This window comes from Oryctolagus cuniculus, chromosome 1, assembly GCF_051225735.1.
Source record: "Oryctolagus cuniculus isolate XC-2025 breed Fujian yellow rabbit chromosome 1, ASM5122573v1, whole genome shotgun sequence".
NCBI classification, from domain to species: Eukaryota; Metazoa; Chordata; class Mammalia; order Lagomorpha; family Leporidae; genus Oryctolagus; species Oryctolagus cuniculus.
Window position 1 is genome coordinate 44,000,682 of NC_142867.1, and position 144,179 is coordinate 44,144,860.

At 38.5% G+C, this 144,179-nt stretch overlaps 1 protein-coding gene across 23 annotated transcripts; it reads right to left on the minus strand.

Annotated features, from left to right (window-relative positions):
* Window positions 1-457: 457 nt before the first annotated feature.
* On the minus strand, window positions 458-116,638 carry ANO5 (anoctamin 5). Of its 23 annotated transcripts, none has more exons than XM_051824965.3 (22): window positions 115,727-116,638; window positions 96,077-96,123; window positions 84,050-84,097; window positions 79,940-79,981; window positions 76,932-77,045; window positions 72,527-72,595; window positions 61,861-62,145; window positions 49,688-49,801; window positions 47,052-47,167; window positions 38,520-38,654; window positions 38,038-38,143; window positions 37,875-37,935; window positions 32,661-32,812; window positions 31,367-31,441; window positions 29,440-29,662; window positions 27,224-27,285; window positions 26,464-26,561; window positions 10,180-10,310; window positions 8,386-8,591; window positions 6,172-6,350; window positions 5,543-5,648; window positions 458-1,731 (listed from the first exon to the last, which is right to left on the minus strand). In XM_051824965.3, exons 1-22 carry the CDS (start codon window positions 116,583-116,585, stop codon window positions 1,510-1,512), a joined length of 3,450 nt encoding a protein of 1,149 aa, XP_051680925.2. In that variant the 5' UTR covers window positions 116,586-116,638; the 3' UTR covers window positions 458-1,509. The 23 variants fall into 23 exon arrangements, with proteins under 23 accessions (XP_051680925.2, XP_051680921.2, XP_089166649.1 ...); XM_051824961.3 differs by having other exon boundaries at window positions 27,224-27,393; window positions 115,727-116,634; XM_089310523.1 differs by having other exon boundaries at window positions 27,224-27,393; window positions 116,181-116,346.
* Between the last annotated feature and the right edge of the window lie 27,541 nt (window positions 116,639-144,179).

Below are 144,179 nucleotides of genomic sequence, written 5' to 3' on the forward strand. Positions count from 1 at the left end.
CCACCTGCCATATATTTAATACTGTAAGGGCCATAAAATTTTATTAGTATTAGATAAATATCACTTTTAAAATAACTAAGCTTTCTATTCTGTGTGTGATTAAAAAACACTATTGTTTTAGAAATGAAGTGTAATTTGAAACCAGATTCAGCCACTATAATGCACATACACACACACACATACATACATACATAGAATTTTTATGTAAAATCATAAGAACTAATATACCAGCACACAGGCTGAAATTTGAGTGTAATTATTAAATAAACACATTTTTTTTCACTTAGCTGTACGTCCTTCACCTAATTCTTACTAATTCATTCTAAACTCTGCAGTTTTTGTTATCAACAAATGCTCTAAAGAAGCTTTCATTTGAGATGTTACATAACATCAAATCAACAGCCAATAATATGACTTCAAGTAAGTTTGGCATAAAAAGAAGGCACTAAGAAACAAATAAGGTGACACATCAGTAGAAAATATATTGTAAATTCATTAAAAGATCTGGGATTGCTTTAAAGCAAAGTGATCACATTTCATAAATTACTTAAACCTAAGGTATACAAATATGTATTGCTCAGAGAGACTTCATGATGCAAAACAGGCATTCCAGAAGAAAAATGATTTTAAAAAATAATTCAATTTTCTAAATTAAGGTCAACAAATTAATTCCTATACATTGCATTGCATTCTTTAACTACTAAGAAAACATATTTACTTCTCTAGACTATCTTTCATTTACCTGAAGATTTGAAGCAATTTAACACCTCACTAATGTGTTTTCCAGATTAACACAATAAACAGTTTTGAAAATACTGTTACTGAAATACCATCTTTAAGAACTGAGCATTTAGTCTTTTCCTGAAACTCACAAATTTAGTCTCCTGAAAAAATGAATTCTGTATTTACCTGGAAGGACTATCTGGAATTCGGATGGAATTTTAACTCAGGACAATTTCAGGAACAATTTCCCTGCTATTTATCCCATATTTTTTAAGAGATGAGTTCTCTTAAGTCATCTGATTTTGGTTTTCCATTTGCATATTTTTAAAATGGCAGGATATGAATGGCTCAGAAGGTCTCTTTGCTCCTTTTCTTTTTGTCCCAACATTTTTCTTGATGGGAAATAGATATAAAGCTACCCAATAGAAGACCACAAAAATGTGCAGAGGACTGGAAAGTTGATGGAACAGCCCATGTCCAGTGCTTCATTCTAATCTGCAACACTCCATGATTTTCCAATATTGTGATTCTACATGCACTTTCAGCAATCATTTATAAGACCTCAGACAGCAATACCCAGGGAGGGCCCAGTCAAGATGCAGAGAGTGATACTCTTCAGACATCACCAACTTGGCCTCTAAAAGTATATATATATATATATATATATATATATATATATATATATAAACCTTGAGTGAAAAAAGAGGGGCTTCTGGTCTCTAGCACTAATCCTAGGGAAAAAGAGTGAAGTGAGACAGCCACTCAGTTGCTTGCTCATTAGGTTGATTAGATTGTTCTTTTAGCCTGTTTTGCTTTGTTTGCCTCAATCATCACATGCTTCTGAAGTTCACTGGGCTGGACTCCCAAGTCCTCTCTTAATTTGTTGAGCTCAAATTCATGGAGAATCTTGACAGTCATTAATTTTTCTCGCTTGATTCTATCCACAACGTCTTTTGGAACATCAGGTATCATCCAGGCCAATAAAAATTTAAACAAAAATACAATGTGCTAGAGAGAATGTAAAGGAAAATTAGAGACACAATTAGAATGATCAGTAGAACATCCCTCCTAATCACTTCACTTATTCAATAAACTGTGTTGTGACACAGAAGTTACAAGGGCAAGGAAGAGATTCAGTGGGGGTCCAAAACAGTCAATAACTTGTTGACTAGCAAGGAACTATCCTATGAAGTTTCATAAAAGCAAGAAAGGTGAGAGAATCCTCAAAGTTTAATGATTTTTTAAAGATTTATTCATTAATTTGAAAGTCAGAGTTGAGCGAGAGAGAGAGAGATATCTTCCATTCACTGGTTCACTCCCCAGATGGTCACAACAGCCAGCACTGGGCTTGGCCAAATCCAGGAGACAGGAGCTTCTTCCTGTTCTCTCCTGAGGGTAGCAGGGGCCCAAACACCTGAACCATCTTTTGCTGCTTTCCCCAGGCCAACACCAGGGAGCTGGATCAGAGGTGGAGCAGCTGGGTCTTGAACCAGTGCCCATATGGAATGCCAACACTGTAGGCAGTAGCTTTACCTGCTTGGCCACAGTGTCGGCCCCAACTTACTGATTTTTTAAAAAAATATAATAAACAAAGACTGGAGAATCAGAATAGTGTAGCATTTTTACAGCAATGCTAAAACATAAAGAAAAGGAAAAATGCCTTCAAAAATTTCAGAAATACCTAAAGAAAGTTGACAGAAACATTTCCAAGAGAAATAAATTTGTCTTGAATTCTATACCAAATAATTAAAAATAAGCAAAAGAAGAAATTTTCAACATTTAAGATCTCAATATTTGATCATAATTTTTTTCTCAGAAAATTATTAAAAGATGTGCTTCATTAAAATAAGCTAGTTAAAAAAACCACACAAATACCAGGAATTACAGAATTCAACAGAAGGCAAGATTAAGAAGAGTCCCAGGACAATTGTAGGATGGAGCTTGGTCTAATTTCAAAAATTGGTATGAATAGTAAGTAAAGAAAAATGAAAAGAAATCCTAATACAATTTACTGGAGTGAAAGAAGGATGGAAAATGTGAGGATGCAAGAAAGATAAATTCATAAATAGCTAAAATAAAGACAAAGAGAGAGAGGGAAAAGTTATAATAAGGGAAATGTATTCAAAGTATAAAACATGAAAGAGATATAACTAATACTCAGGGTTAATTTATAAACTCTGAAAATTGCTGCTTACCTAAAATCTCTTATTCAAAACTCTGATGGGCAAAAATATTTCAGAATCGAGAGTGAGTAAATATTGAAATACATAGTTTAGGACATAAATGATATATAAAAATGTCTTTGGTGGCACTATTTGTCAAACAAATACTTAATAATGTCATTCTAAAGAGAATAAAGGCTAAAAATTGCTTTAAATAATCATTCAGATATTATTGCTAAATTAGTTACCAAAGTACTTTGTTTTTTGCGGTTTTGGTTTTCAGAATAAGAAATTACAGACCTATCTAGACAAAAAAAAAATATATAATTAAATTGAGAAGAAGGAGAAGGCTAAAATTTCTGTGTGTATTTGTGTGCCCGTAGGGTATAGGAGATCTGTCATAGTAGGAGGTCAATAATTAATGTCTAAAAGTAAAAAAGAAATAGCCACATGAGGATTTTTTTTTGCCCCAAAGATTACCCACAGAAGAATGAGTTGAAATTTTTGCCTTTGCAGATTAGCATTTGAGGGGAGAAGAATTATGCTCTCATTTGCAGCCATGTAGAATTATGGTTTTCAAGGTAACATGTATAATCCAGATAAAAACAAAAACATTAAAGAGAAATCAACTGGAACTGTATGTGCTTGGGTTAGAATTGTCAGATATTGGGTTTTCTGGAGGGATGAACAGGTACCATCTTATTTTATCTCCCTTATTGGTATTCCTGTCATGATTTGTGGCTATCCATTTGAAACTTAGTCAAATACCTCTCCATATTGGTTACTTTTTCAGGCATACCTTTTGTCCATATTTATACCAGATATTATACAAGAGAGGTACCAAAACACAGCTGATAAAAGCCTAACCTTGGTAGTGAGCCACATCTGGATTACAACCCAGCTTTAATATTGGCTGATGAACCTTAATTCAACTCCTGTTTTCACCTGGTCTCAAATTCATTTGTTGGGTCTGGTGCTGTGGCATAGTGGGTTAAGCTGCTGCCTGCAGTGCCAGTATCATATATGCATGCCGGTTTGAGTCATGGCTGTTCTACTTCCACTATAGCTCCCTTGCTAATGTGTCTGGGAAAGCATTAGAATATGGCTCAGGTTCTTGGGCCCCTGCACCCACTCTCATCCACATGGGAAACCCAGATGAAGTTCCTGGCTCCTTGCTTCAGTCTGGCCCAGCCTTGACCATGCAGCCATTTGAGGAGTGAACCAGCAGATGGAAGACCTCTCTTTGTCTCTCGCCCTCTCCCTCTGTAACTCTGCATTTCAAATAAATAATTAAATCTTTTAAAAAATGATTTATCAATGGTGAGTACCAAATTCTAATTTACAAAGTTGTTGTGACTTAAAACAGCCTCTAGAACTAGTACATAGTAAGTACTCTGAAAAATCAGTGGATTATCTTCCCTTTTCATGCCATTAAGGGAAGAGGCTGTGGTTTTCACTTCCTTTTCTGACCTGATAGTATATTTAGCAATAGAAGTGATTCATTCTATAAAGAGCTCAAGAAAATCAACAACAACAAAATGAATAATTCAGTCAAGAATTGGGCAAATGACTTGAACAGAACAGGTATTTTTCTTTTTTTGTGTGTATTAATTTAATCATACAAATATTCATTTATACAGTAAGGAAAAACCTCCTCATCTTCATCTCATCCAAACAGGTATTTTTCAAAAGAGGAAATTTAAATAGCAAACAGACACATGAAAAAATGCTCAGAATCACTAGACATCAGGGGAATGTAAATAAAAACCACAATGAGGTTTCACCTCACCCCAGTTACAATGGCTTTCATACAGAAATCAACAAACAACAAATGCTTATGAGGATGTGGGAAAAAGATACCCTAATCCACTGTTGGTGAGAAAGTAAACTGGCATAACCACTGTAGAAAACAGTATGGAAATATTCAGAAATCTACCTATACACTTATATGATCCAGTTATCTCACTTCTGGGAATTTATCCAGTGGAAATGAAATCAGCATATGAAAGAGTGATCTGTACCCCCATTTTTATTGCAGCTCAATTCACAATAGCTAAGATATGAAATCAATACAAATGTCTCTCAACTGAAAAATGGATAAATAAATAATGGTATATGCACACCAGGGACCACTACACTGTTGTGAAAAAAAATTGAAATCCTGTCAGTTGCAACAAAATGGATGGAACTGGAAGACATTACATTTAGTTAAATAAGCCAGTCCCAAAAAGACAAATACTATACGTTCTCCCTGATCTGTGGTAACTAATAGAGCACCTAAAAAATAATATATAGAAGTAAGATTGACACTTTGAGATATGATGATTTTGAAGAGTCTTTGTCTCGACTGTCGAGGAATAATTTTTTTTCTTCATACTATTTGTTGAACTCTTTACTCTCTTTTCTCATGCATATATGATATGCATGAAGTTTGTGTGCCTTAAATAAAAGGTTTCTAGGTTAAAAAAAATAGAAGTGATTCATTGGCAACCCAGTGTACTCAAAACATTTATAACTTGCCTTTTATGACAAGAAATATTTCCTACAAAACAACTTGTTGAGATAATGCTAACTTTCTAATGAGCAGATACCTTCAGAAATCACTGCCCAATGGAAGAAGAGAGAGTAGCCAAAAAAAAATATTAAGAACACCTTACTTCCATAAGTATGATGAAGGTCATCTTGGCAGCAAGGACATGCCAGAATTGCTTATTATGAAGATATTTATCTGTGTGATCAGGGGGATGTCTGTAATCTCTATACCTGAAAAAAAATGGAGGTAAAGGCAAAAATTAGCTATAGTATCAACTAGACAGACCTAGCTATATTGAATGTGGGAGTGGGAACAGACTGATATTTTAAATTTCATTCTCTACACAGAAAAAAACCTTTAAATGGGGTGGCCAGTATTTGATCATACCATTGCATTTTTTCTCTTTGTTACTTTCTTTACTGATGATATAAAGCAAAATTCAAGTAAGTTAAATGTACATTTATTATTATGATTTTCTTTGACCTACAGATCTCAGAACTTTAGAACAAGGGACATTTGTCAGTAAGAAATCTTCAAATGTAGAAACAGATACAATTCAAAATTAATATGATTTTTAATAACATCTTTTAATTTTGGATTGTTTTATCTTTCCCATTATGACATTCGTCCTTTCCCTTTCCAAATTAGAATCATGCACTGCACAAACTCATGAACTCATGTATTTTATTTACCCAGAATTTTTGTAATCTCAAGTAAATCCTGGATGTAAAATCTAGACAAAGAAAATTAAACCTGCAAGTGGTGAAGTCTCGTTTATCCACAGGTAAAGTGTGATTTGGGAAATCAGCTGTCAGGAATATGGACAAACTGTTATTGACATATCCTTGTAAAGGATGAGTGATATTTATTGAATAAGCATAGTGGTAGACAACACGGGGAATGATGTCCGACGTAAATGCAACAATGAAAGCCTGAAAAATAAAGCAAGAGGAAACCATGAGCTGCCAATCTAGTTAATGTCTTTTTTGTATCATTCAGTCCCATGAGCCACATGTGTGCAGAATTATTATATACTCATAAATTTGTCATACTGATATGAGTCTTCAGCCTAAAACATGATATAATTCGTTTATATTGTGTAACTAGTATATTCAAATTTCATATTTGCAAAGTGACTGAGAATGGACCCTAAATCTATCTGTCTCCAACAATCATGCTTTTTCCACAATGCCTTCTTATTTCTTATGGTTTCATTGCATAGTTTCACTGTTCTTAGCCAAATTCATTTATGTGTACCAAATCAATAACCCAGGAGTCTGTGTGCATGTGTGTGTAAGGTAGACAGGAAAAAAAAATGGAGATAGAAGACCATGAGCTGGTAAACTAATCACAGTTCGGTACAGTTAATTTCAATATTTGATTCCACAGAAACAGTATTTCCTAAGCTCTGGAATAGTATGAACAGCATGTTTCTTTTAGGTTACATAAGTTCATTTAAAATCATCTGACTATGACATCTACATCTTAGTAGTAGATTTTTTTAAAAAAATATTTAGTTTCTTCTATGGCTTCACATTTATTAATGTTTTCTGTCGCTAATTGAATAAATTTATATTTGTTTCCAAAAAAGTGACTTTAAATAAATTTTAAAATTTATTGCAACAAAGAGGCACACAGTAGTCTCTTAATTTTCTCCAAAGTCCTGCTTATTTTGCTTTCTAACTAACTTTTGACTTACTAATTATATGACTTTTTGTTGGTTTCTAATGATTATTTATATCTTTATTCTTTTTTATTCTTTTCTATTTTTTTACATTGTTTTCTTTAGTGTCAGATGTCTGGCCTGTATTTTCAAGTTTTATTTTTTTGTTTTAGTAAACTCATTGTATGGATTTTTCTATAATTGTAATTTTAGTTAATTTATATAGTCATTTTAATTAAACTGCTTAATTTTAATTCTGCTTCCTCTTTTCTATACGAATTTTACTGAGAAGTTTTAATGCTATATAGTTACATTTTTTGATTATTTTATTGTCAGCTTTAATATTTAAAGCAAGTTTATAGGAGAATATGCACTTTAAAGTTTCTACTTTGGGGAATTTGGCCTTATAATTTATCTTCATAAAGTTTAAGAAAAAAATAGATTGAGGCCAGTGCTGTGGTGCAGTGGGTTAAAGCCCTGGCCTGAAGCACTGGCATCCCATATGGGTGCCAGTTCTAGTCCTGGCTGCTTCTCTTCCAGTTCAGCCTCTGCTATGGCCTGGGAATGCAGCAGAAGATGGTCCAAGTGCTTGGGCCCCTGCACCCACGTGGGAGACCTGGAAGAAGCTTCTAGCTCCTGGCTTCGGATTGGCTCAGCTCCGGCCTTTGCGGCCATCTGGGGAGTAAAACAGCGGGTGGAAGACCTCTCTCTCTGTCTCTACCTCTCTCTTTAACTGTGTCTTTCAAATGAATAAAATAAACCTTTAAAAAAAATAAAAGAAAAAATAGAATTAAAAGATAAGTTTATTTTAGTGCAAAAAGAATTGAAATCCATGAGCATGTGGGATCTTCAAAAAGTTCACAGATAATATATATTATCAAAAAACTATGCATACATTGCAAACCCTTTTGGCGTCAAGATAAACTTACTTTTAAATTGTATTTCAACAAAGATTTTGAAATATCTTCATATGTTTTTTATTTGTTATATATAAATTCATGCATAATCAATCAGGCTATATTATTCAAATATTCAAACAGTTACTTCCTGTTTAGCTTGTCACATACTATGAAACTGTTATGAAATTTTAATAAGTGATTTTTTTGTTTCTCAGTTTTCACATGTAGTAATTTTTTCTTTATTACTTAGTGCATAAAAAATTTAGGACTGTTTTATCTTCAAGTACTAACACCATGATGAAATCATCATAAATAAAGACTGAGTTAAGTATAATTCACATCTCCCAATTCCAAAGGAAACAAAATAAAATAAAATAGTCACTCAACTGAAATAGGTTCACTTACATTAGTTGCAACAGAAAGAACAGCCATTCCAAATAGAATATCTTGCCAAACACCTATGCTATGAGCTTTAGCAGCTACAGGTCTCCTGTACTGAGTAGTAAGCTTCCAGGCATCTACTCGGATTGCTATAATATTATTCATAAGAGCAAGAAGAGGAGCCAAAGTAAAAGAAGCCACAAATAGTGTGACAAATCCAAACTGGATAACTGGAGAGAGAGAGAGAGAGAGAGAGAAAAGCATGAAAAACTCATTATAGTAGAAGGGAAAGAAGGGTACACTCATCACAATTTTATGGGCCTTAAGAGACCAAGTTAAGAAAACTGTCTTCCATAATTTCACCAGAAAAGTAGAGAGAGTTGCTTAAGAGGAAACACTCTGAGCAAAAGCATGGTCAGCTCCCAGCATCATCAGTCCTCAAATTTTACCTCAAGGTGTCTTCGCTGTTAAATCCTTAGACTCTTTTATGCATTTCTTGTGTTCAGTTTGGGTCTCCTTCAAGAAGTTCATTGGAACTAATATTTAATCTAATTTTCTTAAAAAATATTGAAATCCATGCATACAGTGGGTGTTAAAAAGTACATGGGAAATGTGTATCATAAAAAAAATCCTGCATGGATTTTAATTTTTGTACCAATATGTTATTTTTCAACGCCATTTTCCATTAACTTTTTAAAATTGGAGAGGTAGATGGGTGGTAGGAGAGAAAAGAGAAAGAGAGTAAGAAAGAGAGAGAGAAACTCTCCTATCTACTGGTTCACTGCCTAAATTACCAGTGGTGGGAGGAGAGAAGGCAGGAGCCAGGAACTCAGTCTAGATCACTAATGTGAATGGCAAGAACCTAACTATTTTAGCCATCACTGCTGCCCTCCCAAGTCTGTGTTATCAAGGAGCTGAAATCAGGAGCTTGAGCAAAGACTTGAACCAGGGCACTCCAATGTTGGATTTGGGTGTCTTAACCAGTTCTGAACTGTTAGGCCAAACATCTGCTACTTTGTCAACTTTTAAAAGTACCATTGTATTACCACTTTTAGCCTTCTTTTTGGTTGGAAATAAAGGATATACATTTCATGCATGACAGACCCTGAAAATGGTTTTCAGTTTATCCTTTTAGCTGTTACTAAGGCAAGTAAAAAGAAAAATTACCACTCATGTTGATTAGAGGAAGATGTTAAAAAGAGATTTGTATTTGATTTGGTTCAACAACATACAAGTTATAGGAAAAAACCTCTATTACTGGTACTTTGGGATAAATTTTGTTCTGTATTCCAATTTGTAGAACAGGGAAACTGTGAGCCAATCTCCATATCAACCCATCCATTTTCTAACCTATCATCTAAAGTTATTGTTGACCTGTTACATACAAGGCAGAAAGAAATATTAAAAGCTAAAAAAATACTTGTTTTATTCAGGCTCACCCAACATTTCAGAACAGTGATTAAAAGTTATTTGTTTTTGGGGATGGCGCTGTGGCATAGTGGATAAAGCCACTGCCTGCAGTACTGGCATTCCATATGGGCACCAGTTCAAGTTCTGGCTGCTCTACTTCTGATCCAGCTCTCTTCTATGGCCTGGGAAAGCAGAATAAGATGGCTCAAATTCTTGGGCCCCTGCACTCTCGTAGGAGACCTGGAGGAGGCTCCTTGGCTCCTGGCTTTGGATTGAATCAGCTCCAGCTGTTGCGGCCAATTGGGGAATGAACTAGTGGATGGGAAGACCTCTCTCTCTCCACCTCTCCTTCTCTTCCTGTGTAACTCTTGACTTTCAAATAAATAAATAAATCTTTAAAAAAATTACCTGTTTCTAAGTATTCATAGAATAACCCAAGGTGCCCAAAACTTTCAAGGTCATGATCTTGCTCCCATCGGCTGTATAGTTTTTCTGAGTTGGTGCGAGATTTTCGGCGTCTCCACCAATTCAAAATCAAGCTGTTGGAAGTGACAAAGTAAATATATGAAATAGAGCAAAAAAGAAAGAGGTCAGTAAATCAGTGTGTTAAATTTGGAAACTGGCAGAAATAGATGGTAGATAATTTAAGATCACATAGTGTAAGGAGAAAACATGACTCCAGCTAAAATACAAATCCAAATTTAGTACTTTTTCACACCTGTGGAGGCCAAGAATTCTTCATTAGGGTGATTAAGAAGATGGCCCTGACTTTGTTTATGGGAATATATTTACTCAGAGACAAGAATGGTTCAAGTGCATCAGAAGGAATGGTTAGGACAATTAACTAATCTTCATATGTGGAAGGAAACTCAAGGAAATGAGACAATGATTATAGTAGAAAATATACAGAGAGAGATACATAGATACTTATCTAACAATGTGAAAATAACTGTAATAAACCCATACAAAATATTTACCAATTAAATCCCACACTATCCAAAATAATACATCATAATGTTGGATTACTTTAAGAATTAAAAAACTTTAGTTGCCAAATCAATCACTATAAGAGATCATACTGACAGATTTACAGAGAAAAAAAATAAAATTATTTCAATTGATGCAAAAGAAATACATAAAATATATTTCAGGCACTTGTTAAAATCTAACCTGTGACAGAAATCAGGTATAGAATGAAATTACCTCAGTCTGATAAAAAATATCTATGCCAAATTCTGGGGAAAATAACATCCCTAATAGTGGCAAATGAAGAGTTTTTCCTTTAGAATCAAGAACAAAGTAAGAATATGTATGCTCACATTCAAGAATCTACTGAAGAGCTTAGCCTGTAAATGAATGCTTTAAAAAATTCATGGAAAATAGAATTAAAAGGTTAAGTTTGGTTTGTTGCAAAAAATGAAATATATACATAATTTTTCATAATTTGTATGCTCCATGAACTTCCTATATACCCATTAACACACAATGAGAAAACCTAAGTTATTATTTATGGTAACAGCTAAAATTAAAGTAGGTAGAAATGAACTTGACAGGAGGAGCTCCAAGATGGCAGAATAGGGAGGGAGTGATAGTCTGGGAAAAGATATTTTAATAAAATTGGAGATACTGTAGTCTCAGGAAAGAGTTAGCGAAAAAAAATGCAGAGGAAACTCTTCCAGAACTAGTGGGAGACGGTGGACCTACGTGGAGGGCACAGGCACCCACTACTCGTTACCCCAGCTGCTGAGTCTACGCACCAGCGCTGGAAAGGGAGGTGAGGCGAAACCGCAGTAGCCCAAGGCACTGGCAGAAAAGTGACAGTAAGAGCCTAGAGGGAATGAGGCTTGAAGCCCGGTGGGAGAAAGTTCACCAACCTAACTAGAGAGAAAAAAAAAATAAAAAGGACTGCTATGGACACGATTCTCTCTCTCCACTCACCTCAAAGGCGGGGGAAAAAATGCAGCATGCACCATTTTGGACATACATAGTAGCTGCGCCAGCTCAGGGCTGTGCCTGCCCTCAGCCAAAAAGAAAAACCTGACTCTGGTGGAGAGAAATAACAGGAGGTTAAGGCCTAGTGAATGTGTGGAGCTTATGAACTGGGACTGTAAAAAAAAAATAATAATAACAACTGAGGGTGTGTGGGAGAACTCACAGTGTGCCTGAGACATGAGTACTCTCAGTAGGAGATGCCACAAACTCGGTAACCTTGGCAATCCAGTTGGAGATATTGCAGGGGAATCTGAGCTTACACGGAGGACTGCACAGATCCTTTGTGTGATCCTTGGGACAAAGCAGATGAATATTATACCCACTGGGACTAGCATTCAGGCACTGACTGCCATCAAGGAGAAGAGCTCAGCTGAGCAGAATTACTTCCCTTTGGAATAAAGAGAGAGAGAGAGAGAGAGAGAGAGAGAGAGAGAGAGATTTACCACACCAAACCTGGGTGTGTCACCTTTGGCACACCCTTCACCTTGAAGAACTGAACAGAGCTCTCTGGCCACATCCACCATAAGCCTCTAGAGATTCACCAAAAGCAGACAGTCCACTTAATCTAGAGTCATAGTATAATGAGAAAAGCCACCACAGTGAGGAAAAAAAAAAGAAGAAACCAAAGAATATCTCCAGAATACCAAACAACAAACGCAGAAACTGAGGAAACAAGAACAAGGAAGACATTATGATGCCTCTAATGAATATCACACTCCAATACAAGATTATGAATATGATGAGATAGAAGAAATGCAAAATATGGATTTCAAAAAATTTATGATAAGAACATTTAGAAGCTCTCAAAAACAAACTCATGAACTACAGAAATCCATACTGGACAGGACAGAAAATCTCTCTCATGAAAATGAAATCCTAAGGAGGAATCAAAATGAAATGAGGAATTTATAAAAAACATGAAATTGTGATTTGAAGAGAAATCAAAATGAATTCAATAGAACAAATGACAAATGCATTTGAGAGCCTTAAAAACAGAATCAGTGAAGCAGAAGAGAGAACATAGGACTTATAAGACAGAGCACTGGAAAGTATAGAGTCAAACCAAAGAAGAGAAGAGGAAATTGGAAATCTAAAAAATATTGTTGGGAATCTATAGGATATTATAAAAAAAAAAAACACACACACACAACATTCTGGTTCTAGGAGTTCCTGAAGGCATGGAGAGAGAAAAAGGATTAGAAGGCCTTTTTGGTGAGATACTAGCAGAAAACTTCCTGGGTTTGGAGGAGAGAGACATCCAAGTATAGGAAGCACATAGAGCCCTAGTAAACATGACCAAAGGAGATCCTCACTATGACACATTGTAATTAAACTCACCACAGTAAAACATAAAGAAAAGATTCTAAAATGTACAAGAGAGAAATGTAAGATCACTCTCAGAGAATCTCCAATTAGGATTCATAGCTGACTTCTTAGCAGAAACACTACAGGCTAGGAAAGAATGGCGAGATAAGCCCAAGTACTAAGAGAAAAAAACTGCCAGCCTAGAATATTATATCCTGCAAAGCTATCATTTGTGAATGAAGGTGAGATAAAGACCTTTCATAGCAAACAGAAATTGAAAGAATTTGTCACCACTCATCCAGCCATGCAAAAGATGTTTAAAGATGTGTTACACACAGAAACACGGCCATCAATATGAAAGAAGGTAAAGGAAGAATACCTCCCCATAAAAGATCACAGTAAGTTCAAAGCATATATTAGAAAGATACTTATCAATAGTCACATTGAATATTAATGGTCTCAAATCTCCAGTTAAAAGGCACAGACTGACTGAATGGATTAAAAACCAAAACCCATCTATTTGCTGCTTATAAGAAACACATCTTTCCAACAAAGATGCATGCAGACTGAAAGTGAAAGGTTGGAAAAAGATATTGCATGCCAACAGAAACCAAAAAAAAAGCTGGCACAGCCATCTTAATATCAGACAAAGTAAACTTTAACACAAAAACTGTTAAAAGAGACAATAGGGGCACTATATAATGATTAAGGGATCAATTCAACAGGAGGATATAACTATTATAAATGTACATGCATCTAGGGCATATATATGCATATTAGGCCATATGCCCTAATTACAGGGCACCAGTTTATTTAAAAGATATGTTAAGGGACTTAAAGGGAGACTCAAGACTCCAATACAATAGTATTGAGGGAATTCAATACTCCACTTTTAGCAATACAGACATAAACCAGACAGAAGAGCAACAAGGAAACAGCAGTTTTAATCGACACTATAGACCAAATGCATCTAACAGATATCTACAAAACTTTATATACTACACTTAAAGAATACACATTCTTCTCAGCAGTGCATGGATCCTACTCTAGGATTGACCACATACTAGGCCATAAAGCAACTCTCAGCAAATTCAAAAGAATTAGAATCTACGATGCAGCTTCTCAGACCACAATGGAATGAAGTTGGAAATTAGCAACCCAGGAATCCCTAGAGCATATGCAAACACATGGAGATTGAACAACATGCTCCTGAATGAACACTGGGTCATAGAAAAATCAAAAAGGAAATAAAAAACTTTCCGGAAGTAAATAAGGATAACAACACAACATACCAAAACATATGGGATGCAGCAAAAGCATTGTTAGGAGGAAAGTTTATAGCAATAGGTATCTACATCAAGAAATTGGAAAGGCACCAAATAAATGAGCTTTTAATGCATCTCAAGGATCCAGAAAAACTGCAGCAAACCAGACCCAAATATAGTAGCAGAAGAGAAATAATTAAAATCAGAGAAGAAATCAACAAGATTGAATCCAAAAAACATTACAAAAGATCAAATGAAGAGCTGTTTTTTTGAAAAATTAAACAAAATTGACACCCCATTGGCCCAACTAACTAAAAAAAGGAGAGAGAAGACACAAATTAAGAGATGAAAAAGGGAATGCAACAACAGACACCACAGGAAAAATAAAAAGAATCATCAGAAATTACTACAAGGACTTGTATGCCAGCAAACAGGGAAATCTATCAGAAATGGATAGATTCCTGGAGACATGCAACCTACCTAAATTAAACCAAGAAACACAGAAAACCTAAACAGACCCATAACTGAGATAGAAATTGAATCAGTAATAAGTCCCTCACAATAAAGAAAAGCCCAGGAACAGATGAATTCACTGCTGAATTCTAGCAGATATTTAAGGAAGAACTAACTATGATTCTTCTTAAACTATTCAGAACAACTGAAAAAGAGAATCCTCCCAAATTCTTTTTATGAATCCAGCTTCACCTTAATCCCTAAGCCTGAAAAAGATGCAGCATTGAAAGAGAATTACAGACCAATATCCTTCATGAACACAGATGCAAAAAACCTCAACAAAATTCTGGCCAATACAATGCAACAACACATCAGAAAGATCATCCACCCAGACCAAGTGGGATTTATCCCTGGTATGCACGGATGGTTCAATGTTTGAAAATCAATCAATGTGATACATCACCTTAACAAACTACAGAAGAAAAACCATATGATTATCTCAATAGATGCAGAGAAAGCGTTTGATAAAATACAACACCTGGAATCAACCTAAATGCCCATCAACAGTAGATTGGATAAAGAAATTCTGGGATATGTACTCTTTTTTTTTTAAACTTTTATTTAGTAATATAAATTTCCAAAGTATAGTTTATGGATTACAATGGCTCCCCCCTATAACTTCCCTCCCACCCACACCCCTCCCATCTCCTGCTCCCTCTCCCATTCCATTCACATCAAATTCATTTTCATTATCTTTATATACAGAAGATGGATTCAGTATATATTAAGTAAAGATTTCATCAGTTTGCACCCACACAGAACATAAAGTGTAAAATACTGTTTCAGTAGTAAGGAGTAAGTACACAGTGACTCCTGTTGTTAACAATTTAACACTCTTGTTTATGGCGTCAGTAATCTACCTAGGCTCTAGTCATGAGTTGGCAAGGCTATGGAAGCCTTTTGAGTTTGCCAACTCCGATCTTATTTAGATAAGGTCATAGTCAAAGTGGAAGTTCTCTCCTCCCTTCAGAGAATGGTACCTCCTTCTTTGATGGCCCGTTCTTTCTACTGGGATCTCACTCGCGGAGATCTTTCTTTCTTTCTTTCTTTCTTTCTTTTTTTTTTTTTTTTTTTTGCCAGAGTGTCTTGGCTTTCCATGCCTAAAATACTCTCAGGGGCTCTTCAGCCAGATCCAGATGCCTTAATGGCTGATTCTGAGGCCACAGTGCTGTTTAGGACATCTGCCATTCTAGGAGTCTGCTGTGTAACCTGCTTCCCATGTTGGATCATTCTCTCCTTTTTTTATTCTATCAGTTAGTATTAGCAGACACTAGTCTTGTTTGTGTGATCCCTTTGACTCTTAGTCCTATCAGTATGATCAATTGTGAACTGACACTGATCACTTTGACTAGTAAGATGGCATTGGTACATGCCACCTTGATGGGATTGTATTGGAATCCCCTGGCACATTTCTAACTCTACCATTTGGGGCAAGTCCAATTGAGCATGTCCCAAATTGTACATCTCTTCCCTCTCTTATTCCCAAACTTATATTTACCAGGGATCACTTTTCAGTTAAATTTAAACTCCTAAGAATAATTGTGTGTTAATTACAGAGTTCAACCAATAGTTTTAACTAGAACAAAAAAAAATACTAAAAGAGATATAGTATTAAATTGTTTTGTACTCTATAGAATACTACACAGCAGTAAAAAAAAAATGAAATCTGGTCATTTGCAACAAAATGGAGGAATCTGGAAAACATCATGCTGAGTGAATTAAGCCAATCTGAAAGGGACAAATATCATTATGTTCTCTCTGATCAGTGAAAATTAACTGAGCACCAAAAAGGAAACCTGTTGAAGTTAAATGGACACTATGAGAAACAATGACTTGATCAGCCCTTGTCCTGACTGTTGTGGAACAACTGTTGCAAACTGTTGAAATCTTTACTTAGTATATACTAAGTTGATCTTTTGTATATAAAGATAATTGAAAATGAATCTTGATGTGAATGGGATGGGAGAGGGTGCGCTAGATGGGACGGTTGCAGATGGGAGGGAGGTTATGGAGGGGAAAAGCCACTGTAATCCAAAAGCTGTACTTTGGAAATTATATTTATTAAATAAAAGTGAAAAAATATTAAAAAAAATAGCATATGATCCACTTTCAAATTGCATAATGTATTTGATAAAGTTAAAAAAAAAAGAAATGAACTTGACAAAGATCCACTGATTTGTCTGAGTTACTTATGTTTTTGGATATTAACCCCTTTTTGCAGATACACAGCTTGAAAATATTTTCTCCCATTCCCAGGATAGGGAGGAAAAGAGGGCAGGGAGGTTGAGGAAAAGCTGATTAGTGAGTACTAGGCTATGTATCTTGAGAGGGGTAAGAAGCTCTCTCTCTTAGGTTCCATTTCACAATAGGTTAACTATAGATAATACACTGTATAGCTCTCTAGAAAAAGTAAAAAATATATATGATTTCGGATTTTTTCACCTAAAATGTGAAATGTTTGAAGAGTTAGACTAATTACTTTTATTGGACACTGCATAATGTACATATGTATCAAACCATCACATGGTTCCTGATAAATGTCTATTTAATACATATACATTAAACATGAATAAAATTTTTGTCTATTAAAAATTCAAAAATTTCTCCCAGTAAAAGAAAAATTTAAAAGAACTATATGCAGCTCTTTAAAATCGATAAGTCAATAAAATGAAAAATAAATGTTCATGGATAGTAATGGAATTTCTCAATAGATATGATAATTTATGTATGTGTATGCATAACAACATATACATCATTTACATTTATGCACCTGCACACATATACAAAATTGGATTTGTACTTCACATAAAAAACTGAATCTGAAAATGGAAAACAATGATGTTAAAGGTATTAAAAATTTTAGAAGTATGTGAGAGTATCATTTTAACTGTGGTTTAGGGAAGAATTTTTCAGATAAGACTTTAAAGATACTATCCTATAAAAAAAGGATCGATAAATTCTACTACTGAGTGTCCCTTCTGCAAAATGTTCAGGCCCAGACATGTTTGGGTTTCAGATTGTTTCAGATTTGGGAAGATCTGCATATATACATGAGGTATCTTGGGAAAGTGATCCAAGTTTACTAAATTTTATTTAATGTACATCTTATACATAAAGTCTGAAGGTAATTTCTATATAATTTTTAATAATTTTCATCATAAAAGAGACTGTACATTTGATCATCAGAAAGCCAAAGTGTCATGTCCCAGTCACCCACAATCTGTGGTTGTCTGGCATCACCATCATTCCTGATTATGAATATTTAGACAAATAGGAAAACATTTTCTTACATTTATTCACGCATAAGCCTTAACAGGAAAAATATGACACATCATGAATGCAGTGAAAAAATGTTGTGTTCAGGGTCACTAGGCAGCAGAGCAGCAGTATCAGAAGAGCTGTCAAGGACAGCAACGACAAGGGCAGGCTCACCATCTCCACCTCTGCTACTTTGTCATGATTAAAATGTTACCATTCACAACATTTCTTTTTTTTTTAGATGAGAAGAAACATCAGAAGCAGTTGCGGGATTAGAAAGTGGGGGCTCTACACAAGAGAAAGCTGTTCTGCTGGACAGCTTTGTAAAACATTTCCTCCAGAGTCATCTGCCTCATTGTTAACGTTTTGTGTTATCAAAGTCTCTTTGGTTCGATGAACTTGACATGATTTCTTGTTTTGAATTGAATGTACACTGCTATAGTCCCATAAAAAGCCCATCACACATTATATAGGCACTGCGTCTACAGTGTCAACATCATCTTCATCATCACCATTGTCAAGATCACGTTGATTCAGAAAGATTTGGCTATTTTACCACCTGTCAATGAATGAACAACTGTAGCCACATTATCTATATTAAAAATTTCCTTGATGTCCGCTTCTTCCTATTTACTGATGATTCTTAAGTTATATTTTTGCATTACGTAAGGAGGTCGCTATCATTTTTTGTTCCTCACTTGATATGTGTATTGATTCAGAATCATCACCTTGCTAATCATTATCACTGAGCACAGCCTTGGGCCAGAGGTTGTGCCAGGCACACAAAACTATGTCTTCAGTCACTGTGTCAACAGAATTTATGGCATCCTTCATGCTAAACTTCTTTAAAAAATCTTCCATACCCACATATGTCTCAGTTCACTGTCGCTAGTATGCTGTTCAAGTGTTTTTAAACTCATACTTCATTTATCCAGGAGTACTCTGGTCACAAGGGTAAATTAATGCAGTCACATTTTTGGGGAAACACATGGCATAAGCATTGCCCTGATGATGATTTCAACTAGAGGAAGAACAGAACAGTTATCAAGAAATAACAAATTAACAAAATGTAGTCCCCATCCAGTCTAGCTTCCCTACAGTGTGAGCATGAGCTACTGGTACAAAATGTTTTTGGAAACTATCAGGAAAGATTTCTGGTGATTCATGCCTTTCTGTTAGTGTAATAATGAACTGGGAAGAAATTCACTCCTTTAAAATAGAAAGCATTCATACTTTCATGTACCACAACAAATTTCCTCCTCTGCATTTCTGCTTCATTGGCACATTCCCCACAGTTATTCTGTACTTGGCTTCCTTAAGTCTTGGAGGGGCTGTCTCATCAGCTGTAGTCAGTATCTTCGTGCAATAATGCCAAGTGAGGTTTCCTCAACATAACAGATTTCTTCTGGTATCAGATTTCATCAACAATGACCTTTGCAAACTTGCCAATAAATTTGTTTGTTCACTATCAGCAGATGCTTTATCATGACAAAATGTGAAAATTTAAATGCTATGTTTTTCTTAAATTTCTGCAACTAAACTGATGAATGTTCACAGTTTGCTTCAATTTTCAAGTCACTGCGATAGACTTTTCTTGTGTCATCATCAGAATACCATTAAGTGGTGAGTGTTCAACTACGATGTTGAAAGATCCAAAGTACACAGTCAAGGTTTTCATTTTTAGCTTTATGAAGTGCTTTTCTATTTTTTGTTAACTTCTATTCCTCATATTCAGTGCAAAACCTCATCAGTTTATTCTTCTGTTTCTTTGGGTCACATATAGTTGTCATTTCAACATTATACTCTTATATGATATTCCACATTTACATAGCTGTCCAGTTTCTCCAATAGTTTGACTTATTGTGCTACGGACAAATATGAATAGTTCCTTTTTCTCTAATTGCTATTACCCATAGTGGTATCTGCAGGCTATTTGGATATCTTCAACAATATTTTTACACCACTGAACAAAGAATAAGGAAAAAAATACCAGCGAGATATACACCTAAATTTTCGCCTCATGTGGACCATTGTGGGAAGTCTGCTATTGGTGCATCTGGCCTGCACATATGTTTTTTTATCACCCTTCTGCATGGGCTTGTGTGGGCAAATCAGTGTGTGGAGGCAAAAGGGGGATGAGGGATCTTTCCTTGTAGATACTAAATAAACTGTACATTGTGCACTTGCATTTTGATTTTGACCTATCACATCAGGTCAGATGTGCAATTTCCCATTTGTGGCATCATATCAGCTTTCAAAAGTTCATTTTGGCTTATTTCAGATTTGGGAGTTTTGGATTAGGGATGCTCAACCTGTGTTAAAATGAAATACTTTTGTCCATGTAAAGCAGAGTTCTTGCTGGGAGTGATTTTGCCCATAAGTGTACACGTACAATGTCTGGGGCCATTTTTGGTTGTCACATCTTGGAAGAGGGTGAGTGTCGCTCCCCGTCTTCGTGGAGGAATGACACAGGACCCTGCGCTGTTCTTTTCATCTGCTCAGCCCTCCCCGGGTTTGCTGCTGGTTCTTCCCGGGTTGGCTGCCGTCCCTTCCACCTCCGTGGAAGGGCGGTTCCCCCTGCCACATTCCCCACTTCTGCGGGGGAGCGGCACACCTCCGGCCGGCTCTCTCGGGGGCTGCACAGGTGTTCCTTCAGATAGATGTTCCCCTTAGATGTTCCTCGTGCATGCCGTCTCTCTCCTCCTTTATAGTCCTCTTCCACCAATCCCAACTCTGCTACCCACACGCCGAGTACGCTGCTCTCCTCCAATCAGGAGCAGGTCCTACAGTTTATTGGTTGAACTGGAGGCAGCTGTGTAGAAGCTGTTTCTCCCTTCTCAGCGCCATATTGTGGGAGAGCAGATGCATAGAATAAGTCTTAATTCCAGTAACTTAGTCTAGTCCGAGTTGCTCCCAGTTGCTCCCCACAGGTGAGTTAATGCCATCTAGTGGATATTGTCAGAGAATATTCCTAACATCCTACAGTGCAAATGTCCCAAAATAACAATAATGCTAAGCTTGAGAAGCCATGACATAAAGACACTATTTAACAATAAAAAGATAAAATTTTTGCTGGTATAAAACATTTTTAACATGTATAGTCCAAAAGGGAGCACACACAAATGAAAATTCATTAACCAGAAGTTTTTAATGTATTGCAACTAGATAAACAACCAAGTGGGAAAATATTTAAGCAACATGAATGAGCATTTCATTGAAAAGGGAACACACAGAATCAAAAAATGTTCATTTACACCTTTAGTCAGAGAAATGCAAAACAAGACCAAACTGGGATATGATCAATATCCTACAAATCAGAAGACATTGATAAATAAAATAATATGAACAGGAACAACTATGGAATGATAGAAACATTTATATACTGCTTATCTCTAAAGTGAAACAGACAAAAATATCAATGAAAAGGGATTGCAGAATGTTAGATTTTAGAAACAACAGCATATGGAATGTAACTGGGATCATAATGGAAAGGAGACTACCAACTCAAGAAAGAGATTTTGCTAGAAATCCCAAAAACCCTTCCGTGTGCTCTGTTCCAGCTATAAATTCCTCAATCTCCACAAAAGTAATAATATTGTAAATTTTAATGATTACTTCTCTTGCTTTCTTAAAAAATAGTTTCATCATCTATCAGCTATTTTTTTTTTTTATTTTTGACAGGCAGAGTGGACAGTGAGAGAGAGAGACAGAGAGAAAGGTCTTCCTTTGCCGTTGGTTCAACATCCAATGGCCGCCGCGGCCGGAGCGCTGCGGCCGGCGCACCGCGCTGATCCGATGGCAGGAGCCAGGAGCCAGGTACTTTTCCTGGTCTCCCATGGGGTGCAGGGCCCAAGCACCTGGGCCATCCTCCACTGCACTCCCTGGCCACAGCAGAGGGCTGGCCTGGAAGAGGGGCAACCGGGACAGAATCTGGCGCCCCGACCGGGACTAGAACCCGGTGTTCCGGCGCCGCTAGGCGGAGGATTAGCCTAGTGAGCTGCGGCACTGGCCAGCTATTTTAATTTTAATGAGGTATAAAGTTTACACAGTTTCATTATTTTGCATATGGATGTTCAATGGTTTCAACACCATTTAGATTCTTCAATGAATCAATTTTTTCACCTCAGTAAAAATAGAATAGCTGCATTTGTGTATATCACAGATTTTGGTAGTCTTTAACTTCTGTTTCTGCAATCCATTTCATGATATCTACTCTGCTCTGCTAATCTACATAATTATCTCTTTACCAATTCCATACTATCTTGATTACTGAAGTTTTATAGTAAGTCTTAAAATTGAGGGAAGTAATTTCCCCAATTTTATTTGTCTCTACCACACTCATTTTGGTTATTTTACCACTTTGGGCCTCCAAATAAATTTTGGAATCCACTTGTTTATACTTGTAAAATTCTCCTTATACTTTGGTTGGAGTAGCAATAAACCTGTAAATCAAACTGGAGACAACTGACATTTTACTATGCTGTGTTCTGATCCATGAACACAATCTCTAAAAATATTTATACAGTTTTTTCCTTTCTTTTTTTTAATCAGGATTTCATAATTTTAAGCAAACAAATTCTGTATAATTTTCAGATTCATTCTAAAGTATTTCAATTTTGGGAGAGCTATTAGATTCTGCCTTCCATACTTCTACTGTGTTTAATTTGTTCTCTTCTTGTTCCTGTGCCTTTTTAATTCAAATATCTATTCACTGGAAAGAGTTACAAATAGGGAAGGAGAGACAGACACAGAGAAGCAGAGATCTTCCATCTACTGGTTTACTCCTCAAATGGCTGCAACAATCAGGGTTGGGCCAAGCTGAAGCTAGGAACAAGGAACTCCATCCTGCTCTCCCACATGAGTGGCAGGGGCCCAAGTACTTGGGCAATACTCTGTTGCTTTCCTAGGCACATTAGCAGGGAGCTGAATAGGAAGTAGAGCATCCTGAATGGGAAACAGTGTCTCAGGCAGATCTTAACTGACCGTGGGACAATGCCTTTTCCACTCAAATGCATTCTTCAGTTGTTCTTCCTATAAAGGTCTATGAATGTAAACTACGTTATGTCTGAATGTCTTTATTCTACCTACACATTAAAATACAATTAACCCAGTTCTATAAATCTAAAATGAATACTATTTTCACTCAAAATCTTGAAAATACTGTCTTCATGCATCTAATGCTGTTGAGAAGTTTGATACCAGTGTGATGGCATTCCTTTGAAAGTAGTTAATTTTTTTCTTCTGGTCTGTGTTAAGATTGTTCATTTTTAATGTTCTCTAGTTCCACCATAATGAATATGGCTGTAAATTTAATTTCTTTTATCTTCCTTCATATTAAGAATTCATTTTCATTTCAGAAGCTCATATTTTTCTTCATTTTTGGAATATTTTCACAATGCAAAGATACTCCACCATTTATTTTCTCCATCTTTTACTCAGTTTTCATTTCCTACAACTATAAGTAGATTAACATGGAAGTCTCTTAATCTATCCTACTTTTAATTTAATTTGTTTAAATCTCATCTTGCACTGTACAGTGTACTTTAGATTTGTCACCTATTATACTTTTAAAGCACCATTTTCATTTTTGTATAACTGATTTACTTTCATATTCAGTCTTTCTTGCTTCCTATATTTCCATTTTATTTAATTATTTCCTGATCCTTTTTAATGACAGCATAACTTCCTCTTACTAGTATTTAGTATTATCAATATAATTTTATTGGCTTTAGTAAGATCTTCTAGTTAAATCATCACCTAGATCAAACTCCTTTTTTATAAGTGATTTTGTTAACATCCTTCTTAGCATAAAATCTCTTCATACATTTTGGGTTCTGGTTTATAGGAATGCTTTAGTTCTTATCACCCCCTCCCCTTTAACTTTGCTTAAATGATTTTAACCTCTCCCATCTCTCTCCCTTTCAATGCAAATTTATCTCCCATCTTGTGTTTGGTGTAGGGGCTGGCTTCATTCCATTCTCTGGGTTCTCAATCTGGAGGAACAAGAGTACTTCAAGAAGTTCACAGAAAATGCATATTATGGAAATACTATGGATGGATTTCAAAAAATTTTGTACCAAAATGAAAGCATCTTTTAACTCTATAATCCATGAAAATTTTGAAATATCTAATATGACTTAAAATAACAGTCTAGAATTATTTCCTTCAGAGATATGATATCTTCAACTATGAAACTAGAAAAAGGCTTGGCTCAAGCCTATTACTATTTTTAAGAATAAGTCCACCAGTTTCCATTGTCAACTCTCAAAACAGAATCCTATGCAGAACTATGAAACTGGGTACCACTCCTGGGAATACCTCCAAAGGAAATGAAAGCAGCATATCAAAGAGTTACCTAACTCCCATGTTTATAGCAGCTCAATTCAGAGCAGCTAAGACAGGCAACCAACCTAGATGTCTACCAACTGATGACTGGATAAAGAAAACATGGTATATATACACAGTGAAACATTACTCAGCCATAAAAATGAATGAAATCCTGACATTTGCAACAAAACAGATGCAACTGGAGATCATTATACTAAATGAAATAAGTCAGACCCAAAAAGAAAAATGTCAAGTTTTCTCTTATTTGTGGTACTTAAATATGTAGATACTGCAGTTTTAAAAATCTGTGATTATTTTAAAAGTTATTGTACTTCAGGTCCGGTGCTGTGGTGTAGCAGGTAAAGCTGCCACCTGCAGTCCTGGCATCCCCTACGGGCGCTGGTTCGAGACCTGGCTGCTCCACTTCTGATCCAGCTCTCTGCTATGGCCTGGGAAAGCAGTAGACGATAGCCCAAGTCCTTGGGCCCCTGCACCCATGTGGGAGACCCAGCAGAAGCTCCTGGCTCCAGGTTTCAGATCAGCGCAGTTCCGGCCGTTGCAGCCAAATGGGGCGTGAACTAGCAGATGGAAGACTTCTCTCTCTCCCTCCCTCCCTCTCTCTCTCTCTCTCTCTCTCTCTGCCTCTCTTTTTCTCTCTGTGTAACTCTTTTTTTGTAAAAAATAAATAAATCTTTAAAAAAATTTATTGTACTTAAGTGAACAGACATCTTTCCATTTATAACCCTTGTCTGTGTTCCTACTGAACTATTGTTTTTTTTAGTTGTTGAACACAAATGTCTTAGTGTAGCAATAAGCCTTTGACTATAATGTAAATTATAGGGGGAGAGAGAGGGAGAGAGAGAGAAAGAGAGAGAGGAAAGAGGAAGAGGAGAGAGGAAGGGAAATATTTATGATTGTATTCATGAGCCATACTGAATCTGTTCTCTTTGTATTAATATCACATTAACATGAGAGTTGATTTTAAGAAGAACAGCTTTGAGAATTTCATCTAAAATAAACTGGTATCTTAGGGAAATGGTGAGAAAAGGGAGGGTTTCAATTTTTGTTTCACAAATAAGACCAGGTGGAAGCACCTGGCTCCTGGCTTCAGATTAGCGCAGCCCCAGCCATTTTGGCCATTTGGAGAGTGAACCAACGGAAGGAAGACCTTTCTCTCTTTCTCTCTCTCTCACTGTCTGTAACGCTACCTGTCAAATAAATAAAGTAAAAAAAAAAAAAAACGAGAGAATATACACAATCATTGGTTTCAAGTACAGTTAAACTGACCAGGCCTCTGTTTCAAGTGGCACAACTGTAATCGATTTTGTACTGAAGAAGCTAAATTCTGGCACTGTCCTTCACTAACCTGTAAGATCACAGGCTTAGGATTTCACAATTCTTTTTCTTTTTATTCAGAAAAGAATGTCTAATACTGGAGATCAAGTCTCATTTTAGTTTTCCCCTTTGACAATGGATTGATTTTTGCTGCTTTTGGATCAGAGAACAATCCTTTCATGTACTGACCTGAAGGCTCTTCAGTATTTCATTCACAACCAATTTTTATGCCTAGATGACTTGGCAAAATAGTTTTTAAAAATTTAACTTTTAGTAATTTTGAGAAATCACATCCAACATGTATTATCACCTATAGAAGATATAACATTTGGATTTCCCTGTGGAATAATCATAGGAGGCGGGAATAATTACTTGTCCCTAAATTTGACTCACTCAATAGAGATGCGTATTTTAAAACTTGTATTAAAATATAAAATTGCACTATATAAATATATATAATTATATGTCAATTAAAATATTTTTAAATTTCTTTAGTTATGGAAGTTAATTAATTAAATAAATCAAAGACAGTATTACCTCAATGCCTCCTTCACTGTGGATTAAAAGTCAAGATTTTTTTTATTGGCTTAACTGTTTTCCAACAAAGGCACTATGATAATCAAAAAAATTCTATCTTCTTAGAGAAAATTCCCTCATTGTTACTTTAATCAATCCAAAGCTTGCAAGTTATACATACGGGAAAATTGCTTCTTTAATGTTTCCACAAATCTGTTTCCCAGTCATTATGATGGTCAACTGAGTCGTCAGTTCGATTAGACAGCCTCCAGGATCACACTATTAGAAAGGGAAAGGGAAAAGGTGAGAAAAAAAGAAGATAAAGAAGAAAAAAATGCAATTTTACAACAACCAAAAGAAATTCTAATCCAAATGATTAGAATCTGAAGATTTTGGTTAGAAGGGACGTTAAGGGGATTACAGAGATATTTACTCCAGAAGTTCTAAGAATGATCATAAACTGGTGCCAGAATAGCTACATTAGATTCATTTATGGACTGTGGGACAAACACATATTTCTAGCTTTCTTATAAGACTCTTAGTCTTTACATCTGTGTTAGGATTAGGAGTTGGCATGTTCTCCATTTGATTTGTATGTACAACCACATTTGGAAACCACTGATCCAGTCTAACTCCTTAGCTCACAGTGGAGCCTATTTTCCATAGAGTAATTGTTCATTCTCTACAGGAGTTCCTTTCAGAAATAAGGAAATTACTTATTTCACAATTCATAGCTTACCACCAAATCATAGGTACAACTTAACTTCTTTACCAAAAGGAACTGGAAACTTTATCAGATGGCAGCCTTTGTCTGTGGACAGTGTCTAGACTTTTCTTGCAACTGGGTAACACATCTGAGTTTAGCGCTAACCACCCAGAAAATATTCAGTTAATACTGAGTTATTACTATCACATATCTCACCTCTTAACAGAATTCTTACCTCTTCACTTCTCCAAGTTTTAAACAAATATGTGTATTGTCCAGGATAACCCACAAACTTCCCTTTAAAGAAAGCCACGTAGAAGCAGGATGAGTAATAATTTACAAACTGAAACAGGAACATTTTCAAGGTCAGACTGCTCTCGTACTCCTGGTAAGTTCGAGGAATCTCTGTTAAATCAAAAACACCAAGGTGTAATGCAATATCCTGTTTTTCTTAAACTCGAAAAAGATATCATTTTACTTATTTTTAAAATTTTATTTGTGAGTCAGAGAGACAGAGAAGGCTCTCATCCGCTGGTTCACTCTGCAAATGCCTGCAAATGCAGTGGCTATACTAGGCTGAACCCAGGAGTTGGGAACTCAATCCAGGACTCCCACATGGGTGGCAGGAACCCAACTATGTGAACCATCACATGTTGCCTTCTGGGGTATGTATTAACAGGAAGCTGGAATCAGGAGCAGAACCAGGACTTAATCCAAGGCACTCTAATATGAGATGTGGGCATCTCAACTAGTGTCTTAACCACTAGGCCAAACACCCATCCCTTGTGTGTTTTGTTAATTTATGCTTTTTTTTTTTTTTTTTTTGAATTTCTACTTCATAGGACAAAGAAAACACCTAGCCATATTATTCTGAAAATCTGCAGAAATCCTCATCACTCTGGTCTTGGCAGATCACTATTAAGTTTCTAAGGATTTGTGCTTTTTATTATGACAACTGTATTAATCTAACCACTGGAAGGACCTAGAAAACAGTCAATATCACATTGAGAGTGGGTAGTATACTTGTCAGAGAGTCACACAGTCAGATGTAGAATTCAAATCTATTTAAGACAGAATCTATTTAAGACATACAAAACATTGCATGTCAGTGCTCTCTTAATTGTTCTCAATCGGGCTTAAAAAATTAAGTTCATATCAAGGGCAGCAATGATTTCTGAGTTGTGTTTTCCTCTCATGAATTAAATGGCCATTTCAATTTTCAAAGCAGTGTGATGCTAAATGGTGGCAGAATTATGTCACATTTTCCCTCTCCTCTATTTAAAATGCATGGTCATTATTCATTATTTGATGAATTCTAAAGGTAAGAAAATATTGAATTCTCTTCACACCGCACTGGATTATCATAAAGCCCAAAAGAGTAAGGGAATGTGTTTTTCCGAGCTTACTATCTCCCAGCAGTATGAGCTGTGCAGCCAAATCATGGCATTTTCAGAAATACCAAACTAGTGACACACATTATTCCAGAGCCACAGAGAATTACTTCATTTCAGGGAAGTTCAGAAGCAAGCCTTCAGTCTCTAATGTGAACTTAAGTGATTTTCCTCATTGAATAAAGCTCTGACTTAGCACTCTGAGGTGCTTTCAAAAGCAGTTTATCTGCTATGACTTTCTTGCTGCTGTCAGCAGAGAAAAGACGTAAAACTAACAGAGAAGGGCTCCACATTTGAAAAATAGTATAGAACGGAGAGTTGAGTAAGGAACATGCCCTTTTTGCTTACTGTTGGCCATCATGTCAGTGCAGTGTTACAGGAGGAACATGGGCTCCTAGACAGGGCACTTAGAGAAGAGACTGTACCTTAAGCTAAAATTTCCCATCCTTTGTCTAACTTGTCTGTGGCGAGACCAGAAGCACTTATGCTCTGTGCTGTTCTCCCTGGTTGAACCTTTCAATTCATCTATGACCCCCTTCACCTTCCCTCATGACTTTAACAGAAATTTTAATACTATCATGAGAAAATCGCCCAGGTGCTAAGAAACAGCAACTTAAAAAATGAAATCACTATATTTTCAGTTTAGTTAGGAAGACTTCATTGTTCTATTTTCCTCATAATCAAGTCTGAAATCAATTACCTTTCAAGAACTATAAACATGAAGTAAAAATTACCTGCATCTTGAGAAAACTGAAGGTTATATTCAGGATTCATACCAATCCATCAGTGGAAGATAAGACAAGAATACTCAAAAAGGTCTACAGAGTCATAATTATTTTTTTTTTCTTTTTTGGTTTTCCTTCCTGCTTCCATTATAAGGGGCCCTTGTGTGACTGTTAGAAGACTCTGAAGTACCAGTCTGTAGGTCTACCCATAGAGGAAAAACTGCCTTAAAATTTGCCTACAGAAAATTAACTCCCTGGGAGATGATCCAAAATGACAATATAGCATGATTAGGAACCCTTTTTTCAGGGTCACATTAATGATTTGGCTAGCTTACCCATTTTTGTAATCCAGGCAGATATCTTTTCATAAAAGAAATTCAAGATCAAGATGACAATAAAGTTCAAGCATGATCCTGTGAGTGCTGTGGTTAACTGGGGAGTAAGAAAACTTCTGACAGGCTGTAAGGATGCTTCACTTTGAATAAAACTAGCAAATGTAGCAAAGACTGACAGGCGGTACACAATTACAGCTACCATACAGGCGACGACAAGAGTCATCTGGGGAAGGGAAACAAAGAATTGGTCACCATGGTCTCTGCATCTGTGTGATGTGTGTAATGAAATATATATGAAACACCTATTATTTTCTTCATCTCATTGTATTAAGTTTATCAGCCTTCATAGGCAAAGCAAATCAAGTCATTCTCTCTTACCATAGATGACACAAAATGAACACTAGCAAGATAAAAGGGTTAATAGAACAAGGCATATGGGGGCAGCTATTTAAGTTTAAAACAGTAAAGTCCTCTAGGCCCAGCCTCTACAAGAGATGGGCAAAACATTGGGCATCCCTGTCCTTATATGGATGGCTCTTAAGTTAAAAACTGTTTTTTTATTTTTAAAAGTTATAAAGAAAAATTTGACAACTATGTGCCAGAAAATATTTATGGTACAAAGACTAAAATATGCCTCACCCCCTTACAGAAAAGTTTACTAGTCCATGCTCTAGGTTATAATTAAACAGCTAGAATGAATATTACTTACTTTTCAAAGAAAAATATATTTAAAGATTGTATTTCATTTCTCCTCAGATTGTTCCTGTTAGTCCTTTGATATGCATGGTAGCTTAAATATTTATATAGATTCTATATTAATTTTGCATACTTCCCATATGACAAAAGCACAAAATGGCTTTATATCAATTATTGGAAGCTTTTATTCTAAAAGTTGAGGAATTGAGATGAACTGATTAAGAACTAGAAATGAAAAAGCAGAATATTCTTCCTGGTACCATATTTCAGAATGTCTTTCAAAAAGTATTCCAAACTGATTACTACTTCTCTTTTTATTCTATCACATCTGTTCAACAGTTGCTAAGTAATCTAAGAAAATACATTTCTACTACGTCTACTAAGATTAAAAATTAATAGTTTTAATAAGAATTGTTAAAGATAAAAATATGGATAAAACTGTATTGGTGAGGACAAACTACAGTCCACATAATTAATTATTTATACTTCTCTGTGCTAATACCTCAGAGAATAACAACACCCCTCTTTTCCTAAAGTTAAAAGCCAAGTGTTAGGAGTGCACAAAGTTGGAAAAGGTATGTGTGTGAGGGGCAGGTTATAGACTACAGTGAAGGAGAAATCTAATAGCTAAATGACTCACTCTCTCAAAAAAGCATATACTAATTAAATTATTCAAGTAGCAAAACAAACACTTTTTGCATAGTTAATTGAGAATGAAATTCAATTTTATGAATTGATTATTCATTTTGGGCAGACTTTTTAAGTGGAGATAAAAATAAATTAATGATTTTTCTAAGACTAACCAGAGACTGCAATCAAAGTTAGTTTGTTGTTCTGTTTTAATCATGTTATCAATTAATGAAATGTTGGGAGCAATTCTCTTCCTCCAGGTCTGTCCTCAAAGTTCAATTATAGAAAGTCTATGTAAATTACAGTTTATTTTATATAAGAAATTTAATCAAGATGAAAAACCAGGAAGGGGCAGGAGAGGAAATAACTTAAGAGTTATTGTATGTATCTTTATGCTATTGCAAAAATTAAAAGAAAAGAACGAGGAAGGAAGGAGGGAAGAATCATTTTATTCTTAGAATTGTACCTATGAACTATATGAAATTTGTTCTTTTTATAGTAATAAAAAATAAAAAATGAGTGCTTGCAGGCCAAACTGTTGAGATACTTCTATAGAATAGCTTGTTAAGGAGATTATAACAGTGTTCAAAGAAATGCTCACCCATAACGTCACTGTGGCTCCCGATAAAACATACCATGGTATACGATTCCATAGAGGCATATGAGGTTCCATCTCCTGTAAAAGTGAAAAAAATCAGAAAAAACTTCAACACCTGCCATCAAAGTTGGGGCTCCAGGTAGCAGTCGAAATCATACAGCTCAGCAAAGTAGAGCCTACAGTCATGCAATGGTTGCTACAAGTAGGAACCTTCAGGTCTCCCAGATGAGATGTCTTACACATGACAAGAGACATAATGGACAGGCTATTTCTTGAGTGTTGAATTAGAGTGATTTTCTGGGCTACAAAGATAAGAAACAAAGTCGAAACCTGAGGTTTGCTGCTTAAATGGGAATTATCTGATCATGTTACAATATTATTCTAATTGAATTCAAATGAATAGCATTGCTCTGGAATTGTTTCTCTGTCTTTCTGCCTTTCAAATAAAATGAAGATAATAAAGAAATAAATTTACAGTGAATGACTAAGTTGTGGAAAGAATTTTGAGTGTTATACCAAGATTAGTGTCCTTAACAGAGTAGGGAATTCTACTAAATGGACAGTGTTCGAGACATACTGTATTCTTTCAATAACAGCAGGTAACACAATGATGATAGAATATGGAAAACTTGGAACCCCAAGATTGTATACTCAAGATGCTAGTCTTTAAAGACAAAGTACTTTCCATTTGCATGTGGTAAATTGCCGTGCCAAGAAGTCAAATAACTCAGGCAAAAACATATGGGCAGTTTGTCAGATAAGGATTCTGAAATCCAGACTTTACCTGCCACCCCCAGATGCTAATGAAATGACTTACCAGCCATAATAAGTTGTAAAAGACTACATGAAGAAAATTTGATGTAATAAAACAATCACTTATATACTACCTCAATACAACTATTTTTATTTTTGTATATTAACTCGATATCATTTCCATGTCTATGTATTTACATACAAAGCCCACTGCATACACACCAGTTTCCATTTTCCTTTTTTCTCCTTAGAATTAAAACTGCATATGCTAGAATACCTTGGCTTTGTTTCAAAATAGTGTAGTACCCAAAAGAAGTGGGGGGTTATAAAAGAAACAAGATTCCCCATGAACTACAAATGACTGAAGCTGGATGACACGTCCATTCATGGAGTTCATTATACTCTTCTATCTATTTATCTATTTATATGGTTTGTATGTTGGGAAATATTTTACAGGAAATTAAAGTATACTTTGTTATTTGAGAGGCAACCTGCAGTAGTGTCCACTGAAATAAAATGTTCCTTTCCCTGCTTCCAAATGTACCTTGGTCACTGTATTCATTTTTCTGTGTTTACACATAGCTTCAAATTCAGGTCTCAGTTGAAGCTGTTGCTGTTCCTCCTCAAAGTCCACCAAGTCCCACTGGTATTCCAATGTGGCTTGTCGCTGTTTCCAAAACTCCAAAAATAGTGTGACTATAGCAAAGAAATGTATAAAGACAAGCATAATCAAAAGATGCAGAAAAGAAGTTAATAAGAACTTTTTCCACTTCTTTCTTTAACTACTTTGGCTTCGTGAGAGTTCACGTTTTTCAGGTGGCTGTTTGTCACCGTTATATTTGATAATAAAGTGATCAACTATGAATATTGGCATGATACTGCACAATGAAACTGAAATTCATATAAAAATTCACATAAAAATTCAAGTTCAAATCTCAGTGGCCCAGGGAAGTTTATTTTTTAAGGCATATTACTCTCTGTTCATTGTGATAATTTGAAATGATATTTTAACTCAACTCTTTACTAAACAATGAGACAGTGAGAGAGAGAGAGACACAGGTCTTCCTTTTTCCGTTGGTTTACCCCCACCAAGTGGCTGCTACAGCCAGTACACTGTGCCAATCCAAAGCCAGGAGCCAGGTGCTTCCTCCTGGTCTCCCGTGCAGGTGCAGGGCCCAAGCACTTGGGCCATCCTCCACTGCCTTCCCGAGCCACAGCAGAGAGCTGGCCTGGAAGAGGAGCAACCGGGACAGAATCCAGCGCCCCAACCGGGACTAGAACCTGGTGTGCCGGCGCCGCAAGGCGGAGTATTAGCCTATTGAGCCGCGGTGCCGGCCCTCCCTTTCCTTTTTTTTTTAAAAATATACTTTATTTGTTATATAAGTTTCATATATTTCCTTTATATCATTTTAGAATGGTTCCAATATGCATGAATTTCACTTTCCACAGATTGTTAAATAACACCAGTCCCTCAACAACGTGACTTAAATTTATTACTATGGAATCGCATAAAAGTACAAACTTGGCTGTTAGTTCTTCAGTCCACAAGTTTCTATTAAGTACATATGCATCATGATGTGTTCAATCACATCATTTCTTTAAAGGTCTGTTTGTGATTGATACCACAAAATCTGCTATTAACTTCATGCACAGACCAGAAAGTGTGTATTTGTGGGGTCTCCTTATCTCCCTATGATAAATCCATGTAAGATTTTATAAACATGGATAATCAAAATATGTAACTGGGCAACAAAAATGAAAATACAATAAAGAAATTAAAAACTGATAATTCTGGGGATGGGCATTGTGGTGCAACTGATTATAGTGACGCTTGGGATGCCTGCATCCGCTATCGGAGTGTTGGTTCTCTCCAAGCTCCTCCTAATGCACCTGGGAAGGCAGAGATAATGGTCCAAGTGCTCGGTTCCCCAACACTCCTGTGGAGACCTGGATGGAGTTCCTGGCTGCTTGCTTTAGCTTGACAGCCCTGGACTGCATTCTCAGCATTCTGCTTTGTCTTGCCCTAGCCTCAATCACTGCAGGTATTTGGAGAGTCAACCAACAGATGGGAGCCCTCTATTCTGTCTGCCTCTTATTTCTGCCTCTCTAATAAGTAAATGAATATTTTTCTAAAATCATGAAAAATGTGTGTTATGAAAAAAGCTATACATGGATTTCAAAAATGTTTTTACCAAAATACTTATTTTTACATTCTATTTATTCATTAATATTTTGGAATTCCCTGCACAAATACAGTGTGGGTGCACATTTTTTCAAACTCTTGTATTTGTTGCAATCTGTGACTGTAATGTTTATTTTTCTTTCCAAGTAATATAGAAGTAGGAATTGGCAGCCTTATGATGAAGAGATGCCCATTTACCAACTTATCACAGCTGGGATTACTGATATAGTATTAGTAAGATTTCTCCATTCTCTGGTCTATCTTTGAATCTAAGTTGCTCTTCAGATCCTAACAGCCAAGCATAAATGACAGAAACATCTCTCTAATTTGGTATATTTTTACATGGATAAAACAATCCTTGCCTAGTTTTGAAATGCACATATTTGTGTTTATTACATATGCTTTTTTCCATTTTATGTGAAAGAGAGACTGACAGAAATAAAGAGGTCTTCCTTTTGCTGATTCACTCTCTAAACACCTATAACTTCTGGGGCTGGGCTAGTTTGAAGTCAGGAGCCAGGAACTGAATCTGAGTTTCTCGTGTAAGTAGCAGGGACGCAAACACTTGAATCTTCAGCTGCTATCTTTCAGGTTGTACTTAACAGGAAGCTGCTTGGAAGCAAAGTCAGGGCTTGAACCAGGTTTTCCAATATGGGATGGGTTGTCCTAAGTAATGTCTTAACTGCAATGCCAAACACTGACTCCTAGATATGCTTGTTGTAATTGGAAAGGAAAAAGCCTGTTTTATCCTGAGTTCCCAAGTGTGTGTATATATTTAAGACCCCTACTGATGAACTATCCTTAGAGAAACTTTTCTGCTCCCTGACAAAACTAACAACTGTATGGCACTCAATTTTCCACTGGAAATGAAAAAAATGAAGTAATTGGTTCAGCATTTCTAAAATTAAGGTGAACTCTATGCATGAAATTTAAACAAATAAAGCAGGAACTTGGATCTAGAAATAGTACCATATATGGGAACTCTAAAAAGCTGTTTTGTAGTCCTCAACAGTTTTTGTTGTTTTTTTTTTTTAATTAAAAAAATTTTTTTTAATTTGAAAGGCAGAGTTACAGGAGACTAGGAGGTGGGGGCAAAAGTGATGCGTGGTGGGGGGATTATCTTGCATCCACTGGGTCATCTCCCAAATGGCTGAAAAGGTCCAGGCTGGTCTTCGTCAAAGTCAGGAGCCAAGAACTCTATCTGGGTCTCCCTTGTGCGTGCAAGGGCACAAAGACTTGTGACATCCTCCACTGCTTACCCAGGTGCATTAGCAGGAGCCGGATCAGAGGCGGAGCAGCCGGGATTCAAACTGTTGCTCCACATCATGGGCAGAGGCCTAGCTCACTGCACCACAATGCCAGCCCTAATTTTTGATAATTATTTCAGCTTAAAAATCAATGACTCATTATCCTCCATTCACCACATGTTTATATTTGGTTTCTCCTGATTTCAGTACTTTCAGAGCCTCTTTTTACTGTGCCACTGGGAGAAAGTGTGAGTGTAAACATTTGATATTGCAAGTGTTATACTATCTCTTACAGAAAGGAGCAGATGTCTCGGATACACTTGTGGATCAAAGACCAAAGATCGGTCATGTGGACTCTATCAATGCACTGAACAGAAAAGACCCTGACTGCTGGTAGGGTAGATACACATCTGTCCAAGTTACATGGCAGAGCTGCATCACACATAATATGGAGAAAGCTGTTTTTAATAGACTGTGTACAATCCCAAAGGGACAAATACCACTTATTCTCCTTGATAGGTGACAACTAACTGAGCACCAAAAAGGAAACCTGTTAAAATGAAATGAACACTATGAGAAATGGTGACTCGATCAGCCCTCACCCTGACTGTTGATGAGCAACTTGATATGTTATCCCTCTTAGTATTTTTTTTGTTTGTTCTACTTAATACTTTTGGTTGAATACCGTAATCAATACACAATTCTTAAGTGCTGAAACTTAACTGAAAAGTGATCACTGTTAAATATAAGAGTGGGAATAAGAGAGGGAAGAGATGTGCAACTCGGGACATGCTCAAGCTGACTTACCTCAAACAGTAGAGTTAGAAACATACCAGGGGATTCCAATTCAATCCCATCAAGGTGGCATGTACCAATGCTATCTCACTAGTCCCAGTGATCAATTTCTGTTCACAATGGATCATAATGATAGGACTAAGAACCAAAGGGATCACATAAACAAGACTAGTGTCTGCAAATACTAGCTGATAGAATCAAAAAGGGAGAGAATGATCCAACATGGGAAGTGAGATACACAGCAGACCCATAGAATGGCAGATGTCCTAAACAGCACTCTGGCCTCAGAATCAGCCCTTAAGGCATGCGGATCCAGCTGAAAAGCCCATGAGAGTATTTCAGGCATGGAAAGCCAAGACACTCTGGGGAAAAAAAAAAAAAAAAAAAAAAAAAAAAAAAAAACACCCTAAATGAAAGATCTCCGCAAGTGAGATCCCAGTGGAAAGAATGGGCCATCAAAGAAGGAGGTACCTTTCTCTCAAGGGAGGAGAGAACTTCCACTTTGACCATGGCCTTGTCTAAAAATGATCAGAGTCAGTGAACTCAGGGGGCTTCCATAGCCTTGGCAGCTCATGACAAGAGCCTAGGGTGATTACTGATGCCATAAACAAGAATGTCAATTTGTTAAGTCAACAACAGGAGTCACTGTGCACTTACTCCTCATGTAGGATCTTTGTCCTTAATGTGCTGTACATTGAGATTTAATGCTATAACTAGTACTCAAACAGTATTTTTCACTTTGGGTTTCTATGTGGGTGCAAACTCTTGAAATCTTTACTTAATATATGCTAAACTGATCTTCTGTACATAAAGAGAATTGAAAATGAATCTTGATGTGAATGGAAGGGGAGAGGGAGTAGGAAAGGGGAGGGTTGCGGGTGGGAGGGACGTTATGGGGGGGAAGCCATTGTAATCCATATTCTGTACTTTGGAAATTTATATTCATTAAATAAATGTTAAAAAAAAAACCCTGACAAAACAAAACAAAAAGTGAAAAGAACAGGTCATCAAAGAAGGAGGTACCTTTCTCTCAAGGGAGGAGAGAACTTCCACTTTGACTATGACCTTGTCTAAAAATGATCAGAGTCAGTGAACTCAAAAGGCTTCCATATCCTTGCCAACTCATGACAAGAGCCTAGGGTGATTCCTGAGGCCATGAACAAGAGTGTCAATTTGTTAAGTCAACAACAGGAGTCACTGTGCACTTACTCCTCATGTAGGATCTTTGTCCTTAATGTGCTGTACATTGAGATTTAATGCTATAACTAGTACTCAAACAGTATTTTTCACTTTGGGTTTCTATGTGGGTGCAAACTCTTGAAATCTTTACTTAATATATGTTAAACTGATCTTCTGTACATAAAGAGAATTGAAAATGAATCTTGATGTGAATGGAAGGGGAGAGGGAGTGGGAAAGGGGAGGGTTGCGGGTGGGAGGGAAGTTATGGGGGCAGAAGCCATTGTAATCCATAAGCTGTACTTTGGAAATTTATATTCTTTAAATAAAAATTAAAAAAATAGACTATGTACTCACCCCAAATTCCCATGAATATTGCAAAAAACACTGTTGACTCGTTATCAAATAAATGGGAAAACTGAAAAAATAATAATAATGTCACAAAGACCACTTAATATCAAATACAATACAAAGAGAAGGAAATCCTAAGTTTTTCCAATATAGTACAAGTTATACATACCTTTGATGCCAAGCATGTAGAATTTAGTCTCCAAAAATCACACAATGTGTCACAGAGAGGACACATGATCAGCTTACCTCCAATCTCTGGGTCACAGATTTCAATGCTATTGTGGAAACAGTAAAGATACTTTAAAAATACCTTTGTTTGGCAGAACATCTAAGCTACTATCAAAGTGACAGTTTATACGGTCTCTGATATATGACAGAACAAGCAAGGAAGCAGCAGTTTCAGTAGAGGGCCATATTTTGAGTAGTTTTGAATATTTGAATAGTTTGAATCTGTAGGGCCCATCATTAAAGACATTTTCAATAAAGCACTGAGGAGGAGCAGGCGCTAAATTTGGGTCTTTTTCAGAAGTATCAATTAGCTGCTGCCCTCAGGACATGTTCTGAGACAAATGTCAAGGAAATAATAGTAGTAGTTTCATTTAAGATAAAAGACACATTTTTTTTCTCTTTGGACAACTCAGTGGTACTTACCTACTTAGGTTTTCTTGCATTGACATTAAGCCATAAAAGAAACAAGCTAAGCCAACTACAGCTGCAATGAATAGCATTTCTGTGTAAAATCCAAGAAAGGCAAAATAGATACCAATTTTTTCTCCAAAATAATTCCTGAAAAAGAGAATAAATAGGATCACAGGTTGGAAGAATGTTATAGTCCAGGGAGCCTTGGTTTATTTCTTATACAGGCTAGACTTCTAAGTTTGGTTCCATTGCTTTCTAGCCATGTAATTTTTGTAAAGTTACTAAAGCCTCTTAAACTTCAGTTTCCGCATCATGACACACATGATAAACCTTATATGTTTATTCCTAGTGTAAGGATTAGGGTAAGGACTAAAAGGAATAGCACATAGAAATAAGAAGCTGCATTAAAGCAAATAAACAGAAAACAAAACTTTAATGTATATGAGTGAAATTAACATGTGACTTGTTTACAGTCCTTTACTATATATCTGCAGAAGAGTGGTCTTTCTACTGTTTACTTGAACTCTTTATTTAGTGGGGGCATTAAGTCTATGAATACAACGTTAATCGAAAGTATGTCATTGCGTAAGTTAAAAAAAAAAACTAAAAAAAATGAAGGAGGAGAGGGGAAGTTAGCAAGTATCATTATATTCTTAAATTTTATCTATGAAATACATGAAATCTGTTTATAGTAATAAAAATTTAAAAAGAAAAAATAAAAACTATAAAGGTGCTTTAATGGAATTTAAATTTTTAAAAATTTTTTTTTTTTTTTTTTTTTTTTTTACAGGCAGAGTGGACAGTGAGAGAGAGAGAGACAGAGAGAAAGGTCTTCCTTTGCCAGTGGTTCACCCTCCAATGGCTGCCACGGCCGGCACGCTGCAGTCAGGCATGCTGATCCTAAGGCAGGAGCCAGGTACTTATCCTGGTCTCCCATGGAGTGCAGGGCCCAAGGACCCGGGCCATCCTCCACTGCACTCCCGGGCCACAGCAGAGAGCTGGCCTGGAAGAGGGGCAACCAGGACAGCATCCGGCACCCCGACCGGGACTAGAACCCGGTGTTCCGGCGCCGCTAGGCGGAGGATTAGCCTATTGAGCAGCTGCACCAGCCTGGAATTTAAATTTTAAATAAGACAATTGGAGTAACTTGAATTTTAAAAACAGCTTAAATGTTTTTAAGTAAACTACAGACTATTCTGTAATGTAACCTCTAGCAATTAACAAATCAAAGTGTAATTCATATACTTTGCATGTACTTTCTTTTGTATTCTGACCACATCATATCCACAAATTTCCATCTTCCTCCAAGTTAAGATCTGCAATGGATGTATATAGAATTGCCACACAGGAGAGCACAAACAAGGATTTCAAAGTGACTAATTCCCATAAAATATGTAGCCCCATTCCTGCTATACAGAGTTGGAAGGTAGAGAAATTACTTGGCCTAAGACTCAGCAACCTGAAAATATCTGCCTCAGAAATCCAGCTTTTGCGGTTGCTGTATTTTAACCAGGTTATTCCTTTTTGTTATTTGTACAGACTTCACCTCACCAAACCTGTAAGTCTTGCTAAGATTTCTGAGCCAGACAGAATCCTGCTAGGTTCCAATAGCATGTTATATAATTCCAAGAATGTGTTTAATATTAAATGAAAATTTCCTACATGCTTAAAAATAATGCAAATCTGGTACAAGTTTAAAAATATTATAAACATTTCCAAATAAGTAGATTTTTACGTATATTTTTCATATTCAACATTAGTTTTCTTGAGTCATTCTTCAGTTTTCAAGTCTTTACTAATTAAATGAGCATCTTCCTGCTTATACCATCATCTTTCATTCTTTTCAGTGACAATAAGAGCTTTTACATTATTTTCTCTTGTTTGATTTCCACATAGGTATAAACTTAAAATTAAATTATAATGCTATTATATTCTCTTGTTAATTTGCCATCACTATTTCTTTAGGTATTCATAGGGTAAATGAACTTGTATGCTACCTAAAAAACATTCTCCAAAAGATAAATTGCTGAGTATTTGTTAGCCAAAATCATAAGAATGTTTATTATATGTGAAAGTGTAGAAATCATTTTACTAAGTTTAGAAATTATTTTACTTTAGACTTTGGGAATTTAACAGAAAACAGATTAACAAATAAACCACCTTTAAGAGGGCAGAAGCAAGAAATATATCTTCAATTTGCTATTGTGATAAAAATACATAGAGTATTGAAATAACATTTAGCATATGTTTACTTAAACTATATTAGTGTTCATAACAGGATCAGAAGAATTTAATAATATGTAATGCCATACAAAGACTCAAGGAGAATCCTTTCTTTTGAGTATGTTGCCATATATTTTTATATCCATGGTTTTTCTTAATCTGTTAATTTTACTTACTAGATGCTAAAGTCATTTGTTGCCCTACAAATCTATCTATCTATCACAGTATCTGAGAGGTGAAAGGGATTCTGTAAAATTGCTTGTGATGTGTGTGAAGGGAATAGCCTAAATTGTTTATTTCCAGGTTATACTACTTAGTCTGATAAATAGTCAATAATCAAAAGAACAATGATTGAATTGAGTACAGTCTTAAGAAATAAATCAACAAATGCAAACAATTCTTCTAAAAGGATTCACTTTTGTAGTGAATTCATTGATATCTGAGAAAGTTAACTATATTATCTTGGCACTATTACATCACCATTAAATTCACTGTAAATACACTTACTTGAAGCTTTTTAGTAGGTAGCAGCAGTATATCAATTTTATTTGTAAGCATGGAGATAAATAAAATGAGTGACATTAAATGGCGCTATTAAATTAGAACAGAAAAAAGGGATGATAAAGCATATATGAAATTGAAAACTGATATGCCAGTGATAACAGCCCTGATATGCCCATTAAAAAATTATCTAACACAGCAAAATGATCAGTGAAAAAGAGTAGGAAAAATACAAGTATTTGGATATGGAATTGAAGATCAGTAAAGTGATAATATGAATTGTGTGAAATCCAGGAATTCAAATTCCTATATTATATCTCTTCCTAAGCACCAAAAGTCATATTCTCTTTTCCTTTTCTTATTCCCGATATCCAATCATCCATTAGGTCTCATATACTCTGTCCTAACCTTTTAGTAATCCATAGTTTCCTCTTCCTGTTACCAGTGCCTTGAGGGAATGTCTTCAGTTTTCATTGGGCAATGTTAACAGCATCCTTACTAACATGACTTCAGTCTTCCATCATTCCAATTTACCTTCTTTGTTTCTAATAAGAGTGAGGTTTCTAAAGCAAAATTGAGCAGTGTTCTTTTCCTTCTACCTTAGCATTGTTCTTCATGATTCTTTTTCGTGGCAAATATTCTCATCTCTCTTGCTGCCACTATGACATAAAGGACTAAATGCATAGCAAGCAACTTTTCTGTCCTATTGATATTTGCTTGTTCTTTTTGCATGATATATTCTTAACTAACTTCTTCCTTAGTGTCCTGCAACTTATCTTTCAAGACAGCTCAAGAACAAGTACTGTGGAGATTTCCCTGAGGTTTTCTTAAAGACAGGTGCTTTATGTATGTGTGTTGCTGATATTTATGAGTATCACTGTGTTATAACTATTACGCATTTATGAGTGTGCCTACAAACAATTTGCTGCTAGGAAATTATGTTTTGATTTTTCTCTGTAGTCTCAACACCTTACCTGAAAACTAGCGAGGCTTAACAAATTCTCAGTTAAAGCAATGTGTGAACTGTAATTAAGCATTTATGAACAAAGTCTTTCCCTTTATAAAGATAAGTTGAATTTTAATTAAGCTTCCTGATAAAACCTTCCCTAAAAACCATGAGATAAAAAAGAAAAATAAAATTACACGAAGTTGATATAAACCCTCATATAATGACAGAGAAAACAAGGATCTTCAAATTACCTTTAATAAACACACCCAGTTCCAACAATTGTACTACCAACCTGAGATGCTAGAGTAGTATAAAGATGATTAAGAAATTCTGGAGGGAAAATGTAAAGTATGGTGAACATAGACAAACACAAATAAAATAACCCACAGAAGAAACTAACTGAATGCCAGAATACTGAACACATGTTGGGACTTGGCCATTCATAGCACTAGTTGTAAGGCAGGATATGAAAATAAACTTACAAACTAAATTGCTACTCTTAAAAGACACTTGCAGATGTAAGGAAGAAAACACCAGAAATATAAAAAGGAAGAAAACAGGAAAGAAAGTTTAGCAGGAGAGGAGAGCCAGTGAAGTGAGCAATGCTACAAGTTACAACAGATTTGTGAACTCAGCCCAGCACAATGAGGGCAAGGCCTAGCTGCTACAAAGAAGACGTTTAGATACTACTCTATGCAAAAATACTACTGGACCTTATAAATTGTATAACAGGTTATTTTAGTTTCTGTTCTGTGGAAAGTGCAAAGCATCCCAAAAAAGGGTTCTAATGTAGTTTTTTTCTTTTCTTTTTTGGCATACATGCCATCGATTGCTAAATGGAATAGTCTGATCATGATGCTAAATAAATGTCTTTTTTAAAAAATTATATAAGAACTATATCAAAAGAAGAAAAATTTGATTTAGAAATAAAAAATTACAGAAAAACTGTTTGAAATGAATACAGACTAAAATGATTAAACATGGATAAAATTAAACTACAAAAAGTAATTAAAATATTGGAAATGAGCACATTTAAGAGTACAATCTAAGAAAAATCTTCAGACATAAAAATTAATCATACACAAACAGAAGCTACACATTCAAAGGGTAGAACAATAAATTCCAAGAAATGAATCTGTTAAAAAAATCAGTTTAAAAGAAAGAAACAAGTACAAGAATATACAAGAGAAATTTCTTACTTAATAAAGACACACTGGAGACATTTCTATCAAAATAAGGAATAAGACAAGGTTACCCATTATCTCCACTGCTATGTTTTAGAGATATTAGTCAACATAGTTAACCAAGAGAAAATAATTAGATATATGAGAATTGATAAAGAAAAAATAAAACATTTTTGTTTAAAGAGGACATGAAAGTATACCCCAGTAGCCTTAGAGAATCAATAACAAACTAATCCAATAAAGAATTCATCAGTGAACTAGAAGATACAATTGATGCTGCAAAAATGAGTAGCAGTCAAAAGTGACATCACCAGATAGAGGAATAAGAGATCACCTGGTAATACTGCCGACAATAACAATATTCTGCTCTATTCACAAACAAAAGACTCTTTGTGAGAGTCTTTGGATTCAGGTAAGAGGCAAGAAGTCTTTTTCAGAGTGAAGTTCTGTACCTGGGCTTCAGACCTGTGAATCATGCTACCAGGATCTAAACTGGAAACAGTTCCTTCTCTGAAGTTCTTCACAATAACCTCATTATATCTTCAGCCTGCAACCAAAACCATCTGCAAAGAGATCCTGGAAGAGTCATGTATGTAATGTGCAGTAGCAGGCAGGTTCTTCTGCTGTCAACATTAACACCAGCCTTGGACCCAAAAGTTACCATGTAACTCAACTCCAGCTGCACTTAGCTCTGGGTCCAGCATGGTACAACTCACAAGGATTAGAGTTACTCTTGAGCAAGAAGGGCAGGCATTCTTGCCTCTGAAACATAGCAGATCCTGTAGGAACCCTGCCTTGGCCCCAGCCCCTCTTTATTATAGTCCTATAGTTATGTTGGCTGTATAAGGAATTCTTGGGAGATGCACCCAGATGGGCTTGATGACCTTTGTCCCAAAGAAATTCTGCATAGGACCTTGACTGTCAGCTCCAGGATCTCTCAGCTATAGTTTGAGAGAAGTTTGCAGTACACAAGTACCCTACCTACATAGGAAACTGCAAGGAGTCTTCCTCACTAGCACTTCAAGTTTGGAAAGGTAAACACTGATTGTATTGGAGATTCTGAATTAGACCTGAAGCTCCATTTTGTCCTCCCAGCTGTGACTTCGGAGCAATTCTACACACCAAAGACCTGCTGGGAGACATTTCCATTTTCAGACTCATCATTGTGACAAGGTTGTCAATATCTGTTCCTCAAATGTCCCAGATCTTGGCCATAGTCTCTCTGATCTGCAGACTGATAGCAGTTTAGCCTGCCTAAAGAACCAAGAAGAAACACACCCAGTAGTGACTCTGCTGGCTTACTCTCTACTCTCAAACACATACTAGATCTTTAAATGGCTCTAGGAATTGGTGACAGTTCTTCTCAAACACAATCCAACATCATTCTTGATCAACCAAGAATTCATTGGGAGACACAGCTATGTGTGACCCAGAGACAAGACTAAGGATCTTGGTCTTGGCCGTGGAGTTGTTACAATGGTGAGTCTCAGTCCCGGCTCATTGCAGTCAGGGACTCAAATCAGTACAAACATCTCAAATATCCATCTAATGATCCAACATGATCCCTCCCAGAGACATGGAGGATGACACATCTGTCAGTACACAGGTAACAACCCCACTATTTGAGAACCCTGAAGCAGATCATCATCACAGTGCCAGCTCCTCATAGAACAAGAGACTATATTGGCCACAATGCGTCTAGGATTAGGGTGCCTTCTACCATTGTAATAGATAACAACAGTGGCCTCAGGCTTAGGGAACACAAAAATCATTCTTAGAATTCTTGGATAACACTATTGTAGAAGGACAATCTCAGACAAAGCCAGATTATGATGACAGAAATAAACACCTACACTGTCAATGGAAACACATCGATACATGGACTCCAGGATTAAGAACAACCAAGGATACATGACATCATCAAATGGACAAAATCAAGAGCCAGAGGATGAACCTAAAGAGATGGAGGTATATGACCTGCATGATGAAGAATTTAGCATCAACTGTTTTAAGAAGATTCAATTAACTTCAAGAAAATTAACAAATTTTTTAGACAAACTTAATAGACAAATGAAAATAAAAAATTGAATAGAAATCTTAGTGCTGAAAAACACAGTGAAGGAAATGAAAAATGAAAAATACAATAGAGGGTGTCAAGAGCAGACTAGGTTGAGAAAAATCAGTGAGATTAAAATATTCAATCAATGTAAAATATTCAATCAATGTAAAATATTCTGACAACTTTGATTTTTTTGAAAATACTCTATGAAAATATATTCCAAGAGTATGTAAAATGTCTGCAACCATTCTTGTTATCAACAGTGAAAAATTTAGTACAGCTTAATATTTTTCAATAGAAAAGTGAATAAATTATGAAAATTCTTAATAAGGCATTTCTATATTCTCTGAAAAAATATGAGATTGATCTTTGTTTATTGGTAGAAAATAATATATCAATTAGGGAAAAATCTCAGTCCAAAAAAGGTAATAAAGAAGTCAATCTTCCAGGGAAAACCTGGAGTTGTGTATGCTTTCTTAAGCATCCACACAAAAATGTGACCAAATGGATAACACCAATCAAAAGTAGTTACTTCTGTGGAGATCAATGGAGATGAGATTTCATTTAAAACTTTGCCTATTTCTTTATTACTTGAACTTATTTTGATAAATGTGCTTTTTTTTAACTTAACAGGTTAAATTATAATTATTCGAAACAAGAAAATAGCTGTCCAAAAAAGAACATGAATAATGATTTTAAAAAGCACCAGTTAGGTTAGATGCCTTAAACAGGTTAGGTGCCTTAAATGTATTTTTTAAAATTTCTCCTTTCATTTGCCTTAACTGTTGAGATAACATTTCAATGGATTTGATGGATTCATCAAAATCAGTTTCACAAAATGGTTGCTAGGGTTCTGTGCAAGTCTAGAAGAGAAAGCATAAATCAAGTATAAAGAACTGGTTATAGTAGCAAGGGATCTGCAATTTGATTGCAGATCTCCCAAAATCATAGCAACAATCTCCTAACAGCCTGTGTAAGCATGGTATTGTTATGTTTAAACAAGACTGCACCCATAATCTTCTCACTTAGCTAACAACACTGTCCTAAGAATTGAGGTCATAGAACAAATGTATTTTACAGCTGAGACCAACACACTTGAACATACCTACATACACAACCATCCTCCTATCTTCTAAATTTCTAGAGCCTAGGACAAAAACGAATCTAGCATGCATTGAGTACTGACTGCTAGGCCCTATGCTAAAACATATATTTATCCCATTTAATGATCAAATAATCCCAAAAGTAGTGTTGTTATTCCCACTTTACAAATTTTCCTTATAGTGAATAAGCAACTTTACCAAGTTTATATAGCTTTTAAGAGGCAGAACTTAGATTAGAATTCAGATTATTAAATGCTTAAGCATACCCTCCAAACCACCATGCTATATTATCTTTCATAGATTTGGGCAACAATATTCTGTTCCCAAGTGAATTACTAATGAACAGTGTAGATGGGAAACCAAGAAGTTGTAAAAATGTACTAGGTGAAAAATAGCAGCTAACACACACACACACACACACACACATACATATATATATATATATATATATATATATAAAATGTGATGCCATTGTGAATAAAATTCACATCATCAAGTTGGTCTACTCCTGTGTAATAAACTTACCTTATCAAATCTAAAGGTTGTTCTTTGTAAAAAAAGGAAAAACGTGCCCAGTTCTGGTGAAGTGTATACCTTTCATTGACAGGATTGGGAGGTTCTGATGGCTTCCAATATTGGCCCTAAATATTCCAGGAGAGGGTTCATAAAGGACAAAGCAAAAACAACAGTGAAGTTAATGTGAGAAATTTAGTGAACAAGACAAATGTTCAGTTTCATTTTTATATTTAGGTTGTAGGTTCCATGCATGTAAAGGATTTTCTATATTATGATAAAAGATTTACTAAGTTCTCACTGAGTTATCTAAAAATACAAGTTAAAGTTTCAGACTTTGGCTTTATTGAAGTTGTTCCTTTGACCCGGAACGCCCCTTTTCTACTCAAATCTGAATATGATATTCACAGCTCAGAGATTTGTATCATTATATAACTTGCTGGGTCATTACAAATAGACTAGGACTTATTTTTAGATGGAAAAATTAAATCTCATGCAAAATTACGACATCAATCCAAAGTCACACTGTTATTGCAAGAGTCTCCTGTACTGTCCTCACTGGCCATCACTCATATCAATTTCCCAACAAACTTCAAATACTACAACAAACCTTAGTACTTAAGAGCTTCAGAATTGTTTTATACATGAGTTCTTTCTCCATTGTTTATTTTTATAAATGTCCCTTAAAAGCAGAACAAGCAAAGTACTACGTATACAGGAGTCTTTTAACACATTCTTTCACCACTATTCCTATAAACAAGTGAACTGCTGAAGGTAATGTTGAATGAATATTGTTTAAAATTTAGCATATGTAAAAATCTCTAGATAGTAAGTCATAAGATTTTGTATCATCCAAGTTCTAACTTTTTTCTTCTTCGGCAGCTGATTCTGCTGAATCATGAGAAACACAACAACAAAAAAAAGCAGTCTACTTAGGTATGTTATAAAAGTGATTTTGTAAAGCACATGAAGGAAAGTACCATACCTAAACTTGCATTTAGAAGAAGAGAATAAAGAAAAGTAAAATTAACATTCAGTTATAGCTTTCTCAAATGACAGTTCAGTAACATTAAATTTCCAGTCTAATGAAAGGTTAGATGTAGATGTAGAGATTAAAATTATTGGTGACTGAGCATATTACTTTGGCTTAGGAAAAGAGCCATAGTAAGGAGACATGCACAGTAAGAAGAGAATCATTGCACGAAAAACACATAAACATAAAATATTCAAAATCTTCAAAGAAGAATGAGATGAGCCTTTTTGTGAAGAAAGATCGACAAAGATGTGTTGTAAAGTGTTTATTAAACTACTTTAGATATCTCTGCTTTAACCCAATGGAATTATTTATAATCATAATCCCCCATGAGTTCTTTTGATCCAGGGGGAAAATGTGTGTATTTTGGGGGTGGCATTAGAGGAAGGAGGAGGATATTTGATTTCACTAACACTTAAGTTACATGTATCTGAATTTACACTCCTTTGAAAACAGTCACTTATTTTGAAAAATTCTACTCCACCTTTATGGGAAACATATCAAAAGTAATAAGACAATCACCCTAGAGTCAATTAAATATTATTGATTAACAGACAAAAGCTGGAATAATAATTTGAGTCCTAAGAAAGACTTTGGCTTTGAAGTCTTGGAAACTATTATAACAATTCTACCTTCCAAAAATTTGGGCAATGATTTGGCTGCTATTTGTTTCAATGGAAATATTTTGTTTCTTCTGTATTTCTGAGGAAGGCCTGTCTGAAGAGATTGCAGCATCAAAAAGCCTTGTATAGGTACTGGAACAAAAGAAAGAAAAGATCCAAATGATGTATGGAAGTGGATCAGCCACATGATTTCTACTGCCAAGAGTTGGTGAAATTTAAATACTGATTATCCAAATGGAAAGACCTCCCTCAGACACCAGGCAGAGTCTTGGATGCCATGCAGCATTTTCAGGCTTGGTTTAATGGGTATATCATGTGAAATGTCACTTCTTTGTTGAATTTATAAAGCTCAATATTTTGTAAAATGATTTTTTTCACTCCAAAAAAAAAAAATTCTTCTGAGTCATGGTGACTAGTAAGAATTGATCTTATTGTCTGAAGTCTCTAGCTTGTATTTCAGTTGTATACATGCTTTTTTTCCAGAAAATTTGTAGTCTGTAAATTCAGATTCATGGTTGTAGTCCAACAATACATAACAGAATGTTTTACATATAACTGAAACCAATTAGGTATCCAATGAATGAATACACGAATGGCTATAATTTAAATCCTTTACAGCTTCAAAATTTTATGAGGAAATATCTGATGGGTTCAGATAGAAATTTCCAAATATTATGTTCTAAAATGTTCTTCTGATGTGATTTCAATTTTCAAAATGGTTTCTTAAGAAAATTCATGTGCAAACGTAATGCTTTTGTATGAATTTCCATTTGAAATTTCAATGTCCAAAGGCATCCACTGAGTGTTTCAGTATAGCTGGTAAAGTTCTCAGTTCAGAACCATGGAGGCTTCAGGAATTTTCACAACAGGAAAGATAATTAAGCATTTTGAAATAAAAAGGGAAGCAAAAGGATTATCCTCTTGATAAAGCAACCAGTGAATATGGGAAAAAGGAAATGGGTTCAGTGTTAAAAAACTGAATCCATACTTACATCATGGAGGGGGTAGGCAGCTAAGTAAGTGCTAGAATTTAGCAGTCTTTCAATCCCAAACCTTTTCTTCCCATCTTCTATGCCAAAAGGGCACCGTGAAAGAATATAGTAAACCTACAAGATAAGTGCAAAGGAACTGTCATATTTCAGAACATTACATTTCCCACATTGATTCAATCACAATTTGACAATGTCCACTTTATAGATAAAGGTTCTGTAGTTGGGGAGAAGCTGTAGCGTGCAGGGTAAGATGGAGTTTGTAGCTATTTTAGCTCTTGGTTCTGGGAGCTCCTCATTCCTTTGGTGAGGGCAGGGGGAGATGGATCATATTTCATTTTGCTTCTCTTTTCTCAAGCTCCTTTGAAAATTTTTGGTGTCAGAATTCCTACCATAGTCTTAGCTTCATGTCTAATATCTCTACTAACAGTATAGTTGGGAGAATATAGAGTGGCATTGGTATTTAGGCTGTGTTGAATAATTCTAAAACTAATAAAACTGCTGATTTATATAGTCCTTATTTGATCTCTCTGGTTGAATTTACTAATTCTAGATGATCATATTGCTACAACCACTTTAGAACCTTTTCCATATCTGTTTTAGGATTTATTTATTTGGTATGCAGATTTTCAGATAGAGAAGGAGAGAGAGACAGAGAGAGAGAGAAATTTTTCCATTTGCTAGTTCACTTCCCAAATGGCTGCAACAGCCAGGGCTGGGCTAAGCTGAAGGCAGGAGCTTCATCTGGGTCTCCTACATTGATGGCAGGGGTCCAAGTACTTGGGTCATCTTCCACTGATTTCCCAGCCACATTAGCATGGAGTTAGATTGGAAGTGGGGCAACTGGGATTTGAACTGGCACTCATATGGAATGCCAGCAACACAGGATGTGGCTTAACCTGCTAACCCACAACAACAGCACCCACTTACATCTTTATATCACTTTTCTTTTGCATATTATTTGAAATTTGGTATCCTCTGCCCTTATCTTTTTGTAAGTTTAATTTCATCTATATTTTACCTTCCAGCAACTTTTCAGAATTTCTACATTTTTGATTGCTGAATCTAGTCCTTTTTTTAAAGACTTATTTTTTTTTTTTATTTGAAGGTCAGAGTTAAACAAAGAGAGAAGGTGAGGCAGAGAAAGAGATGTCTTCCATCTGCTGGTTCACTCCCCAATTGGCTGCAATGGCCAGAGCTGCACCAATCCAAAGCCAGGAGCTAGGAGATTCTTCCAGGTCTCCCATGCGAGTGCAGGGGCCCAAGTACTTGGGCCATCTTCTGCTGCTTTCCCAGGCATAGCAGAGAGCTGGATCAGAAGTGGAGCATCTGGGACTCCAACTGGCACCCATATGGGAGTGCCTGCATAGCAGGCGGTGGCTTTATCCACTATGCCACAGCACCGGCTCGAATCTAGTCTTTTTAGCATTTATTTCTCTCTCTTACATTTTATCATTTAAGGCCTGTTGAGTGGTATGGTGGTTGTCCTTGAATCATCATCTGGTCATTTGTTTTAAGGGAAACTTAATATTCTACCTTTTTAAATCAATCACAATTTATGCATTTCAGTTTTGATAGATAATGTGATAAATATGAACTATTTTACTTACTTTGAATAATTTCCTTGGGAAAGGTTCACCAAAATAAAAACTCTGCATTGACAAACTGGAAAAATTTATTCAACCAGATATTAACATGTATTTTAAAGCCATGATAGCAAGTAAGGCATGGTATTGTTAAATGAAAACAAAACTGGACTTACCAAAGAGAAATTATTCAAAAGGAAACTGCAACAAGGGGCAGCAGACTATTGGAATAAGAAAAATGTTCTGATAAGATGCAAACATTTGAGGGGTCAGGTGGAAACAGGCTTCCTTCCTTCCTCCCTTCTTTCCTTTGTCAAAGATTTCTTTATTAGAAAGGCATAGCAACAGAGAAAAGGACAGACAAAGATCTTTCTTCAGGTTCAATTCCTAAATGGCTGTAGCAGCCACTGGATTGGACCAGGCCAAAGAGAAGAACCAGCAACTCCATCCTGGTCTCCTCGCAGGAGTGGCAGGGGCCTAAGTACTTGGACCACCATCTGCTACCTTCCCAGACACATTAACAGGAACCAGGTTCAGGAGAGGAGCAGCCGGGACTCCAACTAGAACCCAGATATGAGATGCCAGGTATTCGAAGTGGTCGCTTAACTCACTATACCACAGTGCCAGATCAATAGCTCTTCTTTTATAGGAAAAAGAAAATAAGCTTCAGGGACTATCTTTCTTTGGAGTACTATTTATTTTATAGGGCAAAGTAAGGAGAGCTAAGGAGCAGCTATTCTGCATGCCACTTTGGGTGGCTGAAGGTTCAAAGTTCAGGTTCTTGTGGGAGGAGACAAGCTTAATTAAATTGATCAAGTCAGTTAATAAATACTTGCTTTTGATGGTTCAATTAAGATAAATATTTCAGCTAAACACCTCTGTAACAAAAATGGAAATTTGGAGGGAGTGTGTCTGAAATAACAAAAAGGTGAGATTGTAAGGGTAAGTGTGGGAAAGATATTTCCCCTACCTCACTTTCCTTGAAGCATTTCCATTAGAGAAATTGTAGTGACAAACTCTTTTCTATCCTTTTCAGATTCATACAAATGAGTGTACGTGTAATATATGTACCTATATAAAATCCTATTTAAAAAGTCAATAGGATTCTCGCCTGCTTTAAAAATCAAAGTTTTTCCTTAAGTTCTTTTGGAGCCATTTCATTGGAAGTTAAGCAATGAAGAAAGCATCCCAATCTCCCAGGCTCTGCAGAAGTTTTGCCTGGGTACCTGGCTCTTAGCACAGAGATATAAGAAGTCTTATTTTTTATAAAGGTATTTAAATAACAAAGATGGACACTTCAATTAGCAGGTGCATTTAGGATGAATATGTGGCTATTAGTGCTCTCAAGTCAAACTGGCAAGGTGAGTATTATCTAAGTCATCTGGGGAAGAATTGTTCTTTGCAATAAACTATTTCTGAGAAAGAGAAGCATGCAGGATTCCTCTGTCCCTGTGTTTCTGGGCTACAGAGCTCAGGTAAAGTTCAATATTGTCAGAAGTGACACAAAATTAGACAAAGAAATCAAAGCATCAGGGTTGAGTCTAGAAGTAAAAATACATATATATACATAATTAAGTTGTGACAAGGGTGCCAGTGAAAGAAAATATTAACAGGGGACAGTGCTGTGGGGCAGTAAGTTAAAGACCCAGCTTGCAGTGCCAGCATCTCATATGGGCATTGTTTCAAGTCTTGACTACTCCATTTCTGATCCACCTTCCTGCTAATGCACCTGGGAAAGCAGTAGAAGATGGCCCAAGTCTGTGGGCCCCTGCACCCATGTGGGAGCCCTGGAGGAAGCTCCTGGCTCCTGGCTTCAGTTAGCTCAGCTCTGGCAATTGCAGCCATTTGGGGAGATAACCAGCAGATGGAAGATTTCTCTCTCTGCCTCTCTATAACTCTGCTTTTCAAATAAATAAACTTTTTTTAAAAAAAGGAAAAAATTAATAATTGAATGTTTTCAATAATTGGTGAAGGTCACTGACTATATACATGGGAAAACAACTGACTTCTATATTGTACCTTGCACCAAAATTAATTCCAGGAAGATAATAATCTATGTGAAAAATAAAATAGTGCAACGTCTGGAAGAAAACACAGGAAATAAACTGCAGGACCTTGGTGGCAGGTAAAGATCAAGCATATTACTCATAAAACAAAGACTTATTAACATGAATTACATTAAAATTAGAAACAACTGTACCAAAGGAAATGATCAGGGCCAGTGCTGTAGCATAGCAGGTTAAGCCGCAGCTGGTGGTGCCAGCATCCCAAGTGAGCTCTGGTTCAAGTCCTGGCTGCTTCACTTCCATTCCACTCCCCTGCTAATGCACCAGGGAAAGTAGTGGAAGATGGCCCAAACTCCCGGGGAACTTGTTCCCCATGTGGGAGACCTGGAAAGAAGCTCCTGGCTCCGGACTTCTCATCAGAAACCCTATAGGCTAGGAGATAATGGTGAGATATAGTGCAAGTTTGCAAGTTTAAGAGAAAAAAAAAAAAAAAAAACCTGCCAACCCAGAATACTATAGCCAGCAAAGTTCTGATTTTTGAATAAAGGGTAAATAAAGACTCTTTACCACAAACAGAAATTGGAAGAATTTGTTGGGGTTGGCACTGCGGCATAGTAGACAAAACCGCCACCCACAGTGTCGGCATTCAACATGGGTGCCAGTTTGAGTACAGGATGCTCCACTTCCTATCCAGCTCTCTTATGGCCCAGGAAAGCAGTACAAATTGGCTCAAGTCCTTGGGCCCCTGCACCCACGTGGGAGACCCGGAAGAAAATCCTGGCTCCTGGCTTCGGATTAGCGCAGCTCCGGTTGTTGTGGCCAATTGGGAAGAGAACCAGCGGTTTGGAAGACCTCTGTCTCTGTCTCTCCTTCTCTCTCAGTGTTCCTCTGACTTTCAAATAAGTAAATAAATCTTAAAAATAGAATTTGTCACCATTCTTCCAGCCTTACAAAAGATGCTTAAGGATGTGCTATACGCAAACACAGAAATATGATCATCAATATTAAAGAATGTGAAGGCAGAAAATCTCCAAGTAAAGGTACAAAGAAAATCCAAAGTAAACAATAGGAATATTAATGCACAAATGACAGGGACAAATTGTTAATTATCAATAGTCACCTTGATCGGGGATGGAGCTGTGGCATAGCAGGTAAAGCTGCCACCTGCAGTGCCGGCATCCCATATGAGTGCCGGTTTAAGTCTCAGCAGCTAAACTTTCAATCCAGCTCTCTGCTGTGGCCTGGGAAAGCCGTAGAAGATACAAAGTCCTTGGGCCCCTGTACTTGCGTGGGAGACCTGGAAGAAGCTCCTAGTTCCTGGCTTTAGATCACTGCAGCTCTGGCCAAGGCAGCCAATTGGGGAGTGAAACAGTGGATGGAAGACTCTCTCTCTCTACCTCTCCTTCTCTTTCTGTGTAACTCTGCCTTTCAAATAAATAAATAAATTTTTTTAAAAAAAAGTCATCTTTAATGTAAATGGCCTCAACTTTCCAGTAAATGATACAGACTGGCTGAAAGAATGAATAAACAAGATCTATTTATTTGTTGCCTACAAGAAACACATCTCACCAACAAAGATACACACAGACTGAAAGTTGAAGGATGGAAAAAGATATTCCATGCTAACTGAAACTAAAGAAGACCTGGTTTAGCCATCCTAATATAATACAAAATAGACTTTAACACAAAAACTGTTCAAAGAGACTAAGAAGGGTACTAGGTAATGATTAATTGCCAATTTAATAGGAAGATGTGACTATAATAAGTTTATATGCACCTAATTACAGTGCACCTGGCTATAAAAAAGAAATGTTAAGGTATTTAAAGAGAGACATAGACTCCAATATAACAGTATTGAGGGGTTTGATTATCCCACTTTCAGCAGTGACAAATCAATCAGACAAATTTTCAGCAAGGAAACAACAGAGTTAATTGATACTATAGTCCAAATGGATCTAATAGATACCTACAGAACTTTGCATCCTACAGCTGCAGAATGCACATTCTTTTCACCAGTGCATGAAACTTTCTCTACCATTTATCGCATTCTAGGCCATAAAGCAAGTCTCAGCAAGTTCAAAAAATTCAAAATCATATCATGCATCTTCTCTGACCACAATGGAATGAAGATGGAGATCAACAACTCAAGAATCTGTGGAACATATGCAAACACATGGAAACTGAACAACATACTCCTGAATGAACAGTGGGTCATAGAAGAAATAAAAAGAGAATTAAAAAATTTTGGAAACATATCAAAACTTATGGGATACAGCAAAAGTAGTCTTAAGAGGAAAGTTTATACCAGTTAGTACCTACATCAAGAAATTGGAAAGGCATCAAATAAATGAGCTATCAATGCATCTCAAGTAAGTAGAAAAACAACAGAAAATCAAACCCAACACTAGTAGGACATAAGAAATGATTAAATTTAGAGAAAAAAATAAAAAAAAAAAACAAAAATACAAAAGATCAGCAAAACAAAGACCTATTTTTTGAAAATATAAACAAGATGGATAAACCATTTGCTCAAATAACAAAAAAAAAGAGGGAGAAGATCCAAATCAATAAAAGCAGAGATGAAAAAATGTAACAACAGGTACCACAGGAATAAAAAGAATCATCAGGAATTACTACAAAGAGCTTCATGCTAACAAATTAGGAAAATTAGGAGAAAAACAATGGACACAGAGATGCTACCAAAATTGAGTCATGAAGACGAATAAGACATAAAGAGCCCAATAACCAAGATGGAAAATGAATCAGTGATAAAGACACTCCCAACAAAGAGAAGTTAAGAACTGGATGGATTCACTGCTGAATTCTACCAGATATTTAAAAAAAGAACTAATTTCAATTCTTCTCAAGTCATTCAAAACAACTGAAGGGGGGAACCTCCCAAACTCCTTCTATGAAGCCAGCATCACCTTAATTTCTAAACCTGAAAAAGATACAACAGAAAAAGAAAACTATAGACAAATTTCCCTAATGAACATAGATGCAAAAATCCTCAACAAAATATTAGCCAATCGAATCCAATAGCACATCAAAAATATCACTCACTGGATCAAGTGATATTTATCTCTGGTATGCAGGGATGATTCAATATTCACAAATCAATCAATGTGATACATCACCTTAACAAACTGAAGAACAAAAACCATATGATTATCTCAACAGATGCAGAGAAACATCTGATAAAATACAACATCCTTTCATGATGAAAACCATAAGCAAATTGGGGATAGAATGATCATTCCTCAACACAATCATGGCAATTTATGGCAAACCTATGGCCAGCATCTAACTGAGTGGGAAAACGTTGGAAGCATATCAACTAAGATCTGGAACCAGATAAGGATGCCCACTCTCACCACTGCTATTCGATATAGTCCTGGAAGTTTTAGCCAGAGCCATTAGACAATAAAAAGAAAGCAAAGGGAAATAAATTGGGAAGGAGGAAGTCAAATGATCACTATTTACAGATGACATCACTCCATATATATGGGACCCAAAAGAAACAACTAAGAGGCTATTGGAACTCATAAGAATTTGGTAAAGTGGCAGGATATAAAATTAACACACAAAAATCAATAGTTTTTCTATACAGACAATGCCATAGCTGAGAAAGAACTTCTAAAATAATCCCAGTCACAATAGCTACAAAAAAATTAAAAACCTTAGAATAAATTTAACCAAGGGCATCAAAGCTCTCTATGATGAAAATTATAATGCATTAAAGAAAGAAATAGAAGACACCAAAAAATGGAAAAATCTTCCATGTTCATGGGCTGGAAGAATCAATATCATTAAAATATACATACTACTGGGGTTGTCTGAGGAGAGAACTGGTGGACGGAGGACCCCCCTCTCCATCCCTCCTCTGCCTCTGTCTCTCTGTAACTCTGCATTTCAAATAAAATGAAAAAATTTTTTTTTCAAAAGAATTCCATACTACTGAAAGCAATTTACAGATTCAATGTGATCTTGATCATAATACCAAGGACATTCTTTTCAGATCTATAAAAAACAATACTGAAATTCATATGGAAACAGAGGAGACCTTGAATAACTAAAGCAATCTTATACAACAAAAACAAAGCTGAGGCATCAGAATACCAGATTTCAAGACATACTACAGGGCAGTTATAATCAAAATAGTCTGTTACTGGCCAAAAAATAGACATGTAGACCAGTGGAACAGAATAGAAACTCCAGAAATCAATCCATACATCTACTACCAACTTACCTTTGGCAAAAGAGCTAAAATCAATCCCTGGAACAAGGACAGTCTCTCTAACAAATGGTGCTGGGAAAAGTGGATCTCCAAATCCAGAAGTATGAAACAAGACCCCTACGTTACACCTTATACAAAAATCCACTCAAAATGGCTCAAAGGCCTAAATTTATGACCCAATACCATCAAATTATTAGAGAACATTGGGTAAACTGTGCAAGACACTAGCATAGGCAAAGACTTCTTGGAAAAGGCCCCAGAAGCACAGGCATCAACGCCAAAATTGACAAATGGGATTATATCAAATTGAAAATTTTCTGGACTGTAAAACACACACTCAGCAAAGCAAAGAGGCAACCAACAGAATGGAAGAAAATATTTGCAAACTAGGCAACTGATATACGATTAATACACAGAATCTTTAAAGAACCCAAGAAACTCAAGAGCAACAAAACAAACAATCCAATTTAAAAATGGGCAAACGATTTTATCAGGCATTTTTCAGAAGAGGCAATTCAAATGGCCAACTAGCACTTGAAAAAATTCTCAGGATCACTAACCATCAGGGAAACACAATCAAAAGCACAATGAGGTTTCACCTCACCCCAGTTAGAATGGATTTCATACAGAAATCAACAAACAATAAACAATGGTGAGGATGTGGGGGAAAAGATATCCTAATCCACTGTCAGTGGGAATGTAAGCTGGTACATCCACTGTGGAAGACAGTATGGAGATACCTCAGAAATCTGAATATATTTGGGCTGGCACTGTGGCAAGGTAGGTTAATCCTCTGTCTGCAGTGCCAGCATCAGCATCCCACGTGGGCATTGGTTCTAGTCCCAGCTGCTCCTCTTCCCATCCAGCTCTCTGCTATGGCCTCGGAAAGTAGCAGAAGATGGAACAAGGGCTTGGGTCCCTGCACCCACATGGGAGATGTGGAAGATCCTGGCTCCTGATGGGCCTAGGTCCAGGAGTTGCGGCCATCTGCGGAGTGAACCAGCAGATGGAAGACCTTTCTCTCTGTCTCTCCCTCTCACTGTCTATAACTCTACCTCTCAAATAAATAATCTTTAAAAAAACCTGAATATAGACCTACCATGACACAGCCATCCCATTCCTGGGAATTTACCATAAGGAAATAAAATCAGCATATGCATACAAATTATATACCTATGTATATTGTAATTCCTCTGAAGGAAATCATGTAGTTCTCAGCCACATTAAAAATACTGATCTATACTGTAAAAGAAGTATTGATGCTGGGTCCAGTGTTGCAGCACAGCAAGTTAGGCCACTGGTTAACAATGTCAGCTTCTCCTAAGAGCATGGGTTTGACTCCTGGCTTACTCCACTTCCAGTTCAGCTCCTTGCTAATGTGTCTGGGAAAGCAGTGGAATACGGTCCAACTTCTTGGGTCCCTGCACCCATGTAGGAAACATGGATGGAGTTCCTTTTCTCCTGACTTTAACATGGCCCAATCCCAGGTATTGTGGCATCTGGGGAGTAAACCAGTGGACAGAAGATCTTTCTTCTTTTCTCTCTTCACTGTCTTTGAAAATATAACTTTCAAATAGATAAATCTTACAAAAGAAATAAAGAAGGAGAGAGAGAAAGAGAGATGGAAGGAAAGAAGGAAGGGAGGGAGGAAGGAGGGGAGGGAAAGAGAAAAAGGAAGGAAAAAGAAAAGAAAAAAGGAAAGGAAAAAGAAAAGAAAAGAAAAGAAAAGAAAAGAAGAGAAGAGAAAAGAGAAGAGGTTTGAAGGTTTTGCATATGTCATTCACATATATTAGAGGTAGCAAAAAATAGGTATGGAGACTAATTAAAAAACATTGTGGTAGATCTCTTTAATGATGGCTATAAGTTTTTGGAAAATTTGCTAATAGTGGGGATGGAACTGAAAGAATATGGATTCAAGAGATATTTAGGATTTAGATATTTACATTGATAGAAGCTACTGATGGATTGAACATGGCTGAGACAAATCGGTAGTGTAAAGAAATCTTGGGTTTCTTTCTGATGCTTGAATGGAAGTGCTGAATGAAGAGAGACATAGACAGAGACAGAGATAAAGACAGAGACACAGACACAGATACAGACACAGGCATGGACACAGATTGAAAGAGGGTGGGAGAGAGGGAAAAAGAGAGAGATGGTTTTTGTCTATTTTTTGATGGTGACAGTCAAGAGAGAAGAGCTAAAAAGTTTGGCTTTAGGCAGTGCAAATACAGTGCTTGTCATAAGAACATATAAGATGATTTGTAGATATTTGGATGTATGAATTAGAATATGTTAAAAGCCCCAAATTGAAAATAATTTAAAAAACTATCAAAAAGCATCTATATTGGAAGGAGTGCACTCATAAAATGTCAAACTGTGAAATACTATTTAGACTGAAAAGATAATGACATGAATACATGCAAGGCATTATTAGTGCAATGGAAAATATTTCATTATAGGTGGACTGAAACTTCAGCTTCAGTGTGAACTAAGAACCAGTTCTCTGCCCAGAGTCTTGTTATTCAAGTGATCAGATGTGTTTTACTGTTCCTCTTTTATATACAAATTTCTTGGCCATATGTTAAATTTTAGTCTCCTACTGAAAGCATGAGCTTTTCCCCTCTTTACAGCTGGATAAATCTATAGCTTGGTTCATATTTGAAAGTCTGGACTTTGTCCACAACAAAAGATGTGACACAAAAATATCTTTCATATATGCATCTATATGTTTGATATACAGACATACATGCTCACATATGTATAGGTAAAATATATAGTATATACTGTGAGCTTCCAGTGTCATGATGGCTCTGAAGATGCTCTGAAAGTATGAAATTCTATCCTGATGTGAGATGTTCTTGTAATACTATTTGATTTGTACATACATATACTACAGTGTTTGGGAGGAGGGTAGGAAAGAAGGGGCTTTTAATATGCAAATCTGTAAAATAACTTCCTCAACAGAGCAAGATTTTTATCACTCCACCATGAAGGAGGAGAAATTATTGTGCTTTGCTGCTAATTACCCTAAGGTATTTGACTATTTACAAAGAGTAAGTAAAAGTAAACAAATACTGACATTTCTAATACTGAGCAAATTCCTAATTTCTTGCTTTGTATTAGCAACTTTTTAATGTACCAAGTATCTCCAAAATACCTTAAAATTTGCAGAGTACTTCACATACATGCTTTCATTTGGATTTCATAGTAATAACCACATTATTTTGTTTAATTCAAGAGAAATTATCTTATTTAGAAAGTAGCAGGATTATGACTCAAAACAACTTCTCTGGTTCCCTGTCATATGCTCTTTATTTCCTAAAGATTGCCTTGTAGGTTTTTTTTTTCTTTGCTTTTTAATCCTAGGAAGCAATGGGACAGTATTTTTCATTTGTGCATTTATATTATAATAAAATCCTATGTTCTAGGAATTATATTTTTAGTACTCCTGCCAGTGAATTTTTAAAATATTTATTTTAGATGTGGGAAAAAATATAATTTTGCCTCTTAACTTGCTCAGGAAGAGAGAGGGGTCTATGACCGCTGACCCATAGTGGCTATATTAATAAGCAGTAGATAGAAAGTGTAAAAGCAATACAGAATCTAAAGTTTTCATCTAAAGTCAGAGCAATTAGAATGATAGTATCTCACACTTACTGAACACTTATTATATTATATTCCTGGCACAATTTAACTCCTTCAATTTTTTGACTTATTTAATTTTCAGGGTAATCAATGAAATAGATATTATTCCTGTCTAAACACAAAACACAAAGAAATGGCCACACAGAAACCATGATTCTTTAGAAGGCAAGTTTCTAATGGGAAAGTTAAACATTCTAGGACTACAAATGTAGAGGAAATAATGATTCAAAGACTGAAAATGGTTTTAAAAGAGGGGAAAAGATTTCTCAGGTTTCACAAATTCTATCCACATATAAAAATTTAGTTATTCCCATTTTATTTGGAATGACTGAAACTGTCCTTACTGTATACTGAATTTTATAAGTAACCTCTATGATTATAGAACTATTTCATTAAAAATGTACAAATAAATGTCTTCTGCTTCTCAAAATTAGGTGCTTTTCTGAGTATTGCATGAACCCTGTATCTTTACTATATCTACACTGTCAACCACTCATTTAAAAAAAAAAACAGTTTGAGAGGTAGGGATGATAATGGGTTTTAGGGTCCAAACAAACTTTCAAACTCACCCAACACCATGAAGTGCTCATATTCTACAAAGGAACACCTTGCAGACATTGTATTATACACACACATGTACACAAGAACACAAAGGCACACACACAATATTTGAAGGAATGTGCCCAAAGTTTCTCTACCTACAATTCTGTTTCTTGCCGAGGATGGAAAGAAAGTTGATGGATCATCAATGAGGAAGAGCTCTTGACGATGTCTGCTGAACTGGGCAGTGAAATATTCAGGATGAGGATACTTCACACTCGCTGGAAGTTTCACAGCCGAAAGCATATAGGTCAATGGAGTGTCCTCATTTCGGGGAACATCACTCTCCTTAATAGGCATTTTGATTCCCAATACTTCAGCATAAGTAACTAATACCTCCCAAGGAGCATGGATCTTGACAAAGTAAGTCCTTCCATCTTCAGAGTCCTGCATTGTAAAAAGAGGAAAAAGAACACAAAGCTTCCTGAAATATTTGTTATTGAGATGATTAAGGAAAAGAAATAAAATTTTACAAAATCTCAAACATGTACAAGTATTTTCAGTTAATTGAAATTTTTTCAGCAAAACTTTTAGGAAACCAAATTCTCAAAACTTATGCTTACATAAACAAGGGCATAGGTACATATAATATATATGTATATGTGTGCATGTGTGTGTGTATGTATGAAGGAGAAACAGAAAGAGACAGAGAGAGAAAGAGAAATTTATGAGACTCCAAGATGGCAGAAGGGAACAATGTGCTCTGCTAGTATAGGGATCAACAGCAAAACAAACAAACAAACAAAAAATAGCGTAGGAAGTGCGCTGTAATGGGAGAATCAGAGAACTCAAAAATGGAGTTTCTACAGAGGGAAGAGGAATGCCATGAGCCTATGTGGAAGCTGCAGGCACACAGCATGAAAACGGACACAACACACTAAGCAGCCAAGAGTCAGAGTGGGGTAGCAGCTTGGAGATGGAGGTGAGACCAAACTGCGATAACCTGTACTGATAAAGCCAGAAGACGAGCATGGTATGATTCTGGCCTGGAGACCTAAGGTACTTGCAGACCCAGCAGAAGTAAAAGGGGCACATTTATCTTACCCCATCCTCTCTACAAAAGTGGCCAGCACCCAGCTGGAAAAGGGAGGTAACATTTTGGGCTCCAGCAGAAGCCATGGAAGCCTTTGTGTGTATGTATACCAAATGGCTGTGACAGGATACTACTTAAAATTGATCAAAGAACTAAATCTACAACTCAATACAATCAATTCATTAATGAACATTAGAGAAACTCTGCAAGACATTGGGATATGCAAGACTTCTTTGAAAAGACCTCACAGCACAGCCAATGAAAGCCAAAATTGACAAATGGGATTCCATCAAGAAGCTTATACAATGCAAAAGGAACACTCGGCAAGGTGAAGAGGCAACCAACAGAATGGGAGGAGATATTTGCAAACTACACAACTAATAAAGGGTTAATATCCAGAATCTATAAGGAGCTCAAGAAATTTAAAACAAAATAAAACAAAGAATCCATTTAAGAAATGGGCCAAAGACTTCGATAGGCATTTTTCAACAGAGGAAATTCACATGGCAAATAGACACTTGAGAAAATGCTCAGGATCACTAGCCATCGAGGAAATGCAAATCAAAACCACAATAAGGTTTAGCCTCACTCCAGTTAGAATGGTCATGAAACAGAAATTAACAAATGACAAAAGCTGGTGAGGATGTGGGGAAAAAGATATCTTGGTCCACCATTGGTGGGAATGTAAACTGGTTGTAACCACTGTGAAAGACAGCATGGAGATACCTCAGAAATCTGGAGACTAAGACCTAGTGAATGAGTGGAGCTCATGAACTGAGACTGTGAAAAAAGGAAAACAAAAAATGAGGGTGTGTGAGAGAACTCACAGTGTGGCTGAGATGTGAGTACTCTCAGTGGGAGACGCCACAAACTCGAGCGGCCTTGGCTACTCAGTGAGAGACACTGCAGGAGGATCTGAGCTTACACTGAGGACTGCAGAGATCCTTTGTGTGATCCTTGGTACAGAGCAGACGAATATTATTCCCACTGGGGCTAGTGCTCAGGCACTGATTGCCATCGAGAAGAAGAGCTCAACTGAGTGGAATTACTTCCCTTCTGATTAAAGAGAGAGAGAGAGAGAGAGAGAGAGAAAGATTTACCACACCAACCTGGGTGTGTCATCTTAAGCACACCCTTAACCCTGAAGAACTGAACACAGCTCTCTGGCCAAACCCACCACAAGTCTCTAGAGAGTCACTGAAAGCAGACAGTCCCCTTTTTATCTTAAGAGTCATAATAAAATGAAAAAAGTAGCCACAGTGGAAAAAAAAGAAAATAACGAGTATCTCCACAAATAGCAAACAACAAATGCAACAACTGAGGGGACAAGAACAAGGAAGACAACATGACGCTCCCAAAAGAACATGACAATTCAATACAAGATTATGAGATAGAAGAAATGGAGGAAATAGAACTCAAAAAATTTATGATAAGAATATATAGAAGTAATCAAAAACAAACGCATGAGGGCCTGCACCGTGGCTCACTTGGTTAATCCTCTGCCTGTGGTGCCAGCATCACATAAGGGTGCTGGATTCTAGTCTCTGTTGCTCCTCTTCCACTCCAACTCTCTGCTGTGGCCCTGGAAAGCAGAAGAGGATGGCCCAAGTGCTTGGGTGCCTGCACCTGTGTCGGAGACCAGGAAGAAGTACCTGGCTCCTGACTTCAGATCTGCGTAGCTCTGTTCACGGTGGACATTTGAGGGGTGAACCAATTGAAGGAAGACCTTACTCTCTGTATCTCTCTCTCACTGTCTCACTCTATCTGTCAAATAAATAAATAAATAAAAAGAATCATTAAAAAAAAATGCATGAAATACTGAAATCCATGCAGGACATGAAAGAAAATCTCTCTTATGAAAATGAAATCTTAAGGAGGAATCAAAATGGAATGAGGAATTCAATAGAACAAATAAAAAACACAGTTGAGAACCTTAAAAACAGATTCAGTGAGGCAGAAGAGAGAATATCGGACTTAGAAGACAGAACACAGGAAAGCATACAGTCAAACCAAAGAAAAGAAGAGGAAATTAGAAATCTAAAAAATATGGTTGGGAATCTACAGGATACTATTAAAAAACCCAACATTCAGGTTCTAGACATTCCTGAAGGCATGGAGAGAGAGAAAGGAGTAGAAGACCTTTTTAGAGAGATACAAGCAGAAAAATTCCCGTCTTTGGAGAAACAAAAAGACATCCAAGTACAGGGAGCACACAGAACTCCCATTAAACATAACCAGAAGAGATCCTCGCCATGACACATTGTAATCGAACTCAGCAAAATGAAACATAAAGAAAAGATTCTAAAATGTACAAGAGAGAAATTACTCTCAGAGGATCTCCAATGAGACCCACAGCAGACTTCTCATCAAACCCTATGGGACAGGAGGGAATGGTGAGACATAGCCCAAGTACTAAGAGAAAAAAACTGCCAGAATATTATATCCTGCAAAGCTCTCATTTGTGAATGAAGGTGAAATAAAACCTTTCATAGCAAACAGAAATTGAAAGAATTTGTCACTACTCATCCAGCCCTGCAAAAGATGCTTAAAGATGTGTTACACACAGACATGGTCATCATATGAAAGAAGGTAAAGGAAGAAAATCTCTAAGTAAAAGATCACAAGTTCAAAGCATATATTAGAAATACATTTGGAAAACATCATGCTGAGTGAATTGAGCCAGTCCCAAAGCGACAAATATTCTATGTTCTCCCTGATCGGCGACTACTAACTGAGCACCAAGGGGGAAACTTGTTGAAATGAAGTGGACACTAAGAGAAACAGTGACTTCATCAGCTCTTGTCCTGATGGTTGATATACAATGTAATACTTTATCCATTTTAGTATTTTTTTTTGTTCTAGTACCATTGGTTGAACTCTGTAATTAACACACAATTATTCTTAGGTGTTTAAATTTTAACTGAAAAGTGATCCCTGTTAGGAATTTGGAAAACATTATGCTGAGTGAAATAAGCCAGTCCCAAAGGGACAAATACCACTTATTCTCCTTGATAGGTGACAACTAACTGAGCACCAAAAAGGAAACCTGTTAAAGTGAAATGAACACTAGGAGAAACGGTGACTCAATCAGCCCTCACCCTGTTGATGAGCAACTTAATATGTTATCCCTCTTAGTATTTTTTTTGTTTGTTCTACTTAATACTTTTGGTTGAATACTGTAATCAATACACAATTCTTCTTAAGTGCTGAAACTTAACTGAAAAGTGATCTCTGTTAAATGTAAGAGTGGGAATAAGAGAGGGAAGAGATGTGCAATTCGGGACATGCTCAAGCTGACTCACCTCAAACGGTAGAGTTAGAAACATACCAGGGGATTCCAATTCAATCCCATCGAGGTGGCATGTACCAATGCCATCTCACTAGTCCCAGTGATCAATTTCTGTTCATAATTGATCATAATGATAGGACTAAGAGTCAAAGGGATCACATAAACAAAAATAGTGTCTGCAAATATTAGCTGATAGAATAAAAAAGGGAGAGAACGATCCAACATGGGAAGTGAGATACACAGCAGACCCATAGAATGGCAGATGTCCTAAACAGCACTCTGGCCTCAGAATCAGCCCTTAAGGCATGAGGATCTGGCTGAAAAAACCATGAGAGTATTTCAGGCATGGAAAGCCAAGACACTCTGGGGAAAAAAAAAACCTAAATGAAAGATCTTTGCGAGTGAGATCCCAGTGGAAAGAATGGGTCATCAAAGAAGGAGGTACCTTTCTCTGAAGGGAGGATAGATCTTCCACTTTGACCATGGCCTTGTCTAAATATGATCAGAGTCAGTGAACTCAGGGGGCTTCCATAGCCTTGGCAGCTCATGAAAAGATCCTAGGGTGATTACTGACACCATAAACAAGAGTGTCAATTTGTTAAGTCAACAACAGGAGTCACTGTGCACTTACTCCTCATGTAGGATCTTTGTCCTTAATGTGCTGTACATTGAGATTTAATGCTATAACTAGTACTCAAACAGTATTTTTCACTTTATGTTTCTGTGTGGGAGCAAACTGCTGAAATCTTTACTTAATGTATGCTAAACTGATCTTCTGTATATAAAGAGAATTGCAAATGAATCTTGATGTGAATGGAAGGGGAGAGGGAGTGGGAAAGGGGAGGGTTACGGGTTGGAGGGAAGTTATGGGGAGGAAGCCATTGTAATCCATAAGCTGCACTTTGGAAATTTATATTCATTAAATAAAAGTTTGAAAGCAAAAAAAAAAAAAAAAGAAATACATTTGGAAAAATGGCAGGGAAAAGTCACTACTTATCAATAGTCACATTGGATATAAATGGCCTCAACTCTCCAGTTAAAAGACACAGACTGGATGAGTGGATTAAGGAACAAAACCCATCTATTTTTTGCCTACAAGAAATACATCTTTCCTAGAAAAGTGCATGCAGACTGAAAGTCAAAGGGTGGAAAAAGATATTCCATGCCGACAGAAACCAAAGAAGAGCTGGCATAGCCTTCTTAATATCAGAAAAAAATAAACTGTAACACTAAAACTGTTAAGAGAGACAAAGAAGGGCACTATATAAGGATTAAAGGATCAATTCAACAGAAATATGTAACTATTATAAGCCTGTATGGACATAATAATAGGGCACCGGGTTATTTAAAAGATATGCTAAGGACCTTAAAGGGAGACTTAGACTCCAATACAATATCATTGGGGGACTTCAATACTCCATTTTCAGCTAAGGAAAGATCAACTAGACAGAAAATCAGCAAGGAAACAGCAGATTTAATTGACACTATAGCCCAAATGAATCTAACAGATATCTACACTTGAAGAATACACATTCTTCTCAGCAGTACATGGAACCTTCTCTAGGATTGACTAGGCCATAAAGCAAGTCTCAGCTAATTCCAAAGAATCGAAATCATACCATGCAGTTTTCTCAGATGACAATGGAATGAAGCTGGAACTTAGCAACTCAGGAATCCTTAGAGCATATGCAAACACATAGAGACCGAACAATATGATCCTGAATGAACAACAGGTCACAGAAGAAATCAAAAGAGAAATCAAAAACTTTCTGGAAGCAAATGAAGATAACAACACAACATATCAAAACTTACGGGATACAGCAAAAGCAGTGTTAAGAGGAAAGTTTATAGCAATAGGTGCCTACATCAAGAAACTGGAAAGGCACCAAATAAATGAGCTATCAATGCATCTCAAGGATCTAGAAAAGCTGCAGCAAACCAGACACAAAACTAGTGGGAGAAGAGAAATAATTACAATTACAGAAGAAATCAACACAATTGAATATGAAAAAAAAAAACATTACAAAAGATCAGCCAAATGAAGAGTGAGTTTTTTGAAAAAATAAACAGAGTTGACACTCCATGGACACAACTAATTAAAAAAAGGAGAGAGAAGTACCAAATAAATAAAATCGGACATGGACATGAAAAAGGGACTGTAACAACAAACACCACAGAAATAAAAAGAGTCATCAGAAATTACTACAAAGAGTTGTATGCCAGCAAACAGGGAAATCTATCAGATATGTTAGATTACTGGACAAATACAACATACCTAAATTGAACTATGAAGACAAAGAACCTAAACAGACCCATAATTGAGACAGACATTGAAGCAGTAATAAAGGCCATCCTGGCCAGCGCCGCGGCTCATTTGGCTAGTCCTCTGCCTGCAGCGCCTGCACCCCGGGTTCTAGTCCAGGTTGGAGCGCCGGATTCTGTCCCAGTTGCTTCTCTTCCAGTCCAGCTCTCTTCTGGCCCTGGAAGGCAGTGGAGCACAGCCCAAGTGCATGGGCCATGTACCCATATGGGAGATGAAGAGGAAGCACCAGGCTCCTGTCTTCGATCATGCAGTGAGTCAGCCACAGTGCACCAGCCGTAGCGGCCATTTGGGGGGTAAACCAATGGAAAGAAAACCTTTCTTTCTGTCTCTCTCTCTCTCACTGTCTACCTCTGCCTGCCAAAAAAAAAATAATATTAAAGGTTCCTCTCAACAAAGAAAAGCCCAGGACCAGAGGCTTCAATGCTGAATTCTGCCAGACATTTAAAGGAGAGCTAATTCCAGTTCTTCTCTAACTATTCAGAACAACTGAAAGAGAGGGAATCCTCCAAAATGCTTTTTATGAGCATCACCTTAACCTAAACTTGAAAAGTATGCAGCAGAGAAGGATAATTACAGACCAATTTCCCTGATGAATATAGACGCAAAATCCTCAATAAAATTCTGGCCAATACAATGCAACAACACATCAGAAAGATCATCCACCCGACCAAGTGGGATTTATCCCTGGTATGCAGGGATGGTTCAATGTTTGTAAATCAATCAATGTGATACACCACATTAACAGACTGCAGAAGAAAAATAATATGATTATTTCAATAGATGCAGAGAAAGCATCCGATAAAATTCAACACCCTTTCATGATGAAAACTCTAAGCAAACTGGGTATAGAAGGAACAATCCTCAATGCAATCAATGCAATTTATGAAAAAACCACGGCCAGCATACTATTGAATGGGGAAAAATTGGAAGCTTTCCACTGAGATCTGGTACCAGACAGGGATGCCCACTCTCACCACTGCTATTCAATATAGTTCTGGCAGTTTTAGCCAGAGCCATTAGGCAAGAAAAAGAAATTAAAGGGATACAAGTTGGAAAGGAAGAATTCAAACTATCCTTCTTTTTTTTTTTCCTTCTTTACAGATGATATGATCCTTTAGGGGATCCAAAGTACGCTGAAGCAAGACCCCTACCTTACACCTTACACAAAAATACACTCAACATGGATTAAAGAGCTAATTCTATGATCCGATACCATCAAATTATTAGAGAACATTGAGAAACCCTACTAGATAAAGGCACAGGAAAAGACTTCTTGGAAAAGACCCCAGAGGCACAGGCTGTCAAAGCCAGAATTAACAACTGGGATTACATCAAATTGAGAAGTTTCTGTACTGCAAAAGAAATAGTCAGCAATGTGAAAAGGCAATGGACAGAGTGGGAAAAAATATGTGGAAACTATGCAACTGATAAAGGATTAATAACAGAATCTAAAAAGAGATCAAGAAACTCCACAACAAAAAAAACCTAACAATCCACTTAAGAGATTGGACCAGGACCTAAATAGACATTTCTTTTTTTATATAAATTTATTTATTTTTTATTTGAGAGTCAGAGTTACACAGAGAGAGGAGAGGCAGAGAGAGAGAGAGGACTTCCTTCCGATTGTTTACTCCCAAATTGGCTGGAAGAGGCAACAGCTGGAACTGCGCTAGACATTTTTCAAAAGAGGAAATCCAAATGTCCAACAGACACATAAAAAAATATTCAGGATCACTAGCAATCAGGAAAATGCAAATAAAAACCACAAGTTTCACCTCACCCCAGTTATAATGGCTTATATATAGAAATCAACAAACAACAGGTGCTAGCGAGGATGTGGGGGAAAAGGGACACTAACCCACTGTTAGTGGGAATGCAAACTGGTAAAGCCACTATGTGAGTCAGTCTGGAGATTTCTCAGAAACCTGAATATAGCCCTTCCACATGATCCAGCCATCGCACTCCTTGGAATTTACCCAAAGGAAATTAAATTGGCAAATAAAAGAGCTGTCTTCACCTCAATGTTTATTGCAGCTCAATTCACAATAGCTAAGACCTGGAATCAACCTAAATGCCCATCAACAGAAGACTAGATAAATAAATTATGGGATATGTGCTCTATAGAATACTAAAGAGCACTAAAAAAATGAAATCCGGTCATTTGCAACAAGATGGTGGAATTTGGAAAACATCATGCTGAGTGAATTAAGCCAGTCCCAAAGGAACATATATCATAGGTTCTCCCTGATCTGTGACACTAACTGAGCACCTAAAAGGAAACCTGTAGAAGGGAAATGGACACTATGAGAAACAATGACTTGATCAGCCCTTGTCCTAACTGTCGAGGAACAACTTAATACTCTATCCCTTTTAGTATTTTTTTCTAATTAATATTATTGGTTGAACTCTTTGATTAACACATAATTATTCTTAGGTGTTTAAATTTAACTGAAAAGTGGCCCCTGTTAAATATAAGAGTGGGACTAAGAGAGGGACGGCCAGTACAGTTCGGCACATGCTCTCTCAGACTTACTCCTAATGGTAGAGCTAGAAACATGCTAGGGGATTCCAACTCAATCCAATGAAGCTGGCATGCACCAATGCCATCTCACTAGTCAAAGTAATCAGTTTAAGTTCATAATTGATCATAATGATAGGATTAAGTGTCAAAGGATCACATAAACAAGACCAGTGTCTGCTAATACTAATTGATAGAATTAAAAAGGAGAAAACGATCCAACATGGGAAGCAGGCTACACAGCAGAATCATAGAATGAAAGGTGTCCTAAACAGCATTCTGGCCTCAGAATCAGCCCTTAAGGCATTTGGATCTGGCTAAGAAACCCATCAGAGTTTCTCAGGCATGGAAAGGCAAGACACTCTGGCAAAAAAAAAAAAAAAAAAAAAAACACCACCCTAAATGAAAGATCTCTGTGAGTGAGATCCCAACAGAAAGAAAGAAGAGGCCATCAAAATAGGAGGTAACTTTCTCTGAAAGGAGGAGTGAAATTCCACTTTGACTATGGCCTTTTTTAAATACAATTGGAGTTTGTGAACTCAAGAGGTTTCCATAGCCTTGGTAGCTCATCACAAGAATGTCACGTGATTACTGATGCCATAAAGAAGAGTGTCAATTGTTAAATCAACAACAGGAATCACTGTGCACTTACTCCCCATGTAGGATCTCTATCCTTAATGTGTTGTAGTATGCGAATTAATGGTAAAACTAGCACTCAAACAGTATTTTATACTTTGTCTATCTGGGTGGCTGCAAACTGTTGAAATCTTTACTTTGTATATACTAAGTTGATCTTCTTTGTATAAAGATAATTGAAAATGAATGTTGATGTGAATGGTATGGGAGATGGGATGGTTGTGGGTGGAAGGGAGGTTATGGGGGAAAAAGCTGCTATAATCCAAAAGTTGTACTTTTGAAATTTATAGTTATTAAATAAAGTTTTTTTAAAAAAAGAGAATTAGTGATTGTTTATTCCATTGGTGTTACAGCCTTGACTCCTCTGTTGAGGAACTTTTTTTTTTTTTTTTTTTTTTTTTTTGTCTCTCTCTCTATTCATACTATTTTTGCACTCTTTTACTTAGGGTAGGGCTAACTATACAATCATGAAGTATATTGAAAATTGCTCATTGTAAAAATTAAGAGTGGGAATTTTGGGCAGGGGAGGGTTGGGTGGGAGGGAGAATGGGGGGGTGAGTGCCACTTTTCCTAAATCTATATATATGAAATAGTTGAAACTTGTAGCACAAATAAAATTAAAAAAATATAGGATTCTTCCAAATGGAAATTTGGCATAGTAATTAAGAGGTCTCTTGGGATGTATACATTCCACATTGGAGTATTGGATCTATTCTGACTTTCTGCTAATGTGCACGCAAAAAGGCAGCAGAGAATGGCTCAAGTTCTTGGGTCCTTGCCACTTATGTGGAAGACTTGGACTGTGTTGATATAGCCAGAGGAAGAGCACGGTGTGAGTCTGGCCTGGATTGTGGTCTGGATTATCTGGCTTCATTGTGGATAAGAATGCTCTATCTATCTCAAACAATATTTAAATAAATAAAAATTTTACAAAATAAGATTCAGGTATAAATATATATTGAAACTTACCCTCTTGTCTTCAATTTCCAATTCAAGACCTGATTTTCGGAGATTTTGCTCAAATTCTTTTCTTCTTTCCTTTAGCAAAACAAACAGAATTATGCAGAATCCTTTTATTCTATTAGTTCAATGAGAGACTAGGTACACGATTGCCAAACTTCTAAGTGTTCTGTGTCCCACCCCAGTTATTTTAAAAAGGCCTCTGTGTATTACGTCAAACTTAATGTCATGTACTGCTTTCCATCTGTACAATAATTCCCAATAATCATAAAAATCCAATGTATCCTATAATCTCTGGGAAATATGCAGCAGAACCTTTAATGGAAGACATATAAAAACTTTACTGAATAAAATACTGTTTTTTAAATAAAAGCTTTACAATAAGACAAATATATCATGCTGTTATTTGGGATGACTCAGTATTACCAAGTTCAATACTCTGCAAATAAATTATATATTTAATTCAACTTTAAGCCAAAATGTCAATATGACTTTTTAATCTTGAAGGATAGAATGGCTTCACACAGAGAAAAATCAAATTAAACTATAGGTCATTAGTTCACATAATCAAATTATGTAGACTTAAAAACAATTCACTGATCATCAATATTTTTGCTTTAACTGTGAATAAAGTATAACAAAATACACACTAAAATTTTAAAATAATTACAGTATCTTCAAACACTAATCTTCAAATAGGCATGTCTTGAGTATGTATAATATGTTTTTTAAAAAGCTAGGAGAGGGGATTTTGAATGTTTTCACCAAAATGAGGGTAGGTATTGAACACTGTACAATATAGGCCTGTATCAGGGCCTGCGCTGTGACACAGCAGGTTAAAGCCCTGGCCTGAAGCAATGGCATCCCATATGGGTGCTGGTTCTTGTCCCAGCTGCTCCTCTTCTGATCCAGCACTCTGCTATGGCCTGGGAAAGAAATAGAAGCTGCCCAAGTCCAAATGACATAAAGAGAAGATTCTAAAATGTGCATGAGAGAAATGCCAGATTACTTTCAGGGGATCTCCAATTAGACTCACAGCAGACTTCTCATCAGAAACCCTACAGGCTAGGAGAGAGTGGTAAGATATAGTCCAAGATTAACAGAAAAAAAACTGTCATCCAAGAATATTATACCCTGCAAAGCTGTCATTTATGAATGAATGTGAAATAAAGACTTTCCATAACAAATAGAAATTGAGGGGACAGCACTGTGGTGTAACAGCTGCCTGCAGTGCCGGCATCCCGGACATTGGTTCGAGACCCAGTTGCTCCACTTCTGATCCAGCTCTCTACTATGCCTGGGAAAGCAGCAGAAGATGGCCCAAGTGCTTGGGCCCCTGCACCCACATGGGAGACCTGGAAGAAGCTCCTGGCTCCTGGCCTCGGATCAGCAGAGTTCCGCCTGCTGTGGCCAATTGGAAATGAACAAGCTGATGGTAGACCTCTCTGTCTCTCCTATCTCTGTGTTACTCTGATTTTCAAATAAATCAATAAATCTTTTAAAACAAAAAATGAAATTGAAAGAATTTGTCATCACCCATCTAGCCCTACAAAAAATGCTTACTGATGTGCTGCACACAGAAATATGGTCATCACTACAAAAGAAGGTAAAGGAATAAAATCTCTCAGTAAAAGATCAAAGGAAATTCAAAGTAAAAATTAGGAATATTTTTGGAAAAATAGCAGGGCAAAGTCATTACTTATCAATACTCACATTGATTGTAAATGGCCTCAACTCCATAGCCAAAAGACTAATATTCAGAATCTAAAAAGAGATCAAAAACTCCACAACAAGAAAACAAACAACCCACTAAAGAGAAGGGCCAAGGACTTAGACATTTTTATTTTTTTTTTAAGATTTATTTATTTATTCAAAAGTCAGAGATATACAGAGAGAAGAGAGGCAGATAGAGAGTGATCTTCCATCCAATGGTTTACTCTCCAGATGGCCTCAATGCCCAGAGCGGCACTGATCTGAAGCCAGGAGCCAGCAGCTTCTTTTGGGTCTCCCACATGGGTGCAGGGGCCCAAGGACTTGGCCCATCTTCTACTGCTATCCCAGGCCACAGCAGAGAGCTGCATTGGAAGAGGATCAGCCGGGACTAGAACACACGCCCATATGGGATGCCAGCACTTCAGGCCAGGGTGTTTACCTGCTCTGCCACAGTGCCGGCCCCATTAAACAGACATTTTTCAAAGAGGAAATCCAAATGGCCAACAGACACATGCAAAAAATGTTCAGGATCACTAACCATCAGGGAAATGCAAATCAAAACCACAATGAGTTTTCACCTCACCCCAGTTAGAATGGCTTTCACACAGAAATCAACAAACAACAAATGCTGGTGAGGATGTAGGGAAAAAGGTATCCTAATCCACTGTTGGTGGGAATGAAAACTGGTAAAGCTAGCATGGAAAACAATTTGGAGGAATGTCAGAAATCTGAATATAGTCCTACCATAGGACCCAGTCATCCCACCCTTTGTAATTTTCCCAAAGGAAATAAAATCGGCAAATGAAAGAGCTATCTGCACCGCCATGTTTATTGCAGCTCAATTCACGATAGCTAAAACATGGAATCAACCTAAATGCCAGTCAACAGAAGACTGGATAAAGAAATTATGGGATATATACTAATGGAATACTACAGAGTGGTAAAAAAAAATGAAATCCGGACATTGGCACCAAAATTGATGAATCTGAAAAAATCATACTTAGTGAAATAAACCAGTCCCAAACAGACAAATATCATATGTTCCCCCTGATCTGTGACAACTAGTAGAGCACCTAAAAGGAAACATGTAGGAGTGAAATTTACACTATGAGAAACAAATATTTGAATAGCCCTTGTCTTGACTTTAGAGGATGAGTTTATTATTTTAGTTTTTTTACTCTTTTCTTTTTCTACTTAATATCATTGGTTGAACACTTTACTTAACACAGAATTACTCATAAGTCTTTAAATCCAATTTAATATTGATCACAGTAAAAAATAAGAGCCCAAATAAGAGAGGGAGGAGATGTACAGTTCGGCAGATGTTCCCTCGGACTTACCACTAAGGGTAAAGCTAAAAACTTTGCCATGGGACTCCAAATCCCATTAAAGTGGGTGCTAATGCCATCTTACTAGTTAAAGCGATCATTTTAAGAGTGTAACTTATATATATAGGAATAAGTGTCAAAAAAATCACATAAATAAGACCAAGTGTCTGCTAATAACAATAGGTAGAATTAAAAAGGAGAGAACGATGCAACATGGGAAGCAGGCCACACAGCAGACTCAGAGAATGACAAACACCCTAAACATCACTCTGGCCTCAGAATCAGCCCTTAAGCCATTCGGATCTGGCTTAAAAGCCCATGAAAGTATTTCAGGCATGGAAAGCCAATACACTCTGGCAAAGAATGATCTACATGAAGGATCTCTATGAGTGAGATCCCAGTGGAAAGAAGCGTCCATCAAAGAAGAGGTACCTTTCTCCAAAGAGAGGATAGAACTTCCATTTGATTATGGCCCTGTCTAAATACTGATGGAGTTTGTGGACTCAAGAGGCTTCCATAGCCTTGGCGGCTCATAAGAGCATCGGGTGATCACTGACATCATGAATAAGAGTTTCATTTGTTAAATCAACAAGAGTCACTGTGCACTTGCTCCCCATGTAGGACCTCTGTCCTTAATGAGCTGTTCTATGATAATTAACAGTAAAACTTGTCTTCAAACAGTACTTTATACTTTGTGTGTCTGTGTGGGTACAAACTGTTGAAATCTTTACTTAGTAAAGAGTTGGTCTTCTGTATAAAAAGATAATTAATGAAGAATGGAATGGGAGATGGAGCAGAAGGTGGGATGGGAGTGTAAGTGTTAAGGTGGGTATGGGGAAGAATTCCTAAAGCTGTACCTATGAAATTTATATTTATTAAGTAAAAGCTTTCTAAAAAATAAATAAAAATAAAATAAATAAAAGTGAACAAATAATATCAGCTTTGAAAGTGACAATTGCCATAATGAAAATAAAATAGGATCATAATTACAATATAATACAAAGTCCACTGCAGATTGGATAAATTCATCCTACAATTTCAAAACAGTATTTTCACTGAAAAGATTTATATTATTTTCAAAAACTCCTGCAATTTGGTGGCCACACTTAATATCTAATGTGAGCTGTCTAAATACCTCAGCTTCTTGGAGGAGAAGTAAAAGGACTTTGTCTCTAAAACATCCAGTAAATTTAATTGGCATCACACATTCATTACTCGGCTGCCTATTTTGTAGTCTTTTCACTCAGTTTCAGCTTTCAATAACACTTCGGAAGTCTCTGACTTTTTACAATGTAATTCAATGTGAATATCCACATCAAAATATAGAATATACTTCTTTTTGTTATTCTTGTGTTTCTCACATAGGCACTTACCGCTTTTATTTCTGCATCTTTCCTTAAGTCATCAACATAGGAAAGTACAAAATCAATTTGCCTAATCCCATCTCGAAAGAAGATAGAATCTTTGCTTTGCTCATTTTTTTGAAACTGTAGGAGACATAAACGGCACAATTTTAAATTCTATTTTTATTCTCAAGTGGCAAAAAACATGGAAATGATTACCTAATATTTGTTTTCTTAAAGATTTATTTCATTTATTTAAAAAGCAGACTGACAGAGAGAGTGAGCAAGAGGGAGAGAGACACAGAGAGAAAAAGATCTTCTCTCTACTGCTTTACTCCCTAAATGGTTGCAACAGCCCAGGCTGGGTCAGGTCAAATCCAAGAGCCTGGAACTCCATTTAGATTTTCCAGGTGGGTGGTAGAGATCCAAGTATTTGGACCACCTTCTTGCTGCCTTTCCAGGATCTTTAGCAAGAAGCTGGATCAGAAGTGAAACAGCCAGGATTCATTGCTCCAATAGGGAATTACAGCATTGTGAACAGTGGCTTAAACTGCTGTTCCACAATGCAGGCTCGATTATCTAAAATTTGGTCACCACTTAATGTTATATTTGATTCTTGAAATGACAGATCAGGGCACACAATTGGAGTTTCCATCAACAGAAGAGTATGCTTATGTAATGAAGTCAAATTCTATATAGGGCTTTCAATAAAAAAGACCCAGGAGGAGGATCAGCAAATTGACTACTTGTGCATACAACAAAAATACTACAATTACCCTAAAATATAAAATAAGTATATGTATACACTGATTCCAAAATGCATATTCAGAGAACTTTGTTATCTTCATTAAACAACACACCTATTAGTCCACTTAATAATTCATAGTTACATACTACTTTGGAGGTATAATTAATTGCTGACCAATTAGTGGAATGTCACTCTCAGAAACTTATGATTAATGCTCATAGTTCAGAAATATTCCACTTTCTAATTCTACTTTTGAAATATTAAAACAAAATTAACATGCAGTTAAAGATTAGAAAGCTGGGAGCCTGCTAGTTGGTCTTACAGCAAGTAAATACTCATGCAAATTTCTCTTTAACATCGATTTCTCATGTGAAACAAAATCAATCCTTTGTTTAAATCTATACAAATTTGCTTGGTTTAATAACTAAACTTAAAACTTTAAATTTCATATGCTGTGTTGCCTGTTAATTATTTCTCTTTCAAAATAGCAAAAACACTAGAGAACTCCTAAAAGAATTTCATGTGTGGCTGATTTGGCTTCTCATAGTTAATATAAAATATGTAATACTTAATATTAATAGCCTAAGTGTGGCACATAGAATTACAGAAATAGATGATTTATTGGATGTCAATGAGGCACCTTTCCAATTACTTTAGCTAACCCATGAATAGGAAGTTCGATGATTTTAATCTTCACAACTGGTATTTCTTTTCTTTTTTTTCTTTTTTTTTTTTTTTGACAGGCAGAGTGGACAGTGAGAGAGAGAGACAGAGAGAAAGGTCTTCCTTTTCCGTTGGTTCACTCCCCAATGGCCACTGCGGCTGGCATGCTGCAGCGGGCACACCGCACTGATCCGAAGCCAGGAGCCAGGTGCTCCTCCTGGTCTCCCATGTGGGTGCAGGGTCCAAGGACTTAGGCCATCCTCTAATGCACTCCCGGGCCACAGCAAAGAGCTGGACTGGAAGAGGAGCAACCAGGCACAACTGGTATTTCTAATAGTTTATGTCTGTAAGTATTGTTTTATAGTATTCTATACCATTTTTCACCTAAATCAGGCCAGATGGATCTCCCATAAAAGACAGCGGATGTAAGTCAGTCAGGTATGAACAAGTTAGGAAGCTCATGTTCAATTTGTGGTCATGTTCAATTTGTGGTATTTTAAATCTATGTAACAGCTATTATTACATATAAGTTTGATTGAAAATCACTTTGGAAAAGAAAAGGAAACAAAGCAAAACCAACAAAACCATTCATTCTTGTAAGTCATCATAGTATTAGCTTATCTTATGAAATTCATCAATTTGTGGAAGCCAATTAGAACAAATGGTTCTAATTTGATTATATTTAATCAAAATACAAAATCAGAAGGAAAAAGCAATAGTTCTCTTGCCCTATGTCTGTAGCAGCCATATTTGTGTGCATGTATGTAAGAATTTTGACATCTACCATATTTATAAGCGATCATATTATACAGACAAGCTCAACTGTGATCCAGAAGGGTGGTACTATTGATTGAAGATGTGCAAAGGGGACAAAATTTACACTCCATTTTTGACAAAGACTCAACAAAATACCTAAGAGAATAGGGATTCTAATTCTTTTCCTGAGTGTACAATAATAATGAGTATATTTATTTTGTTCCTTAGAACCAGGATGACTTAGGATGACCGAAACTTCTATCATTATGTAGTATTTAAAGTTTAAGCTGTGAATTTTTTTCTTAATATAAAGAAAAAAAAATCATCAGTAACCTTGTAAATCACCATGAGGTACATGTCTTAAGACAGTTAAAAACCAGTTAACTGGGGCAGAAAGATCTTAATTCTGTTATATATAACTGAATGTTATTAAAACACATTGTGCTTTTTTTGGGCTCCAAACATGCCATTTATATCTTTAGATCATATTTTATAGTATGAGTATTTGTGCTCATATTTAACTTGTGCTTAGAAATGCCTATTTATAATGAAACAAACATCTGAGTGGCTTCTCTGAATGATGTAGTTATTCTTAGATACATAAATCTGTATTCCTCTGAAGCTATGTAGATTGTGCATGTGTGCGTGTGTGTGTGTGTGTGTGTGTATGTACATTTTTAGAAAGAGGGTATAGATTCCATCAGATCTAAAAAAGATTAAGAATCATTATTCTGAAACTTCAATTCCCTGGGAACTAGGTATCAGTGAGAAAGTCCCAACAAATCAACAGTACTCCTTGGAAGAAAAATGACCCATGCTATTGCTGCAGCCATCCAGAGCAAAAGCAGCATCATTCAGCGCTGGTTTTTACCATAAGACGCCGCCGCAGGAACAAATTATACCGTTTTGCAGGCTGTGAAGCAACCGATAGAGAGTTAGGATTTCCTACCCAGAATTAAAGATTCCAAGAAACATATACACAAACTTTAGTATGATCACTCTATAATTGTTTATCTGTGTGTGTGATATTCAATCCTGGAGGGGAGAGAGGTAGCAAGGAGGAAAGAGGGGGAAAAAAATTGAAGGAAAGCAATAGCCAATGGGCAAGAGACTTCAAATTCCCAGAACTCCTTTTTGAACATTTTATTTATTTTAACTTTATTTAAAAGGGAGAGAGAGGAATGGGGAGGGAGAAGGAGAGGGAGAATATGAATCTTCCATCTGCTAGTTCACTCCCCATATGCTTGCAACAGCCAGGGATGGGCCAGACAAAAGCTATAAGCCTGGAACTCAATCAAGGTCTCCCACATGAGTAGCAGGGACCCAAGTACTTGAGTCATCATCTGCTGCCTCCTAGGTTGCACATTACCAGGAAGCTAGAGGAGCTGTGACTTGAACCAAGCACTACAACATAAGATGTGAGCAACCCAAGCAGCATCCTAACTGCTGTGTCATATGCCCTCTCCTCCCTAACTCCTTTAGAGGATAGCTTTAAATAATAAATATTTGTGGAACTTAATTAAGAAGGAAAGAGAAAAAATGATAATGAAGAAAAACATTGGAATAATAAAAATACAGAGTAAAATGGATAGGCTGTTAAGTATACCTTGATAGTTGATTGATTGATCAGGCAAAGAAAACAGAATTACTATAATTATACTGAGATGATGCAGATATTACATATGCAAAAGTTTATGTATATATGTATAGAAAGCTTACACAGAGTTTATTTTAAAAATATCTTATGACTTCCTAATATACTAAAAGAGAAAATATCATTTAATTTTTTAAATCATGAATTGTCTCCAATCTTCGATTACTGTAATCATTATTTAAAATACCAAGGCAATTACCAAAAAATATCTTGGATAATCAATGATATTTGGGAGGCATGCGTTTGTTGTGGAAGTTAAGATGTTGTTTGGACACCAGCATCTCATTTTGAAGAGTCTGGATTCAGGTCCTGGCCCTGCTTTCATTCTAGCTTCCTTCTAATGTGCACTCTAGGAGGTAGATGGTTATGGCTCAAGTACCTGGGTGCCTTCAACCCATATGAAAAACCTAGATTGAGTTCTAGGCCCCAAATAAGGGACATTCTTCAAAATACCTGAATGGTGCGTCTCAAAAACAAGAAATGTATGTGAAACTGTGTCAGCCAGGGGCTCCTTAAGAGCTGACTACTCAATGCAATGCAGTTTCTTTGATGGGATATTGAAATAGAAACAAGACATTAGGAAAAACCTAAGGAAATGTGAATAAATTAACTTTATTGTGAGAAATAAACCATACTAATGTAAGATGCTAATAGAAGAAGATAACAGAAGACATGGGGTATAAGGAAAGTGTAGTATATTTGTAATAAATCTGTAAATCTAAAATTACATGAAAGTGAAGTTTTCAAAAAAATTTACTTATAAATTTTAAACATATACTGTGTAACCAAAGATAATGTCAGCATAGATAATGAAATATCACAGGTCATTTCAAAGTTTTTTAGAATTTAAAATTTCAATTATTAGACATAACATAAGCGGGTAAAGTATTTGCAACTTTTATCATAGGTAAAAAGATAATGTTAAAGATGTACATAGTCCCCCCCCCAAAAAAAAAATCAAGAGAAAAAATAAAAATCTAACTACCTGACAGGCAAATGGAGAAGATATATGAACAGACTGATGTAACAAATTAATTAAAATGACCATTCAGTGTAGAAAAAAATGCATTTCACTCATCTTAAGAAAAATGCACATTTAAACTATACTAAGATGCTGAGCTAACTGAAAGAGCTCCTAATAGTTACTTGGTGTTTCAATATCAGAAAGAAAAAAATCTAAAAGCAGGAAACTGGCACTCTCATATATTTGTCAAACATGTTAAATGAAGAGGAATTTGGAGATAAATGACAAAGCTATATATGCCTTGGTTCTTTGATAGAGAACTCCAATGCAGAAAGATACACTAACCAAAATACTTTCAGATGAATTCCTAAAGGTATTCATAGTAGGGATATTTGCAATATCACTGAAAAAAAAACTTAAAAATGAAAATGGTTGCCACAGAAGGATGGAGAGGAAAAAAAGAAGAAAGAAACACTTACCTGAAAATGTTTTGTTCTATAATTCCAGTTTATGTATTTACCTTCAAGCGAATAAAGGACGAAGACATAATTTTCAACCCACACCAACCTTTGTACTACTGTACTCAATACAATAGTGCCAGTGATGCAAGGGAAGCATTTAAATTTCTTTTTTATATAAAGTTTTTTTTAATATTTATTTATTTGAAAAGCAGAGTTAGAGAAAGAGGGAGGGAGACAAAGAGAGAGATCTTCCATCTGCTGGTTCGTTCCCCAAAAGGCCACAGCAGCTGGAGCTGGGCCAATGAGAATCCAGGAGCCAGGAGCTTCTTCTAGGTCTACCAACTAGGTGCAGGGGCCCACATACTTGGGCCATCTTCCTCTGCTTTCCCAGGTGCATTAGCAGGGAGCTGGATCAGAAGTAGAGCAACTAGGACTCCAAATAGTACCTATATTTGGGATACCAGTGCCATAGATGGGCGGCTTTACCCACTGCACCACAGTGCTGGATCCAAGCATTAAATTTCAATAACGGGGCCATTACTGTGGCATAACAGGTAAAAGTGCCACCTGTGATGCCAGCAACCCATATGGATGCCGGTTCATGTCCTGACTGCTGATCCAGCTCCCTGCTAATGGCCTGGGAAAAGCCATGGAAGATTGTCCAAGTGTTTAGGCCTCTGCCAACCATTTGGGAGACCTGGAAGAAGCTCCTGGATCCTGTCTGAGGCCTGGTCCAGTGTTGGCCATTGCGGCCATCTGGGGAGTGAGTCAGCACATGGAATATCTCTTTCCCTCTTCCTGTCTCTCCCTCCCTCTGTAACTCTGATTTTCAAATATAAAATAAAATCTTAAAAAGTAAATAAATTTCAATAATGAAAATGTAAGGTGTTCTATTAAAAAATACTAAAAGATGAATATCACTCATGATATTAAATTGAGACTGCAACCACTCAGAAGAATCATGGGAGACTCTCAGCCTCTAGTAAACACATGCTCCAAATCCCATTTCATTTGTATGTAATGCTATCTACTGTGGGCCTGCCAAGGATTTAGAAAGGAATCTAGTCATGTAATCTCACAGGAAAATCTTGTTGTAAAATTTTTAAAGTAAAATATTTTCCTTAAAAAATGACAATAAAATTGTGTGAGGTTTAGGTTCCACCAAATCTTATTCAATGAATAGTTTGCAAGAGGGAAATCACATTAATGTTTGTACAATCAAAAAATAAAAATAAAGAAAATTAATCAACAAAATTTCAGTTTAATTTGACCAATCCTCATCAGAACAGTGTATATTGGTAGCCTACTGAAAAGCAAACCATCACCTATGTGAAAATTTTCAATATAGAAACATTTGTACTGTGAAACTGTCTACATCTTCCTGAACAGCATCTTTCATTTACTATGCAACTAAAAAAAAAAAAAAAGTAAGTCCTTTACTAACATCATAAATGACATTTTATTTTTTAAAAAAATCACATTTCTCCATGATTATTCTTAGGTATTTACTTCAAAGAAGAGTGCTGTGACACAGTAAGGATTTTGAAGTAGGCTTCAGAAACTTGAGTTCTAGTCCATTAAAAATAGGGATAATTTTGATCAAGTCAACTTCTTAAACCATTCATTTTCTCAATTGCAAAACTGAGAAACATTAAAATGCATGTAAAGTGCTATGTCTAACATGTAATTCAAATTAATATATTTGATATCATTTTTTCCCTTAAGGAACTGACTTTTTTTTTCTAAAGTAATAGGTTTTTAAACACCACCTTATAGGTGGCCTGAATATATATATATAGAGCCTGAATAAGAGAACTGGGAAAGAGAATAATACCACCGTAGACTGCAAAACATGTTCCATCCATGTCCACCCAAGAAAGGATAGTGTCGTTTGTTGCTTACCATTGATTCTTCATTGATGAGTAAATTGGTCTCTCTGCTGCTCATGCTCTATTAATAGAACCAAGGGGAAGACAGTCATGTTTAATAATAGCACAGATAGGGCTAGGAGAACATTTAAGTTTCAACAATAATAATAATAATATTAAAAAAAAACCTCCAGGTTCTCTGTAAGTTTTCTATGCAGAAATGCTAAAGCTGGGTCCCAAGAGAGTTATGAAGCACCTGAAATGGTATTCAACACTGTGTATGTGTATACACATGTGCGTGTGTGTTTGTGTGCATGTGGGTATACTTATCTGTTTGTCTTTGAGTGTATCTCTGTGGGTGAAGACAGGGAGCTTGAGCCAGAATTAGAATTTGGGAGGCAGCATATCAAACAATGAAAAGAAAAAAACAACAAGAAGTCTATTCTTTTAATTATACTGAATCTTGAAGAGGATCAAAACAAAGGGCAGAATTAATTGGTTGTTTATGCCTTTCAACATTTGCTTGAAAACAAATATTTACCTTGGAAAACGTACCATTAGAATTCTTTGGAATTCATACTTACAACCTAGGGAGAAAACACTACACAACTACAAACTGATTTTAATTAAAGCCATATGATGCATCACTCATATGATGGCTCACATACCACAGAACATGCTCCTGCAAGAGCACCCAGACACTTCTCAGCTTTCTAGAAATACAATTAGTAGAGTGCTATGGCTAGGCAGCAACTACAAGAAATGTCCTGAAATTCGTATCTAGACTGAAGATTCATTTAATATTGTTTTTGGAAAAATACAACCAGTATCTCATTATGCACAGGTAATGCTGGGAAAACCAATTTTGAAAAGAATACATAGGAAGTGCTGTGGACATGGGGCCAGTGCTGTGGCATAGTGGGTTAAACCTCCATCCATTGCAATGACATCCCATATGGATGCCGATACCAGTTCCCAGCTGCTTCTCTTCTAATCCAGCTCTCTGCCATGGTCGGGGAAAGCAGTAAAAGATGGCCTAAGTGCTTAGGCCACTGCACCTGTGTGGGAGACCTGGAAGAAGCTCCTGGCTTCTGACTTCAAATAGGCACAGCTCAGGCCATCGTGGCCATTTAGGGAGTGAACCAGTAGATGGAAGGCCTTTCTCTCTATCTCTTCCTCTCTAAGTATGTAATTCTACCTCTCAAATAAATAAAATCTTAAAAAAAAAGAAAGTATGTGAAAACATTTTAAAAACATTGCACAGACCATCTTGGGAAATACACTCAATGCTACAAAAGTTAAGTCACAGATGGAGTCACAGAGAAGTAGTAACTGCTTTCTGTTCTTTTTTTTTTTAACATTTATTTAACAAATATAAATTTCCAAAGTATAGCTTATGGATTACAGTGGCTTCCCCCCCCATAACTTCCCTCCCACCTGCAACCCTCCCCTTTCTTGCTCCCTCTCCCCTTCCATTCACATCAAGATGCATTTTCAATTCTCTTTATATATAGAAGATCAGTTTAGTATATGTTAAGTAAAGATTTCAACAGTTTGCACCCACAGAGAGACACAAAGTATAAAGTACTGTTTGAGTACTAGTTATAGCAATAAGTCACAATGTACAGCACATTAAGGACAGAGATCCTACATGAGGAGTAAGTGCACAGTGACTCCTGTTGTTGACTTAACAAATTGACACTCTTGTTTATGGCATCAGTAATCATCCTAGGCTCTTGTCATGAGTTGCCAAGGCTATGAAAGCCTTTTGAGTTCACTGACTCTGATCATATTTAGACAAGGTCATAGTCAAAGTGGAATTCACTCCTCCCTTCAGAGAAAGGTGCCTCATTCTTTTGAAATGGACACTATGAGAAAGAGTGAATTGATCAGCTCTTGCCCTGACTGTTGATGTACAATGTAATGCTTTATCCACTTTAGTATTTTTTTTTGTTCTAGTACTATTGGTTGAACTCTGTAATTAACAAACAACTATTCTTAGGTGTTTAAATTTTAACTGAAAAGTGATCCCTGTTAGGAATCTGGAAAGCATTATACTGAGTGAAATAAGCCAGTCCCAAAGGGACAAATATCATATGTTCTCCCTGATCGATGAAAACTAACCAAGCACCAAAAATGAAACCTGTTAAAGTGAAATGAACACTATGAGAAACGGTGACTTGATAAGCCCTTGCCCTGACTATTGATGAACAACTTAATACATTATCCCTCTTAGTATTTGTTTGTTTGTTCTACTTAATACTTTTGGTTGAATTCTGTAATCAATACACAGTTATTCTTAAGTGTTGAGACTTAACTGAAAAGTGATCGCTGTTAAATATAAGAGTGGGAATAAGAGAGGGAGAAGATGTACAATTTGGGACCTGCTCAAGCTGACTTGCCCCAAACGGTAGAGTTAGAAACATACCAGGGGATTCCAATTCAATCCCATCAAGATGGCATGTACCAATGCCATCTCACTAGTTCCGGTGATCAATTTCAGTTCGTAATTGATCATAATGATAGGACTAAGAGTCAAAGGGATCACATAAACAAGACTAGTGTCTGCAAATACTAGCTGATAGAATAAAAAGAGGAGAGAACGATCTAACATGGGAAGCAGGATACACAGCAGACTCATAGAATGGCAGATGTCCTAAACAGTACTCTGGCCTCAGAATCAGCCCTTAAGGCATTTGGATCTGGCTGAAAAGCCCATGAGAGTATTTTAGGCATGGAAAGCCAAGACACTCTGGCAAAAAAAAAAAAAAAATGACCTAAATGAAAGATCTCTGTGAGTGAGATCCCAGTGGAAAGAACAGGTCTTCAAAGAAGGAGGTACCTTTTTCTGAAGGGAGGAGAGAACTTCCACTTTGACTATGACCTTGTCTAAATATGATCAGAGTCAGTGAACTCAAAAGGCTATCATAGCCTTGGCAACTCATGACAAGAGCCTAGGATGATTACTGATGCCATAAACAAGAGTGTCAATTTGTTAAGTCAACAACAGGAGTCACTGTGCACTTACTCCTCATGTAGGATCTTTGTCCTTAATGTGCTGTACATTGAGATTTGATGCTATAACTAGTACTCAAACAGTATTTTTCACTTTGTGTTTCTATGTGGGTGCAAACTGTTGAAACCTTTATTTAATATATGCTAAACTGATTTTCTGTATATAAAGACAATTGAAAATGAATCTTGATGTGAATGGAACGGGAGAGGGAGTGGGAAAGGGGAGGGTTGCAGGTGGGAGAGAAGTTATGGGGGGGAAGCCATTGTAATCCATAAGCTGTACTTTGGAAATTTATATTCATTAAGTAAAAGTTGAAAGAATATATATATATAAAAAAGAAAGGTACCTCCTTGATGGGATTGAATTGGAATCCCCTGGTATGTTTCTAACTCTACCGTTTGGGGCAAGTCAGCTTGAGCATGACCCAAGGTACCTCTTGATGGCCCATTATTTCCACTGGCATCTCACTTGCAGGGATTTTTCACTTAGTTCTTTCTTTTTTTTTTTTTATGTCAGAGTGTCTTGGTTTCCACGCCTCAAATAATCTCATGGGCTCTTCAGCTAGATCTGAATGCCTTAAGGGCTGATTCTGAGGCTGGAGTGCTATTTAGGATATCTGCCATTCTATGAATTTGCTGTGTATCTCGCTTCCCATGTTAGATCGTTCTCTCCTTTTTAATTCTATCGGTTAGTATTAGCAGACACTAGTCTTGTTTATGTAATCCCTTTGACTCTTAGTCCTATCATTATGATCAATTATGAACTGAAATTGATCACTGGGACTAGTGAGATAGCATTGGTACATGCCACCTTGATGGGATTGAATTGGAATCCCCTGGTATGTTTCTAACTCTACCGTTTGGGGCAAGTCAGCTTGAGCAGGTCCCAAATTGTACATCTTCTCCCTCTCTTATTCCCACTCTTATATTTAACAGCGATCACTTTTCAGTTAAGTCTCAACACTTAAGAATAACTGTGTATTGATTACAGAATTCAACCAAAAGTATTAAGTAGAACAAAAAATACTAAAAGGGATAAAGTGTTAAGTTGTTCATCAACATTCAGGACAAGGACTGCTCAAGTTACTGTTTCTCATAGTGTCCATTTCAGTTCCACAGGTATCCTTTTTGGTGCCTGGTAGGTTGTTATCCATCAGGGATAACATATGGTATTTTTCCCTTTGGGGCTGGCTTATTTCACTCAGCATGATGTTTTCCAGATTCCTCAATTTTGTTGAAAATGACAGGATTTCATTGTTTTTTACTGCTATAGTATTCTATAGATTACATGTCCCATAATTTCAGTCAGGAAAGTGAAGAGGCATCCGACAGAATGGGAAAAAATATTTGCAAACTATGCAACAGATAAAGCCTTAGTAACCAATCTACAAAGACATCAAGAAGTTCCACAACAACAAAGGAAAAAACCCACTTAAGAGATGGGTCAAGGACCTCAGTAGACATTTTTCAAAAGGGGAAATCCAAATGGCCAACAGGCACATGAAAAAATGTTCAAGATCACTAGTCATCAGGGAAATGCAAATGAAAACCACAATGAGGTTTCACCTCACCCCAGTTAGAATGGCTCACATTCAGAAATCTACCAACAACTGATGCTGGCAAGGATGTGGGGAAAAAGGGACACTAACCCTCTGTTGGTGGGAATGCAAACTGGTAAAGCCACTATGGAAGTCAGTCTGGAGATTCCTCAGAAACCTGAATATAACCCTACCATACAACCCAGCCATCCCACTCCTTGGAATTTACCCAAAGGAAATTAAATCGGCAAACAAAAAAGCTGTATGCACCTAAATGTTTATTGCAGCTCACTTCACAATATCTAAGACATGGAACCAACCCAAATGCCCATCAACAGTAGACTGGATAAAGAAATTATTTCTTTGTGTTCTTAAGGAGTATGAAGACATAATTTTGAACACATGCCAGTTTTTGTACTACTGTATTAAATAGGGCAGGTGAAGCTCTACTATGGGGAGCATTTAAATTTAAAAAACAAAAACTTTAGGTTCTCTATGCAGAAATACAAAAAGATGAAAATCTTCTATGGTATTAAATTGATACTAAAACTGTTGGTTAGAATCGTGGGAAACTGCAGTCTCTAAATACATGCTCCAAATCCCATTTCATATGTATGTGATGCTATCTACTATGGCCCCCTTAATGAACTCCACTAGCTCACCTAAATATATCAGCAAGCAAATGAAGTTAATACATATCTTGCTCATTCAGTTCTGAAGTAGAGACCTCTAAAAATTTACCATACTGCTACACTCACCAATAAGAAAACAAATGAATTCAGTACAGTTTTACTAAACATTGACTCAAAATATGTCTTCAATTAGCCTAGAAAAGTTCAGTTGGTTTGTTTATTGATGGGTACAAGGAAGCCACACACTAAATATATCAAAAGTAATCAGAGAGAGGGAGAGACAGAGAGAAAAAAAAATATTCCATCTTCTGGTTCATTCCCCAAATGTCTGCAACAGCTGGGACTGGGCCAAGACAAAGCCAGAAGCCTGGAATTCCATTTGGTTCTTCCACATGGATTGCAGGGGCCCAAGCACTTGATTCATTCCCAGCTACCCTAACAGGCACATTAGCAGGCAGCTGAACAGAAAGTGGAACAGACTGAGCTTAAACCAGGACTGTGTAATGTATAATATGCTGACATCACAGGTGGTGACTTTACCCTCTGTGCCATCACACAGGCCTCCACACACACAAAATTTAACAAATTCAAAAAGATCAAAATCATATCTCATGTTGTATTTGTACCACAACAGTATGAAACTAGAAGTTAATAGCAAAAGGAATTTTGAGAAATTCACTAATAACTAGAACTTAAACAAGATGCTCCTGAGTAATCAATGGGTCAAAAAATAAAATGGTAATTTAAAAAATAAGATGTCTTGAATAAATGACAATATAAAGACAACATATCAAAACTCATGGGATACAGCCAATGTAGGTCCATGAGGAAAATTCATAACAATATATACCTACATTAAAAAGGAAAAAAAGATGCTCAATTAATAGTCTAACACATGCTTCAAGAAGCAAACACATCCAAAATTAACCAAAGATTAGCAAAAGGATGGAAAAATATAGATCAGAAAAAGAATAAATGAAATTGAGAACAGAAAAAACAAAGGAAGTAAATAAAATCAAGAGTTACTGCTCTGAAAAAATAAACCCAACATAGCCCTTAATAGATTAAGAAAAAGAGAGAAAAATCCAATCAAATCAGAATTGAAAGTAAAAACTTTACAACAGATGCCTTAGAAATAAAAATCATAAGGGGCTATTATGAACAAGTTTAAGCCAACAAATTGGATAGCCTAGCAGGAGTGGTAAACATCCCGCCCATGGGCCTAATGAGAGACGTAAAATCATTTGGCCTGGCCCTGCCAAGGCAGCCTCAGGTGGAACTCAAAATTCAAAAAATCTACAGGTGCCTAATTTTTAAGTTGAAAATTTTGTATGGTCTGTGAATGACATCATATATATCCAAATGGCCCTTGGCAGGGAAAAGGTTTCCTATGCTTGGTAGAGGAAAAGGATAAGTTCCTACATAATCTAATAAAATTGAATCATGAAATAGAAAGCTCTAACAGATCATTAACAAAGAGATTGAGGAAGAAATAATTTAAAACTTCCAAAAAAAGAAATGTCCAGAACTAGATGGCTTCATGACTGAATCTTGCATACGTTTTTTTGTTTGTTTGTTTGTTTTTTGTTGTTGTTGTTGTTGTTGTTTTTTGACAGGCAGAGTGGACAGAGAGAGAGAGAAACAGAGAGAAAGGTCTTCCTTTGCCGTTGGTTCACCCTCCAGTGGCCGCCGCAGCCGGCGCGCTGTGGCCGGCACACCGCGCTGATCCGATGGCAGGAGCCAGGTGCTCATCCTGGTCTCCCATGGGGTGCAGGGCCCAAGCACTTGGATCATCCTCCACGGCACTCCCTGGCCACAGCAGAGAGCTGGCCTGGAAGAGGGGCAACCGGGAAAGAATCTGGCGCCCCGACTGGGACTAGAACCCGGTGTGCCAGCGCCGCAATGCGGAGGATTAGCCTAGTGAGCTGCGGGCACCAGCGCATAAGGTTCTTAAAATAGTACTTTTTTTTTTTTATGTCAGAGAGAAAGAGAGGGAGACACAAAGAGAGAGATCTTCTATCCATTGATTCACTCTCTGAATGGTTGCAATGACCAGGGCTGGGCCAGTTTCACCCCGGTCTCCCACACAGGTAGCACCTGAGCCTTCTTCCACTGGTTTTCCAAGGCCATTAGCAGAGAGCTGGATCAAAAGTGGAACAGGCTTTACACTATGCCACAATATCAGACCCTAAAATAGTATACTTAAAAAAGTAATATTGTAGAGTGACTAAAGAGTAAGCTTTATAATTAGACTATCTGTATTCAGAATCCCAATGCCAAAGTCTAGTAGGCAGAATAATAAGCCAGTTTATATAGTTCTACTTTATAAACTTCACATAACCTTTTTATTCAACTATATAAAACTAATTGAAATATATATATATATTATTTTTTCAAAGGATCTTCTGTGGTTTCATGAATGCTAAAAAGGGCTAAATTCCAGAGTAGTAGCCTCTTATTTACAATTAATGTAAGTCATCATAGGCCGGCGCCGCGGCTCACTAGGCTAATCCTCCGCCTAGCGGCGCCGGCACACCGGGTTCTAGTCCCGGTCGGGGTGCCGGATTCTATCCCGGTTGCCCCTCTTCCAGGCCAGCCCTCTGCTGTGGCCAGGGAGTGCAGTGGAGGATGGCCCAGGTGCTTGGGCCCTGCACCCCATGGGAGACCAGGAAAAGCACCTGGCTCCTGGCTCCTGCCATCGGATCAGCGCGGTGCGCCGGCCGCAGCGCGCCGGCCGCGGCGGCCATTGGAGGGTGAACCAACGGCAAAGGAAGACCTTTCTCTCTGTCTCTCTCTCTCACTGTCCACTCTGCCTGTCAAAAAATAAATAAATAAATAAATAAATAAAAAAAAAATAAATACAATTAATGTAAGTCATCATTGAACATTGTACAGTCTTTGTGGAGATCTAGAAAATACATGTGAATTAAAAATATAAGACACAGTGGAGGGGGACTGCTGTGGCATAGCGGGTAAGGCCACTGCCTACAGTGCCAGCATCCCATTTGTGCCCTGGGTCAAGTTCTGGATGCTCCACTTCCAATCAAGCTCTCTGCTAAGACAGTGGAAGATGGCCCAAATCCCTGGGTCCCTGCACCTGCGTGGGAGACCTGGAAGAAACTCCTGGCTCCTAGTTTCACATCTGCACAGCTTCAGCTGTAGCAGCCAACTAGGGAATAAACAGGTGGATGGAAGACCTCTCTCTCTCTGCCTCCCCTTCTCTCTCTGTGTAACTTTGACTTTCAAATAAATAAATAAATCTTTAATATATATATATGACACAGTAAATTTAGTAAATTTATGGTAATGATCACTAGAAAATAAGCAAGAATTAATTTTTAAAAATTTTATTTATTTATTTATTTATTTGAGAGCCAGAGTTAAAACAGAAAGGGAGAAACAGAGATGTCTTCCATCTGCTGTCTCACTCCCCAAATGGCCACAATGGCAAGGGCTGGGCCAGGCTGAAGCCAGAAGCCAGGAACTTCCCCCAGTTCTCCCTTGTGGGTACAGGAGTCAAGCACTTGGGCCATCTTCCACTGATTTCCCAGGTACCTTAGCAGGGAGCTGGATTGGAAGTGGACCAGCTGGGACTCGAAGGATCACACATATGGTATGCCAGAGCCTCAGGTGGAGGCTCAACCTACTATAACACAGTGTCAGCCCTTAAAACTAATTTTATAAAGCCAACACAGTTGAGAATTTGAGAATTTCTTATGTTTGTTTAATCTTATTTCATGGAAGCTGTGGTATAGAGAAGTTAACTCGCTCAAGTTTGTATTTAACTAGTACTACAAAGGCACACAAAGCCTTACATAAAATTTAGTCATGAAGCTATTGCATCCTTCATTACTTCCTCACCTTTATCCCCAAAGATATCGATTAGTATTTGAGCTAAGGCCCAAGGGTCCGCATTTTTAAGAAACTCTTCATATAATTATTATTCTCTATACTACACTGTAAAAACCACTATACCATGAACCAATGCTATGGCACAGAGGGTAAGGCTGCCACCTGAGGCTCTGGCATCCCATATGGGTGCTGGTTCAAGTCATGGCTGCTCCATTTTCAATCCGTCTCCCTGCTGGTGTGCCTGGGAAAGCAGCAGAAGATGCTCAAATGCTTAGGCCCCTGCACCAATGTGGGGGTCCCAGATGAAGCCCCAAGGCTCCTGGTTTGGCCTGGCCAGCCCCGGCTGTTGCAGCCATATGGAGAGTGAACCAGCAGATAGAAGATCTCTCTCTCTACAATTCTACCATTCAAATAAAATGAATATATCTTTTTAAAAAAGTTACTACACCATATGATCTTCATCTTCTGATTCTTATATTCTATTTTTCTCAAATTCTGGTCACTATACATTTAAAGGTATCCTAGAACTTGTAGGAATCTTATGTAAACCAGTTTATGGAGCCAGCTTATCCAGCCAACTAGCACACTGCCAATCTGGGGCACTGTTTATATCTAATTGGACACCCTCAACTCAACATAAGGATTTTACATCTGTAACAGCCACTTGCATAATTTTGGACCTATAGTAGATGATGCTGCTTGAGTGTGTCTCAAGGCAGGAAACTGCCATGAAATTAGAGGAAAGGCTAAGGTTTCTGATCTCCATCAAAATAGGCAATGGGGGGCATAAGCTGCCCCTAAAGGAATGTGGCAGCCTAGACAGCAGGGGGCTGAATGGATGTTAATTGCAGGAACATTTGAATGGACCTGTCTTTGAAGATTTACACCACAGTTCTGTTCCCAGTCATGGATCACCAGACTGGATTCCTTTCCCACCTAAAGTTGTACATCAACTGTGCCTATGTGCCAGCTGGCTTGTAGACTTGCTGATACCCTCTAATAGAAAGTGCTGGCCAAAGCAATCCAGGGCGCACTCTTCAGGTGAAGATGTCCATGATCTGTCTCATTCATTTATGAAACCCCACACTAGAGCCTTCTAGAAAAATAATTTTATTGAAATATCGTTAGAGGGGTTGGCAATGCATTGCAGTGGGTTAAAGCCCTGGCATGCAGGGCAGGCATCCCACTGGGTGCCCATTCGAGTCTTGGCTGCTCCACTTCTGATCCAGCTCTGTGCTATGGCCTGGAAAAGCAGAAGATGGCCCACGTCCTTGGGTCCCTGTACCCATGTGGGAGACCCAAAAGAAGCTCCTGGCTACTGGCTTTGGATCAGCTCAGCTCTGGCTATTGGGGCCATTTGGGGAGTGAACCATCAGACGGAAGACCTCTCTCTCTCTCTCTCTCTCTCTGTATGGCTCTATCTCTATCTGTAACTCTTTCAAATAAATAAAAATAAATCTTTTCAAAAAAAGAAATGAAAGGTTATGCTCTGTATAAAAGCAATATAACTTGTAGTATATTTTAAAAGTTCATATAAATTAAACAAAGCCTTTGGTTAAAAATATTCTATATTTCTACAAGTTATAATGTTACCACTTGTTATCTCTGGGGATTGGTTCCATAACCAGGCAAGGATACCCAAACATATGGATATCCTTATATAAAATTGTTATTTTTTGCATATAACTTATATCTTCTCATGTACTTTAGATCATCTCTAGATTCCTTATAATATCTAATACAATATAAATAGTCATTATACTGCATTATTTAGGGAATAATATCAAGAAAAACATCTACATGTTTAGTATAGCTGTAATTTTTTTAAAGATTTATTTATTTATTTGAAAATGAGAGAGAGAGAAAAGGACAGACAGAGAAAGAGAAATCTACCCATTGGTTCACTCCCCAAATGGCTCCAACTACCAGGGGTGGGCCATGCTGAAGCCAGGAGTGCAGGAGTTTCTTCCGGGTTTCCCACTTGGGTGGCAGGGGCCCAAGGACTAGGGTCATCTTCAGCTGCTTTCCCAGGTACATTAGCAGGGAGCTGGATAGGAAGTAGGGCAGCCAGTCCTTGAACTGGTGCACATATGGGATACCGGAACTGCAGGTGGCAGCTTAACCTACTGTGCTACAGCACTGGCTTCACCTCTGTAATTTTTTTTTTTTTTTTTGACAGACTGAGTGGACAGTGAGAGAGAGAGACAGGGAGAAAGGTCTTCCTTTTGCCGTTGGTTGGTTCACCCTTCAATGGCCGCTGCGGCCAGCGCACTGCACTGATCTGTAGGCAGGAGCCTGGTGCTTATCCTGGTCTCCCATACCGGGGCAGGGCCCAAGCACTTGGATCATCCTCCACTGCACTCCCTGGCCACAGCAGAGAGCTGGCCTGGAAGAGGGGCAACCGGGACAGAATCCAGCGCCCCGACCGGGACTAGAACCCGGTGTGCCGGCTCCTCAAGGCAGAGGATTAGCTTATTGAGCCGCAGCACCGGCCTCACCTCTAATTCTTAAAAACTATTTTTGACCCTCATTTTATTCAATCTCCAGATATACAACCTGCACATACAAAGCACTGCCTGTACTTAATGTAATGATTTATTGTTTTATTTAATGTAACTACATTCAATTTGAATTACTTGACCCCCAGCATAGTCATCAATAAGCACTATCACTGAGTAATGCTATAATATAAAAAACTATTTAAACTATGGCAAATTCTTTAAGCCCAATACTATTAGCTTGTATATCAAGGCCCTGCATCTGGGTTTATTTCACAGGAAGTCTCAAAACAAATTCAAACTTATGTTTTTTTCCTTTACAACATCTAGAAAGATACTACATTAAATATGCATTAAATAGAAAATTGCTTTCCTTACTAAAAATGTTACAGATAAAAAATATAAGTAATGTGAATAAATATTTGAAGTATAAAGATTTAATTATTCATATGAATTATACTTCTAACCATATCTTAATTGTTTATTCTCATTTATAGAGAAATTAATACACATATATTTAACTTACCTCTGTTGTTTGTAGACTGGGATCTATTTCTCTAGTAACTACTCTCCCTAGAAGAAATAAGAAAGAGAAAAACATGTTACACTGGTCAACTGATCTGAATATGTTCAAAAGTATGCAGACAGAGGGACTGGTGCTGTGGCATAGTGGGTAAAGTCACCACCTGCAGTGCTAGCTTCTCATATGGGCACCAGTTCGAGTTCCTGCTGCTCCACTTCTGATCCAGCTCTCAGCTATGTTCTGGGAAAGCAGTAAAAGATGGCACAAGCCTTTAGGCCCCTGTGCCCACATGGGAGACATGGAAGAAGCTCCTGGCTCCTGGCTTTGGATTGGCACAGTTCTGGCTGTTGTGGGCCATTTGGAGATTGAACCAGTTGATGGAAGACTTTCTCTCTTTCTCTCCCTCTGACTCTGCATCTCTGTAACTCTGACTTTCAAATAAATAAATAAATAAATAAATCCTAACAAAAAAAAAGTTTGCCAAAGGTGAAAACAAAAATTGAGCAATGATAAAAAAGAAAGCTCAAAGGAAAATACTGGAAGAAAATGTAGATTTTCCTGGAACTAAACTGTTCCAAACAGCCTCCAACAGAAGTCTCATTAAAAACTGTTTAGAAGAGATCAGCGCGGTGCGCCGGCCGCAGTGCACCGGCCGCGGCGGCCATTGGAGGGTGAACCAACGGCAGAGGAAGACCTTTCTCTCTGTCTCTCTCTCTCACTGTCCACTCTGCCTGTCAAAATAAACATAGCCCTGACTGTTAATGAACAACTTAATACATTATCCCTCTTAGTAGTTTTTTTTGTCTGTTCTACTTAATATGACTGGTTTAATTCTGTAATTAATACACAGTTATTCTTAAGTGTTGAAATTTAACTGAAATGTGATCCCTGTTAAACACAAGAGTAGGAATAAGAGAGGGAAGAGATGTATAATTTGGGACATGCTCAAGCTGACTTGCCCCAAATGGTAGAGTTAGAAACATACCAGGGGACTCCAATTTAATCCCATCAAGGTGGCATGTACCAATGCCATCTCACTAGTCCAAGTGATCAATTTCAGGTCACAATTGATCATAATGAAAGGACTAAGAGTCAAAGGGAGCACATAAACTAGTCTAGTACCTGCTAACACTAACCGATGGAATAAATAAAGGGGAGAGTGATCCAACATGGGAAGTGAGATACTCAGCAGACTCATAGAATGGCAGATGTCCTAAATAGCACTCTGGCCTCAGAATCAGCCCTAAAGGCATTCGGATCTGGCTGAAAAGCCCATGAGAGTATTTCAGGCATGGAAAGCCAAGACACTCTGGCAAAAGATCTCTGTGAGTGAGATCTCAGTGGAAAGAACAGGTCTTCAAAGAAGGAGGTACCTTTCTCTGAAGGGAGGAGAGAACCTCCACTTTGACTATGACCTTGTCTAAACAAGATAAGAATCGGAGAACTCAGAGGGCTTCCATAGCCTTGGAAACTCACGACTGGAGCATAGGGAGATTACTGATGCCATAGACAGGAGTGTCAATTGGTAAAGTCAACAACAGGAGTCACTGTGCACTTACTCCTCATGTAGGATCTCTATCCTTAATGTGCTGTGCATTGAAATTTAATGCTATAACGAGTACTCAAACAATATATTTCACTTTGTGTTTCTATGGGGGTGCAAACTGTTGAAATCTTTACTTAATGCATACTAAACTGATCCTCTGTAAAAAAAAAAAAAAAAAAAAAAAAAAAAAGAAAAGAAACTATCAACTCCCAACTTGACTCTCACTGGGATTAAACATGACAATAGGTCTGATCTGATTTCATCATCATTTAAAAAAATCATCTATTATTTTTCACTTTATGTTTCTGTGTGGGAGCAAACTGTTGAAATCCTTACTTAATGTACACTAAGCTGATCTTCTGTATATTAAGATAATCGAAAATGAATCTTGATGTGAATGGAAGGGGAGAGGGAGTAGGAAAGGGGAGGGTAGTGGGTGGGAGGGACGGTACGGGGGGGAAGCCATTGTAATCCATTATTCGTACTTTGGAAACTTATATTCATTAAATAAATAAAATAAATAAATAAATAAATAAAAATAAAAAAAAATGAAAACTGTTTAGAAGAATAGTAAGATAATGATATGTAGGAAAAATATCATCCAGTAAGAAATAAACTCAACTCTCATCAGTACAGTTCTCAATCCATACCTACCAAACTGCCGAGACAAAGACATCCAACAGTGCTGTTCAATGATATCTCTTAGTTATCACTATATGAGTTTTCATATTCTCTTTGACTTGTTTTCCCAGAATTGAACCAGACTGGTTGCAAGTAAAACAGTACCAGAACACGACCATTTTCTAAATAGGCCAAATTACTACTCACCCCCCAGATAGAGTCACAATGGTTAGGTGAACCATTAGGACTCAAATAAGTTTCTGACTGTAAAAAAGGCAACAGAGAATTTAAATTCTTATTCCCATGTAATTCCAACTTCGAAAAATACTGAGAAATATTTGTCAATATTTCCATAAAATGCTTTTGAAGAAAATATCACAAGGGAAATCAAATAAAATATTACTACCACTTAAAATCATTCCAAAGTAACAGTAATTCTGTAAGAGTTGGGATATATTCTGAAAACACAGAAATTTATAAATCAGTAATTTGTACATCTTTTTCATAATCCAAGAAACACAATTCATTCCACAAAACAATATTTAATATATGTTAAATGAAATTAATTGTACCTAGTTCACAATAGTACAATTCTTTTTCACAGATGATGCTAATCACTCAGCTATTCTTCCTAATCATTAAGTCCGTCACATAAATGAAACTATTATATGTGGATAAGCTCCAAAGCTTCCTACCAAGCAGCATAGTTATTAACTACTCATTTGTTAAAATAAGGCTATGTGAAAATAATCATTGATTTGTAAGAAACAGTTACTTCATGTAAACTGTATTTTACTTTTAAAAGTAGATGCAGGGGCCAGCACCGTGGCTCACTTGGTTAATCCTCTGCCTGCGGCACCGGCATCCCATATGGGCGCCAGTTCTAGCCCCGGTGCTCCTCTTCCACTACAGCTCTCCTCTGTGGCCCAGGAAGGCAGTGTAGGATGGCCCAAGTGCTTAGGCCCTGCACCCACATGGAAGACCAGGAAGAAGCAAGCACCTGGCTCCTGGTTTCAGATTGGCGCAGTGCTGGCGGTAGTGGCCATTTGGGGAGTTAACCAATGGAAGGAAGACTTTTCTCTCTGTCTCTCTCTCACTGTCTACAACTCTACCTGTCAAATAAAAAAAAAAAAAGTAGACGCATGGTTCATATCTTTGATAACAAGACAGGGATCATTCATGATGTAAAATCTTTGTCTTTGGCAGACTATGTTAATTCTTTCAAATTAATTAAAACCAGCCTACCTCTCCAGCTTCACTTTCTTGCCCTCTTAAATCCAGCCCACCAGTCTTCTTTTAATCCCTTATGCTTTCCTTCAGATTCCTCTCTGAAGTGCCTTAGCTCCTAATTATTCCTCTGCAAGGATTGTATACTTTATTCCCTGCCACTCCCCTCCCCCAACCTACCCCAGGGTAATTCTTCACCACATCCTTCAGCTATAAGTTTGAAAGTCATATTCTCATCAGAAAAGCCTTCTCTCACCTATCTTTTTCAAATCACCTAATATATGTCTACTCGACGGCATTTCTCAGTTTCAATTTGAAATGATTTTGTGTGCTTTTTTATTTATATTTTTTACCACCCCAAAGAGTGAAAGTTCCTGAAAGGTGGGCATAATATCTGATTTTGTTCTCTGTAGCACAGTGATTGGCAAATGAATGTTGCCAGATAAATGTTCATAGAAAAAAAAAGGAAGAGCAGGCCAGTAAGAGAGGTGTTTCTTCTATTACCTTTGCTGCAAACAATGAGACAAAACATGTTGAGAACTAAACATGTGCCAGGCACTGTAGTCAGTTTCTTACAGAATCTGTTACGTATATGTAACTAAAGTTACATTGGCAAATGACAATCTTTTTCAGGAGTCAGTATTTCAATATGTACAGTGATGAAATTAAACTAGAACAGATGTCTCAAATTTGAATGTCCACAGCGGGCTAGAAGACTACTCAAGTGAACTGCATACATTTAGCGAACGTTAAGAACACAGTGAAGACATGGCAGCTCTAGATGATAACCACCATGCAACAGGGCCCCAGACTCTACAGAGCTCAAGATTTTTCAAGATAACTTTCTATTTGGTTTTTAATGTAATCCAATCTTTAAATATGTAATGTAATTTAATGTAATCCAATCTTTAAATATGAGAATGTTTTTGAAAATATTTATGAATCCCAAAATAAATTCATTTCTATCAGACTCAGATGTCAGGAAACTCCAATGAAATCTGAATACAAAGTCTCATAAAGTGTGATAGTTGATTTTATAGCACCGACTTGAATGGATTAAGGAATACTCAGTTCAGAAAAAGGGAGACCCTTATTTTGAATGTGTCTATGAGGATGTATACAAATGGTATGAGCGTGTGAATCTGAGCAGACTAGGTGGGCAGATTTGGCTTTGGGGAAAGCAAGCACCAACAACTGGCTAGGGATCTGGAGGAACCAGGTGCAGAAGATGCACTGTCACCTTCTCTGAGAGCAATGACTTGCCTGACTCCTGCCTTGGACATCAGTTTCTGATCCTTGTACTCCAGGACCTTATACCAGCAGTCCCCTTGCTGGCACTCGGGGTTGGGCCTCAAACTGAGAGAACTACACCCACTGCTTTGGGACTGGAACTGAGCCATGCTACTGACATTCCAGGGTCTCCAGCCTGCAGTTAAGCTGCCCTGGGACTTCTCTGTTGCCATAAATAAATCCCCCTTCATATATCTCTATTCATATCTTATCAATTCTGTGTTTTCTTGAGAACCTTGACTAATACATAAAGTTTCAACCAGTTCTGACTCTATGAGATTTATTCCTTAAAAGAGTTTGCTATTCTGCATTTCATGTGGGAATTTTGATAGCACAATTTCTCTAAAAGGCTCAAGCCAAAGACAGCTTCTCATGTGACTTCTTTTGAGTCCCCCGATATAATACCAATGATTTGTGTCAAGCGCATTTCAGTTCTTACAAAACCTGCTTGAAGGTGCACTCTGGCTGGCGTGGTGGCTCAATAGGCTAATCCTACGCCTGCGGCGCCGGCACACCAGGTTCTAGTCCCAGTCGGAGCGCCAGATTCTGTCCCGGCTGCCCCTCTTCCAGTCCAGCTTTCTGCTGTGGCCCGGGAGTGCAGTGGAGGATGGCCCAAGTCCTTGGGCCCTGCACCCACATGGGAGACCAGGAGGAGCACCTGGCTCCTGGCTTCGGATCAGCGGCAGTGTGCCGGCCGCAGCACACCGGCTGCGGCCATTGGAGGGTGAACCAACGGTAAAGGAAGACCTTTCTCTCTGTCTCTCTCTCTCTCTCTCATTGTCCACTCTGCCTGTCAAAATAAATAAATAAATAAATAAAGGTGTACCCTCTATTTTACATAGGACAAAACTGCTCATGCCCTCCTTAATGAAAAGAAAAACCAGTTCTTGGTTAAAGTAAGTTGAATTAGCCTGAGTCCCAAAAAAAGACATTTTTTTCTTCTTGCTACAAGTTACCAAAATAATACATGCAGATTTTTTGATTCTCCCTGTCACTGATTACATGGCAAAGCTATATAAGCTCATTAAAGCTCTAAGTGATGGCTATAAATTTCCCTAGAGAAAGGGAGAGGAAGTCATAATGATAATGATACACAGAACTGCATGAAATAAGGCAACAAGCAGCAAGATGAATATTTTCCAGTTAGTATAACACCTTCCAGGTTGATTGTCTTTAATTAGCAAGCACTGCAACATTATATTTACTAGAGAAAAATACACTGACTGATAGCCCTTTTTGTGTTTGTCTTTGATAGAATACCATTAACTAACATCATCATTCCATTACTCTGGATGCCAAGAACACCAACATCAACATAAAGCTAAGATGCAGGTACTGCTTCATAAAACTTCCATATTAAGCGATGCTCTTTAAAAACTTTCTCTTTTTCTCCCAGTATCACATTAAGTTGGGACTTCCTATGGTTTTGGTGTAGCTGTCACCTAGGATTCTACTGCAACTGGAGGTTTGATCCCTAGGATGGTGGTGTTGGAAGCTGAGGAAAGCTATGAGAGGTGAGGTCTAGTGGGAGGTCCTTAGGTCACTGAGGATGTGAGGCAATTTTTTGGTGGCCCCTTGGTAAAACCCTTCAGTTCTAATTGAGAAGGTTGTTAAAATTTAAAATAGAAAGGACCAAGATGACCCTCCCCTCTCTAAATTTCTGGTTCCCCCATGCAAGTTTCCATCACGGTCATGTACCACCAGAAGTAATATACACCAGAACTATGCCAAAAGAGGCACCAAAGAATGCCCTTGAACCTTCAAAACTGAGAGCTAAGTTCTTCTTTTTCTTTGCAAGTAGCTTATTTGATATTTCATTAATTTTCATTATGATAAAAAGCTGATTTTCTAGTCATTGAAATGGGATAGAGATGGACATCTCCATTTTCATTCATAAATTTGAAGGCAATGCCTAATTGTCTTTTCTCTTCAAATGTGACTTTCAAAAGTCCAAAATGTATTTAACTATATTACCTCTAAGAGTTATAAACAAAGTTCAACTCAAACCATTAGATTTAGTGATCATAAAAATTTGTAAAATTATGATGTAAAGAAAACAAAGTATTACAATAAATATATAGTATTGCTGTTAGAAAGGTGATACAGTTATCTGTGCAGATGCATTATGTGCTTAGGGAATGAAGAGTGAATATGATGTCACATGGGTAACTGAAGTCATTGTTGAAGACACTGCCATTTTAAAAATTTCAAACACATTTCTTCTTTGATTAGAAATAGGTGTGCCAGGGGCCAGCGCTGTGGCATAGCAGGTAAAACTGTCACCTGCAGTGCCAGCATCCCATATGGGCGCTGGTTCAAGGAGACCCAGAAGAAGCTCTGGTTCCTGGCTTTGGGTTGGCCCAGCTCTGGCTGTTGCATCCATTTGAGGGGTGAAGCAGTAGATGGAAGACCTCCCTCTCTCTCTGCCTCTGTCTCTGTAACTCTTCCTTTCAAATAAATAAATAAATCTTAAAAAAAAAAGAAAGAAAGAAATAGGCGTGCTCTTATCAAAATAATCTCTGGCATATCCAATCCCATATTCTCTCAATTTTTTCTTTCACATTCTACGCATTGAATTGTATATATACATTATATATATTATACATGAGAAATGTGACAAAAATCATCAATTTTTCTTAAATCACAATGTATACTTTTAGCCAAACATCATCACAGTGAATGAAATTCAACTCTGGAAAATGGTATGGAAGAGGGAGTGGCATTGTGGCATCCCATGTAGGTGCCAGTTTGAGTCCTGACTGCTCCACTTCACATCCAACTCCCTGCTAATGTGCCTGAGAAAGCAGAAAAAGATAGCCCAAATCCTTGGGCCCCTGCACTCACATGGGAGACCTAGAAGAAGCTTCTGCCTACTGGCTTTGGTCTGGTCCAGCCCTGGCCATTATGGCCATTTGGGGAGGGAACCAGTGGATGGAAGATCTCTCTTTGTCTCTCCCCTCTCTGTACCTCTGCCTTTCAAGTAAATAAAATAAATCTGAACAAAAAAGGGTATAGAAGAAATAAGAGGTTCATGATTACAAAATATAATATTGTTAGAGAATAAATGTATGCTAAATTATCTATTGGCTTAACTTAATCCAAGTCAAATGGCAAAAAATTTTCAAGAAAGAGTGTGAGAAAACAATTCTAAAATGTTAAGAAATACAAGCAGTTGAGAATAGCCTTTGTATTCATAATAATTAATAATAGTATTAGAGGAACAGAGACCCCAAAACAGATACATTATGTGATGGCAGTGGTACCAACTGAAACAAGTCACTATATTCATCATCATCATGCATCCTCAGTAGAAAGAAGAGCTAAATGTCCAGTATATCTTAAAACCATCCTCGAGGAAACAGTAAAAATGCTTAATTTTTCGGGGGCTAGAGCAGTAGGTTAATCCTCTGCCTGCAGGACCGGCATCCCATATGGCCACGGATTCTAGTCCTGGATGTTCCTCTTCTGATCCTGCTCTCTGCTATGGTCTGGGAAGCAGTGGAAGATGGTCCAAGTGCTTAGGCTCCTGCATGCACATGGGAGACTTAGAGGAAGCTGCTGATTCCTGGCTTCGAATCAGCCCAGCTCTAGATGTTGCAGCCATTTGAGAAGAGAACTAGTTAGTGGAAGACCTTTCTCTCTGTCTCTCCCTCTCACTGTCTATAACTCAAATAAATAAATAAAAATCTTAAAAGAAAAAGCAGATGATTTATTTAAAAACTGCTTAATTTCCTAAACCTTCACTTTGAATATACATCTTCTTAACAATCTATAAAGAAATAGGAAGTATGCTTGAAGTACTCCTGTTGCATTCCAAACTACCGTTACCTGAAAAAAAAAAAAAAAGTACTTTGTGGGGGTTGGCCTTATGGCATAGTAGGTTAAGTCATCAGCTGTGACACAAGCATCCAATATGATTGCTGGGGCACCTGGCAGTGAGTGAATGGAATATTTCTCTCTGTTTCTTCCTCTCTGTAACTCTGCCTTTCAAATAAACTTTTTTTTTTTTTTTTTTTTTTTTTTTTTTTATAAAAGCCATGAAACTATGAAGCTTGAAGGAAGACAGAGAAAATGAAGACAGAGAAAAGCCTTAAGGATTGTACCATGGGTACTCCAATATCTAGAAAGAAATGAGGAGGAAGAAAAACAAAGCCAAGGAAGGAAGGAAGAGAAGGAAAGAAAAAGTGCTTTGTGTTGTAAAGTGAAATATCAGAGTTCATGTCACACAATTTTAACTCAAAGTATGAATAAACAAATTCAAAATTTATAAAAAGAGAAAAAGAAAATATGACCAGTAGACATATTTTATTATACAATCTTCGTTATTTGGGAGTTATTTTCTCAAAAATTAACAGCATGATTCTTCATAGAAAATAGCAAATAGTGTTTATTGTCAGTGATAAAATTTGAATTTTAAATGAAAGCTCTAAATTTAAAAAACTTTATCTGTCACCATGAAATTTTCCCAAGACTTTCCAGATGACAGCAATGATGTAATGTGGCTTTTTGATATTTTATAATGAAATATGTCAACATTTGGCAGATCTATTTAACTTAGTGAACTAATATTTTCCAAGTAATTAGCATATGATGTTACAAAATCATACACTGATGAAAAATGTCCTTAAAGTAGGAGACCAGTGGATTTTAATGTAGCAGAAAATGAAAAGTTTATTTAGATGGCTTCAAATTTCTCATTACATCTGTCTTTTAAGAACGTATTATTAGTTTGAGTTTTGGTGCAATTGTATCAAAGAAGAATATCTGTAATTATTTGAAAGTTTTTAAAATTATTCTTCCTTTTTCAATTATATATCTGTAAGTAGGCAATTTTCTTTAACTAGTTGGACCAAAACAACATATCACAACAGACAATATAAAGGAAGATATGAGAATCTACCCTTCCATTAGGCCAGGGATTATAGATTTTCAAAGAAGTGAACAATGTCAATATTATATTTGTTTCACTTTTGAGAATATAACTGTTATCTTATAAATTATTTATGCTAACATGGAATTATTATTTTTAATAAATTTTAAATGTGCCTATTTTAATTTTCAATAAAAATAAACAAAAGCTTCTGAACTTCTTTGAGACCACGAAGTTCAAAAGTGCTGTCTTAGTGAAAACTCAACAGAAATAACATGTATCAGAACACTATAGAAAAGCATAAAAATATTCATAATAGCATTGTTAGGAAAATTTGTAATACCAAAATTCTCTCAAAAATGCAGCAGTAGAAGAATGGATAAATACATTGTGGTGTAATCATGTCACTTGTTTCATGAAAAGACTGAATAAGTTATAATTATATTAAAAAACATGGTTAAATCTCCAAGGAATACAATATTAAAATTAACTGTCCAAAACCAAAGTAAATTACAGCTAATTATTTAAGGGTAGATATTGTTAGGAGACAATTCTTGGGTTTCTCACAGTTGTGTACATCTTTGTACTGGAATATCTAGACTATAATTTTCAAGGATTTTGGAGAGTGCACAGCCTTTGAAGACAGAGAAGGTAGACTGTTCTTGAGCAAAGGGCTCATGTGCTTACAGTCTAGAAACATGGGGGTAGTAGCTCTCTCTAAAGCAAATTACTGACCAAATTCACTAAAAGCTCAGAGTTGCTCTCTTTTTTGCAAGCTGTTGCCTGTGCAGGTATTATATTACTCATTGAATATTTTTTTTTTAATTTTTATAGACTTTTTTTTTTTTTTTTTTGACAGGCAGAGTGGACAGTGAGAGACAGAGAGACAGAGAGAAAGGTCTTCCTTTTTGCTGTTGGTTTACCCTCCAATGGCCACCAGCCGGCGCACCGCGCTGATCCGAAGCCAGGAGCCAGGTGCTTATCCTGGTCTCCCATGGGGTGCAGGGCCCAAGCACTTAGGCCATCCTCCACTGCACTCCCGGGCCACAGCAGAGAGCTGGCCTAGAAGAGGGGCAACTGGGACAGAATCCGGCACCCCACTGGGACTAGAACCTGGTGTGCTGGCACCGCAGGTGGATGATTAGGCTATTGAGCCGTGGCGCCAGCCACTCATTGAATATTGATGATCTATAGCCACATAGGTACAAGAATGCTGCTAATCTGGCTACAGTTAATGCTATAGTAAACTGTGCTTTGTTTCTTATGCAGGTTTCTCATGTCTCTACCAGTACCGATGAGCAACTTTGTTTACTTTCAAGTACAGTAAATTTTCAGACCTTTCACAGGTCGGACATTCAGTCATCAACAAAACAATATATTTGATGGTGATGATAACGACTTACATTTGTTGATTCTTTACTATCAAGAAATTGGCAAATCTATATAGGAGACACCCCAAAAATTACGATAAATGTTATAAAGAGACAAACTGTTCAGAAAGCTTCGAGGTGCAAGTGATGGGAGCTGGCGTTTTAGGATAATGGGTAAAGCCACCACCTGCAGTGCAGGCATCCCATATGGGCACTGGTTCGAATCCTGGATGCTCCACTTATGATCCAGCTCCCTGCTAATGTGCCTGGGAAAGCAGAGGAAGATGGCCCAAGTGCTTTGGCCCCTGTTCCTATGTGGGAGACCTGGAGGAAGCTTCTGGAGCCTTCAGCCTGACCCCCCCCCGCCCCGGCCATTGCAGCCATTTGGGGAGTGAATCTTCAGATGAAAAATCTGTCTCTCCCTCTCTGCCTCTGCCTCTCCTTCTCTGTAACTCTCACGTTCAAATAAATAAATAAATCTTTTTTAAAAAAGTTCAAGAGATGAAGAAAGAGAAAGACAAAAAAAAAAAAAAAAGGAATGTGTTTATGGATGAGAATCTCTCTGAACGGCGCGCTGCGGCCGGCGCACCACGCTGATCCGATGGCAGGAGCCAGAAGCCAGGTGCTTTTCCTGGTCTCCCATGGGGTGCAGGGCAGAAGAAATTTTTTTTAAGATTTATTTATTTATATGAAAGTCAGAGTTACACAGAGAGAGAACAGAGGCAGAGAGAGAGAGAGAAAGAGAGAGAGGTCTTCCCGTCCACTGGTTCATTCCCCAACTGGCCGCAATGGCCGGAACTGCGCCAATCCGAAACCAGGAGCCTGGAGCTTCTTCTGGTTCTCCCACATGGGTGCAAGGGCCCTTGGGCCATCCTCTACTGCTTTCCCAGGCCATAATAGAGAGCTGGATCAGAAGCGGCGCAGATGGGACTCAAAGCTGCACCCACATGGGATGCCAGTACTGCAGACAGCGGTTTTTCCTGCTACGCTACAGTGCCAGCCCCAAGAAGAAAATTTACACTAAGACCTAAATGTTGAAAGAAGCAAATCATGTGAATACAAATAAAGGCTCAAATCACAACAATTTGAGATGTTCAAAGAAATGAAGATAGTCTGGGGGTAGTGAGAAGATGCCAGAGAAGTTGTGAGTAGATACTTTGTAGACAGCCTTGAGTGCCTTGTAAATGAGTCTAAATTTTTTGCTGAGTGAAATAAAAAACCGAAAAACAGGTTTTAAACTCTATTACATTTACCCTTCACCAAAAGTATTACTGCTGAATAGTGAATGGGTTAAGAGGAAATAAGAATGGAGGAAGAAGACAAACTAGGAAACTACTGAAGTGAACTGCAAGAGAGATGACAGTGAACTAGACAGGAGCTGAGGCAGTGCAGTGACGGATACATACAAGCACTGAGAATATTTGGATAAAAGTTTCCAACAAATTATCATCAAATTTCAGATGTAGAAGCTGAGGAACAAAAAAGACTGAATACTCACAGGCTTGATTCATTTAAGAAGAAGGCATTTGATAAAATAGTGAGGGTCCTTAATGGTGGGTGATTAAGACAGCAGAGGCTTCCAGCTGCCCACAAATATCCTATCTCCTATATTAACAAGACCCTTATAATACATGGTTCAGGATTATGTCCAAACAAAACAAAATGAAACATTCCCTAGCTTACTGTGGCCAAGAATATGAGGAAAATTCAAAGCTTGATTTCATATAAATGGTATAATGTCCATCTCACAAAGGTTTGCATGAGTATCAAATAAGATAACACATTCCTTTGAGGCTGGTGTTATGGAATCTCATATGGGCGCCGGTTTGAGTCCCAGCCGCTCCACTTTTGATCCAGCTCCCTACTAATGCGCCTGGGAGGGCAGCAGATGATGGCCCAAGTCCTTTGGCCCCTGTACCTACATCGGAAACCAGGAAGAAGCTCCTGGTTCCTCACTTCAGCTAGGTCCAGGCCAGCTCTGGCTGTTGCAGCCATTTGGGGAGTGAAACAGTAGATGCATGATGGATCTCTCTGTCTCTCTCTCTAACTATGCCTTTCAAACAAACAAAAAATAAAAAAGCATAAAACATCACATACAGCTTTCACGAAACCATTTTCTCCATTAATACTTCCTGGATGTGCCACTCAAAACTCCACAGTGTCCTGGTTCTCTCTCATTGGATTTATGAATGAAAAGGAAACCAATTTAACACACTCTTATAAAGAACAGTAAAAGAATAGTATTCTAAAGAATGAATGCTTTGTCACTAAAGGTGTTAACACTTGAGCATTAACTTATGGATCTTTTATTGTTTTGAGGACAAAAAAGATCACTCTTATGTGGAAGAACAATACACTAAACAAAATATAGTTCAAGCACACAACCATCAAACAACTACTACTAGGTCAATAGAGTGTTTTACAATTTTATTTTTGCAAAGAGAAAGAAGAAAAAATGCAAGCATTGACTCTAACTTTGCTCCACTTAACATAAAACTAAGTGAAAAAATATTTTCAAATTCCTATCAGAATCTGATGCAATGTGATTACTTAAAAATGTGGAGGGGCCAGCACTATGGCTCACTTGGTTAATCCTCTGCCTGTGGTGCCGGCATCCCATATGGGCGCTGGGTTCTAGTCCCAGTTGCTCCTCTTCCAGTCCAGCTCTCTGCTGTGGTCCGGGAGGGCAGTGTAGGATGGCCCAAGTGCTTGGGCTCCTACACCCACATGGGAGACCAGAAAGAAGCACCTGGCTCCTGGCTTCGGATTGGCGCAGCGCTGGCCGTAGCAGCCATTGGGGAGGAACCAATGGAAGGAAGGCCTTTCTCTCTGTTTCTCTCTCTCACTGTCTATAACTCTACCTGTCAAATAAATTAAAAAAAAAAAAAAAAAAAGAATGTGGAAAGCAGACAACATATATCCTTCCAATGATTTTCATCACTATTTCTCCTCTCACACTTTAACTTTACTGAATCCTTTCCCTAACATGAACAAGTGCTTTCTTCCCATACTAACCCTTGCTTATTTTTTACATATCAGTTTAGATATCCTCCTTTCAGACCTTGCCTGAAACCTCATCCTTCTGGTTTACCCTGGTACCAGCTCCCAAACCACTTTGACTATAGCCCTCTCTGGGCACCTGGCCCAGTTACACCTCTGTCTACCACAAACCTGGAGAGCCACCAATAGCAAACTTTGTAAATTGTATCCTTTTCTGAAAAGCAGAAAGATTCAGGAGAACAGATTTATTTCCTTTCACACTATACTCACTCTCACACATGCATATGGTTCATTAGCTCACTCTTACAGACACAGCCACACACATAAGCAACTGGTGTCACATTCCATAGACTGAGGTACACTTTCACACTCATTCAGAGTATAAAAATGCAATAATTGTATATAATTACCAAACCTCTGTCAAAACCTCTGAAGAGGCAGGATTTGAAGCCAACAACTCTAAATCAACGTCTTGTGATTCCTCCAGCTTCCTTTAACATGAATGGAAATAACTACATTCTTCCTGTAAGCTGGAAACCAGAGATATGAAGGGTTTGATACCAATCCACTGTGATAATCATCAAATATTTGCTAAAACGAAAGCCAACCGAACAACTCAGAGAGCACATTACTAAGAATACACACTCAAGCAAACCCAGAACCCAAAAATAGCCCTTGTATTTACCAGATGGTCTTCTCAGCTTACAACTTCTACCAGCAGCATAAAATTAAATTTAAGTACAGTCACATGACATATAGTGATATTTCAGTCAATGAGAGACCACATATATAATGGTGGTCCCCTAAGATCATAATGTAGTATAGGTGTGTAGAAGGCTATACCACTTGTTTTTTTAAGGACACTCTTATGTTAGCATGACAAAAACACCTAGCAATGTGTTTCTCAGGTCTCTGTCATTACATGGCCTGTGATTTTATATGAAAATAAAGATCCACATTTCTAAAAAGCAGGTGATTTTTCGTCAAACACAGTGCTTAATGTAATTGTTAAGATGTAGACAACTTAAACATTCAACATTTAAACTGCCTTTTCCAAAGCTAAACTCCTAGACTTTATTTTCCAATGGTGACTGTATCATAAATCAGCTAAAGAATGAATATTTCAAATCTGAATTTCCTTAAATGTTAACCAGTCAATAGTTCAATTTCAGCAAAACTATTTTACTAGTAATGTTTGTTTTTGTAGCCTTTTAAGTGTTCTATTACATTTCACCCTTAAAATTTCAATTTTAAAATTAGCAGATAGAAAATAAACAATTGACTCTCTCACTGTCCACTCTGCCTGTCAAAAAAAAAAAAAAAAAGAAAGAAAATAAACAATTGAGGTCATGTATTGCTTATGTGTTTCATTGTGAAGAAAAAAGACTTAAAAACAATGTAATAAAACCTAGAAACCGTTCATTAATTTGTCTACAAGTTAAGATATCTATGAAAAGAAATCTTATTACAAGTGAATCAACTGTTTAACTCTGTCATATTTAATCTTCAAATGTGACTTTGGTAACACAAGAGGGTACTCCAAAGTTCATGAAAGCGTGAATTAAAATATGTTTATTTTGGTGCAGAAAAACACTTGAAATCCATGCAGAGAACATTATTTAGTATACATCTTCACTTCTACTCTTCCTTCAATGAAAAATATGTATCTATACCTTTCATAGTTTTACCTCAGAAGTAATTATAAGGAATTACTGAGTGCTTTAAATATACAAATTTAGATTTTCAGGTTATTGAAATTACAAAAAAAAAAAGAACAACAAACAGTCATCAGGAAAGGAAGAAGAAGAAGAAGAGGAAGAAGAGGAAGAAGAGGAAGAAGAGGAAGAAGAGGAAGAAGAGGAAGAAGAGGAAGAAGAGGAAGAAGAGGAAGAAGAGGAAGAAGAAGAAGAAGAAGAAGAAGAAGAAGAAGAAGAAGAAGAAGAAGAAGAAGAAGAAGAAGAAAAAGAAGAAGAAAGAACCATTAAATGAGTACCTAAGTGGTATTCAGGGGCCAGCATTGTGCCACAGGGGTTAGGCTGCTATTTGCAAGGCCAGCATCCTGCAGTGGGCATCCCTTATCAGAATACTGATTTTGACTTCCAGCTGTTCCATTTGGTATCTGGCTTCCTGCTAATGTGCCTGGGAAAGTAGCAGCAGCAAAAGAAGATAGCACTAGTATTTGGGTCCCTTCAGTCTACATAAGAGGCCCAGCTGTAGCTATTGCACGCATTTTGGGAATAAACCAGTGGATGAAAGCTTTCTCTCTCTCTCTCTCTCTCTCTCTCTCTCTGCATGTGTGTATGTATGCCACTCTGCCTTTCAAATAAATGTTTCTTAAAAGATTTACTTATCTATTTGAGAGGCAGAGTTACAGAAAGAGAGAGGGAGAGAGAAAGAGGTCTTTCATCCATTGGTCCACTCCCTAAATGGCCATAACAGCTGGAGCTGGGCTGATCGGAAGCCAGGAGCCAGGGGCTTCCTTTATGTCTCTCATGTGGGTGCAGGGGCCCAAGCACCTGGGCCATCCTCCATCGCCTTCTCAGGCCATTAGCAGGGAGGGGGTCCAGAAGTGGAGCAGCTGGGACTTGAATCTGTACCCATATGAGATGCTGGCACCACAGGCGGAGGCTTAACTCACTACACCACAGCACCATCCCCTCAAACAAATATTTTTAAAAAGAAAGGGAACTCTGATGTTATACTTCTGAAAGTCATTTGCATTTTTTGCATGACTGAACACCAATCCTATCTTCCATTTACTGCTTTGCTCCCCAGTTGGCTGCTCCCTAGTTGGCCTCAGCAGCTGGGCCTGGTCCAGATTGATGTCAGGAGCCTGGAGTACTATCCAGGTCTCCAATGTGGATGGCAGGGGCCAACTTCTTTGGCCCACTTCCACTTCCACTGTTTTCCTCAGGCATATTAGCAGGAAGCTAGATCAGAAGTGGAGTAGCGGCCGGTGCCGTGGCTCAATAGGCTAATCTTCTGCCTGCAGTGCTAGCACACCGGCTTCTAGTCCCGTTCGGGGTGCTGGATTCTCTTCCAGTCCAGCTCTCTGCTGTGACCCGGGAGTGCAGTGGAGGATGGCCCAAGTGCTTGGGCCCTACACCCCATGGGAGACCAGGAGAAGCACCTGGCTCCTGGCTTCGGATCAGCACGGTGCGCCGGCCGCAGCGTGCCGGCCGTGGCGGCCATTGGAGGGTGAACCAATGGCAAAGGGAGACCTTTCTCTCTGTCTCTGTCTCTCACTGTCCACTCTTCCTGTCCCCCCCCCCAAAAAAATGGAGTAGCCAGGATTCAAACTAGCACTCCAATTTGAGATGCCAACATTGCAGGTGGTAGCTTAGCTGCTATGCCACAATGCTGTCCCCTGATTGTCTAATTTATAAATTAAACTGTAGCATGGGTATGAATGTATAGGAAAAAACATAGTGTATATGAGGTTCAGTATTATCCATGGCTTCAGGAATCCACTAGACAGCTTGGAATGCATATCTGGTGAATACAAAGGCATCAATGCACATTTACTACATCATTCAGCAGTCATTAGTCAAAGTTATTTCCTTCTATCTTCAAATTTTTTTTTTATTATTTCAAAAGGGGGAATGTGCATAGAGTCATGCCATGAAGAACAAAGGAAGAAAACCCACAGAAAAGGTGAAAATATCTGCGAACCATATGTCTATAGTGGATCAGAATATGGAACAGAGAGAGCTATTATAAATCAATTGTAGAAAAATTAAAACAAAGGACTTGAATAGACATTTCTCCAAAGTGGATATATAAACACCCAATAATTCATGAAAATACTTGACATATTAGTCACCAAGGAAATGCAAATCAAAGTCACTTAGAGACACGCTTTCACAACTACTAGGATGGCTATACTAAAAAAAAAGGCAGACAAAACAACTGTTAGTGTGGATGTAGAGAAATGGGAACTCTTTTCCATTATTGGTGGAAATGTAAATACCGACACTTGGAAAGTAGGTTGGCACTTTCACAAAATGTGCAATACAGGACTACCACACAATCTACCAATTTCATTCTTAAGTATAACCTAAGAAAAATGAAAACATATGTTGATGGGGATGGCGCTGTGGTGCAGCAGATAAAGCCACAGCCTGCAGTGCCAGCATCCTATATGGGCACTGGTTCTAGGTCCCGCCTGCTCCATTTCTGATCCAGCTCTCTGCTTTGGCCTGGGAAAGCAGATGGTCCAAGTCTTTGGGCCCCTGCACCCATGTGGGAGACCTGGAGGAAACTCCTGGCTCCTGACTTTGGATCAGTGTAGCTCTGGACATTGAGGTCAACTAACCAGCAGATGGAAGGCCTCCCTCTCTCTGCCTCTCTGTCTCTCTATGTAACTCTGACTTTCAAATAAATAAATCAATCTTAAAAAAGAAAACATACGTTGACACAAAAATTTGATATGAATGTTCACAGCAGCATTACTCATAGTTATCAAAAATGTGGAAATAACCTAAATGCCCAGCAACTGATGAATGGTTAAGCTGTGGTATATCTCTACAGTGGGAAAGTTACTTGGCAATTGAAAGACACTATTACAAACTCCAATGAATGAACTTCAAAAATCTACAGGCTAAGAGAAAAAAGCAGTTACTACAAACCACATGTTGCATGATTCAATTTATTTGAAGTGTCTAGAATAGGCAAATCTACAGAAACAGTAATAGATTAGGGAGTGCCTGGAGCTAAGGGTGGGGAGGATGGGGAGTGGCTGCCTTAAGAGTCTTCTATTTGGGGTGACAAAATTTTCTAAAATTACTTTATGGTGATGGTTGCAAAACTGCAAATATACTGAAACAGGAAACTATACAATTTAAAGGTGGATTTTATGATATGAAGCTTTTGTCTCAGTGAAGCTGCTTAAAAAGAAGAAAAGTATGCAATAACACAACTATTTCTTGGTGCCACTGAAGACTAAATAGTAAGAGCATGCTCAGACTGTTTATCCCTTTAACAAATCGTTTCTGGACTTCAAACTAAAACTAAAGCCATGAAAATAGAGTCATTGAAGCAACTGAGTTCCAACAGAAGGCCACTGAAAAACGTGCATTTTTAGGAAAATGTGTCTACGAAACGAGATACCACAGAACACAGATCTGAGCAGTCTTCAGCAAGCAACAGACAAATGTCTTTCAATGCCACTACAGGTCCAGTTAAAGCTGACCTGTAAAAGCAGCACCGTTTCCAAGTGCATAAGCATCTTAAACTGATAGACCTTAAAGTCAGCCCTCGCAAGATTAACAAGCATCTGAAAGCACTATCAGTAATCCGCAGAAAGGCTAAAGGAGTGAGGGCCAGTTCCGTGGCACGTGGGATCGCGATCCTGATCTTTACCGCGCGGCTCCCTTTGGGAGACCCTTTCTGCTTTGGGGTGGTGCCCAGCGCGCTAGCCTGGCCTCTCCGAAGTACTCATCTGTCCTGCAACACAAGGGAGCAAGGAGGGTGTCCCGGACTCGAGGGAGTCACAGAACGCAGGTGCTAGGCGCGCGGGAGCGGCAAAGCAAATCGTGGGAGCTAAACCCACCCCAGGCACATTCAAGTCAGAGGCGGTCTACGCTGCGGTTCCCCGTCTCGCGCGGGGACGCCACGCCGCGAACGTCCCCGGCGCTGGCCGCAGGTCCACCAACGTCCCCCGGGGCTCAGCGCTGGGGACGGCGGAGTCCACGCGCGCAGCCCCGCCCTCCCGCCGGCGGGCTCCTTACCTTCCTCCTGCACCATCTCCAGGAGGTTCGGGTCACCCATCTTCGCTAGCTCGTTCATGACACTGAGGCCGGAGAGGCAGCTCCCAACCGGCCGCTGCGACAGGCGACGAGAAGGCGTGGGGCGGATACTGAATCTGATTGCCGGCTGCCGGAACTGCGCGTCCGACACCCGGACCTTGAAGATGTCGGGACTCTCCCTGCAGGGCGAGGACTTGTCCTCCTCCACAGACTCCACGAATCCCGTGCTCTGCAGCCAGTTGGACTTCCTCTCCAGCTGGTACTTCCACTCGACCTTGCCCCCCTGCACCTGCCCCGCGCCCTTGGGCCTGCGCTTCGATTTCTTCTGCCGGTAGCGCTCCCTGCCCCTTTCCCAGTAGGCCTCCCAGTACCTGTCCCGGAGCTTGCCCTGCTTCTCCCCCTGGCTGCGCCGGTCCGGGCTCTTTCCACTACTGACCTCCAGTTGCGGGCCTTTCCCGAGCGCTCCTTCGCTCTCTCTCCGCCCCTCTGCCCGCCTCCAGTCCTCCGGGGCCGCCATCTCCCCGCCCCTCGGCGACCCGGGCTCTACGCCCGCCGCCTCCTCTCCGCTGGGGCCGTCGGAGCTCGCCGACTCCGGCTCCGCCGCCTCCGGAGCCACCCCGAGGCCCGCCTCCCGTCGCTCCTCTGGGGCGGCCCCCGCGGGACCCGCCGCCTCCCGGCTCCCCTGACCGGCCACCTCAGTTCTCAACAGGCTCCGCCACTCCCATTCCTCCAGGTCGACCCTGGGCCAGGACTCGGTGCTCACTGGGGCTTCCGCCCCCCTACCCTCTGAACCCTCCTCTTCCTCCTCCTCAGAAACCCGGCTGGCTGGGTCCTTATCCATCGCTAGGCTCTCAGCTCACCGCGAGTGCCCCTCGGAGAGAACCCCTCCCGCTTCGGGAGTTACTTTTTGTCGGGGGAGGAAAAAGTTCCCCGCCCTTAAAGAGCCCCCTCCCCCTTTAAGGCTGGCTCGTGGCCGCCGGGGTCTCCGAGGTTCCGACAACCCCTCCGCGCCCTCGGGCCCCTGGGCGCTACCGGCTTCCTTGAGAAAGGACAAGCTCTCTTCTACAGGTGAGGAAAGGTCACACCTGTGCCCCGATTTCGAAGTCAGCCTCTGCCAGCTTTAAAGTTGGAGCGTGTTGGGCAAGTTCCCATCAGCTGCAGTTTCCAGGTCGTCCAGTGACAACAGCACTCACCTCCTGGAGGATGGTGTGAGGAGCACGCTACAAAGGCTTGGCATGCAGAGTGTTAACGCTTTCCGCCGCTCCTAAAAGGAACCCGTGCTGCTTCGGGTCTCCACAACTCCAACCTGGAGCAGGGTGCGTGGTCCTGAAGTAGGTGAGGTAGTGGTCTGAGCCCACAGCCTTGAGAGTGCTGAGCAGGGAGTGGCTGAAGTGAGGTGCCAGAGACCATCACCATTCCTCATCCCCCTGCTCCTACCTGTTTCTTTTCTATTCTATTTACTTTGTATACTGAATCAGCTTTTATAGACGAGGAAACAGGTTTAGTGAGAAGTGTCTTGTGTATGGTCATGGTTAACTGAGGAACTGGAAATCACTTTTTTTTTTTTTCTATACGGTGATATCTCTAACTTAAATATCAGGAATATATCAATTCTGGCCAAGAGGTTGGAGACTATAAGCAGTTTCTTCCTAGATGTAATTTGGAATTGTTTTTTACAGGTGTAACTATATTTAAGTTAATGCACAATAGAGTCCATATAATTACTGTAAGTGGCTTCAAGGCTGGTTCCTCAAGCCATCATACAAAAATTATTTTTTTAAAAAAAATTCTCATTTTTTTCAACCCTTCTTACACACAAAAGCAAATGTCTACCTAGCTACCTCAAAAGGAAGACATTACGTGTTGATTTTGTTCAAAATTAAATGGAATATTTTGATGCTGAGGGGCTTATATTTTATCTGCTTCTTCTACACTTTAACAAAGTGGAAAACCAGTTGTGTTCTTTGCATAGAAGTCTGTATCTTTTCCACCACTTTTTGCTTCTTGAGGAATATTTTCTGTGTTTGTATCACTGAAGTAGTTCATGCTGCTTTCCGTTCATAATTTTAGGATCTGTCCATTTCCTTCATTGTTACTCCCTGCCTCTGCACAGAATCGTCAACCATACATATCCAGAATTGTGTTATGAATAACGAAATACTGTCGTTTCATTAAATTGAACAGAGTCAAATACTATTTTGGGGCCCCAAAGTCATTTTTTATTTTTAGCCTTTCAAACTTTTTAGCCTTCATTTGAATTATTAAAAGCACCTGATAGCACTTTCTTTTTTAAAGATTTGTTTTATTTATTTGAAAGACAGAGTTACAGAAAGAGAGACAGAGAGAGAGGTCTTCCATCTGCTAGTTCACTCCACAGATGGCCTCAACGGCTGGAGCTGTGCCGTTCCGGAGCCAGGAGCTTCTTCTGGGACTCCCACGTGGGTGCAGGGGCCCTAGGACTTGGGCCATCTTCTGCTTTCCCAGGACACAGCAGAGAGCTGGATCAGAAGTGGAGCAGCCAGGACTAGAACCGGTGCCCATGTGGGATGCCGGCACTTCAGGCCAGGATGTTAAGCCGCTGCTCCATGATGCAGGCCCCTGATAGCACTTTTTTGACTTACCTTTTGTCAAAGACAAAGACTTATCTTTGTGTCTTATACTAAGCATAGCATGCAAAAATACTTAAGTGATTACACGCAGTCGTAAAGATAAAGATAGCAATATTTTAGAAAATAAACTGTGAAATGGCAGCTTCAAATACTTGCTTGCCGACTCTCTATGTAAAGATATGAATTTGTTATAGGAAAGACCATTTAGGGCTGTCACAATATAACGTGGGGAAAAAGTCTGAGCTGTATGGTAGTGAAATATATGCACTAAACAACATCTGCATGTGTTTTTTTTTTTAATTATAGCAGCCTGATATAATCAGTATAGTTAACTCACTGTGAAGAGCTTTAATTTATGAGCTAAATTCTGGAAGCCAGAAAAGGCATCTTTCTAGTTAATACTTTCTCTCTTGGTATTTAAAAAATATGGCACCTCCTGTCTGTGGTCTGGATCAGTTTCCGTTCTCAGTTTCTCTACATATCATCAAAGCTTTAACCCCTAGGATAAGATTCTTTCTTTGTGACTACTTGTCATTTTCATTCATCTGTTTTACCTGTAAACTTGTCACTTACCCCAGATATTTTCAACATCACTGTAGCCCACATTCTTAAACAGTATATGCTAATGTATGGGCTTTGTACTAGGAGTCAGAAGACCTGCATTCTATTCTTGTGTCTGTTGCCTAATAAGGTAGGCAGCACAATAACCATAGATAGGTAACTTGGCTTCTTTGAACCCCAGATCCCTTCTCTGTGAATATTACATATCTGACCTGTTCCAGCCATCTCCTCAAGTTGTTGTAAAATTCAAATAAGTATGTGCATTGGGGACCAGCATCATGGCACAGTGGGTTAAGGCATCACCTGCGACCCTGGCATCCCATATGAACGCTAATTCAAATTCTGGCTGCTCCACTTCCAATCCAACTCCCAGTTAATGTGCCTGAGAAAGCATCATAAGATGGCCTGAGAAATTGGGTCCCTGTCATCCATGTGGAAGACTCAGAGGGAGTTCCAGGCCCCAAGCTTCAGCCTGCCTTAGCCATGGCCATTGAAGCCATTTGTGGAAGGAATCAGCAGATGGAAAATCTCTCTCTGTCTGTCTGTCTGTCTCTCTCTCTCTGTAACTCTCAAATATATCTTTTAAATGAAATTTAAATTTATTTATTTGAAAGGCAGAGTTACAGAGAGGCAAAAGCAGAGGCAGAGAGAGAGAGAGAAGTCCCCCATCTGCTGCCAAGTGGCAGCAACAGCCGGAGCTGGGCCGATCCAAAGCCAGGAGCCAGGCACTTCTTCCGGGTCTCCCACTTGGGTGCAGGGGCCCAAACCTTTGGGCCATCCTCCCCTGCCTTCCCAAGCACATTTGCAGGGAGCTGGATCAGAAGTAAAGCAGCCCATATGAGATGTCAGCAGTATAGACAGCAGCTTAACCCTCTACAACACAGTTCTGACCCTGATAGACCATAGTTCATACCATAGCTCTCTCACATTTTAACTGTGTGATATTTGCTGAGTCTATGAACTTCTCTCAGTCTCAGTTTCCTTATAAATATGATAGAGGATATAATTCCTACCTCGAGTTTTTGGTGGATTAAATGTAGTGACATGTTTTTATTTGTCCAAATATTAAACCGCAGGATGCTGTTTTCATTGCATTTATTTTTTGTTGAAGCTTGCTATAGTTAAAGTGATAGAGTTTTAGAGAAAATGGAGCTCTTTATTGTTAAATGTGTATTAATTCCTCTAATTTTCATGAAAGGATTTATTTTTATTAGGCTATAATACTTCTAGTAATTTATGGGGCAGACCCAAAGATTTCTGAACTTTAAAAGCAACTACCTGATGAATAAATATGTCTATACAGGGACTGGCATTGTGGCAGAGTGGGCTAAGCCAGCTCCTGCAATTCTAGCATCCCATATGAGCACCAGTTCAAGTCCTGACTGTTCCACTTCCCATCCAACTCCCTGCTAATTCACATGGAAAATCAGTGGAAGATGGCCCAAATCCTTGGGGCCCTTCTACCAATGTAGGAAATCCAGATGAAGCTCCTGTCTCGGCTTTAGCCCTGGCCATTGCAGGCATTTGGGGAGTGAATCAGCAGATGCAAGATATCTCCCTCTCTCTCTCTGTCTCTCTCTCTGTCTGTCTCTTTCTAACCCTCTCTATGTAGCTCTGCCTTTCAAATAAATAAAGATTTTTTTAAAAATCAACACAAATATTGATTGAGCAATGGAAGCAGCTTTTAAGACCAAATGGACTCACACATTAGTTAACATTCTCCATGAAGTTATATTCAGGTGACTTTCAGTGCTGTAACAATGAAATAAAAGCTTCTAAGTAATGATAGGCTGCAGTTACAAGATAATTCAATGCTTGGGTTCAAATATGCAGTTGGACAATTCATATTTCCTTAAAACATAAAACTTTTCTAAAATTCCATGAAAGTCCTTAAACCTTCGGTTAAATAGAAAACCAACCTAATGGAAACAACATAGCTTTAAGTTAGTGCAAGCATAAAATGTAAGTCCACAAAAATTTGTCAGACCTTTTATAAAATATGTTTAAGAATATAGTATATTTTATTTTCAAAGTGCCTAATTTCTATGTAATTTCAACCTGTAGTACAAAGAGTGAAATTATTGCCTCCATGGTTATATCTCTGGTTTGATCCTTCTAATTATATCTTCTTTTGGGAGTTCCACTCAGGGACTACATGGTTTTCACCAAAGATATAAAGCATCCAGACCACATTTGACTCCCCTGTTTGTAACTGAGCCAGATGTGGTTTGTAATCTGATATTTTAAGGAGGAGCTTGTTAATCACATCTTTTTTTAGTTCCCTTACTCCCTTATGCTAGGTATTTGTAAGCAAGCACAACAACAACAAAAAAAAAAAAAAGAAGAAAATAAAGACATACACAGATTAGTCATGACCTTAATCACTTGTATTAATACATGGAATATTTACTTCTCTGACAAATAACAGTCAGAATCTCAGTGACTTATTATTGAGTAGAAGAAAATTCTATGGTTTGAATATGGTTTGTTCTCCTAGAGGCTTGGTCCTCAGTGTGGTGATGTTGAGGTGGTAGAACCTTTCAAGATGGGGCCTAGTGGAAGGTGATTAGATCACTGGGGTGTTTCCTTCAGAAGGGATTCATGTAGTTATCTCAGTTAGCTCCCTTAAGAGGGAGTTAATAAGAGAGCTTGACCTACTCTTCATTCTCTGGCTTTGATCCCACTCATCCATGTTCTCACCATGATGCCATTACAATGAAGCCCTCACTAGAAGTTAAGCTAATGGAGCAACCCAATCTTGATGTTCAGTCTCCAAATCTAGAAGCCAGGAGCCAGGAGCTTTTTCCAGGTCTCCCACGGGAGTGCAAAGGCTCAAGGACTTGAGCCATCTTTCCCAGGCCATAGCAGAGAGCTGGAATGGAAGTGGAACAGCTGGGACTCAAACCAGTGCCCATAAGGGATGCTGGTACTGCAGGTGGCAGCTTTGCTTGCTACACCACAGTGCCAGCCCCAAGAAAGAAAAGTCTTTCATCCTCTGGTTCACTCCCAAAATGGCTGCAATGCAGGAGCCAGGAGCTTCTCACCGGTCTCCCACGTGGGTGCTGGGGCCCAAGCACTTGGATCATGGATCATCTTCCACTGCTTTCCCAGGCAATAGCAAAGAGCTGGATGGAAATTTGAACAGTTAGGTCTACACACCCATATGATATGTTGGCATCACAGGTGGTGGCTTTACCATATATGCCACAGTGCTGTGGTTCTAATGACTCCCTTCTCCAGCATCTCTCACACAGTCCAAGGAGGTTGTGGGCAGTAAACACAACTACATTGCATCTACTCTCTCCATCTCTTCCACTGTCTCAGCATCTCTTAGTAATGAAAATCAGAGAAGCAAAAGACCAAGTAAAAGCAGAAGATCCATGTATAACAATTTAGATACAGAGAGCTCTTGTCAAGAGGGGTGAATATTATGTACATACAGTGACATGGGTAACAGACTAATTGCATAGGCAAAAGTAGAAAGAAAGTAAAGGATTGTGATATAGAGCAAGTGTAAGGTTTTCAGAGACAGCTCCTCTCCCAAGGTCAATCCTACTGAGCTGATGAATCATCATTGTTCAAACTGGTACTCCAGCTTTGGTATGAGTTGTTACTATTTCCAGTGCCTATTTCACTTCTGCAAGTCTTGGTAGGATTTTAGTTGATGAAAAGTTTATAAGATGTAGCTGTCTGGCTTCAGCTTAGTTCAACCACAGGATTTGGGTTGAGAATGAAAAAGATAGAGTTTGAAGTTTGTATTATCATTCTGAAAGAGGTCTCAGGAAAGTTGCCAGCACCCACTGAAATCTGATTGTTTTTTACCTGGGGAGGCTAAAAGCAGACCTGATCCAAGAACAAAGATTCCAACTGTAACTAATGAAAGAAACCAATAACAGTAGCAGAGGGGAAGAATGATGAATTAAGTTGAAAGAATGTGCTCAAGATAGAAACAACAGTAAAGTGGCGGGAAAATAAGTGTGATATGATGCTATGATTTGAATATTTTGTCCTTCCCCAAACTCATGTTGAAACAATCTCCAGTGCAACAGTAGTGAGAAATGTGACTGGTATGGGTAAAATAGGCCATGAGGAGTCCACTCTTACAAATGCATTAATTTGTGGCTGGTGTTATGGCGAGCAGGTAAAGCCGCTGCCTGAGACACCAGTGTAGGGCACTGGTTCATGTCATGGCTGCTCACTTCCAATTCAGCTCCCTGCTGATGGCCTGGAAAAAGCAGCTGAAGATGCTGCAAGTGTTTGGGTTGCTGCAACCTACATGCAAGCACTGGATGAAGCTCCTGGCTCCTGACTTCTGTCTGTCCCAGCGCTGGATATTGTGGCCATCTGGGGAGTGAACAAGTGGATGGAAGAACTCTCTCTCTTTCTCTTTCTCTCTTTCTCAATCTCTCCCTCTCTCTAACTCTGACCTTCAAAATAAATCTTTATAAAATGTACTAATTTTCTTATAAAAGGGCTTGAGGGAGGGAGTGAGTTTTGTTTTGTGTTTCTGCCATGTTAGGTCACCTCAGTGGGGCCATCTATGAAGAAGACACCCTCACTAGAGCTCAGGCTTGCTGGTGCCATGATCTTTGACTTCCCAACTTTCAGAACTATGAGAAATAAATGTCTGTTCTTTACATATTACCCAATGGCAGGTGTTTTGTCATAACAGCAAAAATGGACTAAGACATATATCAAACATACACATGATGCTAAATTAGTTTACTAAGATTTCCATAACAAAGTACCGCTGACTGGGTGGTTTAAACAGCAGAAACTCATTTGCTCTAAGGTTTGGAGGTTCCAAGTCCAAGAATAAGGTGTTGGAATGTGTGACTTCCTCCTTAGCCCTCTCTCCTTGATGCAGATGACTGCATTCCCTCTGTGTCCTCACAGTCTTTCCTCCCTCTGTGTCCACACTGTGTCCAAATCCTCTTCTTATAGAACCACCAGTCCTGTTGGATTAAGACCCCCACAGTTTTGACCTCAGTTCACATTAATTATCTCCCTAAAGACCTGTTTCTGAGGCACTGGGGGTTAGGACATATGAATTTTGGGAGAGGGGCACAGTTCCTCCCATAACAAAGCCCTACTCAGTAAAATGAGCAGCCATGGTTTTCAGGTGCAATATAAACACTCATTCATGTCAGTATTCAGCTGCTCTTAAACATTCATTTACTGGAGCTAAATATTTCCTGACCCTGAAATGGTATTTTCAGAGACAAGAAATTCTAACTTTCAGAGAAGAAAAAGAAATCATAAAATTTTATTTCAATTCAGTAATTAGCACATGTTCATTTCCAGCTATTAAGTGATTTAATAATTACTGAAAAGATATTTTCCTCTTCTTTTCTCCCTCTATGCCAAGGGAAGGGAGTTTGTGATGGTCTCTTCATGTCTTTGCCCTCTTCCTTACCCCCCTGCTAAGTTATGACCATAGCTTCTAGGGGCAAAGGAGAAAAGAAAGGTCGCTGAGGAGGGGAAGAGTACCAAGGCACAATGACTGAGTTGTATTGTTTTGTGCTGTCAGGCTATAGCAAATGCTACTAAATCTTAAATGTTCACTGTTGATGAATGCTTCTCCAAGCCATTCTCTTGACAGAAAGGCAGAGTTACAAAGAGGCAGAGAGCGAGAGAGAGAGCGTGCTTCCATCCTCTGGTTTCCTCCCCAAAATGGCCACAACAGCCAGGGCTGAGCCAGGAGCCAGGAGCTTCATCTGAGTTTCCCATGTGGGTGCAGAGGCCCAAACACCTGAGCCATTTTCCACTGCTTTCTGAAGCAGTGGCAGGGAGCTGGATTGGAAGTAGAGCCTCCAGGACTCCAACAGGTACCTATATGGGATGCCTGCACTGCAGGTGGCAGCTTTACCATTACACCACAGCACTTGCCCCTGATGTATATTTTTTTTCAAGTGATTTTTTGTGGTTCATTTCCGTAGCCTATAATAATGTGTTGGCTACATTCTGCATTGTAAAGTTCAGGCCCTACTGCCCTTATAGTCAATTTTATTAGCCAGGACTAAGGATAACCTAGTTCTGTTTTTACTCCTGCATGGTTTAAAACTGATCCGTCTCATTTATTTGCTCCAACATAACAGTTAAGGAGAATTTCTATGCAATATAACTTACTTTGCTGATATAGACTACATTAGCATTCTTACACACAAATCAGTTAAGGGTCTGCATGGTTGCTCAGTTGAAGAATATACACTTTAGTTCTTGTGAATGGTCTCATCAGAAATCTCCACCTCAGTAAGCTTGAAGACATTTTATCCATATCTGGGGTGGTTGGGTGAATATTTATATTATGAGAAAATCTCTCCATCAGTATTTCTATTTAATCTCTAATCCTTCCATATTATTGATTACATTGAGATATCCAAAATTTCTTTTCTGTTTTATTTTAGGATCCTAGTCAAATCAGACATGCTCATACACAAAGTGAGTCACTGAATCTGAGAAGGGACGAGAGGTATCCTGAAAATATTGAGGCGGCACCGCAGCTCACTAGGCTAATCCTCCGCCTTGCGGCACTGACACACCGGGTTCTAGTCCCGGTGGGGGTGCCGGATTCTGTCCTGGTTGCCCCTCTTCCAGTCCAGCTCTCTGCTGTGGCCTGAGAGTGCAGTGGAGGATGGCCCAAGTGCTTGGGCCCTGCACCCCATGGGAGACCAGGAAAAGCACCTGGATCCTGGCTTTGGATCAGCACAGTGCACCGGCCGCAGCGCGTCGGGTGCAGTGGCCATTGGAGGGTGAACCAACGGCAAAGGAAGACCTTTCTCTCTGTCTCTCTCTCACTCTCTCACTGTCCACTCTGCCTGTCAAAAAATTGAAAAAAAATAATAAATAAAAAAAGAAAATATTGAACAACAAGGATTGGGAAAAGAGGGAGAAATAGAGAGAGAAAAGCACAAGAATTTGCTAAAACATTTAAAAAATAGGTATTTATGTAAAAGTGGTGGAAAATATGATCCAAGTTTTTCTCATCATATGTCTTACATCTTCAAATTACTTTACATTGACTTCTAAAATAAAATTTTTGCTTTACAACAGTTTCAGCTTTATTAATGAAAATTTCAGGGATAGCAAGGAGAGTTCCTATGATATCCCACAGCCAGTTTCCCCTCTTATTAACATATCTTAAACTAATTAAACAATTAATGAACCAAAATTGGTATGTTATCCTTAAGTAAAGTTTATACTTATTTGGAATTCCTTACTTTTTACCCAATATCTTATTGTGTTCTAATATCCCATCCAGGATACCATATTACCTGCAATTGTTTTGTAGACTGTGACAGTTCCTCAGACTTTCTCTAGTTTTTAATGACTTCAACCATTGTGAGGAATAATTTCATGTATTTTGTGCAATGTCATTCAATCGAGGTATGATTGATGGCTCTGTCATGGTTAGATTAGGGTGATTTATTTAAGCAGACTAGGGAGGTTTATTTAGAGTAATTACCCTCGACAGGAGAAATTACCATTGCTGTTGACTTTGATCACTGAGCTAAGGTAGTATTTTGTAGATTTCTTAACTGTATACTCTTTTAACCCCCTCTTCATTCTGTATTTTTGGAAGGAAGAGACAAGACGTAGTGCACACTTAAGGAGTTGGAGGTTTATGCTGCAACTCATCAAAGACAAAGTAACTACATAAATTATGTGGACTTTTTTTACATGGAAAATTTGCCTCTTATCCTCAGTTCATTTATGCAATCATTTATATCGTGTAAACTCATGGATATTTTTTTTCCACTTAGGGCTACCTGGTACTCTTCTTTCTAGAAAAAAATAAACATTATGAAACTAAATAAATGGAGGTTTTAGTTTTTAACAGATTCAATATAGTTCGTAGCTACAATTCTAAGAATATAATGGTATTCCCATTTTCCTTTCCTCCCTCCCTCCCCTTGTTTCCCTCCCACCATCTCTTCCATTTCCCCTCTCTCTCCCTTTCTTTTCTCTCTCTTTCCTTTTTTCTTTCTTTCCTTTCCTTCTTTCTATCTTTTTATAGTTTTTGATATAGAACATGTTAAAATTATATTACAGCAAAAAGGTTTCACTAGATAAGAAATTTAACAAGTAAAAAGGAAAACAGCCATAGTTTAGTGGGAATTTAGCCAACAGCTATAAATACTAATTTTAATGGAAACATGACTATATCACCCTTATATAGTAAATTTAAAAGTAATCACATATCATTAAACTATAATAGTATGGCATTCTTTTTTTTTTTTTTTTTTTTTATTTGACAGGCAGAGTTAAACAGTGAGAGAGACAGAGAAAAAGATCTTCCTTCTGTTGGTTCACCCACCAAATGGCCGCTGTGCCGATCCGAAGCCAGGAGCCAGGTGCTTCCTCCTGGTGTCCCATGTGGATGCAGAGCCCAAGCACTTGGGCCATCCTCCACTGCACTCCCGGGCCACAGCAGAGAGCTGGGCTGGAGAGTGGCAACCGGGACAGAATCCTTCGCCCCAACCGGGACTAGAACCCGGGGTGCCAGCCTGGCCTTTCTTTTTCTCTTTCTTTCTTTCTTTCTTTCTTTCTTTCTTTCTTTCTTTCTTTCTTTCTTTCTTTCTTTCTTTCTTTCTTTCTTCCTTCCTTCCTTCCTTCCTTCCTTCCTTCCTTCCTTCCTTCCTTCCTTCCCTCCTTCCTTCCTTCCTTCCTTCCTCTTTCTTTCTTTCTTTCTTTCTTTCTTTCTTTCTTTCTTTCTTTCTTTCTTTCTTTCTTTCTTTCTTTCTTTCTTTCTTTCTTTTAAGATTTATGTATTTATTTGAAAGACAGAGTTACACAGAGAGAGGAGAGGCAGTGAGAGAGAGAGAGATCTTCCATCCGATGGTTGACTCCCCAATTGGCTGCAATGGGCTAGAAGTGCGCCAATCTAAAGCCAGGAACCAGGAGCTTCTTTCAGGTCTCCCATGCCGGTGCAGGGGCTCAAGGACTTGGGCCATCTTCTACTGCTTTCCAGGCCATAGCAGAAAGCTGGATTGGAAGTGGAGCAGCCGGAACTCAAACCAGTGCCCATATGGGATGCCGGCGCTTCAGGCCAGGGCATTAACCACCAGGGCCACAGTGTTGGCCCCATATCTTTATTTTTTTATCTGATTGTGGACACCTTGGTTTACTCTAAATTTGGGCTATTTTTTTTTTTTTGATAGGCAGAGTTAGAGACAGAGAGAGATCATCCTTTTCCATTGGTTCACCCCAAAAATGGCTGCTGTGGCTGGCGCGCTGCACCGATCCGAAGCCAGGAGCCAGGTGCTTCCTCCCGGTCTCCCATGCAGGTGCAGGGCTCAAGCACTTGGGCCATCCTCCACTGCACTCCCTGGCCACAGCAGAGAGCTGGCCTGGAAGAGGGGCAACTGGGACAGAATCCTTCGCCCCAACCGGGACTAGAACCCTGGGTGCCGGCGCCACAGGCGGAGGATTAGCCTATTGAGCCGCGGCGCTGGCCAAAATTTGGGCTATTTAAACAGTGCTGATATAAACATGGTGGTATAGATTTCACTTTGATACAACATTTTCATGTCTTTTGAGTATATATCCAGAAGAAGTATTGCTGGATCATATGGCAAGTCAATTTCTAGTTTTTTAAGAAATCCCCATACTGTTTTCATAATGGCTTACTAATTACATTCCCATGAACAGTGTATAAATATTTCCCTTTCTCCACATTCTTTTCAGTATTTGTTACTCTCTGTCTTTTGGATTTTAGCCATTCTGAGATGGTGAAGTGATATCTCATTGTGGTTTTGATTTGCATTTTCCTGATGGCTAGTGATGTTGAGCATTTACTCATATATTTGTTGGCCATTTGTATTTCTTCTTTTGAGAACTGTCTATTGAGGCCCTTTGTTCATTTCTTACCTGGATTTGTTGGTTTTTATTGAGTTTTTTAAGTTACTGATATATTCTGGATAGTAATTCTTCGTTGGATAGGTAGCTTGCAAATATTTTTCCTATTCTGTTGCATATTTCTTCACGGTATTGATCATTTCCTTTGCTGTACAGAAGCTTGTGAGTTTGATAAAACTCCATTTGTTCAGTTTTGCATTTGTTACCTGTTCATTGGGAGTCTTGTCCAAGAAGTCGTCCCCTACACCAATGTCTTGGAGTGTTTCCCCTACAGTTTCTTCCAGCAACATCATAGTCTTAGGTCTTAAATTTAAGTCAGTCTTTGATCCATGTTGAGTTAATTTTTGTATACGGTGACAGGTAGTATCTACTTCCATTCTTCTATACATATGTGTGTATGTATACAAACACCTGGTTTTCCCAGCACCATTTGTTGAAGAGATTATCCTTACTTCATTGTATGGTCTGAGCACTTTTGTCCAAATTCAGTTGGCTGCATGTATGTGGATTAATTTCTTGGCTCTGTGTTCTGTTCCATGGATCTATGTGTCAGTTTTTATGCTAGTACCATGTTATTTTAATTATTAGAGCTTGGTAGTATGCTTTGAAGTCAGGTATTTTGATAACTCCAAGTTTGATTTTTCTTGCTCATGATCATCTTGGTTACTCTGGGTTGTTTGTGATTCCATATGAATTTTAGGTTGTTTTTTTTATAATTCTGTAAAAATGTCATTAGTATTGTTGATAGGGATTGCATCGAATATATCTAGATTGCTTTAGGTAATATAGACATTTTGATGATACTGATTCTAAATGGAAGTTTTTCTAATTTGTAATTAAATTATAATGCATTAATAAATATCAGTACATAAAGACCTAAAAATCAAGTTTTTCCAGTAGTTAAATTTAAAAAAAATATTATGTTCACAAGCACACACACAAAAAACCTTTTCAAGTAACATAACCATACATAAGGAGATAAAAGCACTAACCAAGCAACTTTTTAAAAATATTTTAAACCAATGAACTTTTGTACTTGGGCATACATCTTTATTCTAAAGACAAGGAGATCTATAAACTGAACTTTAACTCTGCTTGGTAGGAGTACATCTCTCAGTAGTAGGTATGTAGCAATTCTGAAAATAATTCCTGTGGATTGCCTGATTAAGTAAATGAGGAAAGACAGTGAATATGCCTGAAGCCAGGATTTTCACTTTTGGAGAAGGAAGATGAAACATGAAATATAGCAAGGTTAGAAATAAAAGAACTGGTAGAATTGGATTGGAATTCTCCAAGGTTTTCCAGTAAAAGAAAAAAGTATTAAATGATCCAGGGACATTTTGTGGTTCTACAAAGTAAGGAAATACTTATAGTAGAATAATGATAATAATAGTAATATTCAAAAGTACATTCAGGCTAGCCTGAAGGGACTCCTCATGTCCAACTCAGGAAGTAAAAAATCAAAATAAATAATGCTACCAATGGATCACAAGCCATTGACTATAAGAAGAAACCTTGTGCCTACACTACTAATAAACAAATGAATGAATAAATTGGGCAGAATAGAAAATTCACATTATTTTCTGAAGGATCTTTTATTTTTAAGAGATTTATTTATTTACTTGAAAGTCAGAGTTACACAGAGAGAGAAGGAGAGGCAGAGAGAGAGGTCTTTCTGCTTTCCCAGGCCATAGTAGAGAGCTGGATCAGAAGTGGAGCAGCCAGGTCTTGAACCAGCACCCGTGTGGATGGCTTTTCCCGATACACGACAGTGCCAGCCCCTGAAGGATCTTGTAACAGTTTAATACTACTGCTTGTAATAGGTTAGAGTGCCTGTTTTGCTATATATTTGACAATGGTGAATACCATAATTTTGTTTTTGTCCTTTAGTGCATTGTCGCTCCCCCTCTTCGTGGAGGAATGACACAGGACCCTGCGCTGTTCTTTTGTCTGCTCGGCCCTCCCCAGGTTTGCTGCTGGTTCTTCTCGGGTTGGCTACCGACCCTTCCACCTCCGTGGAAGGGCGGTTCCCCCTGGCCACTTTCCCCACTTCCGCAGGGGAGTGGCACACCGCCGGCCGGCTCTCTCGGGGGCTGCACAGGTGTTCCCTCAGATGTTCCCCTTAGATGTTCCTGGTGCATGCCGTCTCTCTCCTCCTTTATAGTCCTCCTCCGCCAATCCTAACTCGGCTGCCCACACGCCGAGTACGCTGCTCTCCTCCAATCAGGAGCAGGTCCTACAGTTTATTGGTTGAACTGGAGGCAGCTGTGTAGAAGCTGTTTCTCCCTTCTCAGCGCCATATTGTGGGAGAGCAGATGCATAGAATAAGTCTTAATTCCAGTAACTCAGTCCAGTCCGGGTTGCTCCCCACAGTGCATTGCTTGATTACTATTATAAACTGAACATTTTTTATCCAAATATACAGGGTACTTCAAAAAGTTCACAGAAAAGTGGAATAGATAAGTAAGTTTGTTTTGATGCATAAATTTTTTAAATCTCTATACATAATTTTTTCATTGCACATTTTTCGTGAAAGTTTATTATGTATGTGTGTGTCTGTGTAATTTTTGTCATTGATAATTATGTTACTTCTGTGAAAGTATGTTTTGGTGGTGTTCTCACTTTCCTATTGCAATATTAAGAATTTTTCCTTGTGGTCAGAGCCGTGGCACACTAGGTTAATCCTCCAACTGCGGCACCGGCATCCCATATAGGTGCCGGTTCTAGTCCCGGTTGTTCCTCTTTTTTTCTTTTTTTTTAAAACTTTTATTTAATGAATATAAATTTCCAAAGTACAGAATATGGATTACAATGGCTTCCCTCCCATAACGTCCCTACAACCCGTAACCCTCCCCTTATCCACTCCCTCTCCCTTCCATTCACATCAAGATTCATTTTTGTTTCTCTTTATATGCAGAAGATCAGTTTAGCATACTTTAAGTAAAAATTTCAACAGTTTGCTCCCACACAGAAACATAAAGTGAAAAATACTGTTTGAGTACTAGTTATAGCATTAAATCTCAATGTACAGCACACTAAGGACAAAGATCCTACATGAGGAGTAAGTGCACAGTGACTCCTGGTGTTGACTTAACAAATTGACACTCTTGTTTATGGTGTCAGTAATCACCCTAGGCTCTTGTCATGAGCTGCCAAGGCTATGGAAGCCCCCTGAGTTCACTGACTCTGATCATATTTAGACAAGGCCATGGTCAAAGTGGAAGTTCTCTCCTCCCTTCAGAGAAAGGTACCTCCTTCTTTGATGACACATTCTTTCCACTGGGATCTCACTCGTGGAGATCTTTCATTTAGTTCCCCCCCCCCCCAGAGTGTCTTGGCTTTCCATGCCTGAAATACTCTCATGGGCATTTCAGCCGGATCTGCATGCCTTAAGGGCTGATTCTGAGGCCAGAGTGCTGCCTAGGACATCTGCCATTCTATGGGTCTGCTGTGTATCTCACTTCCCATGTTGGATCATTCTCTCCCTTTTTGATTCTATCAGCTAGTATTTGCAGACACTATTCTTGTTTATGTGATCCCTTTGGTTCTTAGTCCTATCATTATGATCAATTGTGAACAGAAATTGATCACTTGGACTAGTGAGATGGCATTGGTACATGCCACCTCGATGAGATTGAATTGGAATCCCCTGGTATGTTTCTAACTCTACCGTTTGAGGTAAGTCAGCTTGAAACCCAGCCATCCAACTCCTTGGAATTTACCCAAAGGAAATTAAATTGGCAAACAAAAAAGCAGTCTGCACATTAATGTTTATTGCAGTTCAATTCACAATAGCTAAGACCTGGAACCAACCCAAATGCCCATCAATAGTAGACTGGATAAAGAAATTATGGGACATGTACTCTATAGAATACTATACAGCAGTCAAAAACAATGAAATCCAGTCATTTGCAACAAGATGGAGGAATTTGGAAAACATCATGCTGAGTGAATTAAGCCAGTCCCAAAGGGACAAATATCATATGTTCTCCCTGATTGGCAACAACTAACTGAGCACCAAAGGGGAAACTTCTTGAAGTGAAATGGACACTATGAGAAACAGTGACTTGATCAGCTCTTGTCCTGACAGTTGATGTACAATGTAATACTTTATCCATTTTAGTGTTTTTTTTTTTTTGTTCTAGTACTACTGGTTGAACTCTGTAATTAACACACAATTATTCTTAGGTGTTTAAATTTTAACTGAAAAGTGATCCCTGTTAGGAATTTGGAAAACATTATGTTGAGTGAAATAAGCCAATCCCAAAGGGACAAATACCACTTGTTCTCCTTGATAGGTGACAGCTAACTGAGCACCAAAAAGGAAACCTGTTAAAATGAAATGAACACTATGAGAAACGGTGACTTGATCAGCCCTCACCCTGACTGTTGATGAACAGCTTAATATGTTATCCCTCTTAGTATTTTGTTTGTTTGTTTGTTCTACTTAATACTTTTGGTTGAATACTGTAATCAATACACAATTCTTCTTAAGTGCTGAAACTTAACTGAAAAGTGATCGCTGTTAAATATAAGATTGGGAATAAGAGAGGGAAGAGATGTGCAATTCGGGTTGTTCCTCTTTCAATCCAGCTCTCTGCTGTGGCCTGGGAAGGCAGTGGAGGATGTCCCAGGTGCTGGGGCCCCTGCACCCGCGTGGGAGACCAGGAAGAAGCTCCTGGCTCCCGGCTTCGGATTCGCGCAGCTCCGGCCATTGTGGCTATTTGGTGAATGAACCAATGGAAGGAACACCTTTCTCTCTGTCTCTCCCTCTCACTGTTTGTAATTTACCTGTCAAATAATTTTTTAAAAATCTTAAAAAAATAATTTTTCCTCACTGTTTTGAATGATATATATTATATATATGTCCAGAGATATAGATCTAAAACTAAAGATGGAAGCAGAATAAAGAGATAAGGATAGAGGAACTAGACATGAAAGGAGGGAAGTGGGGGAATGTGAGGTGATGGTACATACCCATATGATTTAGTATAGTGCAGATATCAGATCATTTTAAGATTCCTGAGCAAAAGAATTTTTTTTTTTGGCTGATTTCTGTCACATTCCCTTCATGGCAACATGTTACTGTAGATTACAATGAATATGTATTCTCTTATCCTGAAGAACCATATATATTCTATTTAGACAGAGACTCTTTCAAGTTCATACATACTTTATTATTTTAACTTTTCTTTCTTTGTTTTTTAAGATTTATTTATTTATTTGAACTTCAGAGTTACAGAGAGGCAGAGGCAGAGAGAGAGAGAGGGAGAGAGGGAGAGAGGTCTTCCATCCACTGGTTCACTCCCCAAATGGCCACAACAACCAGAGCTGGGCCAATCTGAAACCAGGAGCCAGGAGCTTCTTTAGGGTCTCCTCATGGCTGCAGGGGCCCAAGGACTTGTGCCATCTTCTACTGCTTTCCCAGACTATAGCAGAGAGCTGGATTAAATAGGAGCAGGTGGGACACGAACTGGCCCCCATATGGGATGCCAGCACTGCAGGTGCTAGCCCTATTTTAACTTTTATTTACTACTTGTATTATACAAGTAGTGTAATCTATTTACATAATATTTGAAACATTTGTGACTTTTTCTACAGTATTTACTGCCCTCTGGTGTTTGCAAAGTAAGGAGAATAATATATTTTGCTTCCACTTTATTTTCAGCTTATAGGATTTCTTGGCATAGATAAATTGCTATTATATTAAATATTAAATATATATTAAATATTTTCCAATCATTTCAGAAATAAAAAAATGAATTACAGCCCATTAGTTATTTTGGGAGAGTTCCACCATTGAAAAATCTTTTCAATTTCCATCTGGCAAATGAAGAATGAAAATTGCCTAGAAAACATACTTGCCAGGTGAGTCTTTTCCAAAGTCAGAAAATGAAATATTCATAGTTATCCTGGGAAGTCCATTTCTTGAAAATGTAGCAAATATTGTGAGAGTTATAGCAGGCAAAAGGAAACAGAGCAAGAATGAGACAGGAGAAGAAGGCAGGGGATGTTGCTGTGCTTGAGGGTTTTTCATTTTCCCATCTGACACAGAGATTTACGTTAGTCCTCTGCAGCTTTGGGTCATTCTGCTTCTCTAAAATCAGCTTCAGTTTTCTAATCCATACACTGATATTTAGCTCATTCAATAGCTTTCAAATCTTTCTGAAGGGGAAAAGGAGGAGGGCACACTTATTCAAGCAAAACATTCCATGGAATTCTAATTATAACACAGGAAAAATCAAAACTATTCTGGTGAAAGTGTAGCACAGAGTCGGGGGTTGGGGTGGGTATTGTTCCTGTCTTTTAACTATCCACCTTGTCTGCCCCTAGTTAACCTGTAGGGCACCCCTGAGTCTTCCCAATTTCATGAGGATCACATTTTGAACAATAATGGCAGCAAAAGACAAATTCACACAAAGTCCCCTTCCTTGTTAAATATCCTCAAATGCAGAAATTCTTTATAAGTTATTTTGAATTTCAAAAGCTACCAAAATTTTACTTGTACTTAACAAATTCTTAATGCTAACTAGATATTATGTTAGTCCTAAGAGTACAAAAATAGACATTTTCATTCTCACATGTACAATACATTATTAATTAAATGATTATCCAAATTAGTATAACCTCATTGAAGTGATACACTTAGTGGAGAAGAGGTAAATGTGACCATGAACGTATGAGATAGGAAGATCTGTGCTAGGCAGGAATATCAGGAGACCTTCCTAAGGAAGGTAATAAGTGAAGTAGGACCTAAAGGTAAGTTAGGAATTAGTCCTATAGAGAAAAGAAATTGAAGAATTTTATACAAAGCACAGGGAAAGAAGCAGCATGGTATCTTAATTAATATGTCTAAAAATTTAAACAAGGGGTGAAGAGAATTGGGAAAAGTGGGAACCAAGACAACAGATTTTTTACCCAGGGATTTTGATCTATGTCCTCAGAGAAATGGAAAATTACTAAAGTATTTTGAGCAGGGTCTTCATGATCAGATGACTCTGTCTAGAGGATGGTGGATGTATTAAAGTACTTTAAAAGTTTATAGAAAATGGAGTTGAGAGGGGCCGGTGGTGTGGTGCAGCTGGTAAAGCCGCTGCCTGCAGTGCTGGCATCCCATATGGGTGCCGGTTTGTGTCCTGACTGCTCCACTTCCTATAAACTCTTGGCTATGGCCTGGGAAGGCAGTAGAGAATGGCCCAAGTACTTGGGCCCTCGCACTCACATGGGAGGCCTGGAGGAAGCTCCCAGCTCTTAGATTCAGATGGGCGCAGCTCTGGCCATTTCGGCCATCTGGGGAGTGAACCACTGGATGGAAGACCTCACTCTCTCTGCCTCTGCTTCTCTGTAACTCTGTCTTACAAATAAATAAAATAAATCTTTTTAAAAAAAGAAAAGAAAATGGAGTAGAGATAAATTTATTTTGGTGCCAAAAATTGAAACCTATGTGTGGGGAGCAACCCGGACTAGACTAAGTTACTGGAATTAAGACCTATTCTATGCATCTGCTCTCCCATAATATGGCGCTGAGAAGGGAGAAACAGCTTCTACACAGCTGCCTCCAGTTCAACCAATAAACTGTAGGACCTGCTCCTGATTGGAGGAGAGCAGCGTACTCGGCGTGTGGGTAGCAGAGTTGGGATTGGTGGAAAAGGACTATAAAGGAGGAGAGAGACAACATGCACCAGGAACATCTAAGAGGAACATCTATCTGAAGGAACACCTGTGCAGCCCCCGAGAGAGCCGGCCGGCGGTGTGCCGCTCCCCCGCGGAAGTGGGGAATGTGGCAGGGGGAACCGCCCTTCCACGGAGGTGGAAGGGACGGTAGCCCACCCGGGAAGAACCAGCAGCAAACCCAGGGAGGGCCGAGCAGACAAAAGAACAGCGCAGGGTCCTGTGTCGTTCCTCCACGAAGAGGGGGAGCGACATAATGGTGCCGTGACTCGGATAGGAAACCTAGGAGGGAAGAAACGGGAAGAAGTGGAAAATACCGGAGAGAGAGACTAGCAAAGAGCCTAGGGAAAAGCCGGACAGAAAAGGTGCCGGAAGAAGCTATCAAAAGCCTAGGCATAGACTCGGATATGGACTGTGGGAAAGAAGTTAGGATTGAAAGCGAAAGTGAAAGCTTTCATAGACTCGGATGCGGACTATGGCGGGGAAGCTAGGAGATTGAAAGCGAAAGTGAAACCTGGAGGAGGCTTGGACTTGGATACGGACTGTGGGGAGAGGCCAGGAGAAATGAGGGAGGAATATTGTTGGAAGAAAACTTAGGGAAACATACCGGGTAGAGAAAAATGTTAGGGAAATTGAAGCCGCGGGGGCAGGCCGAGGCGGAGATGTAAGCTATCTTGGAATTCTTCAAGTCAGCCCGGGGAGCAAAAGGCGAAAATCTGGAACCAGAGGCAGAGAAGTGGGCCGCCAGGTTGGAATTCGCCAGGTTAGCCCGGGGAACTTGGACTGAATGCCGGTGGTGGCGGAAACGTGAGCTGGGCTGTGTGACTCGCGGAAGCCGCGGCGCGCAGAGAGAGCATGCGGGGCACAAGTGGGGAGAGCGCACGGGGCGTGAGTAGGAAACGTGGGGCTGGCGTGGAGACCGCGGAGCCTGCGCGCAGAGTCGGGAACCCGCCGCGGGGCGGGCGCTGGGAAGCCACGCAGATGAGAGAAGCGCGGGCTGAAGCGGCACAGAGCGGAGAAGCCACCGCGGGGCGAGGTGCGGAGAAGCAGCCTCGGGGCGGGCACCGGGAAGCCGCAGGGATAAGAGAAACAGAAGTTTAGAAGTAAAATGAGAGAAATAGGAATGCTGGTAGATAGAAGTAAAATAGGAGAGGTAGGAATGCCCGGAGATAGAGAAATAGAGAAAAATAAGGCCTCCCCTCAACATGGCAATGAGAGAGCTTGGATTCGGTCTGCCTGATTAGGGAGGTGGTGAGCACCTGCGGGCGGCTAGCAGCTTATGCGCCGCAGGTCACCGAAGACAGGCACGAATTAACATCAATAAGTCTCCCCACAATACCGCAATGAGAAGGCTTGGATTCGGTCTGCCTGATTAGGCGATAAGCACCAGCAGGCAGCTCGACCAGAGTATGAGCTGCAGGTCACCAAAGATAGGCACGAATCAACACCAATAAGTCTCCCCACAATACGGCAATGAGAAGGCTTGGATTCGGTTTGCCTGATAGGGCTTGTAAGCACCTGCAGGCAGTTCTAGCAGAGTAGAGCATGCGCTGCAGGGCACCGAACACAGGCACGTATCAGCGCCTAAAAACCTCCTCATAACATGGCGAAGAGAGGACCCGGACTCGGTTTGCCTGATTGGTAGGGCTTGTAAGCACCTGTGGGCAACTCTAGCAAGCAGAGCAGAGTGTGTGCCGCGGGGCACCGAAGACAGGCGCGTATCAACGCCAAAAAATAAAAAGAAAGGGGGATCTGTGGGGAGCAACTCAGACTAGACTAAGTTACTGGAATTAAGACTTATTCTATGTATCTGCTCTCCCACAATATGGCGCTGAGAAGGGAGAAACAGCTTCTACACAGCTGCCTCCAGTTCAACCAATAAACTGTAGGACCTGCTCCTGATTGGAGGAGAGCAGCGTACTCGGCGTGTGGGTAGCAGAGTTGGGATTGGTGGAAAAGGACTATAAAGGAGGAGAGAGACAACATGCACAGGAACATCTAAGAGGAACATCTATCTGAAGGAACACCTGTGCAGCCCCCGAGAGAGCCGGCCGGCGGTGTGCCGCTCCCCCGCGGAAGTGGGGAATGTGGCAGGGGGAACCGCCCTTCCACGGAGGTGGAAGGGTCGGTAGCCCACCCGGGAAGAACCAGCAGCAAACCCGGGGAGGGCCGAGCAGACAAAAGAACAGCGCAGGGTCCTGTGTCGTTCCTCCACGAAGAGGGGGAGCGACATAATGGTGCCGTGACTCGGATATGAAGCCTAGGCAGGGTTTAGTGTCGTTCCTCCACGAAGACGGGGAGCGACACCTATGCCTAGTTTTTTCATACTACATATTTTCTATGAACTTTTCGAAGACACTTTGAATTAGTTTTGGATGGATGAGAAGAGATACAGATTCAGATACAATGATGTGTAAAAATAATATAGCTGTTATCTTATGGAGAGACCATGGCGTCATAGACTCGCATATGTCAATGGAGATAACATAGATTTAAGAAATGTATAAGGGGTAAAATTGGCTAATTAGGTGATGGATTAGAAATAGGGTACATGGGAAAAGGAAATATCAAGGGTAATTCTAAATTTCTTCCTTACTCAACTAAGGGATGAGACATGGGCCAGCACAAAAAGTGCTAAACTTTTGATGAAAGAAGAGGAATCACCAGCGTGATTGAGCTATATCATATTTGAATAGCTTTTGCAACAAGTTGTCAAGTCACCTATTTCAGATTCATACTTGAAATAGAGATAATATATTTCAGCTATTTAGGTAACAATGAAGGCACGGGTATAGATGATGGTTCTACCATACAAAGTGTAAAGTGATAGGAGCTGGCGTTATGGCACAGTGGTTTGAGCTTGAGACAATGGCACATTATGGCACAGTGCTTGAGACAATGGCATCTCATGTCAGAGTGCCAGTATAAGTTCTAGCTGCTGTACTTCTGCTTCAGCTGCCTGCTAATGTGCCAGGCAAAGCAGTAAAAAATGGCCCAAGTACTTGAGGCCCTACCACCCATTTGGGAGAGCCAAATGGTGTTTCAGACTCCTGGCTTCAACCTGGCCCAGCCCTGGCCTAACCATTTGAACAGTGAACCAGCAGATAGAAGATCACTTTCTCTCTCCAAATCTCTTTGTTGTTCCACCTTTCAAATAAAAAAATAAATCTTTTATAAAATGTGAAGTGACAGTATAATAGAATCTTGGACATTTTAGGGGCTTCAACATTAAATAGCAAGTAAAGAAAGAAAAGGGTTCAAAGTATGCAGCCAAAAGAATGAATGAATGGAAAACAGTATTATATCTTACTAGCTGGGGAAGAAAGTGTTTTAAGAAGGAGTTAAACAGTGCTGAGAACTGAAGTAAAATAAGGAATAAAATTACCACTTGGATTTAGCAACAGGAAGTTTTCTGTTTGTTTTTGTTTGTAAAGATTTATTTATTTGTTTGAAAGGCAGAGTTACCAAGAGGCAGAGGCAGAGACAGAAGGATGTCTTCCATCTGCAGGTTCACTTCTCAGACGTCCACAATGGCCAGAGCTGGGACAATCCAGGAGCTTCTTCCAGGTCTCCCACATGGGTGCAGGGGTCCAAGGACTTGGGCCATCTTCTACTGCTTTCCCAGGTCATAGCAGAGAGCTGGATCAGAGTGGAGCAGCCAGGACTAGAACTGGTGCCCATATGGGATACTGGCACAGCAGGCTTCAGCTTTACCTGCTATGCCACATGGGTGATCTTTATGAGAACTGGTTCAGTACAATGATAGTGGCAAAACTCCAGACTAGAGTGGTTTGAGGAGTGAGTTACAGGTGATTGGAATATTTCTTTGGAGTTTGGCCTTAAATGAGAGGGGAGAGAGTCTGCTAACTGGTTCATGGTGTAGTATTGAGGAAAGGGTTCTTATTTTTTGGGTATGTTCAAAAAGCAGTGGAAGAATCCATGAAGATGAGGTAAAGAGAAAGAGGAGTAATCAACAACATGCTTTTCCAGAGAAGAGTAAAGACGGAAGCATATAAGGAAACACTGCCCTGAGATAGGAGGAAGGGACTGTATTTTACTTTCAACAGGTAGAAACATTGTTGGATTAGTTGTATACATATGGTAAATTTGAATGTTTGTTGACACAAAAAGTGGTATTCGTATGTATGTATACAGGTATATGCAATCCATGTATTTTCTCTGTAAATGGTTACATTATCTATGTAGTTTGTTTAAAGATTTATTTTATTTATTTGAAAGGGAGAGAGAAAGAGAGAGAGAGAGAGAGAATCTTCCATCCTCTGGTTCACTCCCCATGTGGCTGCGTTGGCAGGGGCTGGTTCAGGAGTCTGGAACTACATGTAGGTACAGGGGCCCAAGGACCTGAGCCATCTTCCAACTGCTTTTCTAGGTGTGTTAACAGGGAGCTGGATCAGTAATGGAGGAGCCTGGACTTGAACCAGTTCTCTGCTATGGGATGCTGGTTTTGCAGGCTGAGTCTGAACCCACTGCTGAACCCTCATCTACTTAATTTTAAAGAGGAAATAGAGGAGCTGACACTGTGGTATAGAAGGCTAAGCCTCCACCTGTGGTGCCTGCATCTCATATGGGTGCAGTTTGTATTCCAGCTGATCCTCTTCTGATCCAGCTCTCTGCTTATGGCCTGTGAAAGCAGTTGGAAGATAGCCCAAGTATTGGGGGCCCTGCACCCATGTGGGAGACCTGGAAGAAGCTCTTGGCTTCTGGTTTTGGATTGGCCCAGCCCCCATCATTTTGGCTATTTGGGGAGTGAACCAGCAGATGGAAGCCCTTTCTCTCTTTCCCTCTGTCTGTAACTCTACCTCTCAAATAAATAAATGAAATCTTTAAAAAATAAAATAAAACGCTAAGCCACTTTTTTAAAAAAAAAAAAAGAGGAAATAAAAAATTAAGACTTGCATTTACAGTAATAGGTCAAAATAATTAAAAAAAAAAGAAAAATGAGCTGACCAGACAAATTTTGAAGATGGAATTTCAGTGTTAAGAATATATCAGTGTTGATTACCACAAAATTATGAGGTACCCAATCTGTTTTGTTTGACTAAGTCACCTTTATTTTATTTTGCTTTTTACCACAGTCAGTTTAGCTGAACCAAATACGATAAGAATGCAATCATGGAAATAACATTCTATGCTACTTTAGACAGTCTGTCTCATCTGCTGATTCACTTGTGTAACAGCATTTTGAAATTCCCTAGATCCACCACTAATGTATTTGAATCCAGGCAAATGTAAAACATTTATCTAGTCATCAAGCACAGGAAAATATTTAGAACAAGAATCAAGAGTACACAAGCACAGAAGCTAATGAAGTAGTGGGTTTTGATATACTAACCCTTCCTGGGGTTGGGGAGGGATGAAACAGACAGAGTGCTTGTTTTGTGCTTTCAGACAGCTTATGGATTTAAACCTACAATCAAATGAAGCATGCAAGTATACACAGGTGGAAAATGTTCTTGTATAAAAAGAAGAAAACAGGGACTTTGTGCAATAAATTTGACTTCTAAATTAGCATTTCATGCTGTCCTATGGTCCTAAGGCTAACAAATAGGTGAAAAACAGTGAGATAGCAAGGCCTATGATATTTTGTAGCTGCTGATGCTTCCTTTTAAATACAATTTATTATTATTCTAATGAGATATATTTTGCTATATGAGCAGCTATTATTGTTTCCAATAAAATCTGTAATTATTATCATTACTACTAAAACTTCTTTTACTGCAGTTCTTCAATGTATGTGGTACATGTGTGGTGAAGAATCTGGCCTGCTCAAGCAGAGGTCTGGTTTTGACCCAGAATGCCAGGACATTTGAAATATCCTTGTTGATTGGTGTATGAGTGTCTGTTATTCATGATTGGACATTTTGGCCCCAAAACTGAGAGTGTATGCTAATACAGTAGCTCATGCTAGGCCCCTCTGCTCTTATGATGTCAGACCAACTTCCAGGAGAGGGTGGGGTGTTAGATATTAAGTTCAACAATTCAAATATGTTTCAATCGGCTGGCGCCGCAGCTCAATAGGCTGATCCTCTGCCTGTGGTGCTGGCACCCTGGGTTCTAGTCCCGGTCGGGGCGCTGGATTCTGTCCCGGTTGCTCCTCTTTTAGTCCAGCTCTCTGCTGTAGCACTGGGAGTGCAGTGGAGGATGGCCCAAGTCCTTGGGCCCTGCGCCTGCATGGGAGACCAGGAGAAGCACCTGGCTCCTGGCTTCGGATCAGCACGGTGCACCGGTCGCAGCACGCCGGCCGCAGCAGCCATTGTGGGGTGAACCAACAGAAAAGGAAGACCTTTCTCTCTGTCTCTCTCTCACTGTCCACTCTGCCTGTCAAAAAAAAAAAAAAAAAAAAAACCAAAAAAAAAAAAAAAAAGAAAACAAAAAGACAAATATGTTTCAATCAGTCATGCCAAAGTAATGAGCTCCAATAAAATCCTAGACATCTAATCTCAGATGAACTTTCCTTGGTTGGCAATATTAAGGCTGCTACCCATTGGCTGCTGCTGACCACTGTCTACTGCAGACCACTGTCTACTGCAAGGGCCAGACTCCGGGGATGCCGTACTTGTAGCAGTAGTTGAGTGCTGGAGAAGCAATTCACTGAAAGAATGGGAAATGGAGAACAGTTGTGCCCTGCAGAGGGGTTCCCAGCCATCCCACGGAATTAGAAAGAAAAACCCTTCCTCTGCGCTGTCTCACCAGGCCCTGAACTGACAAAGCTGACAACAGAAAAATATTTAATGGGATCAACTCCATTTTCACAGAACAGGAAATAAGTAAGTTATGAATTTGAAGCTTAAAAGAAGTGAATTGAAAAATGTTAAAGAAATTGCTTGAATTTTTAAATAAAGAGATGAAGTTTAGGTTAGAACTCAGAACTTCCAATGCCTGATGTAACACCTTATCACTGAGGTAATGCAACTACAGTTGGTTTGGGTTTTTATTAAAATAAGGCAAAACCAAACCCGGCTTACATGCTTCTGGAATGACTTTCTCTCTTTAAAAAAAAACAAAAACATGGTCATATTTTGGGGATAGAACAAATACTTAAAACTTCCAGGGATTATTGCATTTTATGTATGAAAAAAGTAGGAATTAGGAAGGTAGGAAATTTCTTCATGTTAGGCTGTTAGTAAGTACTAGAGTAGTTTGCTTCTAAAACCTGAAAAATCTGTTATCCCTTTATGCCAGTTGAATCAAATACTATTCACAAATTCTTTTAAAAAAAGATTTATTTATTTCAAATGCAGTGACAGATAGACAAATACACACACACAGACACACACACACACAAATATTCCATCTGCTGGTTCACTGCCCAAACAGCCACAACAGCTGGAGTTGGGCCAAGCTGAAGCCAGGAGCATGGAACTCCATCTAGGTCTCCCATCTTCTACGGCTTTCCCAGGTCCTTAAGCAGGCAGCTGGACTGTAAATGGAACAGCTATGACTGTAACTAGCATCTATATGGGATTCTGGCATTGCTGGTGGTAGCTGACCCTGCTGTGCCACAATGCTGGCCCCAAGAAATTCTTTTTTAAAAAAAGATTTATTTATTATTTATTTGAATGGCAGACTTACAGAGAGAGAGGGGGAGACATAGGGAGATAGATCTTCCATCTGCTGGTTCACTGCCTAGATGGCTGCAATGGCCAGGGCTGGTCCTAGTCAAAGGCAAGGATTTCACCTGGGTTTCCCACGTGGGTAGCAGGGAGCTGGAAGCA

Bases quoted from the DNA above. Each gene is read 5' to 3' on its own strand.
- ANO5 (XM_051824961.3), bottom strand. From the start codon at position 116,585: ATGGATAAGGACCCAGCCAGCCGGGTTTCTGAGGAGGAGGAAGAGGAG. The intron at 84,098-96,076 runs GTAAGTTAAATA...TTCTATTAATAG, and splicing joins CCAGTCTACAAACAACAGAG to AGCATGAGCAGCAGAGAGAC. The intron at 27,394-29,439 runs GTAAGCTAGCCA...TTGATTTAACAG, and splicing joins TGCCTGGATTACAAAAATGG to AGATTCCTCGAACTTACCAG.